Consider the following 144,179-nt stretch of genomic DNA (forward strand, 5'->3'; position numbering starts at 1 on the left):
ATAAAAAGAACACTCCGAAAAAAAAAAGAAAAAAAAGAAAAGAATAAAATCTTTTGCATTATGCTCAGCCTCCCATCATTATTAAAATTTAAACAGTATAGATCATTCCATTTATATTTTTTCTTCGTCCCTTGCTTCTTTGATATTTACCCCCATCTTTCTGTAGACTCTCCAATAGCCTTTCTTAACCTTATATTCAGATAATAGTTTATACAAAAATCAATTTACCTTCTAATACAGAGCAGTCTAATCATACTTTCGCTACTCTTCTTCCTACCCCTCGCTTCTCATCTCCATTCCTCCCAAGCCAAAATTCCATAAAATTAGGCTCTCTCTCTTCACTTTAAAATCCTGAGCTTTTTATGTTAGACTTCAAGCATGTAAATCCATAAATGTGTGTCCAAAATCCATACCACTTCATTCAGTCCCAAGATCACTTCATCAATATCCCGCTCACCTTCCCTTCTGCCCCACTCCCTCCCGACTCCATTCATCCCAAACCACAATTCAAATAAATCTTGGTCTCCACTTTCCTCACACCAGAAAACAATTCATGCGCAGTTTGGATTAAAATTCAAATAAGTCTTATATAAATCCCATACAATATCTGTCCAAAATAAGCGATGCTTCTTTCCGTTCCTCATCGATATACAGCTTACCATTTCATACCAAACAGGAATCCTAAAATTTTAATCAATCTAAGAGTTTAAAAAGTATTTTAAAGACATCGCTGGATCTTTATTCTTTACTCTTCTGCCCTTCCGGAAAGAGAAGGCAGCCCTCTGCCTTATAGCCACGTCAGGGGTGGGTTTCTTGCCCCGTTCCAACCGGTTCGGTTGGAACGAGGCTGGCGGCGTCCTCACGCATACGCGCGGCGCGCACATGCACGCGCGCGTTCCATGCATGCGTACTAGCTTCTGTGCGATGCTCCAGCTGCTCCTGGAGGATCGCGCAGGCGCTGTATGCGTCCTGCGCATGCGTGGAAGCGCAGAATTCGGCAAAACCGGGTAAGGAGCGGGTGCGGGCGTGCGCGGGCGCGGGGGGGGGGGCTTCGCCGTTCCCGGAAGTTACTTACTTCTGGGTTCGGCGACCAACCGGATCGCAGGGACCGCCGCGAACCGGTTGAAACCACCCCTGAGCCATGTGTTCCGCTGCTTTGAAGATATGGCTAAATCCTCAGTTTCCGCTCTTCTGCCTCTCGGTAGGGGGAGAACAACTCCCTCCGTCTGTAACCAAGTGAATTGCTGCTTGTCTTTCCTTCACCTTGTCTTTCCGCGTTTTCCGAGTGAGTCAGGAAGTCCCGCCTTCAGAGTTTTATAATAAAAGTCCCGAGCTTCCGAAACAGAGTTGAGACGAAATCTTTGATTCTCGAATGTAACTGTGATTCCAACTGGAGCTTCCCATTTATACTGTATTTGGTGGTTTCTAAGCTCTTTGGTTAAAAAAGTATAATCTCTCCTTGCTTGGCAGCATCTGGAGTGGTATTTCTTTAAAGACAAACAAATCCTGCCCATCGATTCGCAGCCTGTTTGTTGTAAAACTTTTGGATGATCGCATTTCTGGATTCTCTTGTGAAAAAAATATATAATTATGTCTCTTGGGAGCTGTCGCTGTTCTGCTACACACGAATTCTGGCGATAGATTTTTCGAATATTCCAATCAAAATTGAATCCCGGACTTCCCACCGCTTGACTGAAAGCCTCTACAAACGTCTGTTTCAAGTTCTCTCCTTTCTTTCGGGCAGTCCTCTGACTCTTATTGCAAACGCCTTCCTGTTGTAATTTATCATTATAAGTTGTGTTTGAGTATCTCTAATCTCTTGTTGTAATGTTTGGATGTTGGAAGTCAAATTAAAATTAGCCTCCTCCAAAGTTTCCAGTTAGTCTCCATTTCTTCGGTATAATCTGTCAAAGCAGACATAGCTTCAAACCTATCCATCTTTATTTGGGCAATCTTGGTCTCAATTTTGTCACATAAGTCCAGCACAAATTCCTTGATTTCTTTTTTGAAGTCATTGAGTATTTGAAAAGAAGTTCCTGTGTTAAGGAATCTCCAGTAGGGGGTGTGGGAGGCAAGGGCAGCGATTTTATAGCAAGTTCTTTAAGCACATGCGAAGGGGAGCGCTTTGCCTACTTAGACCTGGGAGCCATTATAGGTAAAAGCTGAGAGTAAACAAATAACAGTGTCTTCACCTGCTCAGTTCTCAATAAGTTATTTGTAGATTTTGCTTGTTAATGAGGAGCAGTCTCCAGGAAGATAGAGCCGGTTAATTACGTCATCTATTAATCACCAACACAGTAAAATTGCCATTTTGTAGCACGATTGAACAAAGAAGCCTCAAAGGAAAACGAGGCTGGTGTTTAAGATAGTTATAAAAAAGGAACATCTCAGGAGTGGAACCCGCTCGTGTTAGTCTTAAGTAGCTTTAAGCAGCTTATCATTGTCCTGAGGGGGGGGGTCACCTGTCTAGGGCTGCAAAAAAGGCAGCTAAGAAGAACTGGCTGGAGATAAGAGCTCAGTTACGCTGGATCTTTTCTCCGTTCACAGCCAAAAAAAAAGAAAGGGGCTGTGAACTACGAATAAATCCTAGCACCTGAGCTTCTGCCTGCCCCTTTCTGCCAAAAAGGGGTGATATCTATTGATCTTAATTAGATATACAGACCAGAACTCTGAGAGGAGCTCCGTTGAGCTCCTTCGGCGACAGCACCGCCCCCGGAAGTCAAGATCAAGTTTTATTAAGGAATGAAATAATTTAACTATTCATGGCTGAAGTTGAGCTATATGAATGTAGTCCTGAAATTGATTAAATGATTCAACTGTAGAGTCAAACATGAATGAATATAGTTAAAGAAACTAGTTTATTATTGGTTTCTCTGACAAATATTCTTCTGAATTGAGAATTGCTTCTAAAAATACTTTACTAAACAGCAACTTCTACATTATTTTGGATTCTTTCTTAAGTTATGGTGTGTAGTGGATATTTATCTACTTCATTTTTAAATAGGGTATTAAGAGAATTACAATTATGTTTATACATTTTTTCAAATCATTTCTTTAAGTTTGTAGAGCTACAGTCAACTACATTTTAGGTATAGTTAGAAGGCTAAATACAGAAAACTAACTCTTTTACTTTCTAATAAGAAAATATGTAGGGAGCCAAGATTTGCCATGATTTTGATTAATATATAAACTTCCAATCAGTTTCCTGCTCAATTTGCAGAGACCAATCCACTCAACTGTCCTCAACAATAGCTATTTTTATTTAAATGACCATTACTTGATTAGGGTGCTTATATGGACTGAACCTTAATAAATCAACATATATGTTATTTATTTATTCAGCTTCAATTTTATTAATACACAACGCTAAATATCTTTAGGAGGTAGAGCCTATTTAATTCAAACCACCTTAAAATTCATGAAAACATTACATTTTTAAAAACATGACCTGTTACATGTACATTTATCACTATACTTAACAAATATCATTAGCATATATTAATTCCAGTTGAGATTAGGAATTGTTGCTTTCTCGTTTTGATTATGTCCATTCAATTTTTTAAATGAAATCCTTATAATACTTATTATTTGCTGTTTTGTTGCCTATTAGGCTAGTTTAGAGAGAAGGATTTACAGGGCACTGAGTTAAAAATATTTTAGTGTGTCCTATTTGCAAGCTAATGCATATTATCTATATGAATAGGTTTATTGCGTATCCTTGTGAAGAATCTCACTTCCCTCCATTGTGAAAGCTTCCCATGTATTCCTGCTCTGTATTCCTGTTCTTTCACCAGTTGCTAATCTATAACCTTCTGGTACTCCAGATAAAGTTCTGAAACTTTTGCTGGATTGAATTTGTCAACAACCTTAACATAGCTTTTAACAGAAGAACAAATAAGAAAATTAGCAAATGTTTAAATCTGAGAACAGAGATACTGAAGATAAGTAATTAAATCTTCTGAATCTTTTTAAAATACCTATATATTAAATTGAACTATGTATAGTAATTATTAACATATTAAAAATAGTACTTAAGAATAATTGGATGAATATAAAATTAAACAGGATATAATTCATTGACAGAATAAACATTTAATTAAGCTATGTCCCTATTGACTACTTCAGCTTTTCCCAACCTGGAGTTCATTGTAATAAAGTAAATTTTCCACGCATAAGGAGGTCTGGGAAAGAGTGGAATAAACACTATATGATGTCACTTTCAAATTGCACAAAGACAAAAAAAAATGTTAATAATGTTAATACTTTTTTTTTGTATATGCATACTGATTTTAAAATTACAAAATTGGCAGAGAAGCCCCCTAATTTAATTGAAAAAGAGAAGTTGAATACAAATCTGTAAACCCCCACAGCTTGTGACAGCTGATCTAGTTGTCAGAATAGTTTCAGTGTTGTACTCTCTAGGAACATGCCAATAAAATAAAAGTTTTCATGAAAAAAAATAATTTCTTGTTTGCATTCATCTTTAAGTTTCCCCATATGTGAATAAGCATTTGGGGTTTCTGAATTTTCTTCATTATTTTGTCATGGAATGTTTTCACAGCTTCTTTTGATTCCTTGTGAAGTTTAATCTATGTAAAAATAATATCAGAGCTTAGTGCTTTTCTTTATGAAGTATTATGGAATATTCAATATTGTTTGTCAGCATAAAAAGCACATGCTCAGTAATTGGTTGTATCAACTTAGTCACAATAGCTTTGAATGCTTTCTTGACATGGCATGTAGGATTTTAGCCAATTCTTCCATTGTGAATTGATTCAGCTCAGTAATACTGCAGTGGCATAACCTCAAACCAGTAGTTAATGTAAGAAACATTTTGCCACTCACAACTAAGTACTAAGGAAATTAATTGAATAGTTTCATAAGCCCTTAGGTTAGTGTATGGACCAGGTTGTATCCCTTCTAATAGTTGGACAACTGTTTCAGCTGTAAATTTGATGCTATTGGAATGTAGTTTGCCTCCTGTTGCCTATAAAATTTAGTTATTAGTGTGCTGTTTTCGGCAGTAGACATGGAATAATGTACTTGGCTGTTAATCTCCTAGAAATACTACATCCAAGTATTTAAACCATTTTACTTGCTCTAATTCATGGGAATCAACTGTCCAAAAAAGTAAAACTAATGGAAAAAAAGGAAACTGCCTCGGTTCTTAGTACTCATTTCATTCTTCTGAAATGACACAATTGTATCATCAGAATAGAGTAGATTTGGGACACGTCAATTAGCTATTTTAGGCACATGAATATCAACACTCTGAAATATTTTAATCAGAGAGTTCATAATATATGTTAAAAAGCAATGGTGATAAATTACACCCTTGTTTTACCACTGCCTCCACCACTACCTTGATAACCTGGCTACCTGCCTATATCACACTCTACTGCCAATTTTATTGCATAGCTCAGTCGCCTTGGGTGCAAAATCATGCATGCGCGATATTGTGTGTGCTTGTGTGTCCACACACATAATTTAATGCCTCCTCACTGTGCCCCTTGTACATGCGCATATGCCCCCCCCCGGCTGCCTGTGCACGTGTGCATGGCTTTCTTGGAGCCTGCAGAGGGCAAAAATGGCCTCCCCTGCCACTGGAGGCCGGAAACTGCCCATATACTGACTTCTGATGGTAGATCTGCTTTTTGCCCTCCCCAGGGTCTAGAAGCTTTAGGGAAGGCGAAAAATGGGCCCAATGGCTCAACCACAAGTTTGGGAGTTAATATGGCTCTGCATGCCACCTGTGGCACGTGTGTCATAGGTTCGTCATCAAGGGTATATATAGCTCATAAATTACGACCAAAAGTCCTAAAAGAAAGGTTCAAATTGGATAAAAAGTGGTATGGATTTCACTTTGTTAAAAATGAATGGGAACTTTCATTATGTGGCAACGATTAACATTATTGCTAAGATCTGTAAAATGTTATTGAAATTAAATTTGGAAAATGAACATTTAAAACGTTGATTCAGTGGGCAAGGAATTTTGGATATAATGTGAGCTTGAACAATAGGAAAATATGTGGATGAAGGGTTTTAAAATTTACATTAAATTATAATTTAAAAGAGAATTTCTTTAAGATGATATATAATTCTTATTTAATGCCAAATAGGTTATCCAAGATGTATAAGGCATGTCAAATGAATGTTGGAAGTGTAAAAATAAAGAAGGGACTTTTTATCATTTATGGTGGACATATGATAAAGCAAAACATTTTTGGAGTATGATTCATCTTTAATACAGAAAATTCTGAGATAAAAATGAAACCAGAACTTTTTCTTTTGGGTCTCATGGAAAAAGAACTGGAGAAAAATTTGGAACTTTGTTACTATATATGTTGACTGCAACAAGACTATTGTATGTGCAAAAATGGAAAGACATTTCGATTCCTATCATGGACGAAAGATTGGAGAAGTTCATGGAGTTGGTGAAAATGGCAAAACTGACTACTTTGATAAAAGAAAAGAACATAAATACTTTGTTTCCATATGGAAACAACATCAAGCACGAAGTTCAGACTTCGTGCTTGATGTGGAAAAAAATGTAACTTTGACTTTGGGTTTAATAGATTAGATTGGTAGATCTTTATAGAAATCACTTGTTCCTTCTATTATGGAAAAGCAAAGCTGTGATTTGATGTTAATATCTTATTTTACTGTAACAGAGAGAGTTGGAAATCAATGCTTCTTTTTCTTTATTTTCCCCTTATCTTTCCTCATTTCACTTCCCCCTTCCTCCTCACTGTTCTTCTATTTACTTTTGTGTTTTATAATACTCTATACTTTAATGAAAATAATAATAATAATAAATAAATAAATAAATAAATAAATAAATAAATAAATAAATAAATAAATAATAAATAAACAAACAAACAAACAAACAAATAAATAAATAAATAAATAAATAAATAAATTAGGACCAAAAGTCTTATGGCTACAGAGGACCTGTTTAAGAGTGTCCCAGAAATTATACTAAGAGTAACTGTTGATAGCATATATTTAAGTAACCATATAAGATTACTAGATTCTAGTAACTAAATGCTCCATAAAGGCCTGCTGGAACAGAAGACTAGTATAGCTAAGCTGGCATCTGACTGGAGCCCCTTAGATGCCCCTTCAACAACAGCTTCTGAATATGGGGATCCAAAATATCAACCTAATCCATTAACCTTCATATAATTGAATGTGCCTGGGTTAATAATAGATAAAATAGTCTCCTCAGGCAGGGGGGGGGAAGCTTTTTGGTGGTCTTGAGATACATTTAATGGTATCATTTCTATTGAACTCATCAGAGGAATAATACTGTACATCATGAAAACATCAAAAAGAGTCTGTTAAACTAATCAGCTAACTCAAGCAGAAAATAATGTAAACCCTATCTTCATGGTTTACATTAATGTAATCCAGTTAGTTCTGTTGTGGAAACACCAAAGTCAATCAATGAGTTTATCCTTTACTAAATTTCTATAACTGCTCAACTCACCCAAATGACTGACAATTTGTTCATCTAGTCCTATTGCCTATTGCTGCTTTAGCTCATGGCCACAGCACCTTAGTAAGTGTGATCTTGGCAGAAGGGACCATGGAGCACTAGGTACTTCCTGAAAATAGGTCAGGAATTCATGGTCAAAAATCCATGTTGCGGAAGGTAGTTCTGTATTGCTAAAACCAGTGAGAACATTTGAGTAGGTTATTGGCTGACCGGTCTCATTTCTACAACACAACCCAAAGTGAGGACGATGAGCATTATAGTGGGGAGGTGATAATGTAAAATAGACTGAGCAACAGCCAAACCTCTAAAATCTAATAGATCCTTGATTTAGACAGCAGCAGGGCAGTGAGACTGAGAAATTGAGTGTTTTGGCTAATCAAATAGACAAAGTAATGACAATGGTACCAGGATAGTTAAAGAAAGCAAGGAAGCAGGAGGACTAAAGCCACCAGAAGGCATTAGGTGAAAAGGACTATTCCCAATAAAGGTACAAAATATAATTTCAGGAGAGATCAAAACTGGAATTATCCAATTGTGTATTTTATGAGATGAAATAGGCAAAATATAAAATAATGTGAAACCGGAATGGTCAAAATATTAGGTAATATCAACAACAATATATAATTTAAATCATAAATAAAGGTTGCTTCTTGAAGTGTTGTTTTTCTATTTGGAAATGACAATGGAGTTGTTTGATTATCTAGCCTTTGGGATATTTAAGTTTTGGATCAAAAAATAGGTCAGTTTTTCACTTCAGCTTTTGTAGTTTTCTGAACAGAAGTTCTGCTTACTTCCGTCTTGCATGACTCAATGTTCTGCTTTTAAGGGCTTCATGGGATGCTTCTTTTCCTAGCAATGCTGTATATAGTTCACAGTCCATGCTATTGCTCAGTAAAAGATAATTTAAATTCAAATGAACGTTTGTGTAAAATTATATTGATACACTGACAAATCCTATGCTAAGTAATTAATTTTGCTTACTATCTTGGAATTATTATCCATTGAAATATTTTGATAGGAAGCATGGCCATATCAAGTTATTCACCCATCTATCTTGCTATTACTTAAAATTGAAATAATTAAGTCATTAAATCCCTGGGGAAAGGAGGGAATTTCACAAGAAATTCTGATATTTTTCTTCAATCGCAGGGCTGAGGATCTTTTGATAAAATCAAGTTTGCTTCACTTTCAGGAATATGGAAAAAAGCATCTCAAGAGGAAATATGTACCATTACTTGATCTGGTTAAATTGGACAACCAATCCATATGTGACCTCCAAAATCATTTTACATATTTAATGGAGCTTCCTTGAATCATAGATGCCCATAGTCGGTAGGATGTTTTTGACCTTTTCATGTAAGAATCATTGTAATATAAATCCTAGAACAGATTTTATGAACAGCTAGTCCACAACTCACAACCATAATTAAACCTGTAATTACAGTTGTAAATCATTAAGCAGATCATCAAATAACTAGTGTGATTATACAACTTTCTTGTGGTAATGTAGATGCCAGTTTCTGGCAGAAAAGTTGTAAATTGCAGTTATAGGACTGCAGGATGCTGCAAAAAGCCTTTTGGGTGTCTGTTATAACTTTGAAGAGTTGCTAAGAAACCAATCATTAAATAAGGATTACTTGTACAGATTCTTGATATGCAATTGGGACTGAATTTTTTTTAGCCACTGCCACTTCAGCTTACTGTCAATAGCTGCCAATATGGTATTAAAGATTTTAATGGCAATAATAACAACCAGTACAGGGAGTCCCTGACTTATGACTAGTCACTTAGGGATTGCTCAAAGATATGATGGATCCACAAAATGATACTTATGACCTGGTTGAAAGTTCTGACAACTGCTTTCCTCCATGCAGTCATGTGTCTCTATTTTAGGCATTTGGTAATCATTTGTAACATCCCATGGTCATGTGACTATAATTTACAATTTTGGAAAAAGTTAGTGTTCACTTCCATTTTTTTTGGAGAGGGAAACCTGCATTGTAAAAAATGGGTTTGCTTAACAACCATAGAGTTTGCTTAATGACCATGGCATTCTCTTAACACCTGCCACAAAATATAATTGGTTTGGTCCCATGGCAGTGGTGGGTTCCAGCACCCGTTCCAACTGGTACGGTTGGAATGGGCCTGGTGGCATCCACATGGATGCGCGCAGCGCGCACATGCATCTTAGCACCTCCATGACGCTCCAGCTGCTGAGTGGAGCATTGCACAGATGCTGTATGTGCCATGCGTGGAAGCGTCGAAGACTTAGAAGACCAGTAAGGAGTTTGGGCGGGCGGGTGGGCCCTCCAGAGCACCGTACTGGAATGGTATCTGGTGTTCTGGGCAGGCTCCGGTATGCTCGAATCGGGGCGTACTGCCTGCAACCCACCACTGTCACATTGGTGCCTTGACATAGGACCATGATAATATACAACATAAATTCTAGGGTCCATTTTAGTTGTAAATTTGAGGACTACTTGAAAAAATTAAACTCAGTGATGGAAAGGGAAAAAACCCAGAAAATTACAAAAGATGGGGGGGAAAGAAAAAAGAAGTAACACAAAGAAAAGAAATATATAAAGAAGTCACTTCCAATTTATATTCCTGTAAAAGACCAGATTCTTTCCTTTTTAAAGACCCCCAAAGCTCAGCTTGCTCATGTGTTAAAGATAGGTCAGTTACTCAGAAGAACTATAAGAACATTCTGTGGAAACACCATGGCATTCACATGGTGCTTTTTACCTAGAAGGAAACTATCTTGCCTGTTTCGCAATATGTAACAGATGCTTGGCTCACGCCTGAAGTAAAAGCAATCTCACTGCACAATTAATTTCAACAAGGAAACAGATTTCACTACCCAGGTTCCTAAAGGTTACTGTTTTCTGAGCAATGTTTAATGAAACTAACATTCTCACTATTTTTCAGAAGAGGATATAATGCTTGCCAAGATAAATCCTTTTAAAAAGAATTAGATTAATAAACTAGAACATTTATTACGGCAATGAATATAACTCCTGTACTTCCTAGCTAGATGTGATTATTATTTGTTATGGGCAAAATTACCATTAAAGCAACAGGATGCCTTTTTTTTTTGGATGGCATGAATTTTTAATATATTAAAATCACAAACAAGAAGCTAAAAAGAAAAAGTTTTGCTGGATTTTTGATGGTGAAATTCCATGCATTTCCTTGTAAGGAATTTTGGTAGTGGTTGGGGATGCAATGCAAAAATGGTTTGACATTTTCTTCTCCCAGCATGTTTTTTTCAATGTCACAATCTACTTTACAGCCTTAACTTTTTTTAGTGGCTTCTCATCCAAGTGTGGATCAGGACTTGAACCAGCTTTGTATTTCAGGATCAGCCAAGATTCCCTGATTACTACATTGTAATTTAATTTCAGTTGAAATCCTTAGATTGGGATTTATGGTTAAAATTCTGATAGGCTCTTTCCCCCCCCCCCCTTCTTGTTTTCTCAAAAGAACACTTACCATGCCAGGTTTGGAAGTCTCTAATCCTATACCAACAGTCCACATTTAAATAAGAGCAGGGGTGGGATTCAGCCAGTTCGGACCAGTTCGCTGAACTGATTATTGCAAGGACTGGCGGGTCCCACCCACCCTGCCCCTCCATTCCCAGGAGACTCCATGTGGCTCATTCATCATGCCAGGTAAGCACAGGGCTCTGAGAGGATGAAAAAGGCCTACCAGAAATTCTGTGTCAGGGTTCCAAATAGCATCCAAATTAAATCAGAGTCTGAGGCAAAGGATTCCTCAAAGTTCCAATTTATTAAAAGAGCCATGTTGGCATATCTGGGAAAACCGAGGTGGTGCAGTGGTTAGGGTGCAGTACTGCAGGCCACTTTAGTTGACTGTGATCTGCAGTTCAGTGGTTCAAATCTCACCGGCTCAAGGTCGACTCAGCCTTCCATCCTTCCGAGGTGGGTGAAATGAGGACCCGGACTGTGAGGCAAGTTGCTGACTCAATTTGCTAAAAAAATTTGTAAACCGCTTAGAGAGGGCTGAAAGCCCTATGAAGCGGTATATAAGTCTAATAAACAAATAAATAAATAAATAAACCCAGATGTTATGGCTACATATCACCAACTCTGTATAATCCCCCTCCCATTTTCCCACAATAGAAAATGCATAGTAGAATACTAGAAAGTGGGGCAGGCCTGAAGTCCAAAAAAGAAAAGATGGCTTGCAGGTTTGACACTCTGGAAGTCTGGAAATGGGCCTGTTTCTGGCTTCCAGAGGACTTCTGTAGCTTGGGGGAAGCCGTTTTCGCCTTCCCAGCGGCTCAAGAAAAGCCTCCAGAGCCTGGGGAGGATGAAAACACCCACACCCACACACAGTGAGGAGGCCGAGGAGGCCATGCCCCCCATGGCAGCGTCCACCCAGCAACCGGGCAGAGAAACATTTTTCAATCCCACCCCTTTTTAAATTGACTCCTATGTAAAAGAGGGGGAGCTTAAGTTCCAGACTTTATATGCAACTCCAAACTTGGACATCATCAAATATTGCCACCAAATTTTAATCTTCAATATATGCAAAAAGAAATGTATTATATTAATAAAGAAACCATATTATTAAGTTTTAATTAAATTATATGTAATTTAATGCTGGAACTGGCTACTTATTTATTGTAGCCCCATTTTTTTTTTAAAAAAGGGTGACCTCCTGTGCACCACTCAAAGGCCAAGTATGCCCCTTTGGTACGTATGTATTTGTGTGTGTGTGTGTGTGTGTGTGTGTGTGTGTGTGTATGCATGTTTCATAGTCTAATATTCCTTATAGTTTTGTATGTTAGAGTTAGTATTATATCCTTTTAGTTGATTAATGGATTGAAATAATAAGTTACATAATCAATTAAATACCATTGCAAGATGCTGAGCATTTTTTTCATAAATTCTTAACTCAAAGTTTACCATTGAGCAGGTATCATCAATATTATTAAAGAGTATCAAGCATTTTCAATGCATGGGGATAATAATAAAATCATTATATGAGATTCAGAATTATTAAAGTTCTGTACGGTTGTAGATGGAAAACTGCAATGGTTGTGATTTATAGCTAACGGAAATGAAGAGCAGGAACTTCTAATAAAGAGTATTTTTTGTCCTTTGTTTTTGACAAAGGAAACATGAGGTTTACAATAGTTCCTATCACACAGTATATATATATATATATATATTGGTTCACAGGCAGCAGCAAAAGAAAAGGCTTCTCACTGAGAACTTGAAAATTTAAAATTACTTATTTTTCAGCAGTTCTATCCTGGTCACTAGAGGTTCCACAAAATCCAGGTTGCCTAATGCAGAATTACAAACATTTGCAGAAAAGTATTGCTCTCTGTAGTGGAAGAAGATTAATACCAACCCTACCCATCATCTGACAGATTCCAGCAATAGAAAAATGTAAAAAACTCATCAAACTAGAGATTTTGTTGTTGTTATGTCTTTTTTATGAAGTTTTTGAACAGAAAAAGTGATACAGATGAATTGGATTGCGCTAGACTAGGGGGGGGGGGGGTGTCAAATTTGATTTCGTTGAGGGCCGCAACAGGGTTGTGTTTGACCTCAGGGTCCAGGGTGGGCCTGCCAGAGTGGGTGTAACCAGCTTGATGTCACTCTTGCAGGGGGCGCCTGTGGTGACCTGTGTGCACTGCCAGAGAAAACAGCTCCCAAGCTCCATTTTCAGCTGCAGTGGCCTCTTGCAACCCTCTGCCAGGGAAAACAGAGCTCAGGAGGTCTGCCTGTGGCTGGAATGGAATACTATTATCTTCCCACCAAAGGTTGTTCCTATTTTTTCTATTTGCATTTTTACATGCTTTCAAACTGCTAGGTTTGAAGAGCCGAGGTGGCGCAGTGGTTAAATGCAGCACTGCAGGCTACTGCTAGATCAGCAGTTCAGCGGTTCAAATCTCACCGGCTCAGGGTTGACTCAGCCTTCCATCCTTCCGAGGTGGGTAAAATGAGGACCCAGATTGTTGGGGGCAATATGCTGACTCTCTGTAAACCACTTAGAGAGGGCTGAAAGCCCTATGAAGCGGTATATAAGTCTACTGCTATTGCTATTGCTATTGCTAGGTTGGCAGAACCTGAGACAAGTAACAGGAGCTCACTTGGTTACGCGGCATTAGGGATTTGAACTGCTGAGCTGCCGACCTTTCTGATTAACAAGCTCAGCGTCTTAGCCACTGAGCCACCGTGTCCCTTTCTTTGGATAAATTGCCTCAAATTGAACAATGATATATAAAGGTAAAGATAAAGATAGAATCCTGTTTGATGGAGAAGCTCCCACCTTAGGCCTGAAAGCAGTGGGATAATCTTTGTCTCACATCATAAGCAGTCAAATTGCAGATGACACTAAGCTGGTAGGAATAACCAAAACTCCAGAAGACAGGCTTAAGATACAGAAGGATCTTGACAAACTTGAACATTGGGCGTTATCTAACAAAATGAAATTCAATGGTGAAAAAAGTAAGGTTCTACATTTAGGCAAGAAAAACAAAATGCACAGGTACAGTATAGGCGGTACCTTGCTCAATAGTAGTAAACTGTGAGAGGGATCTTGGAGTCCTAGTGGACAACAATTTAAATATGAGCCAGCAGTGTGCAACAGCAGCCAAAAAGCCAACACAGTTCTAGGCTGCATAAACACAGGGATAGAATCAAGATCACGTGAAGTGTTAATATCCCTTTATAATGACTTATTAAGGCCACACTTGGAATATTGCATCCAGTTTTGGTCACGATGATGTAAAAAAGATGTGGAAACTCTAGAGTGCAGAAAAGAGCAACAAAGATGATTAGGGGACTGGAAGTTAAAACATATGAAGAACAGTTGCAGGAACTGGGTATAGCTAGTTTAATGAAAAGAAGGGCTAGGGGAGACATGATAGCAGTGTTCCAGTATCTCAGGGGTTGTCACAAAGAAGAGGGAGTCAAACTCTTCTCCAAAGCATCTGAGGATAGAACAAGAAGCAATGGGTGGAAACTAATCAAGGAGAGAAGCAGCTTGGAACTGATGAGAAATTTCCTGACCTTAGAACAATTAATCAACGGAACAACTTGCACCCAGAAATTGTGAATGCTCCAACGCTGGAAGTTTTTAACAAGATGTTGGATAACCATTTTTTCTGAAATGGTGTAGGCTTTCCTGCCTAGGCAGGAGGTTGGACTAGAAGACCTCCAAGGTCCCTTCCAACTTTGTTATTGTATTCTATTCTATTCTATTCTATTCTATTCTATTCTATTCTAAACATTTTATGTTACAAGGACATTGTTTTCTTAGTATAAGGAGACCAGATTTTCAGACTGGTAAAGAGGGACACCATTGACCGGGAGGGCGGATGCTTGATTAAAAATTTTATATTTTGTCAAACATGACCCCAGGACACTGAAACCATCATAAATACGAATCTGTTGCCAAACCTCAAAATTTTGATTATGTGACCATGAGGATGCTGCAATGGTCGCTAAGTGTGAAAATGGTCGCTAAGTGTGAAAATGGTCATCAATCACTTTTTTCAATGCTATTGTAACTTTGATCACTAAATGAACTGTTTGAAAGCTTGCATTATAATGCCTTATGCTAGTTTACATTTTCAAGAGAGAGAAGCTAAACTCCTTCTTAGAATTGAAATAGAAATGAATAGAATAGAGTAGAGTAAAGTAGAATAGAATAGTTTATTATCCAAGTGTGATTGGACACACAAGGAATTTGTCTTTGGTGAATATGCTCTCAGTGTACACAAAGAAAAATAAAATAGTAGGCTAGTGGGATCCTTGCAGCAATCCCACAATCTCCCCCACACCTCCTCTTTCCGAAAGAGGAGGTGGGGTGGGGGATCCTTGCTTACCAAGCTCAGAAGACAGCGATCCCACTATCTCCCACACCTCCTCTTTCTCCCTCTCGTTCTCTTTTGGGGGGGAAGGAGGAGAAAGGAAAAAAAGGAGAAAGAGGGAGAAATGGCTGCAGGGAGAGCAGCGCCCGAGAGAAGCGGGCAAAAAAAAATATCTTCCGACAGCTGAGCCGCTTGGCCCGGGACCGAACCTCCTCCTTGCCGCGCTGCCTGCAGAAAAATGGTGTGCGTCAGCGCGCGCACGTGCAGGAGGGGAGGGAGCCTTGCCCCTCGTCAGTCGCTGTGAGCGAGCCGAGCGGAGAGAGGGAAACCACTGCCCTCTAAAGGCCACATCGGGAACGACACTTCAGAGAAATAAAAACTGTTTTTTTAACGGCATCCTTTTTAAAATTGTTTTCTTTCTTTTGGAAAATTGCGACTTTTTGAACACGCTGTGGGACACGGGACGAATTATTAAAAATTGTGACTGTCCCGCCAAAAGCAGGACGTCTGGTCACCTTATCTTAGTAACACAAGGATGATGTCTGATTTCACAGTCTAACCTACAGCCTTGGGATTCCCTGGTAGTAGTTTATTCAAACACTGGATAGATTTAAATACTTCATTAAAATTTACACCGGATGGATTCATAAAAACTTGCAGGCTTCATCTAGAAAAGTAGACCTACATTAATTTCTACAACAGGATCAATCATACTTAACAATGGTGAAAAAATATTGGTAAAAGGTAAAAAGGTGGTTAGAAGAAATGAAAACCCAACAAATAGATTTAAAATAAGAATATTACTGGGAAAATATAATAAAAGAATTATATATTTAATATTACATGTGATAACGGCAGGTAGAATTACGTATGCACAAAATTGGAAAACCAAACGTATACCTGTGGATGAAAATGTAATAAAGAAAATACTAGACTTTGCCAAAATGGATATGTTAACAATGAAAATTAAGAATAAATAGGAAACAGAGTATTATTTGACCTGGGACCTATTTTATAAATGGTTAAAAAAATAGAAGCAGAAGTTAGTAATTTATAATTAAGGATGATCGATAAATAAAAGTAAATATATAGGTATAAGCAATAATGCCATAAGCAATATTGATACTGGATTATATTTGATTATAGATGAAATTGTATAGGGTGATTGGAAGGGAAGATTATATTGTATGTATTATGAGAATAATGGTTATAATTATGATGTGTACAGAGGTTAGTTCTGGCTTCTTCTACTGCCAGTTCGCTCAGGGATGCATTTTGGTAAAAACATTTGCTTCTGCGCATGCGCAGAAGCAAAAAACAAGATTGCAGAACCTATGGCACTGCCGATAGCACCATTTTGGAGTCGTGGCCAGCCGAATTACTGCCTAATCATCCAAACTGATCTGAACCGGTAGGAATCTACCTCTGGGTGTGTATAATATTATACACATTCAAAAGAGATTTGATACAGGCAGTACATTGCCGTTGCAGCAATGGAAACATTATGTATAAGAAAGGAAAACATATAATTAAAAAATATTTTTTTTAAAAATGTGGCTTTTCCCCTCTTACTAAGGAATGAAAGCAGCTTTTTTCCTTTTAAAAATCAGCTTTCTGAAATACATTTCTTGGCAGCAACAGTGCATTCTAACTGGTTTCTTTTCCTGCAAATGGTGACTGCCCTGTTCCTAGCCTCCATCTTGATTTTAGAATCCCAGAAGTGAAAAAAATGCTGAACAATCACTGCTTTATCACCTGTGACTCTATGGAAGCAGACCGTCCTCTCCCCCACTCACTTCAGCAGTGAAATTAGCTTACGGAAGCAAAGTTTGAATGACAAATTCCTGTTATTCCAAAATGGTCCATGCGGAAGCACATTTCCTTATCATTTGAGCTCCAGAATGTACCCACGGAACTATCAGTTCTCAGAAATGAGCCCATCTCTCCTCTTGGCTGGATTTAATAAGATGTGCTACAAAAGGAGCCCATGATATGACATATCTTGGCAGAAAGAAAAAGAGTGGAAACTGGCTAACAATGTTCATCTCTTGTCTTCTCTTTTTTCTTTCTGCTCTTCACGGCGCTGTTTCACTTGTGGGTAAGTGGCTCTCAGGCCTTTGCCATGAATGGGGGTGTGCATATGAAATAGCATAGCATTCCTCCGATGTGAGAATATATATATTTCATATTGATATTTAGCGCAATGATTTAACCCTAATAGTAATAACAGGGAAGATGAGTCTGATTAAATAGTACAGGTGAGGTTTCTATTGCACAGGGCTGTCATCTGCCAAATTTTTCTTTGTCTGTCTGAATATTAAATTAAAAATTAAAAATCCCAAACACCCTTCATCATCTAATACAATCATTGAAGATTACTGAAGTGGGGTGGGTATTGTAATACGCAGCATAAACTCATATTGCATGAAATATGAATTTGTACCAACAAAAAAAAAGTGTATTTATTCCTAGTTAGCCATTCTGTTAAGATGCAGTTTTACATGGGTTGAGTAAGTTTTTAAAGCAGCAGTATGATAACTTCAGTGTTTCTAACTCTAAACGCAAAAAATATTTATCTCTTATGAAATTAGCTCCTGATTACTACATTAAAACTATAATCTTGCGCCTAATTCTTTTCGGGCAATCTCATTTTAACTCATTGGGAAATACTGATTTAAAATCATTATTTAAATGATTACTTTGCACATGATTGCAAAGTAAAGATTTCAGGATTTTCAGAAATTGCAAAGACACTTTATATTTTGTTTAATGCATTAGCTAAATATCTGAAAAGCATTTTGCTCTTTCACCTCCATAAAATCATAATTAAAGAGTTGAGCATGTACTACATGTAGTCCTTGACTTACAACAGTTCATTTAGTGACTGTTCAAAGTTACAATGGCACTGAAAAAAGGACTTATGAACATTTTTCACATTTATGACCATTGCAGCATCCCCATGGGAATATGATCAAAAGTGAGATGCCGGGCAACTGACTCGTATTTATGATGGATGCAATGTGCTAGGGTTATGTGATCACTTCTTACAAGCAAAGTGAATGGGGAAACTAGATTCACTTAACAACCGTGTTAGTAATTTAATAACAGCAATGATTCACTTAACAACAGTGGCAAGAAAAGTCACAAAATGTGGCAAAATGGGGAAACCAGCTTCACTTAACAACCATGTTAATAATTTAATAACAGCAATGATTCACTTAACAACAGTGGCAAGAAAAGTCACAAAATTGGGCAAAATGGGGGAACCAGCTTCACTTAACAACCATGTTAGTAATTTAATAACAGCAATGATTCACTTAACAACAGTGGCAAGAAAAGTCACAAAATTGGGCAAAATGGGGAAACCAGATTCACTTAACAACTATGTTAGTAATTTAATAACAGCAATGATTCACTTAACAACAGTGGCAAGAAAAGTCACAAAATGGGGCAAAATTAACTTAACAAATGTTTCACCTAGCAACAGATATTTTGGGCTCAATTGTGGTCCTAAGTCAGGGACCATGTGTAGCATGCGCGCACGTGCACGCACACACACCCACACACACACACATATATATATATTGTAGAATATATATATGTAAAATATATGTGTATCTTCTTCTAAGGTTTTATTGAGAAGAAAACCCACTTTTATTAAATACAGACGTATGAGCCTATGTATTCTAAATGTAGTCTTGGTTAATCCTGGTATAGATAACTGCTTCAATCAATAGAAGGAGGAATCAAAATAATTATATTGCTTACCTTGATCTCATGTTCTCTGTCAAATCTTCTGCACAGGATCTCAACTGATATCTTCTATGCAGAACTCATGCATTTCCTAAAGTTGAGATGGTTATGTTCTATTTTGTCGTGTGGACAACTGTGGATCTCATGGTTTGAACACCAAACACACTCTCTTTTTTGGCATGGCATAGCCTTGAAGACAATCTTTAGTTTTCCTACTGCTGGGGAAGGGAAGGAAGGACTTATTTTCACAGCTGTTCTATAACTTTTTCTTGGAGATAGATTTTATACTGTCTGCTGGTATGCAGAGTGACCTGTATATAATGTTTGGATTATGGTTATTCTTATTCTTATATATGTTTTATTAGTTGGAAGAGATATATCAGATCGCCGCTGGGGCTTAAACACAAGACTTCTTTAAAGTAGCTCTGTCTTCTTTCAGACATATGCCCAAGCCTGAAAAAAAGATATGCTGCTTACAAGACATCTTGAGAAGATATCCTTATGCATTTTTAAGCATCCCTTTCACACATGCATTACCATAATAATTATCATTCCACTGTCTGGGTCATTACCACAATTATCCCCATTGCATCCTGCCTTTCTTCTGGAAGTCCATGAAATCCCCCCTCCCCTTTATTTTCAAAACAATATTTACTATAGTCATAGACCAATATAGAAGAATGATCTATAACATTGGAAACCTTTTTTTAAAAAAAAACCCTTAAGACTAGATATTGCCATAAAACAGCACATTCTGTAAACACTGCATATACAGTATTAGCTTGTTTAATTATTTTGAGTATTGCTAGAACAATGCAATAGTAAGCTTTATCACTATTGGTGATAATTTTCTGTTTCCTGGTATTGTCAAAGAGAAAGACCAACTATCAAACAGAAGAGTTTGTTCTCATCAGCTATATTCTGTTTTCTAATGACTTAAGCCAAACACAACAAGAGGCAGTAATTGGTTTATGGATGAGATAAGTCTAGTCCAAACTTTTACTGAAACAGAAGATTTTTTAGGTCCTAATTCTGCAGAAAACCTGTCTATTGCCTCTCAAGAAGAAAGTATAAAGTAAAATGTAATGCAATGATTTAGAAATTACTTACATGATAAATATAAACAATAAAACTAGCTTTACTTTATCTGGCAATAAAATTCCAAAAGACCATCAGAGCAAACCAAATCTCTCTCTCATTACCCATATTTTTGAAGTTCATGTAGTATAGTTAAATACAATAGTATTTCAAATTTCCAGGTAGGAATAGCACATTTGTATACTACAGTCTGTAGGAAAACAGTTAAGTAGTATAATATTACCAAAAGAAATTAATTATAGTTTATTACAATTTCCAAAACTGTGCCCTCAAATTTAGCTGTTAATATTGAGTCTAATGTTTCATTTTATTTAAATCTATCAATCCTATTAAAGTTTAGCATGCTCAAATTCAATATGTGTTAACATTTAACTCACTTTTAAAAGTTGTCTATTTAGCTGTATATTCAGTCTTCTAATCTGGAAGACATATGTTTAATTCAGTGATATGCAAGACTAGTTTTTTTTTTAACCAGTTCTATGGTCAATGCTTGCTTTACTTACTTTTAACTTATTTTTATATCTATAGATACAAGCATATTTCTAATATATAATGAAGACCATAAGGTCTGTGTATATGTTCAGAGTGCCACCTATGTTACAACGGCTGCTTGCAATTATGAAACTGAGGCACAAAAATTCAGGTGGATTTCCAGATACCAGTTGATGAGTGTTTCCAAGAAATTATGTTTGGGAGTATCTTCAAAAATCGACTGGACACCAGTTGAGCTGTACCCATGCGACACAACAAGTAGCCTTCAGAAATGGGAGTGCAAAAATGACACACTTTTTGCTATCCATAATGCAAGCCTGCATTTCAACTATGGCAACAAAAATGAAAAAAGAATTATGTTGTACAAAGGATCAGGCGCATGGAGTAGATGGAAAGTCCACGGAACTAAAGATGATTTATGCTCCCGGGGCTATGAAGGTAAACTGGTCATGCTTGCTTGCTCTCTACCTCTTGCATCTAGTGATGTTCACAGAACGTAGTAAAAAAAAAAAGTTAACGTTGGTACATCAAACAAAAATATTTTATATTTATTTATTTGTTTGTTTATGTTTTTTGAAAGAGGAAAAATGAAAACACATTAAAATATTCGGTACAAAACATTAAAACTCTGTTAAAAATTGCAACACATTAAAAAGAAATTCACAGTAATTCATAAAAGTCACATTAGATTAGAACAGATTACATTCAACGCCTTTTGAACTCTTAAAGATCTAACATTAGAAGTTGACAAAAAATAGCCAAGATAATAAGAATTACCTGGCAAAATAATTAGAATGAATGTATTATATTTAATTAATATGAAGTAAGCCATCCACATTTCTGTTGCTGAGCCTTCTCTGTTGCTGCTCCGGCCCTCTGGAATGAGCTCCCTGTGGAGATCCGGACCCTTACTACCCTCCCGGCCTTCCATAAAGCTACTAAGTCCTGGCTGTTCCAGCAGGCTGGTGGCTGTTAAAGCACCCAGCCCTGTCTTAACTGTGACTGTTGTGGATTTTAAAATTGTTTGTATTGTCTTATTTATTCCCTCCCCTGTTTATTGTGAGCCGCCCGGAGTCCTTCGGGAGTGGGCAGCATACAAAACCAATAAACAAACAAACAAAACAAACACAATATATTGCCCAATTGGACAAAACTTCATGTTGAAAGAAACACAAATATGGGATGTGGGAAGGCAGAATTTTACTTAAAAGCTTCGAAATTAAATTAAAGTTAGTTCAAAATTATATGTAAGTTTGCTGAATATCTCACTTACTTTGACAGACCTCCATTGAAAAGATGGGATGTAACTTTCATGGAAAAGTATAGTGTATCTCAGTGATACTCTTATATAAAGTCAGCTCAGTATACTTAATATGAGATTTATCCCCCTCCGCCCACAAAAACAATTGATAGAAAAAGTCAGTATTTAAAAATTGCTTCATCCTAAAATGAATCTTGTTGCAGAACTGCCTGGCATTCTGGCATTGCCACCATAAATGAAAAATAATGATTCAAAGCTAATTGTTATATTTACAACAGCTTAGTATTTCAAATATGCGCAATTTTCCAAAGAGAAAAAAAATACATCAATTTATTTGAGAGTAATAGGTGAGTGACACAAATACATTTCCCCCACATTGATATTCCCATTCTTGCTTATAAATTGTCCTATTTAATTAAGCATCTGATTAATTGTGCAGTCTTTGTCTTTGAATTGTTGAGTTTCTGAATCATATTTCTGTAAAATGTTTTGTGCGCGTGCACGCACAAACACACACAGAGACACTCAACAAATATTCTGAATTTTGTGATATAAGCTTTTCAAAGTTGGTCAAATCTCAAATATTCCACTCTGTTTTTATAGTTCCTTTCAAATTATATTATTTACTGGAAGATGTTAAAAATATTTCAAATGAAATAGTCTCAAGGTTTTTGTTTTATTAAAAGTTAAACCTTGCAATCAAAGTGAATTGTTATATTTTCGTTGATCATGTTAGCATATTTGCCTCTTTTATAGCAAATGTTTAATACTGAAGCAACAGAAGCCTTGAACTTTTTGATTCATAAATAAGATATTTATAATCAAATGGTCTCTTATGCACATATATTTGCACCTGACCAAACATATTTGTTCAGGTTTTCTGATTCCTCATTTCTTTATGTCATACACAAAATTAAAATTGAATAATAACTTCAATGTTCCACCAAAATAGCTTTAATGTTCAATCTTTTCTTTTTTCAATTTCATGAAAAGAAATTGGTAAAGTAGAAGGCATAAAAGAGTGGAGTAATGCTGAGAATTATCCTGAAATATGGCAATTCCATGCATGCCGAATTCTTTTGTGTATATGTGTGCCTGCCTGCCTGTGTATGTGGTATGTGGCTTTGTGTCAGTGTTGATTCCTGGCAACTGCCTTTACATCAGTGGTGGGATTCAGCCAGTTTGCCCCTACTCAGGAAAACCGGTTGTTAACTTTCTAAACAGTTCTGAGAACCAGTTGTTGGAAGAAATCTCATTTGGTTTTTTCCCCACTTTACAGGGCTAATCCTGTAAGGAAGGCAGGAAGGAAACATTCGATGTTGTTTCTAGCCTAATATTTATTGCCCTGCTTACAGAAACTGCCTCTCCGGTTAACCCTTATTACATTGTAACAGCTAAGGCTGTTACACTATGCCTATTGACTTGAGTGAAGTTGAGTTGGCCATACCCAGTCAAATCACATGACCACTGAGCCACGCCTACCCAGCTGGTCATTAGGGCAGAGAACCGTTTGTTAAATTATTTGAATCCCACCACTGCTTTACATGTCCCTGCAATTTTTGGGCAATATTTTATTGTCTGCTTTCCAGGGCTGAGAGAAAGTGACTGGCCCCAGGTATCCAGCTGACTTTGTGCTTAGGACTGAACTAGAATTTACACTGTCCTGGTTTCTAGCCTGCTGCCTTAACCACTACACAAAACCCTATGCCAAATAGTAGAGCCCTTCATGCTGTCATGCAGATCCAAAACAAACCCTCTGTATCACACTGCTGTTGCCAACTTCCATTTGTTTACAAAATCATGTATGGAGAAAGTAGGGATATACTGAAGATCTCACAGTGCTCACTTTGGACACTGCGCCATTAACTTTGGCAGGAGGATTTTCCTTTTTCTTCTCTCTAGGAATGAGTATTTCTTGAAAATATGTAAATTATTTAATTATTTCTTCTCCCCTTCATTCCAGACTTATTTACCTTAAAGGGCAACAGCAATGGGGCTCCTTGTGTATTTCCTTTCCAGTATGCTACCAAGTGGTATGCAGAATGTACAATTGAAGGAAGGAATGATGGTTTGCTGTGGTGTTCAACTACAAGAGATTATAACAAAGAGAAGAAATATGGATTCTGTCCTACGAATTGTAAGGATTTTTCAAGAGAAAAGTGTTAATCATAGAACCATGTAACACTGTTGTATAGAGGAAATACCTGCTTTTTAAAGATTAATATTTGTTTGTTTAGTGAGAGAATACAAACAGATTATCTCTGGGTGGTTTATAAAAATAATAAAACACCAAACATATAGAAAACAACACATGCCATTAAATAGCAACTAAAGTAGTAAAGAGTGATCAGAGTTTATAGCAGGACATGCAGTCAGGGGAGGCAGAGGAGGCGGGGCCTCACCAGTGTCATGAGGAAAAGAAAAGAATTTTTAAAATAATTAAAAAGGCTAAGGTAGTTGCTGCCAGACTCCAGAGTCACAGTGACTCTGAGTCTGCTTAGTGCTAACTGTAGGGGGAGGCGAGAGAATTATGGGCCTCCTTTGCATAAGGACTTTTTCACCTTTTAACCCTTGCTCAGAGTTAAGCAAGGGTTAAAAGGCGAAAAAGTCCTTATGCAAAGGAGGCACGTGATTCTCCCACCTCCTGATCTGGGAGCAGCAAATCATGCCTTGCCTAAGTAAGTTGCTTTTTTATTTAATTTTTTACATTTTCATCATGGCGGGCGGATAAGAGGAGAGTTGAAATCCACAGCTGGAAAAGGTATGTGGATCGGACGGAGGGAGAGGGGGGATTCAAAATGATAATTTAATTTGTAATTTTTTGTGAGGAATTTGTGTTTGTGTGTGTGTGTGTGTGTGTGTGTGTGTGGCGGAGCGCAGCAGTGACAGGGACGTTCTTGCCACTGTGTCCAACAGGCCAGGCATCTCGATTTTATGTCCACCATAAACGTGAGACACCTAGTCTGTTGGACACAGTGGTGGCGGGGGGAGGAATGGACTGGGTGGGCTTGCTGGCTTAGGCCCCGGCGACAGGGCTTTAAAGTGGCAGCAGGCACTGGCAGCAGAACTTTAAAATCCCAGTGTCGTCCGCCATAGAGCGGGACCTGGTCCCGCTCTATGGCGGAAGGCACTTGGACTTTAAAGTCCTGCCGCTGGGGCCCTACCGTGGTGGCAGGCCTTTAAAGTGGCAGCAGGCACCGGCAGCAGGACTTTAAAGTCCCGGCGTTGTCCGCCATAGAGTGGAACCTGGTCCCGCTCTATGGCGGAAGGCACTTGGACTTTAAAGTCCTGCCGCTGGGGCCCTGCCGTGGCGGCAGGCCTTTAAAGTGGTGGCAGGCACCGGCAGCAGGACTTTAAAGTCCCGGTGCCGCATCTGCCATAGAGCGGGTCCCGATCCAGTTCTATGGCGGATGCAGCACCAGAGCTTCGGCGGGGCTTTTGCGCTTGCCTCACCGTCCATGAAGCTCACCACACATCACTGATTTATAGCTATATAGATGAGCCCATCTACTCATCCAGAGCCTGAACCCCGGGGAAAACAATAGGCCTTGACAGTCTTTCTGAAAGGGTTGGGGACAATAGTGAAGATGGATGAATATTGTTCCAGGTAGGAAGTGGTACCAAGAAGGTACATTTCTAAGATCCATAAGGTGACATTACTTCAGTAAGGGAACCAGGTGTGTGTTCATTTTGTTGCACATGTGGAACTGTCAAATACATTTGGGAGCAGAAAGTTTCACAAGTAACCCTATCCTATGCAATGTATGGTGGCAGGGACTAGTTTAGTGTAGTAGCTAAGGCATGACACTAGAAAGCAGGAAGCCAGTTCATGTTAAACAGAAAGCCAGTTGGATATTGAGGGCAATTGCAAACCATTTGTAAAACCTTACCAGAGGTGGGTTTCAAAAATTGTTCGAACCTACTCTGTGGGTCTGGCCTCCTTTGTGGGAGTGGCTTGCCGCCCATGTGACCGGATGGGAGTGGCTTGTCGCCCATGTGACCGGATATGAAGATGCCGACGACACTTGTCAGAACCACCTTAAATTACCTCACACACAGCACTGGCATGCATAAGAATATGATGTAAACTTGTTTTTTAAAAGGCATCTTTGGTTTGCGTTAAAACAACTTCAACACACGCAATGTTCTGATTGCACCACAAACGCAGTAGTCATCCTTACCTTTCACAGAGGCACTGAGTTTTATAAATATGAGCATGATAGTATAGAATAATCATATCCAAGGACCAGTGGTGGGTTTCAAAAAATTTTGGAACCTCTTCTGTAGGTGTGGCCTGCTTTCCGGGTCCACTGGTGGAACCTCTTCTAACCGGTTTGGTAGATTTGACGAACTGGTTCTACCGAATAGGTGCGAACTGGTAGGAACCCACCTCTGAACCTTACCAAAAAAAGATTTGCAGAGGACTTGTACAGAGAGAGACAGAGGGAGAAGGAGGGAGGGAGGGTGGGAGGGAGAGGGGGAGGGGGAGAGGGAGAGAGAGGGGGGGAGGGAGGGAGGGAGAGAGAACAATATAGGACTTTATAGCTGATAACCAGCTCCAACATCTTGACTTAACTAGAGTTATGCAGACAAAATTTCTCACTTTATTGCATTGTGGACCAGTTGATGCTCCTGGATATATTGAAGATCAGGGCCATATCAAGTATGTTGCAATAATTCAAAAAGTATTATGGAGTCAGTGTAGTTAATGTATGCAATGAATATGCAATATGATTAGGCACTACATTGTAAACCATCAATTAAGAACAGACCATGTTTTATAAGCATATTCTGTATTTTTTGGACGCACCTTTTTTCCTCAAAAAAGAGGCTGAAATATGGGTGCGTATTATACATCGAATACAGCATTTTTGCCTCCCGAAACTCCACCCCCTTCACCAAAATGGCCATGCATACCTTATGGAGGCGTTCAGAGAGCTCCTGGGGGCTGGGGAGGGCAGAAATGAGCAAAAAAATGGGCAGTTTTTTGCCTCTTCAGCCCCCAGCAACACTCTATAAACCTCCATAGGACTATGCATGCAATTTTTTTTGACGAAAACAGACCCGTTTTTTGCTCATTTTTGCCCCCCCCCGAGCATTCTGCAAGACCCTCCCCAAGGTTATTCATGCCTTTTTTTGTTGAAAAAAAAACCATTTTCACAAAAAATGGGCTGTTTTGGGGAGGTTTGCAGTGCAAAAACTTTTTTTTTCCTTTTGGAAAGTTCTTTAACTGATTGATGAGAATTACATTGATCAAGCGCAGTGCCAGCAGGAACAAAGTCTTAGGTGCTGCAGTTTGTCAGCGATTTCCTTCTCCAGCACATGGATAAATACACCTGGAAACATCTACCTACCTACCTACTCTCTCTCTCTTTCTCTTCCTACCTATCTACTGTATCTCTCTCTCTCTCTCTCTCTCTCTCTCTCTTTCTCTCTATCCCTCTACCTAACAACCGACCTACTCTCTCTCTCCCCCCTATCTATCTACTGTATCACTCTCTCTCTCCCCCCTATCTATCTACTGTATCTCTCTCTCTCTCCCCTCTACCTATCAACCTACCTACTCTCTTTCTCTCTAGCTACTATATTTCTCTCTCTCTCTTTCTATTTCTTTCTCTCTCTCTATCCCTCTATCTACCTACTTACCTACACTGTCTCTCTCCCTACCCACCTACTGTATTTCTCTCTTTCTCTCTCTCTTTCTCTCTCTCTTTCTCTCCCTCTCCCCCGCTTCTCTCTCTCTCCCTTTATCTACCTACCTAACTACCTAAGTACTCTCTCTCTCTTGCTACCTACCTACTGCATTTCTCTTTCTCTCCCTCTCTAACCCTCTATCTACTTACCTATTTTTTTAAAAAAATTGCCTCTTGATGCATCTTATACTCCGATGCGACTTATATTCCAAAAAATACGGTAGATAGCATACTATATAACTCATTTCTAGTATGTATTTGGGTTGTATGATAAGCAGCAACTATAGTATTGTTTAGATGGTGAAAGCTAATTCAGGAAAAAGTGGAACTGCATCCTGGCCTTTTGACACATTTGTTTTGTACATTGTCTTCTGTATGTTCTTGCAAAATTGTTTAGCTTACAGGAAGCATGACAGATAACTGATCTCCTTCCTGAATTTTATAACTGAAGAATTTTCATTTGAAAGCATTTCATTTCTGCCTCTTCTTTTAGGGTTAATATTGATATAATGGAGATACTGTTCTGCAGACCACTTCTATATTAATTCTATATTAGTGAATTAGTAACCAATTTTCTTCTCCCAAAGGTTCTTTTTCAAAAGTAAACTGGACTTTGTTTTTTCCTTAAGACATTTCACTTCTCACCCAAGAAACTTATTCAGTTCTTTTTCTGTTCTTCAGAACTTAGGAAGCTTCTTGGATGAGAAGCTCAAGTGACAACCATGACCTGGATGACTGAGAATCTCTGTAATCATTCCGCTTTCCCCCCCCTAATCACTTGATCCTAGTCCCTATGACATGTGCCCCATATAGAAAAACTCAGAAGCCATGGTTCTATGATTCATGTTAATGCTCAGTTAAAGTAAAAATAAATGATTTACGACTTAATCACAACTTGTTACACCATTTAATTAATGTTGTTTAATGTGATATGTTTTAAAGTCTAATGAAATTATACTTTAGACCTAGATGGAGAAAAGGCTATTAAATACATACATACATACATACATACATACATACATACATACACACACACACACACACACACACACACACACACAGTCACCAGAAGTTGACTGTAATTCAGTGGTACCTACCTATGGTTCCTGCAGCCTTTCAGAATTCTGATGACCTTCAGCTGTGTTAACATTCCCATTACATAAACCTGAGACAAGGTTGACTAACAGGCACAAATTAGTAAATAAATCATGAAATCCATAATCTAATATATCAATAGAAAGATGGTGGGGAAGCCTGGAGTGATAGCTCACACATCTGGAATGTACCAGTTTTACCAGTGCACATCTGGAATGTACCAGTGCAAAATTACCTCTTTTCTCTGTATAAACCATTACTTACATACATTACTTAGACATCTAACCTTTGCCTATTAAAGTCTTATGCTTTCTTTCAGCTGCTTGACTAAATAATTTTATTTTTAAATATAAGAAGAATCCTCACAGTTCTGAGTTAAAATTGAATTATGAAAACAAGATGTAGTATGATATTGTTTTATTGTTTTAAAATCATGGAAAATATGGATACACCTTTCTTTTAACAGCTGATGCAAGTATTTTTTGGACTACAGACCCTGTGGCAAACGCCCAGTATCAAATAAACGCAGAAGGTGCTCTAACCTGGTTCCAAGCTAGTAAAAGTTGCCAACAACAAGATGCCAATTTGTTGAGTATCACAGAGATACACGAACAAATGTACCTTACAGGTAAATAATCTAAAGTCCACTAATATTTTGTAGCATTTCATACAGTACAATCAGAGTTAAAATAAAGAGACAGACATAACATTTTATTTCAAATCCTCCCTATAGCAAGTATTGGTATCGCCGGGGTATTATCTACCTACTGTTATCTTCCCTGTTATTTGGAAAAGCAGGACTAACAGTTGCTCAGAAGTGCTTCTACCATGAACTACCAATTACCTCCACTAGACCAATAAGATCCCATAGACTAGGCCTCCTCTGAATTCCATCAGCCGGCCAATGTCGACTGGCAACTACCCGGAGGAGGGCCTTCTCGGTGGCTGCTCCAACCCTCTGGAACGAACTCCCCGTGTGGATTCGTACCCTCACCACCCTCCAGGCCTTCCGCATAGCCCTTAAAAGCTGGCTGTTCCGACAGGCCTGGGGCTAAAGACTTGCAACCCCACTCGAATGGTATGACTGTTGTGCTTTTTAACGGTGTATGGTTTTTCATGTTTGTAACTTGTCTGTTCTTCCCCTCCCTTGAATTGTGAGCCGCCCTGAGTCCCCTTAGGGAAAAGGGCGGCATACAAATAAAGTAAAAACAACAACAACAACAAAAACTGTGAATGTGAATTGACTTGGCAGGGAAGGTGGCACTGTTAGTATTTTTTAATCATAAACAATTTAGGATATAACAAGTTTTATAGCATTGTGGTTACAGAAATACGAGGAGCAACTAACTGTATGCTTCATGTCTCCCAATAATTGTTGTAGTTGTTGCTGCATGCTACTCAGTGTATATTCCTGAAACAGATGCATTGCTAAATGTTGATTCTTTTTCAGGGTTAACTTCTACTTTGAGTACTGCACTCTGGTTTGGTCTTAATAGTTTGGATTTCAACAGTGGCTGGCAATGGAGTGGTGGCTATCCTTTCAGATATCTAAATTGGGCACCCGGTAATTTCCTCTTTTGTTTTTGCATTGAAACCTTATGTCACCTAATTTTGCTATTTTATTTGGATAAAAGAAATTAAATTGCTTCCTCAGTAGTTTGTATAATTCTCCCTCCCACCTACTCTTTCTGGATGCTTTGATTCAGTGGCCCCCAAGCTTTTGGGCACCAAGGACTGGATCCATGGAAAGATGTTTTTTCTGCGGACTGGAGGGGTTTTCAGAGGTGCCTGTATCCCTTGGATGGGGCTTCCCTTGTTTGTGTGATCTGGTTTCTGGCATGCCACAGATCAGTGACAGTACATGGACCAGGGATTGGGGACCCCTGGTTTAATTCCTGTCTTCAGTCCAAACAGGCATAGAAAAGCTAACATAGGTTGTTTTTTGGACAGTGAGGAATGCCATTGCCTGTACTTTGTGTTTCCAACACACGCAACCTAGGGAGGAAAGGTGCAGGATTGGGGACAGGGAGAGAAAAAAAGGATTGAAAGATAGTAGGGGTGACCCTACAGTACCTGCACAGACCCTAAGGTGCTGTGCAGGTCTGAGCCCAGCCTTGATATTCTTTCATATTCTAAAGATCTTTTGAACACATTGCATGGTCTTGTTCATATCCACATCTCTTTTAGGTTCAATAAAGTTGTACAAAATTATGTAAGAAGTTAATAATATTCTTTTTGCCTTCCACTTGTTTCCTGAAGGAAGCCCTTCCCCAGAGCCTGGGAAGATCTGTGGAGTACTAAATCCTGGTAAAGCAGCCAAGTGGGAAAACCTGGAATGCGATAAAAAAATTGGTTACATTTGTAAAAAAGGAAATTCCACTCTGAACAACTTCATTATTCCTTCAGGTAGGTTAGTAAATGCAATATGGAGATAAACTGACAAAATTGGTGTTGCCCTGATGCAATAGCATTTAGACTTACTGTATATACTGCTTCACAGTGCTTTACAGCCCTCTCTAAGCAGTTTACAGAGTCAGCATAAAGGTAAAGCTTTCCCTCGCACATATGTGATAGTTGTTCCCAACTCTAGGGTGGGGTGCTAATCTCCATTTCAAAGCCAAAGAGCCAGCGCTGTCCGAAGATGTCTCTGTGGTCATGATTAAATGCCAAAGGTGCACGGAATGCTGTTACTTTCCCACCAAATGTGGTTCCTATTTTTCTACTTGCATTTTTACATGCCTTTGAACTGCTAGGTTGGCAGAAGCTGGAACAAGTTACAGGAGCTCACTCTGTTACGTGATGCTAGGGATCCGAATCACCCAACCGCCGACCTTTCTGATCAACAAGCTCAGCATCTTAACCACAGAGCCACTGTGTCCCTGATGAGTCAGAGTTAGTATATGGCCCCAATAACCTGGGTCCTCATTTTACCTTCCTTGGAAGGATGGAAGGATGAGTCAACCTTGAGCTGCTGAGAATTGAACTGCCAAAATGCAGCCAGCAGTCAGCAGAAGTAGCTTGCTGTATTCTAACCATTGCGTCACCACAGCTCATAGTGTTCTTAGGAAAGATAATGTTCTAAGTTTTCTTAAAATGCATTTGTGAGTTCTGTCATAAAGTCCACACCAAGGGAAGCCTTTACATTTTCTAGTCCTGTGAAAGTCTATCTTTAGGAACTAATACTAACTGACTTACAAATATATAATCAACTATATCATGTTTCAGAAGCATCTAACTTCCAGTAATAACAATTGATGAGGACTGAGGAAGTTCTTGGTGCTCTCTGAGCTCGGTTCTTTTTTTGCAGACATTTGATTACCCAAACTAGAAAACACCATCATTGTTAGTCAACAATAGGAATGTTTCAATAAATTCCTATATAAAACTTTGGTAGGCATAATTTAGGGATATGGTATTGATTTTTTCCATTATTTCCTCATCAGATTTATATCCCAAGATATCTTCAGAAGTTCAGGATGGTGTAGAAATAATTATTTTCTCCTATTCCTCACCGTTCCATGGCATGGAAGCTCCTTCAGTGACTAAAGGCCCAGCCAGTGTCTCTCAGCTCAACCTCTTACACAAGGTTGGAAGGTGAGGAATAGGAGAAAAGTGGATGCCTCTGATGCCATCCTTTCCCCATAACCATCATATCACCCAGGTTCTTTTTGCTTCATTATTTTTTTCCTGGAACTGTAAAATCTACCAAGGCATGTGTGAAGTTAAAGACATCCCTTTAGATTTAAAAAAACCTGAGCCCACAAATGTCTAATCTTAGGATTACACTGAACATGAAAATGAAGTGAAAATGTCATTGTTCCTTCAAACTTTCTTTGTTTCTTCATCATAATAATTCAGGGAAGTATTTTGCAATTGCACAATTACACAACAGGAAGTCAAGCTCTTTGCTATCTGCAGAAAAAAACATCCAGACAGTTCCTTAGTGCCTGTCCATCCTGATCCCATAGACAATCTTTTGGTTTCTTTTCTTTTCCCCATCCTTCTGCTCCTCATTATTAACTATATGTCCCCCTTTCTTGACTATGTTAACTTTCTGTATCCTATTTCTTGACTCTGGAAGCCCAGGTTTCCTGCATACGTCGTTTGCCCCTAGAGCATTTTCAAACGAAGACATTGCACCAATTCAGAAAACAGCTGCCTTTAAGAGTAGAGATTATTTAATTTTGACTTTTTTTTGCAACTTATTTTAAATCACAGTTTAAAATGAAAACAATAGCAACAAATCTGCAGTGAACTTGTGGCTATTCTATTTTTTCATTGGCAGGATTTTTTTTAAAAAATCCCAGCATATTTCCTGGCTCCACATCACAGTGGATGCATCCAGGAAATGGGGAATTGAGATATTTGCCACTTCTGCTCATAGAGACTTTTGTTGATTTCCCTCCCCCATATTACCCAACAAATAATACAAAAGAAATGTTGCTAGTCTTCTTACCATAGTACGGGACCAAATTTAGTCTATACGCAAACTTGGTCAGATTTTCTTTTTGTCTTCCTCCATCAATACTTTATGCATTGTTTCTTCCCCTTCCCCTTCCCCTTCATTTCCACACCCTCAGTAAACCGAAGAGAAAACTAGAACTGGCCATCAGAGAAAGGACATTTGGGAATAATTGTATGAAAAGTCTGGATTGCCTCACATTGTCATGGATAACCAAGTTCTTGATAGATTTGTCTGCCAGATTGTTGGAAAAACCTCTTTTGGCTTCTGAATAGTTTAATTGAGAACCATCCCAATCCATCAGATGTCAATGGTAGTTGAGGTGAACTTTACTTATAGGGGTTGCTGGTAGCTGACAAACTTAGCAATAGCAATAGCAGTTAGACTTATATACCGCTTCATAGGGCTTTCTGCCCTCTCTAAGCGGTTTACAGAGTCAGCATATTGCCCCCAACAACAATCCAGCTCCACATTTTACACACCTCGGAAGGATGGAAGGCTGAGTCAACCCTGAGCTGGTGAGATTTGAACAGCCGAACTGCAGAACTGCAGTCAGCTGAAGTAGCCTGCAGTGCTGCATTTAACCACTGCGCCATCTCGGCTCAAACTTCTCTAGACCAGAACAGATATGACCAGTACAGATCTGGCAAAAGAGAAGTGGCCTCTCTAATCATATCACAAGGCAACTATTCTGATGCAAAAATGAAATTTGCTGTATGTCCAATTATGTGGTTGTAACTGAGATTACCTAAAGAAGCTCATGGAGGCTAGGAACGCCTAGGTCTTTCTTTTCCCATCCCTTGAGGCATGGAAGTTCCCTATCACTATCAGGTATATGGGGAGGAAAGGGTTTTCAGCTTGAGAAGGAAGACCAGATGTAGTGATCAGGAAAAATACAGATTGCTCCTAAAAACATATTTGTTAATTATCCCAATGTGTAATGCCAATTCATTGCTATACTTTTCTCTAATTTCTCCTGTTTCCTGAAAACAGACCCAGGTGTTTCCTAGACATATTTATAGCTTGCTTTCTCTCTGGGCTTATCTGCATTGTCTGAACAGGCCACAACCATTTTTGGAAGGTAAAAAAAAAAAAACATTGCTCTGTATTGACCTGCTTTCATTACAAATGCAAAATTTGTGTCTATATTTCTGCTTCCATTTTAAAGAAACTTTCCTCCCTATTGTCATCTCAAGTGCTCTGTCTTCTTTGGTTGACTGCTTTATTATTGGTCAGCCCCAGCAATTCACAAACTACTTTGTAAAGGCACAAACAGCCTATAAGCTGAGCTAATTATAATCCCCTTCTATAAAGTTTTCAGTGATTATCAATAATGCCATAATAACACTCTAATTCTAACACTTGCCTTATAAAAGGAAAGCTATTGTTTCAAAATACTGCATAATTTCTAAAAATAGTATATTTTCTCCCTAAGCTTCCCATTTTTCCATGGATTTTCTTTCAAAAGTCAAATAATAATACAATAGCAGAATTGGAAGGGACCTTGGAGGTCTTCTAGTCCAACTCCCTGCCTAGGCAGGAAACCCTACACCATTTCAGACAAATGTCTATCCAACATCTTCTTAAAGACTTCCAGTGTTGGGGCATTCACAACTTCTGGAGGCAAGCTGTTCCACTGATTAATTGTTTTAACTGCCAGGAAATGTTATACAAGTTTATGGTTTTTCTAATGACTCAAAAATCCATGAAACAATGCAATGCTGGAGATATATTCTCCTGCTCAGATAAATAAATAATACGTTATTATCACAGAATAGCTCAGATAAATAAAAATAACTAAATATCATGCATCATTATATAAATATCTTTATATAAATAATTTAAGATTTGCATACATTTCTCTTGGTTTTGTAATTAGAAACCTACTTCAAAGGCTGACATTACAGCTTCTGTGTCACTTTAGCATTAATGGTAAAAACAGCTTTGGACGGCATTAGAATCCAACAGGGCAGTAATAATGTTTATGAATAATACTCTCTCAGCAATGGTATTCAGCCACCATTCCAAGTTACTGTCAAATACTGGAAAATAAGGAAGTCTAGGCATTCAAAAGAATATACAGGTTTATTGCTCCTTACAAGAATCTGAACTACTAATAATCAAAACAAATAGATAGTAATAAGAGTCAATGGAATCCAAGCTGGGCTGGACTTAGATTTCTTGTGGGCATGAAAGGATTCAAGACTGATGATATGTTTGACCCCCCCTCCCTTGAGCTTAGCCTACAGTTACAGTGACATTAAAAAAGGCAATGTATGACAGGCTCTTAAAATTGCAGTTGTCGCAGTGGCTCTATAGTCACATGATTATAATTTGGGCACTTGGCTCTAAAAGTCCAAATTATGATTGCATATTTATGATGATCACAGCATTCTTTTCTAAAGAGCGCGGTGGTGCAGTGATTAGAATGAAGTACTGCAGGCTACTTCTGCTGACTGCTGGCTGCCAGCAGTTTGGTAGTTCAATTCTCACCAGCTCAAGGTTGACTCAGTCTTCCATCCTTCCGAGGTCAGTAAAATGAGGACCCAGACTATTGGGAACAATATGTTGACTCTGAAAACTGATTAGAGAGGTCTGTAAAGCACTGTTAAGAGGTGTATAAGTCTAAGTGTACTATTCTGCAGTCACGTGATTCTTTATTTTTTGCAGATTTTTTTTATTTTTTTCCCTTTTACAACACCTTACAGTCATTACATCAACATTGTTTTGTCATACCTGTACATGTACATAATATTTCGCTTCTATATTTACAAACTTTATACACAGTTCTATATATATTTATATATATTGTTTTTTGGCTTAATTAATTATATTCCTGTTTTGCAGCCATTTGTACCAATTGTTCCAAATTTCATAATATTCCGATTCTTCTTTATCTTTTAATTTCAGTGTTAATTTGTACAATCCAAAGTTTTTTTTATCACTAATTCGTCCGAGGGGGTATTATTTTGTTTCCAGCATTGGGCAAATGCTATTCTAGCTATAGTTAGCAGATGTGTTAATATGTACTTAATTTTCATTGTATATTTCCCTTTGATTATTCCCAGTAGAAAGATTTCGGTTTGTATTTTATCTGTTCTCCTGTAATTTCTTGCACCCATTTCCAAATTTTTGTCCAATATTTTTGTGTTTCCGGGCAGGTCCACCATATGTGATAATAGGCCCCTTGTACTTTTTTACACTTCCAGCAGGTCAGCTTCATGTTTGGGTACATTTTAGCCAATCTTGTTGGTGATAAATGCCAACGATAAAACATTTTGTATATATTTTCTTTAAGTGCTGCTGATCGTATTAGTTTATAATTTGTGTTCCAAATTCTTTCCCAATCCACTAGATCTATGTTATAGCCAAAGTTTTTGGCCCACGCTATCATGCAACTTTTAACTTTTTCTTCTTCTAATGTTACTTCTAATAAATATTTGTAAATTTTCGTTATGAATTTATTTTCCAGGCCAATTAAAATTTTATCTATTTGTTGTAATTCTATATATATATTCCATATTCTTTTACGTCTTTTTTGTATCTCGATTGTAGTTGAAGATATGGCCACCAATGTATATTTATATTTTGCTCCTTTAATTCTGGATTTGTTTTCAAATTCCCTTGGCTGTTTAAAATTTCACCATATCTAACCATTTTCGATGGATCTAGTGTATTGGGATGTGTCATGGCTTCCATAGTGGAAAGCCGTGCTGGTATTTTCATGTAATGTTTTTCTCTAATTTTATTCCAGACCTGTATCAGTGCATCTCTAACATAGTGTCTGTGAAAATATTTTTGTTTCTTTTTGTCCTCTTCCCATAGGAAAAAATGCCATCCCATTTGCAAATCGTGGCCCTCTAATTTTAGTATTCTTTTATTTTAAAAATTTATCCAATCCCTGATCCATGTTAGTGCTGCTATTTTGTAATAAAGCTCCCAGTCCAGGAGTCCCATACCACCTCTGCTTCTGTCATCCTGTAGCGATGTGATTCTAATTTGAAGACTTATCTTCTGCAAGTTGTCAATAAGAAAAGTCAATGGAGAAGTTGGCAGAAGTCAAAGTCAGTGATGATACACATAATAATATGCACTGACTCCCTTAACATCTGCAGTTGGAATTGACATCATAACTTGGCATGATCACATGATGTTTCATTTAATGATTGCACCACTTAGTGATGGAGTTGTCAGTCCTAATTATTGTTAGTATGTGAAGACTAGCTATATTTTAAAGTTTGTTGTTAGCCTGTATGTGAATGCATGTTGACTTTTTGAAACTGAAACACATCCCACTATGGCTAAAATTGTTTCAAGAACCAGGCCTTTATTAGAGTTCCTTGTAATTTCCAGTTTAAATGGGAGCAAATCAGAAGCAGGAAGTGTGAAAAGAATGCAACTACCTCTTCCTGGTTTGGGATGTGGTGGCTCAGTGGCTAAGATGCTTGTCGATTAGAAAGGTTGGCAGTTTGGTGGTTCAAATGCCTGCCGCTGCATAACAGAGTGAACTCCCATTACTTGCCCTAGCTTCTGCTTCAGTTTGAAAGGACGTAAAAAATGCAAGTAGAACATAGGAACCACCTTTGGTGGGAAAGTAACAGCGTTCTATGTGCCTTTGGCATTTTGTCATGCCGGCCACATGACCATGGAGACGTCTTCAGATAGTGCTGGCTCTTTGGCTTTGAAATGGAGATGAGCACTACCCCCTAGAGTCAGGAACGACTAGCACATATGTGTGAGGGGAACCTTTACTTTTACTTTACCTCTTTCTGATCTAGGGAAACATGTTAGAATAGAATAGGGTAGAGTGGAATAGAGTAGAGTAGAGTAGAGTAGAGTAGAGTAGAGTAGAGTAGAGTAGAGTAGAGTAGAGTAGAGTAGAGTAGAGTAGAATAGAATAGAATAGAATAGAATAGAATTCTTTATTGGCCAAGTGGATGCACAAGGAATTTGTCTTGGTACATGTGCTCTCAGTGTATATAAAAAGAAAAAAAACATATTCATCAAGAATCATAAGATACAACACTTAATGATAGTCATGGGTTATACATAAGCTATCAAACCATACTAGGAAACAATATAAATCATAAAGATATAAGCAACAGTTATAGCCATATGTGGGAGATTTAGAGATTTTTAGAGATTTTATTAATATTTGTAGGCCGCCCTTTTCCCTGAGGGGACTCAGGGCGGCTCACATAAAATCAGGGAGGGGGAATACAAACATTGACATAGAGACATATAATAAAATAGCAAGCAACATACATTCATCATTCGGGAGGGGCGCCTATCCTTGTCCCCAGGCCTGACGGGCTAGCCAGTCGGGAGGAGTTAGATAATAGGAAGGATGAGAGTAATAATAGTAATCAGTGATGTGCGTTGAGGTTAATGCCTGGTGAGGCAAGCGGACAAAAGCTGCCCTGCCGCCCCGGAGCTATGTCCAACATAGAGGCGGCTTTTGCCTCTAGCGCCAGGGTGGCAAGGCAGCTTTTGCCCACTTTCAAGAAAGCTTTCCCTGGAAGTTTTGTAGGGAAACCTGCAGGCCCCAGGAAAGAACGGAGAAGGGTCGGGGGAAGCCCGGGGAGCTCCTGGGCGGGTCACGAGAGGCGCGGAGGGGATGAGGGAATGCAGAGGGGACCGCAGAGCTGGAGAAAGAGGAGGAGGAGGAGGGGGGAAGAAGAAGAGGAAGACTCCAGAATTGGCTCGTCCGTCCGTCTATCGGGTGGCTCAAGCACTGCGCTCCGTCTGCCCGTCCGCTGCTGCTTGCCTGTCTGGCTGTGATTGCAGAGCCCTGTTGGGCAGGGATGGCGCTGACCCAGAGCTGGATTGCGGAGGGCGGCGCAAAGCAGGGGAATTGACAGGCGGCAGGAGCAGGAGGTAGCCAGCCACCCAGCCAAGCAGGGGCAATGGTCCAGAGCGTCCCCTCTGCGCCACCTGCCTGCTTCGACTGCCGGGGAGTGCCTTTGCCTTCTTGCCTTACCGCTCCCCTCTGCGTCAAGGCGAACCACAGGCAAAGGGTCTCCCCGGGGGAATCCTGCTCAGCTCCCCAGAGCCCGGCCGGGTGTTCATGATGTCTACAGGGCTTGGATGGGAAAGATGCGCACTCCCCCCGCCCCAAGTTCTTGCCAGTCTGCCAGCACGCTTAGGACAAGCAGGGTGCCATGATCCCCCCTCCCACCCTTGGTGATCAGTCTTCCAAGCGGTGCAGCGGGCTTCAGTGGGGCTTTCGGAAAGCTGCGCCGGGGCTTCCGGGGGAGTTTTCCAAAAGCCCCCCCCGAAGCCCCGCCGTGGTTTTCCGAAAGCCCCGCTGAAGCCCCCAAGCCCACCCACCCACCCCCTGCCTGACCTACTCCCACCTGGCTGGCTGGCTGGCCAGCTGGCACAAGGCCTCACCACTCTTCTCCTCCTCGTCCTCCCCACTCAAGCGGCGGTGGGCTCCGTGGGACAACCGGGTCTCATTCCTTCCCCGGTGCGGCGAGCTCCAGTGGGCTGGACGGTTCCACCACAAATGCGCGCCTGACTAAACCGTGGTGTCTAAAGCATGGTGACAAAACCACGCGACGAATTAGCGACTAATTAGCCCTAAAGCGCATCGACAAAAGCACGCCGACAGAAGCGCACTGTAACGTAACCCTCAACCTAACCCTCAACCTAACCCTCAACCTAACCTCAACCTAACCCTCAACCTAACCCTCAACCTAACCCTAAACCTAACTGTAAATCTTACCTTAAATGAAATAGCGCTTCTGTCGGCACGCTGTTGTCGGCGCGCTGTTGTCGGCGTGCTTTTGAAATTGCGGTTTTAGCGCCGTGGTGTTGTTGCCGCGCTTATGACGTTCGCGCTTTTGACGGGTCATGTGCTGGACACGGGTGTGAGGGGCCTGGCAAAAGAAAGAAAGTGCCCCTCTGCTGGCGGGCTGCCCCTCTCTTCTCAAACAAGCTGCCCTCCCTGTCTCTGCCCCTTCCCTCTCTTCTCAAACAAACTCTCTCTCAAATTGAAAGAACGCACCCACCCACTCACACACACAAATTACAATAAAAAATTACTTACAAATTAAATTACAATAATTTTGAATTCCTCCCTCCTGCCCCCTCCCTCGGACCCACATACCTGGCTTTTCCAGATGTGTCAGAGGATTTCAACTCTCCTCTTGTCCGCCATAATGAAAATGTAAAAAGAAAAAGGCAACTTAGGCAAGATTTGCTGCTGCCAGAACAGGAGGCAGAGAACCACGTGCCTCCTTTGCATAAGGAATTTTTTACCTTTTAACCCTTGTTTAACTCTGAGCAAGGGTTAAAAGGCAAAAAATTCCTTATGCAAAGGAGGCCCGTAGTTCTCTCACCTCCCCCTGCAGTTAGCACTAAGCAGAGTCATCCACTGTGACTCTGCCAGCAACTACCTTAGCCTTTTTCCTTTTAATTTTTCTTTTCCTCATGACACTGGTGAGGCCTCGCCTCCCCTGCCTCCCCTGACTGCACATCCCTGATAGTAATACAGTAAATAATTTGACAGTGTTGTAGGAATTAGTTGTTTAGCAGAATGATGGTGTTTGGGAAAACACTGTCCTTGTGTATATTTGTTCTGGTGTGCATAGCACCATTTTGAGGGTAGAAGTTGAAACAATTTATGTCCAGGATGTGAGGGGCCTGTAGATTTTTTCACAGCCCTCTTTTTGACTCATGCAGTATACATGTTTATGTGAATGCTTCCAAAGATGCTCCAGCTTTATGATTGCCGTGCAGTCAACGAAGACAGGTAGAATCCCGTTCCAGCAAAATATGACAGCAAAACATTATATTTTCTGTATCTTTTTACTGGCATATTGATATTCCAGGTCTTATTAAGCATCCTTGTATTCTCTCAGGCATCTCTAAGTTCTTCAATGGTTATCAAACTCCAAATACTACATGAATTGCTTTAAAGTACCGAGCCATTTTTCTTTAGCTGATTTTCAGATATTACTAACATGCATTTTTTTTAAAGTTAGATCTTTCTAATTCCAAGTTCAGCATTTTTGTATTTTACTTGGAGAAATTCCCAGTTATCTCATTCCCCAGTTATGTCAATCTGGTCACTGGAGTTAAACAGTAGTATAATATTGCTACTGGAACTAGTAAGTTCTACTCCAGTTTTGGGAAGTTGGATGTGACAGTTCCAGTTCTCTTTGCCAAGAAAAATAAGAAAGGTGATAGTGAATCAGTAATTATTCAGTCTAACTTCTTTGCTTTCAGATTTTTTCCAAAAATAACAAGGAAAATAAATTCTGGCTCTATCCATGTCCACCTCTGCCTCTTCTGTCCTAACCTAAGCAATCCCACAGTAGCAAGTTGATATTGATTAAACGTTGGGTTTGTAATTAAGAAAATACTGTATGTATAAAGCATGGCTGAGAGGTTATACACAAACGCTAATATATGTTAGTCTACTTGCCATTTTATGCATACTAATGATGTTACCTAGTTGGTTAATGGAACATTTGCAAGAAAACCACCAAGCTCAGAGAGCACCAAAGGCCCCTCCACAACCAGCCCACCTGGTTGAGGTGGGCAGCCATATAAAGGTAATCAAACAAGTACTCAACAGATATCTGAACTAAGCAGAGCTTTGATTATTGTTGATGTTGTAATGTTTTTCAGATTCTGATATACCGGCTGATTGCCCTGAAGGATGGATATTTTATGTGGGTCAATGTTATAAGATTCGCAGACAAACTACCTCCTGGCAAGATGCTTCTAATCTGTGTAGAAAGGAAGGTGGTGACCTGGCGAGCATCCATAACGTGGAGGAGTACAGTTTTATTATTTCTCTGCTTGGGTACAGTGAGTATCGGTATGGGATTCTGTGAATGTTCAGCCCTTTCTAAAAAGTTGGCTTACTTGAAAGTAACAGCAGTGGTTTATTTTGACAATAATAGTTTCATACATCTTGCTAAATGATTAAGACCTATTGCCATTAAGAATTTTAATTGTGAATTTAGCCCTTTTGCAGAATTTTCTGAAAATTTCTGTATGTGCATTTCCTCCTATATTTGAGAACAGTTGCATTGATTCTACAGATGTTCATGAATGTGGGAATGACAGTACTCCTGCGGAGATATTATACATTGTGAAATTGGGTGTAAATCTAATTTGCAATTTCTTTCCCTGCAAAAGAAGTCTTTTTGCTTATGTCTTATCATCAGGTTGCTTCTTGGAATAGTTTAACTTTATTATTAGAGCTGGTGAAGAATTCTATTATAATTCTGTTATGTTTTCGGTTATATAACTTTCCAACATTTTGCAAAATTTGGGCCTGACTGGATTTTCCAGTTCCATGAAAAATTTTCAGTTGGGACTTAATTCACCTGTGTGGAATCAGGAAGATTGTCTATGCATTCATATGGAGAGCAGAGAGATGGGGGGGTGGAGGGAGGGAAAGGGGGAGGGAAAGGGGGAGGGAGGGAGGGAGAGGGAGAGAGAGGGGGGGAGAGAGACAAAGAGAGACAGAGAAACACAGACAGAAACACACACACACACACACACACACACACCCAGAAACTTAGTTAGCTACTTCAGTTCGCAGAGTAGAGTTACTGTATGCAGATATAATGTCTTACTTTATTGCATTGTGGACCAGTTGATGCTCCTGGACATATTGAAGATCAGGGCCACATCAAGTATGTTGTAATAATTCAAGAGCATTATTTCCACCCTTGATAATTTCACTTCAGTTTTCTTTTCTTTTAAAAGAAATGTTTAAAGCATCTTGTTCTTATCCAACTGAAGAATAACTTGGAGAATAAAAAATACAGATTTATTTTCCCTATGAGATACTAGTCTGAGAACTCTAGGAACAGGAAGTAGCATTCAAAGTTTGAATTTCCAACTGACAGTTGGATACATCTTGCTTTTTGTTGCATTTTCACATCAATCTGTTGCATATTTAGATCAGTCTATTGGTTTTATTAAACACACATATATTATCCAATTCATCTATCATGATTAGAAAGTTTTGCTTGAAGGTGTGGCAAGCAATGCCTACTGATCTTTGGGAAATTAGAAAGGAGGAATTGTTACTCATTAGCATAATTCATCCTGTGGATATAGAAGATCACAAATTCAACTCCTGCATGTGAGTTCAAAGGATCTGATATTAAATGACTGGGGGGGAAATTAGCCTAGTTTTTTTGAGGAACCACTGCTAAATGGGTCTAAATATTTCATGGAAACTGGACTATTCGGTTTTGCTCAAAGCTGCTTGCTTTTTTCTTTTTTTAAATATATGTTAAATGGGGGTTTAATGTTCAACCAGTGAAGCTTTTTCAGTAGTTGGAGCAAAATAAGTAATATAGAAGAAGCAGCGGACAAATATTGAAGTTCCATAGTTAATGCAAGCTACAAGATTAAGCTTTTTTTAATGCAGAACTTTTAATTTGGAAGACATACAGTATGTTCCTTGGGATGAATAGGTACTGGACATATTTGTCCTCCATCAGGGAGATGAAACCTGTGAGTCTTCTCCATGTATGAGCAGCATAACTGTGGTGGATCATAATGGGTTGCAAAAAATATTTTTGTGCAATGTTCGTTATGTGTTTCAAATCTACTGAAACTCTTCAGTTAAAGTGAAATGTTGAGAATTTTGCATAGACCACAACATTCCATATCTGAGAGAAGTATTCTGCTTCTTGCATCAAAATATCTCCATTGTCAGTAATAGGATGAGTAGGGACAGGGACATGAAAGCAAATAGGCAAACCATGTGAACATTTCAGGAATTCAGAAAGAAGAACCTCTGTCATGAGACAACAATCAAAATGACAGTAAGAGCAGGAAGCCAAATAGTATATTGTGCTCTGTTCTTTTGGATTTTGTAGAACTCTGAAGAAATCATAATGTACATGATGTTTTATTCATAGTATTTTAGTCTCATGAAAAGGAAACACCTGTTATATTCTGGCATAGAGTCAGATTATATTGGCCATCTTCTATGTAGGACTTTTTAAAGTTATCTCCTCTTGTTTAATAGAATAGACTAACAGAGTTGGGAGGGACCTTGGAGGTCTTCTAGTCCAACCCCCTGCTTAGGCAGGAAACCCTAAACCACTTCAGACAAATGGTTATCCAACATCTTCTTAAAAATTTCCAGTGTTGGAGCATTCCCAACTTCTGGAGGCAAATTGTTCCACTGATTAATTGTTCTAACGGTCAGGAAATTTCTCCTTAGTTCTAGGTTGCTTCTCCCCTTGATTAGCTTCTACCCATTGTTTCTTATCCTGCCCTCAGGTGTTTGGGAGAATAGTTTGACTGCCTCTTCTTTGTGGCAACCTCTGAGATATTGGAACACTGCTGTCTCCCCTAGTCCTTCTTTTCATTAAACTAGACATACCCAGTTCCTGCAACTGTTCTTCATATGTTTTAGCCCTCAATCCTAATCATCTTTGTTGTTCTTCTCTGCACTCTTTCTAGAGTCTCAACAACTTTTTTACATTGTGACAAAAACTGAATGCAGTATTCCAAGTGTGGCCTTACCAAGGCGTTATAAAGTGGCATTAACACTTCATGTGATCTTGATTTTATTCCTCTGTTTAAGCAGCCTAGAACCATGTTGGCTTTTTTTGGCAGCTGCTGCACACTGCTGGCTCATATTTAAATGGTTGTCCACAGGACATTAATGATTGATTAGTATAAAAAATGTCTGCAGAAGGCATCAAATTAGAAAATTATTACTGAAAAGCAATCCCTTCATATTTCAGCGCTGTTCAGTGGAGGAAGGGTTTCATAGAAACCATTCCTTATATACCACTTGTGAGGCAAAGATTCCTGGATCCACAGGAGTGAGGACTGATTGGCAGGATGGGAGAGGCAGAGATATGTTCACACAGCTTTACAACTTTCCCCTAATCCGACTATTTGTCCCATTGTTCATAATGGTTAATGCTTGCTAAGAAGATGATCTTGATGGAGCCATGCAGGAAAAAGGATCTGATTTTTTTTTAAAAAAAAATACAAAACAAGAAGATAACATTCACAAATGACTCAGCCAGAGACATTCCTGATTTACTGAACCTATAAGAAGGAAAAGAGGTGCAGCATAATCAGACTTCCAAGGTTCTATTATACACTATTTCAATAAGAGTAGTTTTTATCTTTCTGTGGAGTTGATTTCCTCGTCTGGTCTACCTAGCGAAATTGACAATGCTTGATCTCTTGTGGAGATCTTGTGGATGTCCTTGCATATTACTCAAAGGTGGAGGGAAAAAGTTGGTGGGAAACCTGTATACTTGAGACCATTTGTGGGTGACTTGACCGGGAGTTCTGGGAATTGTAATATGCCAGGTTGAAGAAAGTAACTTAAATGACCTTCAATACAGGAGACAGCATCCAAGATTGATATGGATTGTGGAAAAAGTACATTGTTTCAATTTTATTTCTTTTTTTAACCTTAAAAATGTGCATGATATCCTTTAAACCCATTCTCCCAAAGTAGTTTGCAACATTCTAAAATCACATTAAACAAGCACACTAAAACATTCACTAAATGCAAAGTAAACTATAAACACTAAAAATATAAGTAGAAGATTGGTTATTTAGAAAAAAAATATTGCAGCATATATGTTGAAAATATTAATATACTTTTTGTTTACCTGTAATGAATTAGAACCAAGTGATGAATTATGGATTGGTCTGAATGATCGCAAGATTCAAATGTTCTTTGAATGGTCAGATGGGAGTCCTGTGACATATACCAAATGGCTCCGTGGCCAGCCAACACATGCTTATAGCAGGCAAGAAGACTGTGTGGTCATGAAAGGAAAGGTAAATGAAGTTTTGACATCTTCACTATATTCTAATTAATTATTGTTAGAATCCTCATAATACTTGACTTCTCTATGTAGTCAACCGATTAAATGGAGAGAATCTTTCCATTCGTATTATGAGCCACAGTGGTGCAGTGGTTAGAATGCAGTACTGCAGGTTACTTCTGCTGACTGCCAGTTGGCAGTTCGACTCTTACCAGGCTCAAGATTGACTCCCCCTCCCATCCTTCCGAGGTCAGTAAAATAAGGACCCAGATTGTTGGGGCAATATATTGATTCTGTAAACCTCTTAGAGAGGTCTGTAAAGCATTGTAAAGTGGAATTTAAGTTTAAGTACTATTGCTATTATTGAATCTGTTGTGCACAGCGAATCCTCAATGTTAGTACCTCATGTTGACCAGGTGGGTAAGGATATTGAAATGGCTGAATAAAGATAATAGAAACAGAACAACAGCATTAAAAATAAAGGGTTTTGGGATCTGCACTACTACATACTAGTTTCCACACTAACTTTAAATAAATAAATAATGAAATAATAACTAATTTAGACAATTACTTTCCACCTTTCTTTAGATTAACTGAGATTACAGCTCATGTTTTACATATAAAAGGTCCCAAATTTGCTCTCTAACATCTCTAAAATAAGACTGGAAAATCTATCTTGTCATTAAGAGAATACTGAGATAATTGGATAATAGTTTTGCTTTACTTTAAGGCAGTATCCTGCAGAAGAACCAACAAGCTTTGATAGACCAGCACTAGGCAAAAGTGCATGAGGTTCAATTTTGAAATCTATAATCTGCACCAGTTCTGATATCACTCCACGAGTGTAGTATTAAGAGCTGTGTTTTATTTTATTTTTTAATTTGTTACTATAATTTCAATTCCCTCAGAAATAAAATGTTACTTCTATAAAAGAAAGCAAAATAAATTCTATTGCAACTGATGCATCCATTTTTATAATTATATCAACATCTTTGCTGATAAATAAATGAAGGGAGACTAGTATAGATCTATTTCAAGCTATTTAGCTGACATCAGCTAAGATGTTACTGGATTTGAACTTGGGCTATTTTACATGTTAGGCAGTTATAATAACCTCCTTAGGCAGTTATAATAACCTCTGAGCCACAAAGTCTCCTCCCTTATCAGATGAGCCACCGGAATGATTAGATGTTTTGTCAAGGCACCTGGTATGCCCCAAATATGGGAGGAACCATACTACTTCCCTTTTGCCTTTCAGTCCATCCTAGGAGCTTTCCAGGCAGAAAACCATTTTTGTATTGAATTTTTTGCTGATAAATAAATGAAGGGAGACTAGTATAGAATTATTTCAAGCTACTCCCCTGGCTAAGAGATGAGAACATGTGGCTCAGAGGTTATTATAACTATCTATCAGGTAAAATAGCCTAAGTTCAAATCCTAGTAAGGGTGTAGCTAGCTGATGAGAACTAAATAGCTTGAAATAGATCTATACTAATCTCCCTTCATTTATTTATCAGTAAAAAATTCAATACAAAAGTGGTTTCATCCTGGAAGGCTCCCAGAGTGGAATTAAAAGACAAAAGAAAAGCAATATTCTCCCTCACATATTTGGGGCATACCAGGTGCCTTGAGAAAACATCTTATAAATGTATATGTATGTATGTATGGTTTTGGGATTTTAAAAAGTTTATTAAACTGTTAAGAGAGTTCAGGGGCTGTCAACTCTACTGGGTGAGCCATAAAGAGAAAAGTCAAACCATCAGTCCTGAAGAGACAGTCTGTATATCTTATTGACAGATGATAGAGGAATTCTGACATTTTCTTCTGCCCAACACAGGATGGGTATTGGGCAGATGAACCTTGTGAAATGGAATATGGATACATTTGCAAAAGGAAACCTTTAAAACAAGCACCAGAAAAGGATATAATTGATGAAGGATGCTCGAAAGTAAGTAGAAAATTGATGAGATCAAAGTGCTAATTAGTTACTCTTCCTGGTTCTATGTAATTTGTTCAGTAAGTATGAGAATGGAACAAAACTAAAAAAATCATCTGATTATTGATTCATCTTTATGTACTCAGGTGCTGATATTCACAGATTGCTTGAAGGAATTTTAAAGTTCTGTCTTCTATGTTTTGAATTCAATATAATAAAATATTAAAATGTGTCCTATATTATTTTATAAAACAAATAACCTTAAAAGAAAAGTGCAAAGATGTATACTTGTAAAAGCAATTAATTCAAAATGGGGGTGCAACCAATAATTTATATAATATTAAAACTATTTCAAAATGTGAATGTCCTCAAAAATATTTTCAGAAGAGATTTATACTTAAATATTTTTAAAAAGAGCAGAAGCAGAGTAAATATTATCTCTTACATGGTAATATATTCTATGAGTTTAATATCCCTTTTAATATCATATTCATAACAGCATGGATATCCCAACAGAGGAGTAGAAAGTGGCTTTTCATTGATTAATCTCTTATCATATTTCATTTAAAGAAATATTTAGCAGAATTATTTTTGTATCTGTCTGAATTTTCTCCCTCTAAACTGACTATTGCTTTTGCTTCAAAAGCATAAGTTCTCAACATATTTTCCTTGTGATCTTCCATACTTAAAAAAAAAAGAAATAAAGAACATAGAATGCGTACATACCATGAAACTAGAAGGAGGAAGGTCAGAGCAAAGAGCATGAGATCAAATGAGTCAGTTATGATGACAATGCTGAAATATTAATCACCCTTCCTCATGAGATATGATTTACGGTAGTCTATTATTCTTTTAGAGTATGCAGATAGAGAAAAGGGATGTCGGATTTGAACTTTGAAGATCAGAGAAAGAGAGAGGGAGGATTAGATAAATGTAGAGTTCCTGCTTTTCTGACGCATTTAAGTTTTTTGTATTATCTGTAATAAAACTGTATTATTAAAATCAGTGCCCTTGAAATCTTTGCCTGCTTTCCTTCAAGTTTAAGTAGTGGTTAAAGTGAATCGTTACACAATGCTGTATAGGACAGCTTAGCTATAGCAAAAAGGCTACTTATATATGGTTAGGTTTCATTTTCTTCTCTTTCCAGGGCTGGAAAAGATACTATTTATACTGCTACATGATTGGAAATACATTTGCATCATTTGCTCAAGCGGGTCAAAAGTGTACAGATAATGGGGCTACTTTAGCTTATGTTGAAAATAGGTAATAAACATTGATTTAAAATGGTTTTATTTAAAGAGTGCTAATTATATATATATATATATTTCCCGTGTCTTCTGAAAAAATACATTCTTGCTGCAGACAAGTCTGGCACTATGAAGTTGTAGTCTGCTTCAACTTTCAATATGTCCAGTCTTCATGATCAAATACAAGTTTAGATAGTTGGAAATAATGAGTAAAGTAACAGATATTCAAGTTGAAAAATATTTAACTCCCTTGAGATTAGCTTTGGTGCAACATTTAACTAAATTTAAAAGACAGACAATATCTAAAACTGTTCCAACTAACAGGAACAATTTTTCAAGGATAAAGAGGTTTCAAAGGGAAGGAGGAAAAAAATAGACAATTCCTGTTTTAGGAGTGTGATCTATTCCATTTAGTATGGACCATTAAGTTCAGATTGATAAAATACTCTCCAAATGTTGGAGCCATGCTAATAGTCTTTTGGCTGATTGGTCTGGATTATTGCTTGTATGGATGGCAGGAAATTGTTTATTCCAAGAACTTCGTGGTTCCTATATTCATTTCAAACACAACTATTACCATATTCTACTCATCAATGTACTCAAACAATTCTCTGCTGACAACCAGAGAATAGGTCTATAGAAGTAAACATGCTCTCTTTCTAATAAATCATCTAAAACATTCCTGAAATTTAAACAAATATGCAAGTTTGATGTTCGGTCATTAAGTCATGCCCAACTCTTCACAATCCCAATGGACCACAGAACACCAGGCCACTCTGCCTTCGGCTGTCTGTCTCCAGGAGTTTTCCCACATACATGCTCATTGTGTTGACTATTTAACCATTTCATCCTCTGCTGCCTCCTTCTTTTGCCAACATCCGGGCCTTTTTCAATGAGTCATCCCCTTCTATTTTGTGAAAGCTAAAAATATTGGGCTTTATTTCAATGTCCTTCCAAAGAATAATCTGGGTTGATTTTCTTAAATATGTAATTGCTTTAAAGAATTTAGAAATAATTTTGGACGCTGACATTGGCACACATAGCACATTGTGACAAATATGGGCAAAATTGATAAAATTGGCAAAAAAAATTGCCAATTATCTCTTTTCTACAGGTATGAACAAGCTTTTCTGACCAGTTTGGTTGGCTTCAAGACTGAACCTTATATCTGGATTGGTCTGTCCGACATACAAGAAAAAGGAACATTCAGGTGGACCAATGGACAGCCACTCCAATTCACTCACTGGAATTCAGAAATGCCAGGTACATATAATTAATATTTGGAAATGGCTCTACTCTGACCTATTGAATTTAATAAAGTTCTCACTTCATATCTTGATCTCACTGAAGTCTAGGGATACATTTATTTATTTTTCTCAGTCACACAAACAATTTTTCTGAAAATGCGCTTCCTTGGAATTGACGGAATGGAAATAGATTATCCCTGGTCAGTTTATTTAATTAGTCATCTTATTATTAATTACTTCCTTTATTAGAATTAGCTCTTGTTCTGATTAAATCAAAAAATGAATTAATGCATTTCTACTTTTCTGTTTTGTTGAAGACAAGGATAACAAATCTGGCACAATGCCAATTTGGTATGAAATTGTTTTCTTTAACAATAATTTTCCTTCTTTATTAGTCTTTACAAACAATGTACTCTCAAATAAAAAAAAACCAATAGCATCCTTTGGGGAAATGGTTTGGGAAGTTATAGTAAAATAAATTAAAAAGTACCTAAGTATTTATCTTGAATCAGATGTCTCACTTTAAATAATACAGAGATGTTTATTGTTTGATCTATCTTGAAGGTCGGAAGCCAGGCTGTGTTGCAATGACAACTGGAATTACAGCTGGATTATGGGATCTTTTGAAATGTGAGACCAGGGCAAAGTTTCTTTGTAAGCGCTTTGCTGATGGCGTGACCCCTCCACCGATACCAACTACAACACCTGCCCCTCAGTGTCCTGAAGGCTGGGTAACAAGTGAAGAAAGGAATATGTGCTTCAAAGTATGCCCCTTCTCTGTAGAATATATAACATAAGGAAAGCTAAACTTAGTTCTTGGTACTTCATGGATGTTGCATGTAATCTTTTTAGCAACAATATGGCTGTAATTTGCCTCCCCTTCTAGAAGGATTTTTTTTAAAAAAATTCCCACAATAACAATCATGATATACTTTACTTGTCTTTCTTCCTTCTGGTCTCCTACCACAGACTCCTACCAAAATCGAAACACAGAGTTTCAACAATATGACTTCTGAAACCAGCAATGGAGTGGTGTGTGTGTATGAGAGAGGGGGGTGGGGGAGGGAGAGAGAGAAGATTGGCCCCAACAATGAAAGCTACATCGTTTTTCCCATGTGTTGAAACCATAAAAAGGGCAGGGTTTTGATTGCATAGTTGTGACTGTCATCTTGACAAGTTTGATCTCCCTCCACTGGGGACCAGAGCTAAGTGCTGCCACTTGCTGAGACACCAAATGTATGTGAATCTTATAAATGCATCTTTCCTTTCATTGTTGTATCTATAGGGCCATGATGGTGAACCTATGGCACATGTGCCAGAAGTGGCACGCAGAGCCCTCTCTGTGGGCATGCACACCATGGCCAGCTACTTTTCTGGTTTCCGGCATATGCATGCATGCCGGCCAGCTGTCTTTGTGTGCGCTGGAAACCCAAAGACCAGCTGGCCTGCATGCATTACACGCTCATATGCACAAGCCACCTAGTCTTTGGGTTATTGGCATTCCAGCACACATGAAGACCAGCTGGTGCATGCCAGAAACCAGAAGACCAGGTGACTGGTGTGCATGCGTGTGCGTTCAGGTTTGGGCACTTTGTGCCAAAAAGGTTCTCCATCACTGCTATAGGGTATATCTATATAGCAGTGTTTTGCTCATTCCCACATCTTTTGAGAGACGTCTTACCAATCCAATACAATTCCAGGTTTTTCTTTTGAAATTGTCTCACTAGATATGAAAACCTTGGTTTATTCAGCTAAAACTAAGCAGGGTTGGAATTATTTTGTACATGGATAGGAGAGAAATTTTGGAAGAAGGAATTGGTAAACTTCGTTTGTATTGTTAACAAAAAGGTCTACATGTCCACCGAGTCACCAGATGTTTATGCTCTATGTGAATACATTACTTTACTAAAAACTGAGTTTTCTATTATATTGTATAGCTATTGCCACCTGTGAGTAAGATGGGTGGAATTTAATAAAATAAATATCGTCTTTCATTTCCATCTATGAGAAACTCAGTGGAGTCATTATTAGCTGTAAGCTGATGTCAGCTAAATTTAATTCAGCCCTAGCTAGTGGTGGGGAAGTTTTCCATTCTTTCTGAAGTAGAAAAAATGGAGATGAAATTATGACATGTTGTGTGGACTGTTACTTCCCATATTTCTTTTACTGTTGTGACTGCAGTGATTTTGTCAGTATCATTACTATGCTTTGCTAATGATATACTTCTCAATTTATCATGTGCACATTGTTTTCCTGCTTAATTGCAAAATAATGTATTGTCATTAGGCTTTCTTAAACCAAGGCAAGAGGTCATGGGCAGATGCTCGGAGTTTCTGTTTAGCAATTGGAGGAGACCTAGCTTCCATTTTTAATTCGAAAGAATCCAGTACGCTGCAGAATTATTTGCGGTGAGTCCATGGATGTATGTATCTCTGCAGTGTAAACTCTTTCATTCTAGGAACATAATCAAAATGCCTTTGAACCCATAGCCCATACATTTTGTTGACAATAAAGAAGATATAAGCTGGAATTCACACACCTTAACCCACATATCACTGCTCAGTACTAGGCTGTAGATTCTAAGAATTGAAATAAAGTAACAGAACAATCTAATTAAAGTTTTTAAAACATGGCAATATTAAATCATGTGGTTTAGCTGACTAGAGAATACTGGGAGTTAAAGTCCAAACACCTTAAAATTCCAAAATGAGAAACACTGAATTAAATATTAGGGCCAGACTCGGACTTTATAGTGTGTAACACAGGGGTATCAGGGGTATCAAAGTCAAGACCCAGGGGCTAGATCCGGCCCATGGGATGCTTAGATCTGGCCCGTGGGCCCACCCCAGAAATAGCAAAGGACTGGCCCGCAGTGCCTCTGCCAGCAAAAATAGAGCTAGGAGGGATGCACGCGGAGTTCAGGAGCTTGTTTTTCCTGGCAGAATGCTCAAGCCTCCACAGATGCCTCGACATGAGTGACATTGACTGGCCACACCCTCTCTGGCCCCTCGAAGTCAAACACAACCCTTTTCTTGTAAATGTGTTTTTATTTTCCATTTTCATTTCGTACAGTCACACATATACTGTGCATAACCGGGGCCATATAACATTAAACAATAAACACAGCCATTCCTCTTGTCAACAATACCCCCAAAATAGAAACCCAATGTACCTCTTCGACCCTCCATACACCCTTTCTTTCGCTCCCCTCCAACTTTCCATCTTCCCTCCAACATTCCCCTCTACCCTACTTCCCCTCCCCCTCTACCACTCCTCTCTCCCAGTACACTCCCTCCCTTCCTTCTCACCCTCCCTCCCATCCTCTCTCCCACCCTCTCTACCCCTCTTTCTTCTATCCCTCTACTCCTCCCTTCGGTGTATTTCTACTATCTATTAATATATTCAGCTTGTCCTATTTTTACAGTGAAATTAAAGAGCAACAGTATACAAGTGCAGTCACGTTACTTTAAAATCTAACACATACTATATATCCCCCCTCCCCCTAACACCCCACCTCCCTTCCCCCCCCCCCGACTTCCCAGAACCCGTACACGGTATAGATTTTTAACAAATACAGTCTAAAATATATTAAGACAAAGGAAATAAAAAAAGAAGTTAATAACATCTCTGCATTAAACTCAGCTTCTTCCTGTTGCACTAGCTTTAAGCAGTTTAGATTATTCCTAATCTTAAGCATAGGCTATCTGTAATTTCTTAGTCCCATATTTGTTTTGTATATAGTCAATCCATTTTTTCCCAGTCTCGTTTATATTTCTCATTTGAATGGTCAAACACAACCCTGATGTGGCCCTCAACAAAATCGAGTTTGACACCCCTGGCATAACACATTCTCTTTGAGATGACTTATCACCATTCTTCATTCTGATACTCCTACTATTCTCCCTTTTTGCCAGTAGATGGTAGGCCATGATCCAAATCCCATTCCTTCTTTATATGGTGGTAATATACATATTAACCTTATTTTAAAATAGTTTTAAAAGAACATTTGAAAATTGGTTTGCACTTCCATTACAGAGTGAGTCTACCTATCAAAAGCATTTATTGGTTTATTCTTTCAGAAATGTTCAGACTTTTCAGATTTTAAGGGAAATCAACCATCGCTATCTCACTTTTTAAAACCTTGCTTTTATTTATGTTTGTGTTATGTTGCAGGAACTCTGGAATCACCAGTTTCAATTACTGGCTTGGTTTAAATTATTTAAACCCACAGGATGGGTTTAAATGGAGTGATGATTCTCCAGTGAGTGATTTCAACTTTTTTCTCATGCAGTATTCTTCTTGTTTGTTGTTTTTAAAAAATATGCTTTGGCAAAGTAGACTGGGGAATTGAGTTGAAAAATAAGGAATCTGGAATGTTGCACTGAAATATTGCAGCCAACAATATTGACTAATGCATTGTTCTCTGGTGAGAGCAGGATGGGGGGAGCACATCCACCATTACTCTACCTGACCTTTCAGGGGTCTTCCATACCATTGACCGTAATATCCTTTTGGGCCAGCTGCAGGGTGTAAGGCTTGGCATGCATTTTTGTGCTGGTTTGGCTTCTTTCTCCAAGATCAGTCCCAATCAGGGTTGATAGGAAGTAAGAGGTCCAGTCCATGGTTGCTCCCTCAAGGCTCATTACATTCTCACTCCTATTTAACATCTACTGAGTGAGATCATCTATCATCAGGGGGATTAAAAAAAAGGGGGGGGGACAACTTGAAGTCTTGGCTGCTAATTGAGATAACATATTCATCACTAAACTCCATGCCTTGGATCAGAATTGAATGGTTTGCTGATCTCCAGAATATAGCTAGAAATTTCCAGAAATCTAATTGCCAAATTTTATTGGCAAAGGAGCACATTCAGTTATTTTTCAATTAAATAAATAAGTATTAAACCTCCACAAGGTTAGTTTGCTGATGTATTTATTTCAGATATTCTATAAAGGAATATCTTTTACCCCAACATACCTTACACAATGTAAAAAACAAAGCCAAAAATATCTGTTACGCCCCCTTCCAGCAATGTGACTGCATCAGCCCTTCAGTGGCCAAAGCTAGACGATCATAATAAAATCCAGCTGAGTGGCTTTGGGCCAGTCACTCTCTCTAAGCTCAGCCCACCTCATAGGGTTATGTTATTGCTGGAAAAGTAGGAAGATGAAGGTGTGTTGGATGTGCTATTTCTAAAATAATGAAGCTGGATTACAACAAGCCATCAAATAATATTGATAATTGGTGATAATGTAACCTGGCCTTCAGCTGAAATGACAGTTTCGCTTAGAAACCAGGAGACTGTAAGTTCTAGTTCCACCTTATGTAGAAAAGCCAGCTGGGTGACCTTGGGCCAGTCAATTTCTCTCAGCCCAACTCACCTTACAGTGTTGTTGCTGGGAGAAAAGAAGAGGAGGAAGAAACATTATATAAGTTTGCCAATTTGATAATAAAGATGGGATAAAAATCAATCAAGCCTAACAGACAAGCAAGCAAGAAAACCTGCTAACAATTTAACAAGCTAACATTGCCCAGACCTACAATCTGTGGATGGATAAATGATATCATTAACTTCTTAAAATTCAAGCAAAATGAATTCTCCAAAAGTATCCCTGAGAAATCACCGTATTTTTTGGAGTATAAGACACACCTTTTTCCCTCAAAAAAGAGGCTGAAAATCTGGGTGCATCTTATACACTGAATGCAGCATTTTTGGCCTTCACCAAAATGGCTGTGTGTAGCTTGTAGGAGGCTTTCAGAGAGCTCCTGAGGGCTGGGGGGTAAAACTGAGCAAAAAATAGCCCATTTTTGCTCATTTCTGCCCTTCCCATCCCCCTGGAGCACTCTATAAGCTTCCTAAAAGCTATCCATGCCCGTTTTGTATGGAAAAATGGGGCCCGTTTCATGAAAAATGGGCCATTTTTTGCTCGTTTTTGCCCCCCATTCCCCAGGAACACCTTCCAAGCTCCCTAAAGGCTATTCATGCTTTTTTGGGGGGGAAATGGGCCCATTTTCATGAAAAATGGGCCCATTTTCATGAAAAATGGGCTGTTTTTGGAAGGATTGCAGAGTGCAAAAAAATTTTAAAAAAATTTTTCCTCTTCAAAACCTTGGTGCGTCTTATACTCCGAAAAATATGGTAGATTTCCTTGATTGTTGCAATTGATTGTCTCAATGGCAGAACACCTACTTAGCTTATAAAAAACCAGTATTGAACCTGAAACCACTAATATAGATTTTAAAAATCCAGTTTAAAGCTCTGGCAGGAGTGTCAAACTGAGGCCTGCGGGCTGACTGCATCAGGCCATGCCTACCTTAGATCCACGAAGGGAAAAAAAGCATTGTGATACATCATGTGACGACAACATGACGCTGCTAGTTTGACCCCTGGCAGTGACAGTTAGTTTGAATTTGCATCATAAAATGTATTTTTTCAACAAATTAATATTCCCTATTTCTATATTAGCTAGGTATGTCAATTGGGGATATGGAGAACCCAATAATTATAATGGAATTGAACACTGTGGAGAGTTAAATGCAGAAAATATGTATTGGAATGATGTACATTGTGAGGAAATATTTTCTGGATCTGCAGATTACAAAAGGTACAACTTTCTTTGTCATGTGAAATCATAACATCTTCAGATTGATATCAGGTTAATAACATCAGTAAATAATAACAATATCTTATTTTTTTTTAAAAAAAATCTGTAAGTTGGCTGGGTCTGAGGAATAATAAACATCCTTGTTTAAAATTTCTATCCATAAAGTTAGCTAGTGGTATTTCATACCTTGGGGATAAGCTATTGTCCAAGGAGTGTAAATTAACAGGGCAATCAGAGATACTAGTGGATTACCATATTCAAAATGCCTTTAGTCTCTTACACTTCTCTTCAAGAAACTTAAGATTATGACAGAGTTAGAGTTGCATAATCCTTTCATTGATATTAAGGAATAAAATGTTATACGGTGTAAAAATAATAAAAACCATATATGTTTATGCGCCTAAAACACGTTTAAAACAAATATAGCAAAATAAATTTTGTTAGAATCTAGAAACGAGTGTGGAAACTCTGTAAATATTTAGTGTTTTCTAGAAAGTCAGTGGCTACATGTGAGATAAGCATAATTCTCATTAAATGTTTCCAGAGAGCAGCAACAAAAGTAAATAACTATTTCTGGACTTTTGATTGTCACCTAGTTGACCAGTGCAGGAGGAAAGGATGCTGTTTTAGCTAAATTCTTTGCTTGACTCATTAGGCTGTTATATTTTTATATAACTGTATAACTAACTATGTACTATATAAATAGATATCTTATATATCTTTTAAATTACAAATTTTAAATCACTGAGGGAACATTTTTGAAATATCTATTTAATTTATGATAATAAACTAATTAAGAGACACTGTTTGGTGTAATAGTTATGGCACCAAGTTAGAAACTGGGATTCTGTTAGGCACAAAGCCAACTGGATAATTTTGGACCAAGCATTCTCCCTCAGCCTTAGGAAAGAAGCAATGGCAACTCATTTCCAAAAAAATCCTTGCCAAGGAAAGTGCAGGGACAGTTCAAGTAGTTTGTCAGGAGTCAAAAATGACTTGAAAGCACCCGATCTCAATCATTTATGAGAATAAAAGTATGATACTATTCCATGGTGTCCTTTTAATTGAGGAACCATATATGCTGATGAGATTTTACTCTAACTTTTCTTTTTCAGGTGTGCAACTAAAGCCAGAACCAACAAATTCACCCATTCAAAGTACGTTTCTATGGCTTTGTACAATGAAATGTTTCTTTGCTGATGGTAAAGCTAAAACTGTCTTCTTGAGGACAAATTGGCATGTGCCATTATCATGCAAACATCATTACTTATATACCTGTGTTAAATGTAGGACACAAGTATGTAAAGGCAGCATAATGATAGTTTGTTCATTGACACATTGGTTTGTTGCAGTTTGCTGAGGGCACTGCTGGCTGAAAATAGTGAAAAATAGTTTTAAATTTGAACTTTTAAAATTTTTTAAATTTTTGAAACATCTTTATATATTTTTATCAATCAACTATTGATAAAATACAGCCATGGACAAAGAGACTGATGCTGTTGTGATTTGCATAATATGTTCCATGTACATATTCATGCCCATAGAAGACCCAAATTACACATGGATCAAATGTAAACTAAATAAACTATTTGAAAGAAAAGTAAAGGGTCAAGAGGCAAGCCTAGATATTATGAAACTCAACCTACAAAATGAGAAACTCCAAACAAAGTAAGAAAAAGTTTATCCAAACTGAACATAATAAAGAACAAATATTTCCCAAAAAATGACCCTGTACAAAACCTTTAGAGAGACAATAGGCTTAAGATCCAGAAGGAACTTGACAATTTGAACAATGGGCCCTATCTAACAAAATAAGATTCAAAGGTGAGAAAAATAAGGTTCTATACTTAGGAAAGAAAAACAAATGTACATGTATTGAATGCATGGTATCAGGTCCAATAGTAGTACCTGCGAGAGGGATCTAGAAATCCCACTTGACAGCCACTTAGTATAAGCCAGCGGTGTGTTGTAGCTGTTCAAAAATTCAACAGTCCTAAACTGCATTAATAGAGATAGAAACAGATCACATGAAGTGTTAGTACTACTTTATAATGCCTTGCTAAGATCACACTTGGAATATTGCATCCAGTTTTGGTTGCCATTATATAAAAAAAGATGTTGAGATTCTAGAAAGAGTGCAGAAAAGAACAACAAAGATGAAGAATGGTTACAGGAACTGGTTATGTCTAGTCTATTGAAAAGAAGGATTAGGGGTAACACGATAGCAGTGTTTGAGGGGCTGTCATAAAAAAGAGGGGGTCAACCTATTTTCCAAAGCACCTAAAAGCAGGTGGATGGATGAAAGCTAATCAAGGAGAGAACCAACCTAGAAATAAGGAGAAATTTCCTGACAAAATAATTAATGAGTGGAAAGGCTTGCCTTCAGAAATTATGGTTCTCCATAACTAGAGGAGAGATTGGACAGCCCTTTGTCTGAAAGGGTAGTGGTATCAAACTTGTGACATCATGTCGTCACATGATGTATCATCTTTATTAAATTAGGGATGGGCTTGGCCAGTATATGACACATCCAGCCCACAGGCTGTGAGTTTGATATCCCTAGTACAGGGTCTCCTGCCTGAACAGAGGATGGACTAGAAGGACCTTCAAAGTCCCTTCCAACTCTATTATTCTATTGTTCTGTTAACATTTCCTAACAAGTTGGAGAATCTCAATTTATTATTATCTGCAATGCAAGAAGAAAAGACTGAATTCCACCTGTTTATATTATATTATGATTTGTGCTCCAGTGTACATGGGGGGGTGGGTGTTGTCTCCTAATTTGATCACCACAATAATCCTATAAATTAAATTGACTGAAAGAGAATATCCCTAATCACCCAATGAGAGTCTTGCAATGATAACATTTGTAACATTGTCAGATCTTTTCATAAAGTGAAGGATGTTTGCTGATTGGCTGGCTGGTTGGGACATTAGAATATGACAATTAGTTTGGTGTACTACTGGCCTAGAAACTAGGAGACTATGAGTTCTAATCCCAAGTCAGGAATGAAAGCTGACAGGGTAACTGTGGACCAGTTTTTCTCTCTTAACTCACTGTCTAGAATTGTTGTTGTGAGAAAATAGGAAGAGGAAAGAGTATTGTGTATCTTGGCTGCCTTAAGGTACTAAATAATAAATGTGGAAAAATATATAGTGAATAAACAAACAAACAATATTTCTCATAGGTTATCCATTTACTAGTGATGGCTGGCTCGTAAATGGAGACAAGCAGTATTATTTCAACACCAACAAATTTCCAATGGAACAAGCCCGTGCATTTTGCAAAGCAAACTTTGGAGATTTGCTTGTCATTGAAGATAACACTGAAAGAAAGTTTATCTGGAAATATGTAAGACACTCATTTATTATTTATGATATGAGAACAATGAATGTGTATTATTTGCTTCTTTTTAGTTTATTTAAGGGGTTTCTGAGACTGTCAACAGTGATTCTTGATGGCATAAAATAACCACAACCTTCTTCATAAATAGCAATAGCAATAGCAATAGCAATAGCAATAGCAATAGCAATAGCAATAGCAGTGGACTTATATACCGCTTCATAGGCCTTTCAGGCCTCTCTAAGCGGTTTACAGAGAGTCAGCATATTGCCCCCAACAATCTGGGTCCTCATTTTACCCACCTCGGAAGGATGGAAGGCTGAGTCAACCCTGAGCCGGTGAGATTTGAACCGCTGACCTGCTGATCTAGCAGTAGCCTGCAGTGCTGCATTTAACCACTGCGCCACCTTGGCTCTTTATAGCACAAATTTATAGCACAAAAATTTGTATTATGGAGTAACATGAGTATATTTGAGATTTCCCCATTAATGAATTAAAATGTAAGTAGCATACAAATTGCATCTATTCTACAATTGTTCATATCAAAATACTTTAGAAGTGCTGGAAAAAGTAGGGAAGCACAACTTTTAATTTTCACAACTTGATCTAAAATTCGGACATGCTGGTCTATATTCAATTTTTTAGAGCCATGCCAGTCCCAGTAAGAGGAGTCTCTCCATCCCTTGAGCCACGATAAAGCTTAGGGTTTCCTGGGTGGTTCCCCATCCACATTTTCAACCAGTTCCATTATAAAATGAGCTGGGCTCCTCCAGCCACAGTCCTGCCTAGTTGGCAAAATGCTATAGGCAACCCTTGTGCTCCAACATCAGTTTTATTGAATAACAGAAAACAAGGAGTTGGAAAAAGACGTTGGAGGCCTTCTAGTCCAACCTCCAGCTCAAGCAGGAAATCCTATACCATTTTAGACTAATAGTTTATATTTGTATTTTTAATCAAGGATCAAAATGTTAGGTTACAAATACCCGGATCCCAACAAGCTCTGCTTTATGATTGCAATTAAAAGCTGGCAATATATACTTATTAAGAATTGCATTAGTGCCCAACATCATCCATCTGTTGTTAGTTTAGACTGACTTAAAAGAATAACAGAGTTGGAAGGGGCCTTGGAGGTCTTCTAGTCCAACCCTCTGCTGAAACAGGAAGATCCTACTCCATTCTTTATACTGTATATACTCGAGTATAAGCCTAGTTTTTCAGCCCACTTTTTGGGCTGAAAAAAGCCGCCTCGGCTTATACTCGAGTCAGTGAAAAATTTGCCCGAAATGGAGGAGAAAAAGGGGCGGGGCCATGCCGCTGGGTGACACTCGTGAATGGCCCAGTGCCCCTGTGAGTTTCCCCTCCCTCTGTGTCAGTTTGCCGCGCAGTGCGCACCGCACCATCCCCCCGCCTCACGTTCTAAGTAATGCAGGGCTGTCTTACGATTCCCCTTCCTCCCCCTCCTGCCGCTCTGCAACGATGTCCCACCTCCTCCTTGTTATGGCAAGCAGCCACATAGCGATGTCCCCACCTCCTCTGGTACAGTGATCCAATGATAGGAATCACTGTGCCGTGTGTCATAGGAGGCGGACATCGCTCCCCGCGGCTGCACGGACATCATCATCACAGCGGGACATCAGCATCATGAGGTGAGTGAAGTATTTCATTGAATACACCGCTAGTTTACTGTTTTCTTTGAAATAAATATTCAAAAACATTATTGGTATCTATTTTTATTTTTGAAATTACCGGTAGCTGCTGCATTCCCACCCTAGGCTATACTCGAGTCAATAACTTTTCCAGTTTTTTGTGGTAAAATTAGGTGCCTCGGCTTATATTCGGGTCGGCCTATACTCGAGTATATACGGTAATTCTCTTTTGAAAATCTTCTTAAGGCATCACTATGCCAACTGTGGAACTCATACTGCTAAAATAATCTGATTCTTGATTTTATTGGTTTGATAAACAGGAACTGCCAGAGTTGTACCTTGGGAGGAACTAAAATTTTATCAAGTATGTCTGTGATAAAGCTATGGCTATTGCTAAAAGTTACAAAAACCCATATTATGGAATACAAGAAGAAAAGGCTGGAGTTGAGGTGTTTAACCAATTTCCCTGCTTGATATTTTTCTATTTTTACTTAGGAGCCAATAACCAGTGAACACGCCATTCAGTTGTCCTGACTTCACCGTGAATCAAGGGATTATAGGGTCATAATTTTTTTAAGAGCCAATAACTGGATTATTAGCAACTCTTATTGATTTTTTCTTAAAGGAATGATGTTTGTTTTCTAATATAGCTTCTTAAAGCGAAATATATTTTTGCTTGAGACAATTCACATGTTACAATATATGTGATGGCCTTTTGTTTTGATTCTTTAGATCCTACAAAATGAACAGGTGAATAGCTATTTCATTGGACTGCAACTGAGCCTTGATAAAGTAACCAGGTGAGCAAACAAAAAAACCACTGCAATTTATTGCAGCACATGAGTTTCTTTTTGCTTGTTTTGTTATCCTCATACAGATAATTAAGATATCCATCTAGGAAAGCCCAATACGTTGGACTAGTTCACATGATATATTGCCATTATTATTCCATGTGGGGAGTCACAGAATAACAGAATTGAAAGGGGCCTTAGAGGTCTTTTAGGTCCAGACCCCTGCTCAGGCAGGAAACTCTATATCATTTCAGACAAATAGCTGTTGGAGCATTCACAACTTCTGGAGGCAAGTTGTTCTACTGATTAATTGTTTTAAGTGTCAGGAAATTTCTCCTTAATTCTAGGTTGCTTCTCTCCTTGATTAGTTTCTATTCATAGTTTCTAGTAGGGGAAAGGGTTTCCTGTGCATAATGTCATTATAATGTAATGTTTCTCAACTTGGCAACTTCAAGATGTATCCATTTCAATTCTCAGAATTCTGATTGGAGAATGCTGGTTGGGGAATTCTGGAAATTGAAATCCATATATTTTAATGTGCTAAGTTGAGAAACATTGTTCTAATGGGAGCCTTTGCTTTTACACTGATTGACAACAATATGTTAACTTGTCTTAAAGGCTGGATGGATGGAACTCCTGTCCAATAGTTGCCTGGGCACCAACATGAACCTAACTTTGCAAACAATGATGAAAACTGTGTGGTCATTTACAGGAATACAGGTATATATGGCTTGCTATTGATGATACTAGTTTCAAATGTATTTCTGTATGCATGCTAATATTCATAGGTTTTAGTACGTCACAATGCAGAAAATATATATAAAATGTATACAGATAGTCTTTGACTCATGAACACAATTGGGATCAGAATTTCTGCTGTTAAAAAGGCAGTAGTTAAGTGAATACAGTCAATTTTATTACTCTTTCCCCATTGTTATTAAATGACTCATAGACTGATTAAGTGAATCTCACTTTCCTGTCATTCTTACTTGTCAGAAACTGGTTGGGAAGATCACAAATTGTGATCACATGATCCCAGGAGAGTGTAAACCATTGTAAATACATGCTGGCTGCAAGAGCCCAAAATTTGATCATGTAGGGATGCTGCAATGGTCGTAAGCATGAAGACACACTATGTCACTTTTTTCAGTATAATTATGTTTGAATAGTCACTAAATGAATGATTGTAAGTCGAGTATCTTGCAATCAATAACTGTCATGATATTTATATATAGTGAAAGATTCTGACTGCGGGAAAATGTATTTTTTGCACTAGTATCCTATAGGATTAAGATTTTGTTTAAGGACTCAGCCTTCTCCACTTTTTTCAAGGCAGTCTCACATTTTCTTGAATGTCTGACTTTTACTAGTTGTAGTCCTTCCCTAGCCTTGAAAATAATTGGAATATTTCTTTTTGGTTTAGCTGCTGCTTTGAAACAAATCTTTGGGCAAATTCATTTTCCTAATTGCTGAGTAGCATTGTTTTGACTGGGTTTATTTATTTGCTGCAATTGGAGATTAGGCACATCTGGAGTAGCTGTGAAATTTGGTTTTCAATATATTCTGTGATTCCCAAGTTGATCTGCAGTTGACATGCAGTCTGGTTAATCACAGTGCATCTATATTACCAATGTTGTCTTCTGCCAGAATAAGGGCTTGAAAAAACAGTGGCAATATGCATATGATATTTGAACATGAATCAAGCTAGCATGCTCAGATTCCTGTTCAAAAGTTTGAAACATGCTGTTTTTAGAACATTCACTTCTATAGGTTGGATAGCCAGCTGTGGCTCTTTCCCCAAATCTGAAAGGAATTTGGAGTAGGCTGATTGACTGAAGGAAGACGTTGATTGATTCTCAGTACTGTGATTGTTATGAATGCTAGATTTGTTTCATATGCTGGCCACATAGTCTTTCTAATTACTTTGCCAACAGTCAGTTGTGTTTAAAATGCCTTTTTACTATTCTGAGTTCAGAATATAGGGGTATAGAATCTGGGAATTCCATTAGTCACTTAGCTTAACCTGTATTTTTCCAGTAGTTTCCTAAGAACTAAAATAATGTTATGTTTAATAGTAAATAAAATAGAAAGGAATCAATTCCTTACTATAAATGGGAAAATTTATGCAGACTAGATGGTCTGAGTAATATAAAGGCTAAGAGGCATCTGGAGACAGTGCTCTCTTGTGAGACACTCACCAATATATATTCATTTCTAGCATGGATGAATCCAGGTTTGTGGATTTTCTAGATAAATGCTCCTCTAATGATCTCTTTGTCTGCCAACAGATGCAATAGCAGCTCATGAAGTTGTAGATGACGTTTAATTTTAGCTATTGTCACGACACATTAGAAATGTGTGGGGGCCTTGGTTGCAAGGTTGAGTGTAGCTTCTTGGCTGTTTAACCACTCTGAAGTCTCCTTCAGGGGTGAAAATTCACCAGGTTCTGACAGGTTCTGGAGAACTGATAGTGGAAATTTTGAGTAGTTCAGAGAACTGGCAAATACCACCTCTGGCTGGCTCCAGAATGGGAAGGGAATGGAGATTTCACAGTATTCTCCCCCTGCCACATCCATTAAGCCATGCCCACAGAACCAGTAATAAAATTTTGAAAATCACCACTGGTTCCCTTCCTCTGCTCACATTCAACCATTTCTTTCTCTTGCTTAGGACTTGGAACGATATAAACTGTGGCTACCCATGTTCTTTCATATGTGAAAGACATAACAACTCAGTCAATGCAACTGTTGCTCCCACACCACCTTCCATTAAAGGAGGATGCCCTGAATCTTGGCTTTTGTTTGAAAACAAGGTGTAGTAATTATTATTATTATTTTTAAAAGAATCACTCCAAGAAACAAAAAGATAACAGAAGAGAGGGACTTTCTGTGGAGTATCTTTTAGACAATTAAAATAAATGCCTTGATACGATGGCATCAGAGAGGAATTTTGTGCATATGTACATAAAATAAAGGTAAACTCTCATCAGGCTTACAATGAGAACACATGACCAGAGGAACTATTCTATTTTATATTGAAACTACATTAGCAGATCTTGCAAATCGTGAAAGTACAATTCTTTTATTATCACCTTTCTGAATAAGAACCTTACATGCCTCTTGCTCTGCCCACTATTCAGCTATAGCCATGTTGTCGGACAGTTGCCTAGGTAGCATCTCTACACACACACACACAAAGAGAGAGAGAGAGAGAGAGAGGAGAGAGATGAGGAGAGAGAGAGAGAGAGAGAAATACTGTAGATAGGTAGGAAGAGAACAAGAGAGAATAGGTAGGTAGATGTTTCCAGGTGTATTTATCCATTTGCTGGAGAAGGAAATCGCTGACAAACTGCAGCACCTAAGACTTTGTTCCTGCTGGCACAGCACTTGATCAATGTTTCCCAAGGGCTTTCGCACATATCATTCATTACAAGGCCCCTTCACATTAAACTTGAGTCCCAATGTCATTCACAAAGTAACAGTCACATAGTTGGAAGATATTTGCTATTTCTTGAAATGGCAGAAGCAGTGAACATTATCATCCTGCAAGCTCAGTCCATTTTATTCATGTGTGCACCATTGCAACGCATAAATAAAAATGGATAGGGCTTGCCTATAGAGACTACTTCTATTGGTTTGGTTCTCTTTGCTCCTCTGTCCATCGGTACCCATATCAGTTCCTGCAGTTTCTTTGGCAACAATAAGGAAACATATTGCCCAAGTGGTTTTCTGGAATATTTTTTGATTTCCCAATAGAGCATGGGTGTCATGCTGCCGTCATGTGATCTTTCTGAATATTTTTTTCCTTTCGTGGAGCTGGGGTGGGCCTGGTCTGTGTGTGACACATCCAGCCATGGGCCACCAGTTTGACACCTCTTCAATAGAGGGTACCTGTCATTTACCCAAAAGATCCAATTTTTCAAAAATCAGTCAATTAGTTAATTTTAAAATATGTAATCAATTTAGTATAATGATTAAGATCTGGTTTAGGAATCAGAAGACTGAGTTATAATTTTTCCCTTAGGCATGAAAGCTGGTTATATGACTTTGGGCCAGTTCCTCTTTCCCAGCCCAATCCACCTCATAGGATTGTTGTGGGTAAATAAGAGGAGAAGGAGTAATATGAATATTCTCCACTTGAGTTAGTTATAAACTAAGGTGGGATAAAATCTAATCATTAATCAAGAATTAGATGCTGCCCAAAATTGAGGTGAATGTACTTAGAAAAGCACTTGTAAGATTGCTGTCTTTTGCAACCACTGCTCTCTAAAAGACCCACCCAGCTGAGATCTGTGTGGTCTCCATCTTGATAACTTGGCTTCCCCCACAGGCTTTGGATAAAAAGAATGGCAAAATGGGTAATGTGTTGACTTCTAACTGCTTTTGCTTTTTTCCTGGATGTTTGAATTTTAAATTGTATTTTATTGTTTTTTATTTTCTGTGACCATATACATTTCTAAAAAAATTAATAATGAAGTAAACGTTTAACTTTATTTGTCTCTATCCTTGCATTTGGATTTTTTTTTTTTTTAAAAAAGTGCTATAAATTTTTTGGACTTAATCAAGACGACCAAAAAAATTGGAAAAATGCACGGAAAGATTGTCAGAAGGAAGAATTTGGAGGAAACCTGGTTTCAATACTCAATAAAAGGATTCAAGGTATATAAGCACCGTATCAATAAAAGTTTACTTATTTATGAAATTTTACATAATCTTTGGGGTGATTATGTTTTATGGGATAAATATGCCATTGATGAAACCACCTGACTCCTTCTATGGAGGTTACAAAACTAGTTTGAACCCAGAAGTTTAAATGAGAAGTTATAATACCTTAATTCATATTTTCTCCTTTATTGCTATTGCTAGAACAACTGTTTTCTTCCTCCTTGATTTTCTTACTATTACATAGACATAATGGTAAACCTATTTGCCCCAAAGCAAATATAGTTATAAAAGTCATTTTTCATCTTTAAGATAAAATGGAAAATTGTGATTTGATAGAAATTACAGAAGAAAGTTTCAGATGTTCCCTTTCATACTAAAAACAAAGGAGGAGGGAGGGGACGTACCTGCTACATATATTTATAAGAGATGTGAAAAGCCTTTGCTTTGCTTTGGATCTTCTCTGTTGGCTATTCATGCTAAGACATCTAAGAACAGTCCTGAAAAAAACATGACTGCTTTAACAATTTGAAAAAACAGATGCTTTAAATGTGCTATTGAACAGTCAAACGCATCAGTTTCCAAGTATTTACACAGCCATAATATTTACAGATTTTTGCAGCCATAAAATGTGTAAATCATTTAGAGCAGCTTCTGTAATTAAAGTACTATACATATTGATAACACACCCACACATTTGTTTTATGATTCAGTTGTATTGCTCTAGGATGGCTAATCTTTTTGTCATTGCATGCCAAAGCGCACCTGCACCCTTGTACCCATAATGCAATGCACACACAACCCTGTGCGCCCTACACACATGCACATGAGACTCCCTGTGCCCCATTTTGGGCCTAGTATGCCTACCTGCAGACTCCTGGGACCAAAAATGGGCTGCAAGGGAGGGTGCCACTCTTCCCCCCATGCATGTGCATGTGACCCCCACCCCGTGCATGCAAGCACATCTCCTGCATGCACCCCACCCCTGCACATGTGCAACAGAGATCCAAAATCAGCAGGCCACTGGGAAGTACATGTACATGTGTGATGAAGGCTGAGCTGGGGCAATGACTTGCATGCCCGCAGGGAGGGTTCTGCATGCCACCTGTGGTTACCATAGATTCGCCATCACAGCTCTAGGATCAAAGGGAGATTAAAATATTTTAATCAATACATAAAAAAATGTGCTGTTCTACAAATTATAAAGCTTGAACTCACTTGTGTTAATAATGGAAAATTACTGTATTTTAAAGAAGCATCTCAGTGGAATTATAACATTCAAGGTGTTATTTCTCACAATTTCTAGGTACATTTCCAAACCAAATTTCAAACTTCAGTAACTTTTATTTCACATATTCATTATGCATTTATTAAGTCTACTTTTCAACATGTTTTAGTTCATTTCATAATTTTCTATTTAATGAAGTATTTGCTTTTGGCTTCATGCTGTCCCAAATGTTAGGTATGTTTACTTTTTCTGCTCACAATCTTCTTTCATTACTTTTTCTTTTAGCCTTTCTCACCTACCATTTTATAACTTCCAAAGTGATGTATGGATAGGACTAAATGACATCAATGAGGATCAAATGTACCTCTGGACAAATGGAAGAGCAGTTAGTTACACAAACTGGGAAAAAGGATTCCCACTGAGCTATGGACCAAACAGTGTAGGTATTTGACTAAATTTGGAAATTTCTCCTTGTTTTGTCTTTTCCCCTCTCAACTTTTGTTATATGAGTCTGAAATTAGAATCACATGAATAGAAGAAAAAAGCAACACGAGTAGGCAAAATAATTTAATGGAGAACTGTGAGTGGTAATTGGTTTGTTTTTATTTGGTTTAGGTTTGAAGGCAGATGTTCTCTTATATACGCAGAGGAGCACACATAAGATACTCCTTTACAGTTTCCAAAACTAGATGCCATGATATAAAAAAGATGTTAAGACTCTAGGAAGAGTGCAGAGAACAGTAACAAAGATGATTATGGGACTGGAGTGGAGGCAAAAATAAAATAAAGAACAGGTGCTGGAACTGGGTATGTCTAGTCCAGGGGTCAGCAACCTTAACACTCAAAGAGCCACAAAGGTCCTAAATGAAAGCCCCCACCTTTCAATTCTGGAGCCAACTGAAAGTGCAGTTCCCTCATCATAGAATCTCCTCCTAGTGCAGCATCCTTTTTCCTCTACCTGTCCTAACCAAAGCCCTATCAGTTGTGGAGCTGACTAGTGACAGGGAGCCACAGCAGGGGATGAAAGAGCCACATGCAGCTCCAGAGCCACAGGTTGCTGACCCCTGGTCTAATCTGATGAAAGAAAGACTAGGGGTGACATGATAGCAGTGTTCTGATATCTCAGGGCTGCAACAAAGAAGAGGAAGTCCAACTATTCTCCAAAGCACCTGAGGGCAGAACAAGAAGCAATGGGTGGAAACTAATCAAGGAGAGAAGCAACTTAGAACTAAGGAGAAATTTCCTGACAGTTAGAACAATTAATTAGTGGAAAAGCTTGCCTCCAGAAGTTGTAAATGCTCCAACACTGGAAGTTTTTAACAAGAGATTGGATAACCATTTGTCTGAAATGGTATAGAGTTTCCTGCCTAAGCAGGGAATGGACTAGAAGACCTCCAAGATCCCTTCCAATTCTGTTATTCTATTATATTCTATTCTATTCTGTGTGTCACTTCTCAGGATTGTGCTGCAAGGGCAACTATGCAATCACAGAAAAAAATATGACTGCTTTAAAGAGCTGCAGACAGGGCCTATGTTAGCATCCCATGCCGTCTGAAGCACCTTTTAGCTTGATTGCACATCTCTATCAGTAGAATAAATCAGCAGAGGCAATATTGAAAATCAAATTTCAAGGTACTTCCTTTGAGAAGCCAGTGCTCCTCAACCTTGTCAACTGTAAGAAGTGTCAGTTTCAACTCCCAGAATCCGCTAGCCATTTGCTGATCTAAACAATCAGCTAGCAGGAACAAGTGAGTGAGTATCCTGCCAACTGGACAAAACAATTAAGGATAGCAACTGGGCAAGTGACCGTTCTGATTGTTACTCACGCAAATGTTGATCTTGACTAATGCCCTCTGTCAAGAAAACAAATAGACTACCGGTGAATTGCATTGATACATAGCAGGTTTCGTAATAAGATAGCATACAGAATAAGAGCAGCGATTAGAGCTGATATTTCCTTATTCTATCTCAGATCTTGACAAATACATCCAATTACTGTATGTTTCCAGGAGCATTCTGTGGAACTACCCCTGGCTTTTGATTGGGGAGTGGGTGGGTGGGATTTACTATTTACAGCACCCAGTTGATTAGTGACTTCATGGGCATGTGACATTCTTGCTTTCCATATTGCCAGAAATTGTGGTGACTCATTCTGTGCAGGAGTTTCATGATTTATGGCCACAATTGGAACCAGAATTCCATTGCTAAGTAAGGTGATTGTTAAATGAATCATGTCCAATTTTAAAAACTTTTTAAATCAAGGCTGTTAAATAAATCACTGCAGTCATCACTAAGTGAATCTGCCTTACCTTACCCCATATTTTGGTTGACAGAAGCCTGCTGGAAAGGTTGAAAATGGTGATCACATGACTTCAGGATACTATAACAGTATAAATATATATTGATTACCATGTGTCCCAATCTGGATCATGTGACTGTTGGGATTGCTGCAATGGTTTTAAGGATTGTCCATAAGTTGGTTTTTTCACTGTTTTGTAATGAATGGTCACTGAACTAGTGGTTGTAAATTGAGGACTATAACCTTCTCTACCAACTACCATGGTATGGTATGATTGAAGGATTAAGGAGTTTATTCATACCGCTTTTAACATTTATTGTTTTCTTATAGGAAGATTGTATTGCAATGAAAGCATTGCCTTACAAAAGTGGGCTTATGGAAAAATAGTTATTGCTACTATAAGAAAGGGTACATATGCGAAACCAACGTCCGTGAGTATTTTGCAGAGTAATAATTAGGTGTTTTATTTTTTCACTAAGACATGCCTCTCCATTTGAAAAATAACTGAGAATCATAACGTTTGATTAATGCAATAATAAGGTCAAAATGTGTTATAAGTTCATGTAAAATTTCATCAGTCGCTAACTGCAAGCACTTCACTTATTTTGTGAATAGCAAGGATGGGCAGCCTTCAACCTGAGAGTGGATACTGTTCCAGAGAAGAGATGTGACCAGGGAGAATTTTCTTTTATATCAGAGGTGTCAAACACATGGCCCGTTGGCCAGATGCGTCACACGCTGGTCACCCCCCATGCCTGGTTTAGTGAAATGGGGAAAAGTTGCGATACATCACATGATGACACTGTGATGATGTGAGTTTGACACCCCTGTCCTATGATCCTTGGTGATGAGATGTTGCATAGGACAGGCAGTCTAGTCTACCAGATCTTGCCAGTTAGGCAAACTTTTACTCAGAAGATGATCGTAAAGATACTTAAGTCCTGATTCACGCAGTGCTTTAAGAGTGACAATTACCATTTTGAATTGCACTTAGTAACTAGTGCATGTCTTAAAGCAAAGAGGTAACTGAGTTAAACCCATTACTTAAGCTGCTGTAGTTGGGACTAACTGTAACTTCTGAGTGATCTTCAAGGTCAGTCCCATGCAGAATGAATTGCATTAGTCCAGCTAAGAAGTATGGAGGTATCACATTTATTACCCAGTCATGAAATTAAAAAACAGCAACAACAACAGGGAGCAGTGGGTTCTTCAAGGGGGGCTGTCTGTTTTGACCCTGAAATAAAAAACACATTTCCCATTTTATGCCCAACTTTCCCAAAACAAGTATCATTTTACCCCAAATATCATTTCCACTGTATGTCTAAAAACAGGTTTTCTCATTTTGCATTTTATGTCTTCATAGTTTTGAAAAGAGACTTACAATGTTCTTTTTCTTTTGTAGACCCCAAATTCTTTTGTTCCATCCACCACCCCAGAGCAACGTCTCCGTTATAGAAATAGCAGCTACTTCGTCATTGAAGCCAAAATGACATGGGAAGAAGCAAAAAAAAGTTGTGAAAGGAGAGACTCAAGTCTTGCTAGCATTTTAGATCCCTTTGGCCTCTCATATATCTGGCTAAGATTACTAAACAAAAAAGGATTGTATGGCTTGGCCTCAACAGTAATCTGGTAAATGCAAATTCTATTGGTCCTAAAGTTCCATCTATTCATATTCTTTTTGTTTGTTATTGTGGAGCATTCAAGAATATGCGGTTAATTTTGGGCGGTACTTGTTCCATTCAGTGGAAATGAAAATTAGAAAACTATCATAAATTAATGAAATGACTACGGTATTTGCTACAGATCAATATAATATGACTTGCTCTCCCAGACTAAAGTCTGAATTCACACATACCGATATTTACTTATTTATTTGTTGATTTGATTCGATTTCTATTGCGACCCATTTCAGCAAATGACTCTGGATGGCTCACAGTTCAGAAATGTATATTACAGTTAAAATTAGAAAAAAATGTTTTAAAAGAACAAAAACAGTAAAAACCATTAAAACACTAAAAACATAAAGATTTCTAATTCAAGTTCATTCAAAGCAAAACTATGGCCTGTTAACAATATAGCCAGGAGGCAGGGCTCACGAACAGACTCAAGTCTTTCAAACTTTGCAGAAGGCTAACAGAGTTGGCGACATTCTGATATCCAGACGGAAGAGCAACAGGGGCTGCTGCAGAAAAAAACTGATCCTCTAGTCCCCATCAGCTGATATTTTTTGGATGATGGATCTGCAGCATGCCTATTCTTTGATCTAATTGGACAGATAGAAACTCTTGGAAAAAGATGTTCTTCAGGTTCCATGGTCCTAAACTATGTAGGGCTTAATTGGTAATTACCAGCACTTTGAATTCCACCCTGAAAATATTGGTAATATGCCAGTATTTTTAATCATGTATTTGTTAAACACACTCTTAGTGGCCAGGTGCAACCATGTATATATAGCATGTGGATTCTCAGAACAAACCAAATAATGAAGTAAGCAAACCTTACCCTGAAGCAGTTCTTGTTCTTTCCATTGCTCAAAACTTTTAACCAAGTCAGAGTTTATTAATAAGCTAAACTTATTATGTGACTTCATGAGCATTTGGAAAAAATATTGGGAATTGGAATTTGAAATCAAAGACTTCTCTTGGTTCATGACAGCAAGCAGGAAGGATTGGGGCTCTTGTGAAATCATTTGTAAAAACCAACATTGCATTTACTTTACTATTTGTATTTCAAATTGGATTGCTGTTGTTACTGCAAGTAAAGACTAAATTCTGACAGGATCTATTTCCAGTGAAACAATAATGTAATATTCCTATAATCATGCCAGACTAATCTTATTGCATTCTTCGACAAAGTGACAAAGTTAGTGGACTAGAGGAATGCCGTCGATATAATTTGCTTGGACTTCAGCAAGACATTTGATAAAGTGGACCATAACCTACTACTAGATAAAGTGAAAAAATGTGGATTAGACAGCATCACCACCAGATGGATTTGTAACTGGCTGGCCAACCACACTCAACGTGTAGTCCTCAATGGAATTGTATCTACATGGAGGGAGGTATGCAGTGGAGTACCCCAAGACTCTGTTTTAGGCCCAGTACTCTTCACATCTCCATCAATGATCTGGATGAGGAGATAAATGGGAACTCATCAAATCTGCAGATGACACCAAGATGGCAGGAATAGCCAACACGCCAGAAGATAGGCTTAAGATACAGAAGGATCTTGACAAACTTGAACATTGAGTACTATCTAACAAAATGAAATTCAATGGTGAAAAGAGTAAGGTTCTACATTTAGGCAATAAAAATGAAATGCACAGGTACAGTATAGGTGGTACCTTGCTCAATAGTAGTAACTGTGAGAGGGATCTTGGAATCCTAGTGTACAACCATTTAAATATGAGCCAGCAGTGTGGTGCAGCTGCCAAAGAAGCCAACACAGTTCTAGGCTGCATAAACAGAGGGATAGAATCAAGATCATGTGAAGTATTAATACCACTTTATAATGCCTTGTAAGGCCACACTTGGAATACTGCATTCAGTTTTGGTCGCCATGATGTAAAAAGATGTGGAGACTCTAGAAAGAGTGCAGAGCAGAGCAACAAAGATGATTAGGCGTCTGGAGACTAAAATATATGAGGAACAGTTGCAGGAACTGGGTATGTCTAGTTTGAGGAAAAGAAGGACTAGGGGGTGACATGATAGTGGTGTTCCAATATCTCAGGGGTTGCCACAAAGAAGAGGGAGTTAAACTATTCTCCAAGGCACCTGAGGGTAGAACAAGAAGCAATGGGTGGAAACTAATCAAGGAGAGAAGCAACTTAGAACTGAGGAGAAATTTCCTGACAGTTAGAACAATTAATCAATGGAACAGCTTGCCTCCAGAAGTTGTGTATACCCTAATACTGGAAGTCTTTAAGAAGATGTTGGATATCATTTGTCAGAGGAAGAAAGGAGGGGGGAAGCTATAAAGAAGACTCATTTAAAGAGACAGAGTGCAGAAGGAATGGAAAATCCACCCTTGAGAATTAAAGTTAATTTGGAAAATTTTACAAGCCCAGGACAACATTATTATTTCATCAATGGCATTCAGAGTCCAAAGGTGCCAAAATATCTTTGTCTGGATTTGATTATGAAAACATTTGGTAAATTTATCCAACGCGTGGCAATTGGCTGGAGAAGATCTTGCTATTGGAGAGACACTGGCTGATAGATGGAAGAATGTAATTTAAAAAATGACTGATATGGATAGTAATATATATAATTTGGAACTGGCTGATAGATTGAAGAATACAATTGAAAACTAGTTAAATCTAATTGCTTTTTCTTGTAACAGATATAGTTGAATAATAATTGATATTGATAGTAATGTATAATGTGGAGTTGATATGATAACTAACAATTGGAAGATTATACATAAAGAGTATTAACTACAATAATTATCACTATTAAAAAACTAAATAAAATACATACAATCAAATGTTAATCAATACTGGAAATGTTATGATATATGATATATTAAATATTATGGATGTCCAGCTAAAATAGGATATGAGGATTTGATGATAATAGAGGATTTTACAAATAAGTAAATGAAATGTCATGTGTTATGGATTAATTATGTAATGCATAGCTAAGGATGAGGGATGTTTAAATAACCATAGGTAATTAAAACTGGAGGTATAATGATGTTGATATGGTAAATATTCGAGTTGAGATATTTGAATTAATATGAGTTAATGGAAGAGAAGCACCAAAGCATGTTGTAACCAGTTGATATACTTCTTTTTTTTTCTTATGATAGACACCTGTGTTCTGTTTTGTTTTCCTGCCTTGTCTCTTGTCGTTTTTGTCTTTCTTTGTATTTTTATTTTTTATTTTTATTTTTATTTTTATCTGTCCTTTTTCTTTTTCTTTTTTGATTTTTACCTCTCCCACTGGTGTGGGCAGGGATTGTTCAAGATTATTACTTTCATCAATATTCCTAAATAATAATTACAGTTAAATGAAAATGGATATATAATAATGCTTTAGTTATGAGTTATGTTGATTGACTGTGGAGGAGATGTACCAAACTTATCTGTAATTGATTGATACATTTTCTACAGATGTAAAGAAAGATGTGTACCTGTTTTAAACTAAAATTAAAAAAACATTTATTAAAAAAAAGAAGATGTTGGATAATCATTTGTCTGAAATGATATAGGGTTTCCTGCCTAGGCAGGGGTTTGGACTAGAAAGAAAACCCTCAAGGTCCCTTCCAACTCTGCTATTGTATTGTATTGTAATCCTAGAACAGCCCAACATGCTCAGATTAGTGTATCTCATAAGAAACATGTCATTCAATGTGTGTTTTTGTTGGTTTGTTTTTAGACTAGTGGGCAATACATATGGATTGATAAATTCAGGATGAAGTATACTAATTGGGCCGCAAATGAACCAAAACAAAAATTAGGCTGCGTTTTCATGGACTTGGATGGGACCTGGAAGACCGACTCATGCAACATAAAGTATTTTCCTCTTTGCAAATATCCCAAAGGTAAGTTAAAGGATAGCTCAATGTTTTTCTTAATGGTTTCATATTCAGACTAAAGCACTTTTCCCTAACCTTAGCATCTTGTAGGTATGTTGGAGTACCACAAATTGGAATAGCAATAGTGCTTAGACTTATATATTAGTTCACAGTGCTTTACAGTCCTCTCTAAGTGGTTTACAAGGTCAGCATATTGCCCCCAATAATCTGTGTCTTCATTTTATCAACCACTGAAGGATGGAAAGCTGAGTCAATCTTGACTCAGAATAATTTAGAAACAGTGGCATAGACATCTAGATTACGTTTTACAGGGGATATACCTCCATTTAAGCTGTGGCGTTTTGCACAGAGGTCATTTTTAAAGACTATTATAGACTGGACATAGTAAAATATTCCTGAACTACATGCCGAGCAGTCTTTGTCAGCATGAATAATATTGATGCTTGCTAAGAATTGTAATTCTGCAATGTGGGAAAGGGGGTGGAATTCCAAATTTTACTTCTCTGATGTAGGGGTATTCATGCTTGCAAAAACTTAAAAGAGATCACAGACTGAAGAGACTATTTGATGTGATAGTTGAAATGCAGCGTCTAGAAACCAGGAGACTGGGAGTTCTAGGCTCAAAAGCCAGATGTGTGACTTTGCACCAGTCACTCTCTCTCAGCCCGTTTCACCTTACAGTGTTGTTGTTGTGGGGAAAATACGAGGCATAAGTAGTATTAGATATGTTTGTCACTTAGAGCTGCCTAAAAAGTAATAAAGGAAGGATAAAATTCTAATATGTAAAATAGATCAATAAATGCAACCTGTGTAGCTCAGATGATATTTAGGAGATGACCTGTCCCTTAAACCTTAACTGGATGAGAAGGCTTCTGCCTTTTATGCTAGTTAAGCCAGTTTCTGAATTATAACAGTTTAAGGAGGAAAGAGACTGGCAAATTTAGTCTGCCCTTTAAGTAGGTTGACTTTAAAAGACTACAATGGAACACAATTATTTTTCACATGCTGCATTCTTTCAGTTTTGTGATCTATATTTGGAGTCAATGATTGTGTGCCATAAAAGAGCATATTAGGAATAGTTGTACACCCTGCAGGGCATAGATCAGTGAGTGTATTTGTAGACGTGTGAAGATAGTGACCACAATGACCTAATTAAAGCTCTATCTCTATTTTCTTGTGTTGGTGCAAAATTAAAAAATAATTAACAGTAGCATTAAAAATGTAAAAAAGAACAAGGATGCTTACTAAAAACACTGTAGTTTTGACATAGTTTCTCATAATAATCTCTCAATAAATTAATAAAAATTAAAAATTGTATTGCTTTTTAAAAACAGTGTTTCCACCTACTTTACCACCTCAAGAACCAGGAATCTGCCCAATTGCAGTGGAGAAATCTTGGATTCCATTCCGTGGTCATTGCTATCATTTTGAAGCCTCATCAAAGATGAATTGGCCAAAGGCATCATTAGCTTGTTTGCAACTAGGTAAGTGTTCCCATTCACTAAATAATACCTGACTTTATTTTAAAGCAGAAGAAACAATTATTGAAGAAATACTAAGATTTGCAAATATTTAATAGAAAGGATGTGGATACCTTAGAACATAGAATAATAGGATGGAAAGGGATCTTAGAGGCCTTCTAGTCCCTACTTGAGAAGGAGACCTTATAAGTTCTGGACAAATGTCCAGGCTCTTCTTAAAACCCTCCAGTGATGGAGCATCCACAACTTTCAGAGAGAAGTCATTCAATTGATTAATTATTTTACTGTTGAGAAATTTCTAGTTAGTTCTAGGTTGGATCTCTAATCTTCCACCAATTACTTCTTGTCCTACTTTCAGGTATTTTAGAGAATAGGTCATTCCTGATTTCTCTGTGATAGATCCTCAAGTACTGGAAGAACTACGAAACTGCATAGTTGCAGTGAAACTAAGTTTACTTAAAGGGCAGACTAAACTACAGCTCATATCATCCCTAATCCTTCTTTTCAATAGATGAAGATACCTAGTTCTCTAAATTTTTCATTTTATGGTTTAGTCTCTAGACCCCTTATCATCTTTGTTGTTCTTTTCTACATCTTTTTAGGATCTCAACATTGTTTTTAAATTGCGGTAACCACAACTGGATGCAATATTCCAAATGTGGTCCCACCAGTGCAGTATAAAGTACTATTATCTTTTCATATGATCTTGAAACTGTCCCTCTATTGATGCAATCTAGGACTACTTTGCCTTTTTTATACCTGCAGCACACTGTTTGGTGGTGGGTTCCTACTGGTTCAGATCGGTTTGGCCAAACCGGTAGTGGTTTGGCAGCCTGGGTTGCTGGAACCGGCAGTGACCCAGGCCTGCCACACCCCTGAACCAGTTCCCTGGTTGCTGCCACCATCTTATTTTTCAGTTCTGTGCATGCTCAAAACAATTTCTATTGTAGAAACATAAAGATAAATTGCATGCAGTTAGAGTGGGTACTGAAGGAGTGGGGATTGAATACAAAATTAAGTGACCAATACAATAGAAATATGAAAGAAGAACAATGAGCAGGGTTGAGAGGAATGAATAAGATTGTAATCTCAAAACTTATAGTTTTTAATATGAGGTAAATGAATAAATGGGGAAGAAGAGGAAGCCCAAGAAATTTGTCAATGGAAAAAATTGATAAGATGCTTAGAAAGAGAACAATTTTAAAAAAGCAATTTATAAATTGCTGTGCAGAATCAGAGAAAGTAAGGATAGTTTGTAGAAATATAATATATAAGAATATACAATATAGCACTGAGAATTTACAGAAAACTAGAGTTAATTTCCCTCTTAATTCCTGCTTTAATTTCTTTTGTTTACCACTGCTTACTCTTTTTCTGCATTTTGCGCAATGTCTGAGAGAAAATAACATAGTGGTTATAGATGTATTATCATTTTTATCTTTTCATAACCAGTAAAAGTACTCTTAATTCTGCAAAATGGAATTAAGTGGTTTCTTTCTTGGTTGCTGAGAGACGCCGGCTTGACATTGTGTTCTTTATTTGAAAATTTAAGTGATTGGCTTGATCAGGACATCCATACATAAAAAAGTGGGGAATAAAAGAAAAACCATGTTTTGATGTTAAACAAATATTTTAATTAGCTACTCAACTTGTTATGGGTCAAAAAATTATTCAAGTAGTATTTTCTCTGAGCGTGTTTGATGGTTTTTTTTTTTTTTACAGATGCCTCTCTGGTTTCAGTAATGGATTCAGCTGAAGCAAACTTTCTAACAGAATTTACAGAAAATCTTGAAAGCAAATCCCAAGCATTTTGGATAGGAATGTTCAAAAACTTAAATGGTATATTTAATTTAAGTTTTAAGCTCAGTGCGGTTTGCATTGTGAATGTTTTATTATAATCACAGTTGAATTTTCTGGCAAATATCAAAGAAGTTTGATTGCTCCTTACAATTTTTCCTTGTAATATTAAGAAGAAAACAGAGAAAAATGGACATTGTAATGACTTCTAATTATAACTCAAAATATAACTCAAAAAGTTAAGAAAAAATAAGAAAGCATACTTGAGATATTTCACACAGTCATAGTCTAATGCTTCTCAAAATAAAATACATTATTAATTTATTTAGCTAACTGGCAGATGAGTCAGTGCCAGAGTATCAATGCAGAGGTGGGTTTTTTATAGTATCAGTCAGTAGGAATTTGTAGGTGGGGTATGCACGTATGCTTAAGTGTTTCATTGATTTGCTGGGAATTTGAGTCTACAGCTCACTTTCAATACATCACAGGGCATTTTGTTACATGTCCTGCTCTGAAAAAAAAAAATGCATCAAATACTAAATGCAAAATGAGTACATTTACCCATTAGGTTAAAGTAAAAGGACTTGGTTTTGGCTTGAAGGAACACATTCTATCTGCTCCCTAAAAGCTTTTAGAGTACCCTGAGAGTTTCCCCCAAAAGTAATTACGGTAATATAACTTTAATTATACATAAATTAACAATTAAACATTTAAAGTGGCAAGAGGGGGGGTTTATCATTTTTGTTGTTCTATATTGGGTTTTTATTTTTGTAGCTGCCTAGAGTCATTGAGTGCGTGGGCACCCATATAAATTTCTAAATAAATAAAACATAACATGACATCAAATTTATTTGTGTTATAGCCACTTGTTTTGTGATAAGCTCATACAAATGAGAAAATAGATACTATGTCATCATAACTGAAGGTCCACCATTGTATGTGATATGCTAAGTATGAAAGAGGCAGAGTTTGCGAAGTGATATTTCACTGTGTGCTGTCCATTGATACCTCTATGGATACCCATAGTTCATCCTCCCTTTTTTTGGACCTGGCCTACTAATGTTTTTGCATGTACCCTTGGCATATTATACAATACACAAAATAAGGACTTTGTCTGAAAAAAATATTTTGCCTTAGAGTAATGTATCAATCTAACTTTATGCTTTGTAATTTATGAATGGCTCTGTACATTATAAATTCAACAGTTTGACAAATTTAAATACATGGTTTAAAAAATTGGCACATGACTTTGTTCTGCCTAATTATTTAAGCCCGAAATGAACAAAAAAACCCAATCCTCATTTTATTAAATTGGCAAAAGAAAATAATATTTCAAAATGCTATATTCTATGTGGTCAGGAAAGAGTCTTCCTGCTTTATTTTTACAAGCAAATTAAAACAAATTTAAATTTCTAATAACTGCAGCATATAGCTATAGATAATGTACATGAGTGAATTTCTTTACTTTTGTTTAAATCTAGAGGTATTTTAATTGAATCAGGCACTTAATCATAAAATAGGCTAAGTATAAGTAAGTAAGTAAGTAAGTAAGTAAAGAAAGAAAAAAAGAAGGAAAGAGGGAATACATTGCTAGAGCTGATTATCTCAGTGTATTTTCTAACTCAACATTAGGTGATTGGTTATGGATTGACAATGCTGCTGTGAACTTTGTCAACTGGAACACCGAAGAACGTTCAAGTCAGAATGATGAACACTGTGTACAAATGTTTGCTTCAAATGGGGTTTGGAATAATGTTTATTGCAATTCATATCAGGGATATATTTGTAAAAAACCAAAAAGTAAGTAATGTGTTGTTATTTTTATTATTCTATTTAATCATTTTATTTGCTAGCTTTTCTCCATTTGGCCTTTTTGTTCACAACATAATTGAAAATGAGAAGGAGAAGGGAGCAAATCAGTGGTGTGATTCATTATTTATTTTTAGTACCGGTTCTGTGGTGGGGTGGCTTAGTGGGCATGGCTTGGTGGGCGTTGGCAGGGGAAGGTAACTGCAAAATCTCAATTTTCTCCAATCAGCTGGGATCAGGAGGCAGCGAATAGATGGGGAGCAGGGCCAGTCAGAGATGGTATTTACTGATTTTACAAACTAATCAAAATTTCCACTACTGGTTCTCTAGAAATGGTCAGAACCTGCTGAATACCACCCATGGAGCAATAGGATATAAGTATACATCAGCAACTATATGATGATATTTATCTTGAACTTGAATGAAATCAGTCTAGACAAAAAAATCCAGTTAATTCACCTAACCCAACCTCCAAACTGATTTTATGTGACCCTGTACTGGCAATAATAGATATCCATGGGAAGAGAAGAGAGAAAGAAAAGTCAGCACCTCTGAAATTTTGTAAAGGGATGAATCATAAGTCTCCTCAGAGGTTTCAAGCAAGAAGATTTATGGGGAGTCAATGATTTTTCACCTTACACTTAATGTTTTGATTGTGGTATGAATCCAGATATAGCATCCAAACTGGTGGCTGTTCAGCCTTTGCTTGAATATAAGAAGTGAAGGGGGAACTCCCCTTGGTAATTGGACCTATCTGAACTGTCTTGCTATTAGAATCAGAGGTGTTATTCATCAGGTTCTGATCAGTTCTGGAGAACTGGCTAGCGGAAATTTTGAGTAGTTCAGAGAACCAGTAAATACAACCCTCTAACTAGCCCCCTGCCCACATCTATTCTTTGCCTCCCGAGTCCCAGCTGATCAGGAGGGAACATAGATTTTCAGTATCTTCCTCTGCCAAGCCCACCAAGCCATGCCCCCACAGAACCGTTTTAGTAAAATTTTTGAGGTGACCACTGATTCGGACGTCTTTCTAATATTCCACCAGAATCTGCTTTCTGCTCTTTAATGCCATGGTTTTTTTTTTTTTTTTTTTTTGCCTAGCACCCTGGATGTGATTAAGGTCAGATTTCTTATTTCTTTTCCTCAAAGCTACACATTAGCAGCATCTCCCAGTATTAACAGACAAGCCAGATGGTGCAGAATGTAGTGGGAATTTTGCTTCCTATGAACTATATTTCTATGGTAAACCTGAACTGCATCTATCCTTTTGACTATTGTATTACCTTGTATTTATACAAAATTCAGTTTGTGATAATTGATAATTCCAATGATAGTTATGAAGAAACTGAATTTGTTCTGCCTATAAGCACTGAAATATAACGGACTCTAAACATAATATAATTCATAATATTTCTCTTCTTTTAAGTTGTTGCAACAGTACCTACTAAGAAGATATTAGAAAACAAAGGTAAGAATTTATATACAGTAAATAATTTTAAAACTCAATGTGAAACATATCTTTCTGTCACCTACTACCTGCCTTCCTTCCTTCCTTCCTGCCTGCCTGTCTGTCTTTCTCTCTCTTTCCCGTCTCTCATATATCTTAAATAATAATTTTATATTATTATATTTTCAAATCAATTTCTCAATTAGCTGATTCAATTTGAATATTAAGAAGTGGGACTGTTTTCGTTGCCTTTCTGAAAATACAGTGCCAGAGAAATGAATCTTTCAGTTCCTTCACCTGATGTATTTAGAAGTATTAAAACAAATATGTATCATTCCCAATTCACATGAGTTTTGATCTAATACTATCAGAGTGCACCAGTTAGAATATTGTTCATACTGTTGTCTTCTGGAGTCAGAACATCATCCAGCAATCTTAATTCTAATTTTCTGATGGGCAGGGAAATAACAAATCAGAGAACAACTTGCAATACCATCCATAATGAATTTTCCTAATCCTATTTATAATGCAAGTTCTCTCGAGGATAAACCCATGACATTCAGTGCAGAAGTTGCAGATAATTGGAGGGAAAGAAACAGAAATAAATAATTTCAGTGTCCAGGAACAAAACATTTATCCTTTTGGGAGAGGAGGAAAGAATAATTAAATGCCACTTAAGCACAGAAGCTGGGAAACAGGATCTAACTGAAGTTCTCACCAATGAATCCTTCAGGATTGGGCGGCACAGAAATTCAATAAATGAAATGAAATTAGATTCAGCTTCACTTTAAAGGCAGGGGGGAGCTTTTTCCTGTTTTAGGTAAAGCTGAGTCAAGGAAGAAACTTGGACCAAAGTGGGGGTCAGATAGATCTGGGGTCAGCTTCATATTGGTCTAATATGGTGATGTTTTAGTATTGATGTTACAGTATTGGACACAACAACCAAAGAAATGCATTCAAATGCACATGACTTCCAAGCTCACTGGATTCTTGTTTAGCTATCCCACAATGTTATTGAAAAAATAAATGGGGAGGAATGGTACTCACGCGGTCTTTGAAGGACTAGATCCAACTATGTTAAGAGGAATTTTCCTAAATGTTGTATTGTGATTATCCTGCATTTATTTACAGAATCAAGAAAGACAGATGTCATTCCTTCACCAACCCACAACAAAACTATCATTGTGGTGGTGCTAGTGATCCTCATTGTTTCCGGAGTGCTCTCACAAGTTTCTATTTTTATAAGAAAAGGAATCAGCATGGCTGATAGAGAACAATTTTGAGAATTCTTTTATTTTACTGGTGGAGCTTCTCCAACAACTAGCGATGGAATAGATCTGGTCATGAACATGGAGAAGAATGAACAGGCAACCAATTAGTCTGGCAACAATCTAAACTGTCTCTTGTTTAATAAACACTGAGTTCTGAAAGCACACTATCACATTCTAATTGTGAAATTGACAAAATAATTACAATGATCATATCTGTTTCAGCATTTTTGCTACATATTATACAGACACTAAGTAATGCAGCTGCTTTGCATTCAAAGTAACAATACTACCAATAGCTAAATGTTGGATAACAAAAGGCAACATGCAACATTTAAGTGAAGATCTATTCTCAAATTCATACTGCAGTTGGAGGAAAACATTGCAACCGCTAAATTTGATGGTATTTCTGGTACCGGGGGGAGAGTGGAGGGGGAGAGGAAAGAACAACAGAACTACATTACTGAGTCAGTAAGCTATATTCTAATGCTGAATTCGTGAAACAAAAATAATGGAATAATTTACGTGAACTTGAAGGGCTAATAACTAAGAGATATGAAAAAGTGTCTTGTCTGGAGAAGTATTGTAGTTGGTTCCTTCTATTCGCATCACTAAATTTGCCTTTGTCTAAATTATTCACAGGATTACATCATTTGATTATTGGATAGCAAGATTTAAATTCAATAATGAGTACATAGCAAATTTTGATATATTCCCTATTGGGAAAGCAGATCTAAGATTCTACTGAAATATTTAATTGCTTATTGTATGTGCTGTGCTCTTAAATCAGTAGCAAATTTGCAAATGCCAAATGTATCTAATATATATTCTGTAACATCATCATATGCTCAAATTGTTATTCAACAAGAAGCCTGCAATTGCATACCAAAGTATTGGCCTTATATTAGTATTACAGGAAGAATTTCAGATTAGATTCATATAGTTCAACTGGTAGAATTGGAAGGATCCCAAGGAACAACTAAGTTCCAGAGGATCATCTAATCTACCCTTTGTCCTACACAGGAAAATCAATTAGACCAATCTGAAGAGGTTAAATATCTTCTTAAAACCTCCAGAGATGGAAAATCAACAAAAACCTTTAATTTCCATTGGACCATCACAAAGTTTTAATTTCCATGAACATTATTTCTGGTTCTAGTTTTGGGGCAGTGCAAAATAGTTTGTGACTATCTTCTCTGTATGCTATGGTCAGTTACTACAATAAAATTAATTATGTAAATTTTCTCTTTGATATACTTTCATGTACAGTATTCAAACACAATTTTCCTTCTCCACCATCTTTTTTCCAGACTAGAAATTTCAATTCTTACACATATCTTGGTATGACTTGTCACCTTATTTGAGCTTGTTTTTAACTGCTAAACTTTGGGGGAAGCAGTCATTTCAGTGTCACTACATGACTGCATATTTCATGGATTGTAATTTTAATCATTTTAAAATGGCCTCAAATCTTTCAGATATCCTTGTATCAAATAGCTGAGAGATTTAGGCCATTAAAAAGTATTTTTCATTTTGGGGTTTATGCAGATGCATCTTAGATATGTTGCATTGTTGACTGCTTCTTTACATTTATTCCATGGTATTTCCACCTAAACCTTGCCAGAGGAAAAATGGAGAAGCATATGAGTTATATCCCTGATCTTGAACAAATCTTTGGAAACAAGGGTAGATATGATAGTAGATAGATAAGCAACAAATGTCCATAGCCTTGATCTTAAGGGTCTCATCTTACTTTCCAATCATCTGTCAGAATTTTGGGATATATGATCTGCTACTTCCATGTCTGCTACATTAGGACTATGCAGAGAAAAAGAAACTCTCCAAAAAGAAAGGAGAAGTGAAACCTAACTCTATCATATGGCATGTGATTTTAATACTGTAATTATTTCCACACATTATACATTCATTTTATATAATTTTAAAATTCATATGATGAAATAATTGACTGTTTCAATAACTCTGAAATTTTCCTTCTCCATTTGTATCAAAGTGTATTTGAAACTATTCACTGAAGCTTAGAATAACTCAGAGATATTTTAGTGCTTTGTATATCTAAAGAGGGACCATATGAAATGTACTGTTTTTCAAGCTGTAAATGTGCTCAATGTAAATGTTAAAGAGAGTTTAATGGATTCACCTCTCAAATATAAATGAACAAAAATATACTTAGATCATCTCTGCATTTTCTTACAATAAACAGCAACAGATCTGTATACTCCAAGTTGAATGCTGATTTTGTGAATTGAAACATATTTACAATAAAATTCACCTCCAAATGTGAAAACTTCCAAATTCTTAATCTCAGCATGCATATTATAATGTGAATATTGTTACTAAATATGACCTCTTTTACATTTTTAATCTATTTACAAACTTCCATTAATCAGAAGAGTCATTTGATGAAGGGAATCTAAATAAGTTTTTATTTTTGACACCCTGCCTTGATAACTATCAATCTTTTGGTCCCAAGCAACATTAATGGGTTAACTTAACTTACTGTGTAATTTTTTCTTTAAGTGGAACATGGGACATTTTTTTAAAACACCAGCCTAGAGTATTATTAACTTTACAAAGCAGTCTCTGGGCTTATCAGCATTCTCAGAATCCAGGTTTGAGCATTAATGATGTGTTCAAGGTATTCAAGTACAGATGGGAAGAGAATATTCTAGTACTTGCTTTTGAACCTCCTTCCACCTCTTCTCCCTGCACATATGAGAATTTCAGAAGTTGAACTTATTCAGCTGGACTTCTCAATAAAATTTGTACTATTGCACAGAAGACCTATATAGGCAGTTCACATAACTACAGTTGAGTCCAAATTTACAGTTGCTAAGCAAGACAGTTATGTATGGTTTGCCCCATTTGACACAGTTAAGTGTATCATTGCAGTTGTTAAATGAATAATTTGACTATTAAGCAAATCTGATTTCCCCATTGACTTTGCTTATCAGAAGCTGGTTGGGAAAGTTAAAATTGTGATCAAATGACCCCTGGCAATTCAACCATTATAAATACATGCCAGTTGCCAAATGTCAACCACATTACCATGGGATGCTGCAATGGTTGTAAGTGTAAGTCACTTTTTCATTTTTTGTTGTAAACTTCAAACTGTCACTAAATGATTGATAGTAGGATGGGGATGACTACCTGTATCTATGTTATCAATAACATGGACACCTTAGATTATACAGATGAATTTGAAAGGAGGAAGTGCAGATTCTGTCTCACAATGATCTCCACTTGCATGATCAGTCTTATTGTCAGAATCCCAATGAGTGTGAAGTGTTATTATGCAATGTCAAAAATATGAATGAAAACTTATGGAAGAATGTTCTGTTCTTCCTCCTCCCGCATCAGCAATTTATTTTTGTCAAAAAAATAGTTCCCTATCTACAGTAAAATCCATGATGATCACTTTCTACAGTCCACATCCTTTACAATCACTTCCTGTCCTACTCATTTCTGAATTCTGAGAATGATTGCTGAAGGGGTTTGTCTTCACCAAGCTAGACCTAGTGGGAAAGTACTTACAAGTTGATTCTCTTGAAAGAGGGATACTTATATTTAACTGTTTCTGATTCTTGCCATACAAAATGTTATCATAAAGCAATACTGTTCTGCTGGCAATATGTTTATATCTAAAATATTTATGAATCACAGTTTTGTAACTTCTGGAGTAGCGCACTTCTTGATAACTTATTTAAAAGCAATTCTAATTTATTTTGATTCTTCATATAATCAAACCTGGGAATTCTTCAATGCCATCTGGGGAATTCTGGGACTGACAATTCACATATCTTAAAGTTGCTGAGGTTGAGAAATTTGCTTTTGGTTTCTGCATTAGAGCCAGTGGTGGGATTCAGCCAATTCGCACATATTCAGGAGATGGGAGGACAGGGAGAATTACATTGTAACAGCTAAGGCAAAGCACCATCGACTTGAGTGACATTGAGTTGGCCATGCCCACCCACATTACATGACCACCGAGCCCTGCCTACCCAGTTGGTCATTAGAGCAGAGAACCAGTTATTAAATATTTGAATCCACCCCTGATTAGAGCACTTGACTGTCAAGTACCTTCTGAAAAATTCAAATGGATTCAAATAAATACAATCCATTTTGTCTCGAGAGTACTTCACAGCATTCCGAAAGATAAATGGTTTCTCTTAGACTGGGTCAATCTTTATCTTGTCTAATTCCTAACTTGGCAGCATTGATTGTACCACTGATTTATGTCACTAATTTTTAAGTTGGACTCATTCACTTTTTCAATAGGTCTTGCATTATCTTGATTCCACCTATCCCTTTGTGGGGCTTATTTTGACTAAGGTGCTTTATTTTGATTTTTTCCCCCAATCCCTTTCCATAGTTTCAGTCAACCTCCTGTCCTCCAAATTCGCTTTTGGCAACTGCTATGAGACAGTAATGGTAACGCGGTGGCTCAGTGGCTAAGACGCTGAGCTTGTTGATCAGAAAGTCGGCAGTTCAGCAGTTTGAATTCCTAGTGCCATGTAATGGAATGACCTCCCATTACTTGTCCCAGCTTCTGCCAACCTAGCAATTTGAAAGCATGTACAAAATGCAAATAGAAAATAGGCATTTCATTCTTACTCCCTCCAGGCCTTGGTGACGTTTTCACTCATCTTCAGTATTGCCTCCTGTAGAGAGTCCATTGTTACCTCCTGGCCTTGTGAAGTTGAGGCTGTCTATCTCCATCTGCCTGCCCTCAGGCGACTTTTCCCTCACCGGGATGGATAAAGGAGTTGCTGTTTGCTCCCTTTGGTTAAAGTTACTGTTCTTGTTGCCATTTAAGTTAATTCGGCTCTCCCCCTTTGAACTGTAAATCTAGTACCTTCTGGTTGCTGTTTAAGTAATTATACAGTACCGAAGGACAAGCAAGGTAGTTAAACTAGAGCAGAGCTATACAGTATAGAATCAAATAGTTCTGTAATATTTGGGAAGGGTTCCACTAGCTAGGGGAGAAAACGTTTCAGCGTGAAGGTCAGAGACGGGAGAGGCCAGAGCTTCTGAAAGTGTTTTAGAGCTCACCCATCAATCACTTCCTATTGTCAGCATAATATCATCCTTCTATTGTCTCTATCTGTAACTTGGCACTGCCTCATCAGCGTTTTAAAGTTGATTCAAACCCTCGCAACTCACAAGCCTTTTTCCCTTTTTTCCCATGAAGAGGGCAGATCCAGCCGACTGTCTTTCTCTTCTCCGTCTTGCCCACCGTTAATCCTCCAGATTTAGATATTCCAAAGGCTCAGTCCTTCTCTATCCGCTCCGCCACTCGGCTCCCTTAGATCTTTCCTGTCCATCTTTACTGGCCGCTTCAAATAAATGCACCACACACATATCCGTGTTCATAATAGTTAGGTTATTAATCTCTTCAAATTTAGGCTTTTAAGTCAAGGTCTTACGTTTGCCATCTTTCAATCCACAACGTTCCCTGCAGCTGTCTTTCCCTTCCTTGTTGAGGGCTGGCAGTCACGTCTTCTGGTCGGCCATTAATCAGACAACCTCTTTTGCATGCGATCTGAGGGAGCCTCTCGCTTCGTGGGGGGAGATAGCCTTTTCTCCCTCCGCTGCTCCGATGCTTCCCCTCTCCACAGGTCCTCGCACCTCGAAGGGACCTTGCCTACTACGGCCACGCTCGTGCAAAGACCGGGCGAACCGAGCAGAGGATATGTCGGCAGCTCGCTCCGGCGCGACGCCAACCGGAAGGTCTCGTGAATGCTTGAAGTTAAAAATAATATGGGAAAGATGAGGAGCGTATAGGGGCTATACAAATAGCGTTGTCAAGAAATGAACAGGAAATCCAAAATGTTAAGGAGAGAACGGAAATAGTGGAAAAAAGAATAGACAAAACAGAGGATAAACTGGAATCTATAAACACAAACCTGGCGGAGGCCATCCTTCACCTAGAATTAGAGCGATCAGCATCTTATCTGAGACTACAAACGTGGAGGAAGCCAGAGATGAAAATCTCCGGGAGTTGATGGAGAAATTTTGGGACTAGTTCTTGACAGGCCGAAAAACGAGGTCATTAACGAACTGGATGAAGTCTATAGAATCAATACAAGCTTTGCGCGATGCCATCGACTTCTGAGGGAGATTCATGTAAGGGTGCTGAGAAGACAACTGAGAGAGGACATTCTAAGCACAATAAGAGGGGACTCATTAACGTATAAAGGTAAGAAATTCTCATCTTAAAGCAGATTCCCCGGAGAGTTAGAGAGAAGAGAAGAAATATAACTTCCTCTCCTCACAATTAAACAGATATAGAATCCAGTTCCGATGGCTCCTTCCAGAAGGAATGTTAATAACATGGAGGGAAAAGAAGTACCGGATAGATTACCTTGGAGGAAAGCACAAGAATTCCAGGAACTTTACTAGCAGATGAAGAGAGGTTTAATAAAGAAGGAACCTTAAGAAGGAGGATATTACAACTGAAACTCAACTGGAGGGACGAGAGAGGGAGAGGTCAGAGAGCGAGAGAGATATGGCAGAGAAGATTCAAGAGCAAAGTCACCAATTGAGACAAGATCTAAAGGTGCCCTCAAAGCGAACAACTTGTAAAGGAATTGAGGAATGGGAAACGAATGTACTATCAGCAAATATAAATGGTCTTAACATAACTTTCAAAGAAAACGGTACTGTTGGATCTAGTGAAACAAAAGTTAGATGTAATCTGTCTTCAGGAAACCCACATTAAAGAGAAATATAATAATCTGTTGGAATGTCCAAAATTAGGTAAAACATTTTGCTCGTCAGCACAAACTAGAAAAGGGGAATTGTGATGTATATAAAGACATGGTTGAACCCCAAATTAATATATGCGATAAAGAGGGTAGAGTATTAATGGTGGAGATAATGAATGGTGGGAAAAAAATTTACTAGTTGGAATTTATGCTCCCAACCAAAAACAAGAAAGATTCTATGTAATCTATACAGAGGATAATGAAATAAAGTGGCAAACTATATGTATCTAGGGGACTTCAACGCAATAGTAGACGGTAAAATGGATTATAAGGGTATACACAAGAAAAGTACTAGAAGGAAACTACCAACTGCCTATGCAAATATGGTGAAGAATTAGACCTCTATGATGTCTGGCGAACAATGAATGAAAGATACAACAGTACACATTTTATTCTCAACCACATAATTCTTGGTCCCGTATCGATTATGGTCTGGTCAAACCCGGAACTACTCATGGATACTGTAAACATTGAAATAACAATGAACAAGTGGGCCGACCATCACCCAGTCTTATGGCAATGGAAAGGGAAGTCAAGGAATAAAAGCTAGGTGGACATTAAACCAGAACATATTACAATGAGAAACAATTTGTACAACTAATAGAAAAGGAACTGGGCTATTTTTTCAAAGAAAACGGTAAAGAGCAGACATCAAACACAAAACGTTTGGGATACGATGAAGGCAGTCGTGAGGGGAACATCAATAGCCTATATAACAAGAAGAAACAAAATGTATAGGGGGAAACTTAATACATTGAACAAAGAAATTAAGAGAGACCGAACTGCTGATTCAGAAAGAGGCAGACAATATTAGATACAGGGAAAAAGGAGAGTTAATCAAACACCAAATAAATTTGATCTCTCAAGAGGAAGTAGCACAAAACATTAAGAGAATGAAGCAGAACTATTTTGAACATGCAAATAAGACTGGGAGATGGCTGGCCCACAAATAAGAAAAGATGAGGTTAAAAGAACTATTAAACAATTGAGCGACGAGGAGGGGAACTGAAACAGGGAAACAGGGGAAAAGAAAAGATTGTACAGAACTACTATAAGAAACTATACGAACCGGACAAAATCAGTGACAAGACATCAGAAATTACCTAATAAAGCAGAAACTTCCAGTCTTGCTGGAGGAGATGAGGAGAGATGCTGGATAAGGAAATTACACAAGAGGAACTGAAAAAGGCCATTCAAAAACAAAACAAACAATAAAACACCTGGTCCAGATGGGCTTCTGTCGGAAATATACAAAAACTTTCAAAACGTCGTAGAAGACAAATTATTAGAATATTCAATGAGGCACTACAAAATGGTAAGGTCCCAAAATCATGGGGGGAAGCTTACATTACCTTAATACCAAAGGAAGAGGCGGATAGTAGTAAAGTTCAAAATTATAGACCTATATCTCTGTTAAACGCAGATTACAAAATCTTATATCAATATTGGCGGAAAGATTAAAATAATATTAAATCAAAGTATCCATCCGGATCAAAATGGCTTTCTCCCCAAAAGACACATTCGGAACAATTAAAAGAATAATAATCAACACTTTGGAATTCTACGAAACAAGATCCGAGAAACAACTAGCATTAATTTTCGTCGACGCGCAGAAAGCTTTTGATAACTTAGATTGGAACTTTTTAATCACACAACTAAAAATGATGAAATTCGGCGACAAATTTATTAAGATTATAGAATCTATATACTCAGAGCAATCAGCAAACATATAATTAATGGAGAACTAACAGAGAGGGTACGAATCGGAAAAGGTGTTAGACAAGGGTGTCCGCTCTCCCCATTACTATTTATTATGTCGCTAGAGGTTCTCCTAAATCAGGTAAGATTAAACCAGGAAATTAGGGGTTTGACTATAAAAAAGAACAATATAAAACACAGGCCTTTTGCGGATGACATGGTCTTTATTGTGGAAGACCCTCTAATTTCAGGACCGAAACTGATGAAGGACATTGAGGATTTTGGGCGTGTGGCGGATTAAAAATAAATAAGGAAAAAAACAAAAATGATTATAAAGAACTTTCCCAAAAAACAGATTGAAGAACTAGAGAAAGCAATGGAACTAAAGGTAACTAAAAAGATTAAATACTTAGGGATTTGGCTGTCTGCGAAATGCTCTTCTATAAAAGAAGATAACTATGATAAACTACTACGAAACATCCCAAAGATTTAAAAAATTGGTCGAAACTACAAATATCATTGATGGGAAGAGTCGCAGCAATTAAGATGAACATCTTGCCCAAAATCCTCTACTTATTTCAAACAGCACCGGTCAAACTAGGAGAAAAATTCTATAATGATTTGGACAAATGGTACGAAATTTCGTGTGGAATGGCAAAAAGCCTAGAATAAATATAAGCATCTACAGGATAAAAGAGCGCAAGGCGGAATGGGCCTACCGGAATGGAAAGCATATCATCAAGCAGCAACAACAACGTGGGTAAAGAGTGGGTAATGTTAGTCAACAAAAGAATCTTAACGATAGAGGGCCACGACTTGCAATGCGGGTGGCACAATTACTTATGGTGTGAGGGAAATAAAGTCCACAATTATTTTAGAAGACATCATTTAAGAGGGTATTAATTAAGGATTGGCTGGAAATCAGAAGGAAATTTTACATCCAACTACCCAAATGGATATCCCCGACGGAAAGCCCTGATATACCCAAATTTGATAAATTTTGATAAAATTGTTATTTACCAACAGCTGCTAGATGATCAAAATAAACTAAACTCCAGGGAAAATTTGGCTGAAATGGGAAATAAACATTGATTGGTGGCCATATCTTCAAATTCAAAATAAATACAAATCAGACCTAGCACAATTTGGCTTTCAGAACAAGGACCAGGAACTGGATAAAATCTTAACAGGTCCAGACGAGAAATTAATCTCGAAAATATACAACTGCCTGCTGACTCGAAAAATGGAAGCAGAAAGAGTAAAAGAAGTCATGGTAACCTGGGCCCCAAATATCGGCCACACAATAGACCTAGATGACTGGGAAAGGGTTTGGGAGTGGAACCTGAAATTGACAAAATTGACGGCCTATAAAGAAAATATATACAAAATGTTCTACCGCTGGCATCTCTCTCCGACAAGACTGGCAAAAATTTCCTCAAAAATATCGGCCAAATGCTGGAAATGTAAAACAATGCTGGGCACGTACTACCACATGTGGTGGACGTGTCCGGTTTGCCAAAGCGTATTGGAAGCAAACGCTAAGATGGCTGAATGAAATCTTGTCAATTAAATTATGTCTTAAGCCGGAAATCTTTCTACTAGGATAACAGATCAAAAATATGTAAACCAATCAATACCTTCTCGTCCATATTTTGACGGCGGCAAGGATCGTTTACGCACAGTGCTGGAAAAGTGAAAATGCCCCCACTAGCACTATGGTGATGAACAAAATCTTAGAATTAGCAGAAATGAACAAATTGACGATGCGGATTAACGATTAAAGAAGATACAGACTTTTATAAAGTCTGGGAGAAATTGTACAAATGGCTGGATGAGACAGTGAAGATTTAGATATAAAAGGAGATAGCTGACTAACTTAATACGATTTAAGCAACAACCTCAAACAAACATTATATAAAAACTGAGGGACAAATGAGAGTAGAAATGTATTAAAGGTGAGAATTCACCGTTGAGCAACTCCACTAGACCACAACGTTGGAAAAAACTTGAAAAGCTGATAGGTAATCGTTATAACTACCTGCATGGAATTAGCAACCTAGTTTCATTCTAGGTAAGGCGAGATGAGCAATGGGAGATGAAAATATCTTTTCATCCCGCATTTTGTAAATCTTGCCTTTTTTAAACAAGGAAAGAAAAGAGAACCAGGTCGTCCTCAGTAGAGGAGAATATGCAAATGCAACAACGGTTAGAGTGGCTGGAGGGAGGGGTTAGAAGGAAGACAGGAAGGAAGGAGAAAGGAGAGGAATAGGAGAAGGGAAAGGCAGAGGAAGAATGGAGGGAATGTAAGAGTAGGAAAGAGGGGAGGAATCGGAAGACGGGGGGAAGGTTAGAGGGAGGAAGAGTAAGGAGAGAAGGGAAAGGAGAGGTGGAAAGAAGGAAGGAGAGAAGAAAGAGAAGGAAAGTGGGGTAGGAAGGAGGGAGGGAAGCAGGAGGGAAGCAAGGAGGAAGGAGGGAGGGAAGGAAGGAGAGAAGGAGAGAAGAAAGGAAGGAAGGAAGGAGGGAAGAAAGGAGGGAATCTAAGAGAAAAGAAAAGAAAGGAAGGAGGGTAGGAGGAAGGAAGGAGGGAATGTATGAGAGAAAGAAGGGGGGAAGGAGAGAGGAAAGGGAGGGGGAAGGGAAGGAGAAAAGGAGAAAGAAAGGAGAGAAGGAAGGAGGGAGGGAGAGAAGGAGGGAGGGAAGGAAGGGGAGTGGCAGAGAAGAAACGAGGGAAGGAAAAGAGGGAGGGAGGGAAGAAGATGCCTAACTTTTGATGTCTATAACGATTTTGTTATTATGGAAATGTCTCGAAACGTAGTCAAATGTAAAGCAAACAGTGGCGGATGTTGTATTGTCTTTTGCAATCTATTGGCTGTTGTATTTTTCTTTTATTAATAAAAAAGAAAAAAAAAGAAAAAAAAAAAAGAAAAATAGGAACCACATTTGGTGGGAAGGTAGCAGCGCTCCATGTACCTTCAGCATTTAGTCATGCCAGCCACATGACCACAGAGACATCTTCGGACAGCGCTGACTCTTCGGCTTTGAAACAGAGATGAGCATCGCCCCCTAGAGCCGCAAACGACTAGCATGCATGTGTGGGGAAACCTTACCTTTTATGAGTCAGTAAAACTATTATATTTTTAATAATGAGGTTTGACCATTAAATAATTTTTTCAGATTTACCACCTACTGTACATAATATTGTATGTACCATACTGCCAAAGTGTGTACACAGAGCTCAGAAACTACAGATTTCTTAGAAGCCTACCATTAATCATTTTGACTCTTTAATCTATTACAGGTTCTGCTTGACTTACAACACTCATTGTTCAAGTTAGAATGGCACTGAAAAAAAATAACTTACAACTGATTTCCATATGATTCTAGCATTCCCACTATCACAAAACTAGGTACTTAGCAATTAGGATGTATTTATGACATTTGCAGTATCCTAGGATCATGTGATTGCCATTTGCGACTTTTCTATTTAGTTTCCAACAGGCAAAATCAATGGAGTAAGCCAGATTCACTCAACAACAGTGTGAGTTTTTAGCAAAAAGTTTGTGAAATAGGGAGAAACTCACTTATACTGATAGAAGTTTTAAGTCCCAATTTGGCCATGTATTGAGGACTACATGTTCATTTCAAACATATCAAACAAACTAACGTTTTATCACAAATACAAATATTTCTAGTTTATTTCTAGTTTACAACTCCCTCTCTGTCTTTCTACTGAATCAATAGAAGGAATAGAAATCAATGGGATTAGATATTCTGGATGACTCCTCATACAATATTTTTAAGAAAGAAAGAAAGAAAAAGAAAAGAAAGAAAGAAAGAAAGAAAAAGAAAAGAAAGAAAGAAAGAAAGAAAGAAAGAAAGAGAGGGAAAGAGCAGGCCAGATTTTCAGCCTTAACTTCACTATCCTACACGACTCATTTACAATAGTAAATGTAATAGTAATAGTAACAGCAATGGTGGTTTTGGGCACAATTTGGCAAGTATATTCAAATTTTTCTATGCAACCTAAGCTCTTTAATCCAGAAAACACATTTCAAGCCAAAATACTGTTGCTTATATCCGACCAAGCAGAAAATATATCACCTTTCAGGAAATGAAGAGTTCGCAAGTGGTGGCTTATTAGGCTGATTGTATATAAATTCTCATTAATTGTTCCATTTTGAATGTTTTATTAATATTTATGTATTTATGATATTAATTGATAAGCTGCTTGAAAAAAACAGTATATAAATGGAGGTGAATGATATTTGGAAAGGAGTAAGGAGTAGGGAGAAAGGAGTAAGAAAACCGAAGTTTTCCTCTGCAAATCACAAAGAATGGGATGGAGGTCAGAAATAAATTTGAATTATAGAAAGTTGATGGTTGAATGATTAAAAGCAGCATGCAATGGAAGTGAGGGATAATAAAGAAAAGGATCATCACTGAAAAGTAAAATAAGGATTTATGATAGCTTCCTGATTATTTCATATTATTCATGGAACATAGTATGAAAAAATCAATCAAAAATCAGATTTATCACATTAGTTATTTGTTTTAGGTAATTTGTATTTTTACCAATAGATTGTAACATTTTTAAGTTTATATTACAGGTGTAATTGATATCATCATAAAAGTATTTTATATTTTTATAATAGAAAATCTTTGTTATGTTAGTATTTTATATCATCCATTTGATTGTACTTTTATTTCATATATTTCACATTTTGTCAGTCATTGACTGAATAATAGTATATGGTTTCATGCCTTCCCCCTACATTCGACTCCTTACAGTTTGCCTACTGGAAGACCTGCTCTATGCATGATGCACTTTCCTGTGTACTTCACAGGAATAGTATTCTGGCAGAGCAGAATACTATTGTGCAACTGCTGATTTTAGTTCAGCGTTCAGCACAATCATTCCTCAGCATTTGGTGAACAAACTGTGTCTATTAGGTTTTATGTAATTGGATGCTGGATTTCCTTATTGATAGGCCCCAGTTTGTGCGAGTTGGGAAGAAAGGTTTCCGTCTCCTTGAGTACAGGTTGCCCACAGGCCTGTGTCTTGAGCCTACTACTGTTCCCCTGATGACCATGACTGCTGTGTCAAATCTGCTATGAATCGTGAAATATGCGGATAACATGGCAATGGTGGGTCTTATCTGGAATGACAATGATGATGCTATAGGGAAGAGGTGAAGGCTCTGATGGACTGGTGCGATAAAAGTAACCTGGTTCTAAATGTTAATAAAACAAAGGAGATCATTGTAGATTTTAGAAAGAGCTGGCATGGTCATACTCCACAGTTTCATGGATGTGGCTGTAGAAGTGGTTAACAGTATTAAGTATCTGGGAGTGTAGATAACTAACAATCTGAGCTGGCCTCTTCACACATCATCCTTAGTGAAGTGTGCAAACCAGTATCTGCGTTTCCTGCATCGGATGAAGATGCACATCTTTCTTCTTCTGTCCTGGCCACATTTTTTTTTTTACAGAGGCACAATTAAGAGCATTTTAATAAATTGTATCACTGTTTAGTTTTATGGCAGCAGTGCCTCAGATAAAAAGCCCATACAGAGAGTGGTAAGGACAGCTGAGAAGTTTATAGGAAGCTAGCTTATTCAGGATACTGCTTATAAACGCTATGTGCTTATAGCTCAAAGTATTGTCAAAGACCCCAGACACCACTCACAGTCTGTTTCTGTGGCTCCCCTCTGGGAGGACGTTTCGAAGTATTTCTAGCAGGACTTTCAGATTCTGTAACAGCTTTGTTCCCTATACCATCCTGTAAACTCACAAGATTCATTTTTCTTGCCATTTAGATGTACACATACTAGACTGTGTTGTTTTTGTCATATAATATATGTGGATATATGCATAATTTTGAATTTATTTATTTATTTAGTGTATATTGGAGGTGATGACCCATTGAGAGCTATATGCAATGAAATTTCATTTGAATGCATGCTAATTAGTGTACATTCAAAGTGACAGTAAAGTTTATTCTATCTATCTATCTATCTATCTATCTATCTATCTATCTATCTATCTATCTATCTATCTATCATTTAGTATTTCTCTATTTCAATTCATATATAAAGTTTCTTATTCTCAAAGAGAGTAGTGTAATAGGAATGTACTGTATGCATGCGTAGATATAAATTCCTGAAGAAATTTCTGTAGAAATACGTCTTTTACATAGAAATCAAATATATTTATAGTACTCCTTATTACATACACATTTCGTAAGATTGGAGGCAGACGTAAATATTTCTTTCTTCTTTGCTCTTATATATAAAGGAGTTCCTCAAAAGAAGCTATCTCAGTTGGTCATAATTTAAGAGTAGTTTTCTGGAATGTTTTATTGCTTGCAAGCCTACTTTTTTGTTCCTAAATTTTTTATTTCTCATTCATCCAGCTTTTCAAACATCAGGTAATATTTATTCAATTATTTAAATTATTTTTAATATATATATTTATATTTCCAATTATTTAAATACTCAGTTGTTGAATTTACTTTTTATTCTGTAAAAATAATGTCACACAGTTATGTTTGAGTTATTGTCTTAATAGTAATGTATCTTTGTAATTATTGATTTCATGTAAAATAATAGTTTAGAAGTTAACATTATAAAGTTTTTTCTCTTTTTATATACCTTAAAAAAACTAAATGACACCCAAGAGAATTGTTTCAATGTTTAAGTTGTATAGGAGATGGGAAACACAATAAGAAGCTAATCATACTAAACCAAATTTTATTCATGGAAAATTATATCTATATAATATATATCTATATCCATATCCATATCATCTATCCATCATCTATCTATCTATCTATCTATCTATCTATCTATCTATCTATCTATCTATCTATCTATCTATCTATCTATCTATCTATCTATCATCCATCCATCCATCCATCCATCCATCCATCCATCCATCCATCCACCCACCCACCCACCCACCCACCCACCCACCCACCCATCTATCAACAATATGATTACTCTGTATTATTACTATTATTTGGTTCATTTTTAGATAGTGACACTTTTTTGATATACAATGAAAATCTTGATCGTTGCCTAAAACTTCAAGAATCTCGTTCCTTCACCTTCGACATCTGCAACAAGTTTAATGAATGGCAAAATTTTAAGTGGGTATCCGATCATCAGTTATTGAATATGGCAGTGAAGTTATGCCTGAGTGTACCTTCAAAATCAAACATGGTTCCAGTTACACTGTCACCATGCAACAAAACCACTGAATTACAGAAATGGGAATGCAGAAATGACACTCTATTTGCCCTTGTAAATCAAGAACTGTTTTTAAATCCTGCTAATGGACGTGAGAATGGGGTTATACTATCCAAAAAACCCTCCACAAAAGTGTTTGGAAGATCTATGGAACAAAGAAGAGCTTGTGTGCCCAGAAATATGAAGGTAAATATTCAATGTTAATCCTTGCTGAATTTGCTTACTTAAATTCTATACCTTCTTTTTTGAATCTCTTTTAATAATAATTTTGAATTATACTACTACCTAGTATTTCTTTAATATAGTAGAGTTCTTGTCTTTTACATAATCTGAGAAAAATGTCATGTATTTATTCTAATACTTAAATTCTAAAAATTGTTCCTGGAGGGAAGTAATCATGCTTACACGTTTTGTACATAAACGGTACACATGCCTTAGAACTAAATGCTGAGATATTTTTAAATAGCACTGCTACTCTCAATTCAGTACTTCTCAATCTAACATGGATATGTTTGATATTTTTATAGCTCTATTCACTATAGAAGGCAATTCCTTGGGAGCACCTTGTGTGTTTCCTTTTAAGTATATGAATAAATGGCATGCTAAATGCATAGTTGATGATGATGAACACAAACGGTTTTGGTGTGGAACAACTCCAGATGTGGACAAAGACTCTTTAACTGGATATTGTCCAGTAAAAGGTAAACTCTTATTTGATGATACATTTATTTATTTATTTATTTATTTATTTATTTATTTATTTATTTATTATTATTTGGTTAGTCCACTTTTATTATTTTTATAATCAATTCAGGACAGAAGACGTATCAGCATACCTTCCTGCTCTTATTTTTTTCTACAAAAGTGAGGTGGGTTGGACTGAGAGAGAGTGACTGGCACAAAGTCATCCAACTGGTTTTCATGGCAAATGTGGGATTTGAACACACCAATATCCCCTTTCTAGACTGATGCTGTAACCACTAGACACAAACTGGCTTCCATGCATGGGAACCTACATATTTATATTTATATTTAAAAACAAGTATTCTACAATAGTTTCATGTTCACTAATATATTATTTAAAGCAGTTACAGATGTGTTATGTGTTATAACCAGTTATATAAAACACACACACACACACACACACACACACACACACACACGTTGTTTTCAGTGATCAGAATCAAACTTCTCAGAGTTGTATTGTACTTTTTTTCATCGTCTACTTCATTGGAGAAACTAGCATGACACCCTTTACAAATGAATCTTCTCTTATTGCTTTAACAGCTCTCCACTAGCTGGTTTGTTTATTCTGATTTGCTGACTCAGAGAATGGGAAAGGAAGCTAGCACTTCTAAAATCAGTGCTGCATTGGTCAATCTTACAAACTTTCACTCAGCAAGTTCCTAATCAGTAGTTTCTTAAAAATTGAAACTGGTCCTTCCTTACTTCTCTTTTATTAATATTCTCATTTAATTGGAGGTATGATAATTACATTTTTTTCCTCCTGTTTTCAAACTCTGCTAAAAAGACAGAATAATTGGTTGGAGGAATATCTGAACCTGGGTCAGATGTTATACTCTTGTATGACTAAATACAACTTTATTTCATTTCACTGCAACATTTTGAGTGTTTTTCAATCCCAGTATGTGAATTGCAGTAAGTTCCACCACCCAGGCTTGTTTCGCAATAAACAAAATTGGATAGGACAGCACTAAATGTCAAACCTAGAAAGACTGAAACTTGTGACAATTGTCTGCTGCTGAAAAGCAAGGTCAGCCAAAAATTAGCTAAATGGAAAAAACCCAATTGCTTTCCATTTCAACAGGGAGCTCATGGAAGGACTACTAGATTACTATCTACAATTAAAGGTAAAGGTAAAGGTTCCCCTTGCACATATGCGCTAGTCATTCCCAACTCTAGGGGACAGTGCTCATCTCCGTTTGTAAGCCGAAGAGCTGAAGATGTCTACATGTGGCTGGCCTGGCTAAATGCCAAAGGCACATGGAGCACTGTTACCTTCCCAACAAAGGTTTTCCCTATTTTTCTACTTGCATTTTTACATGCTTTCAAACTGCTAAGTTGGCAGAAGCTGGGCAGAAGTAATGGGAGCTCACTCCGTTATTCAGCGCTAGGAATTCAAACCACTGAACTGCTGACCTTTCTTATTGACAAGCTCAGCACCTTAGCATCTGAGTCACCCTCAATTTCCTACAATCACATCTATTTTCAATTAAAGTCCAATACAAGCATGTTGCAGTAGTAGAAAAATGAGATAGTTGGTTCAATGTTGTGCAAGGATGTCCTGAAGAAGAAAATTTAAAGGATGCTTGGATTTCTTTGTGATACACAGGAACAGATACATTATCTCTGTTATCCAGAGAAGGTATATGGCAATAAGCGGGGAGATGATTTACTTCACTGTGTGGCTTGGTGAAGCACAAAGCACTATTCAAAATCTGCCAGAACCTATGTTCAGTATTTGGCAGTTCTTAAACTATGCATTGAAAATATAAATAAAAAAACACATTTAAATTCTCCCAGGGCTCTGCAACTAATGAGCTGATTCTATTTGCATAATGCTTACAGATGAAAAGATGACTTTTTCTGGATCAAAAATCACTGGACAGGAGATCTCTACCAGATCAATTCCCAGTCAGCTCTAACATGGGATCAAGCAAGAAAAGCTGTCAGCAACAACATTCAGAATTATTGAACATCAATGAACTATATGAACAAGCATATTTGACAGGTATAACAAAACATTTCTTAAAAGGCTTCTAAAAGATTCTTGATAATAAATATTTTCTCATCTGTAGTAAGCAATTTCAAATGCTGCATATAAAAAGCATCATTTTACTTCTGGAGCAATTTACCTTATGAAAAATATTAGACACTTTCAAGCAATCCTTTTTTTTTGACATTTCCCTTCTACCTTTATCAAACTGAAATTCATCAGCTAAATTTCGACTCCAAAATGAAAGTTAATATGATTGATTTGTCATTAATATATAAGTAACAATAGCTCATGTTGAACTATGGAATCCTTGATGCTCTTTGAGATTGGTTGTTTGCCTACCTGACTATCTAATAGCCTCAGTGGTGCTCCCTGTTTACAACAGTATCTTCCTCTGCCAATGTTGATGGGACTCTGGTTTTTCCTTAATTGTTCCTAGATTACGGTATTGTTTTCTGCTTGATTGTTTGGTGTTAATTTCTCCTTTTCTGGATATTAAGGATGAAGAAGATGTGTTTTGGTCTTTTTGTTTCCTTCTTAACTTTTAAATGTCTCTTTTGAATCATATGTAAATGTAATTTATTTCTATGTGCCTATTGATGGCTGATGTGTCTGAGTGCCAAAATTTCAAGAGTTCCTTAGCAAGTTTTTTTTTTAATTAGTTTGATCACAGTTCCCAGAAATATTCATTGTACAAATAGAAGAGAATATAGTAGCTCATGGTTCAACTGAGGACTCCTTAGTGCACTTTGAGCTTAGTTGTTTTCATGCAGATTAAATAACATTTAATAAGAAATTAAATAACCAAGAGAAAGATGATAATTGTACTTCAGATTGAATTGTACTGTGTCTGTATGTCTATCTGATTCTCTGTCTTCACTCACATCTACATAATTGATCAATATGTGAATGTTCTTCCTCAAATAGGATTAACAAATAATTTTGAAGCCAACTACTGGATTGGTTTGAATAATCCAGATTTTGACAGTGGATGGCAGTGGACTAGTAATCAACCTTTAAGATATTTAAACTGGGCTCCAGGTGGGTACATATGTACAGTTATAAGTCTTTGTTATGTCCTAAAGAGAACTGTAAACATTTAAAGATATTAAGATTAAAATATTTGGAAATTCTTAACTGTCCTTGGCAAAATAGTTTTTCTTAAATAAGTTAGTTAGCATTTAAAACAATACTTTGCAGTCTTCTTATAATGATTAATACACATATAAAATATTTACATGTTTATTATGTATTTGAGTTAGAAAGTTGACACTTTCTCTAGACGTGTGCTGGCATATTTATAATTATGTATATGTATATAAACATAGATTCTTACAGTATTGTTACCATTTTTTGAGCCCCTGGAAGATGCCCTAACCCTGACAGAAAACTCTGAAAAGAGACTCAGCAGCTGTGTTTAGCTGAATGTGGTAATAATCCTCTTCTGTACAGTGTGTAGGCTTGTGCAAGGTGGCGCCATTCCTCACTGATGTGTCACCTAACTCCTGTCACTCTGACAGTTGAGATGGAAGCTTTGCCTTGACTGAAAAATTGTTCTGCCTCATATATAGACTTGTTCTGGCTGGCTCATTTGATCTGATCTATATACTGTATGTGGATACCATGTTATTGAAAAGCTATTGCAGATAAGGAAAAAAACAGTTTTGATTTGTTTACAGATAAAAATGTTATCATCTTGAACATCAAACAGTGATAGATAATCACTCTCTGTTACAGGTAGCCCCTCTTCTGAAACAGGGAAAAACTGTGGATTGATGCAGGGTAGACATGGTAAATGGGCAAATAATCGGTTGTGAACTGAAGCATGGCTACATCTGTAAAAGAACGAACTCTTCAATACAGGCATCTTCACCTTCTTCAGGTTGATTTAAACTTGAATTAAGGTAAACTGAATAAATATACTTTCACTGATATGCATGGCACACATACCCCAGATATCATTTTTGCATTCTTTTCCTAGTGATGGTTTTGTGAGAATAGATCTACCTGAGGTGGAGAATATGCAGAAATTCAGATTCTGAATGCACATTATGCAGAATTTATTTTGCTTGGGTCCAAGGTGGTCCACTCGGTGGCAGGAGGCAAGGCAGCCTAAAAATCCTATATACACATCTAATATTATAGCTGTGGGAGGGGGAGATGCTGAAATTTCATCAGTAGTTTGATTATCTAATATCCTGAGGAAATTTTTAAAATATATTTTGCCTCAGTTTTATTTAAGAACATTTTTAATATGAAATATATCATTCCTCTTAGATAAATTAAAGCCTGAAGGTTTTCAGAGCTAAAGATATGCATGCATAGGAAAGGCCCAAATCTGCAGGTAGTCATGATTTACAACCACTTGCTTAACAATCATTCAAAATTAAGACAGGGCCAGAATGAGTCCTGTAAAGAACTTCTGGCCACCATAAAATGTTATGTCACCATCCACCGTCATGTGATTGAACTTTGGGTGTTTGCCAATCAGTTTCCTTTATGATCAGTTGCAGCAGTCCACTGTTACATAATCATTTTTCATTTTCACTTTATTTGTATGCCGCCCTTTTCCCTGGGGGGACTCAGGACGGCTCACAGTTCAAAAGGGGGGGGGGAGGACAAACAATTTACAACATGGAGACACTACATCATTTAAGAACACAACAGTCATACAATTCGAGTGGGGTTAGAATCGTTAACCCAGGCCAGCCGGGACAGCCAGATTTTAAGGGCGGCGCGGAAGGACTGGAGGATGGTGAGGGTCCAAATCTCCACGGGGAGTTCGTTCCAGAGGGTCGGAGCAGCCACCGAGAAGGCTCTCCTCCGGGTAGTTGCCAGTCTACACTGGCTGGCTGATGGAATTCGGAGGAGGCCTAATCTATGCGATCTTATCGGTCTAGTGGAGGTGATTGGCAGTAGGCGGTCTCTCAAGTACCCAGATCCAATACCATGGAGGGCTTTGTAGGTGACCAAGTAGCACCTTGAATCGCACCCGGAGATCAACAGGTAGCCAGTGCAGCTCATGGAGGGTAGGTGTTACGTGGGTGAAACGAGGCGCACCCATCATGATTTATGCCATTTTTTTGCTGGAAGAACTGGTTGACACTTATATGACTACAGTTGCTTAATGACTCCAGTTATTTGCTTAATGCTTAATGACTGTGCAAAAAACTATTGCAAAATGAGGTTCCATCAGACAGATGCGTCAACTTATGACTATAAAGACTTAATGACCAGAAATTTGGCCCGAACTGCCTGTACTAATTTTATATATATTTCTCCACAAAGTGTGGTAGTTTTTACTTTATATTCGTTTCCAAAATTATTTTCAAGAAAGTGTCTAGTTGTTTCTATAAAATAAAATGAAAGCTTGAAGGAAGCAATGATCTGGTAAAACAATTCTTATTCCAATTAACATGCATTGTAAAAAACATTGGTAATTTTGGAATATTTAAAAAATGATGCAGGATATTAGAAAATGCTACTTTAGTACCTGCCTGTTCCACGAAAATTAGACTAAAAATTAGATTTGATTATAGTAATCCTAATGACACTTCTAGAAAATGTCCTCATGACAATGGACAAATTACCTTTATCTTTAAGATGGTTTATCAGATATGCATTAACTAAATTTTATTTATTGAATTAATTACATTGTAACACAAGATTAAGATTCTCCCCCTATTGCTACTCCAAATTCTTGATAGTTTACATATAATTACTGTCTTTTTTAGAGGATCTTAAGCCAATTAAATGCCCCAAATAACTGGGTTGGATATGCAAAGCATTGTTACCGTCTGAACAGAGATCGCAAAACGTGGAAGGATGCTTCAGTCTCCTGCCAAAAGGATGGTGGACATTTAATAAGTATAATGACATTGAGGAATACAGCTTTGTTTTTTCTCAGCTTGGCTATGGTGAGTATATTTAGAAGGCTTATTTCCTGTTTCGTATACTCTTTGGTACATGGATGCCAGGAAAAAAAAAGAAATAGCTGCTGACGCTGCCATCACAAGAAAAAAAAAGAGAGTATTTATTTAGGCCTTAAATATTTGTAAAAAAATCTACTCAGCTTGTGTGGTTTAAATGATGCAACAACTGCTGCATACATTCATAGCAAATTAGGACAGACATTTGGCAATTATGTCACATATAAATTCTCTTATATCCTAACCGACATAGCAGAGAGTTCTATAGGCTGGAGGATTATATACAACCTATGGACTTCATTCATTAAATTTGAGAAGAAATGAATAAAATGGATTTATCTTTTAGAATCAACAGATAATTTGTGGATAGGACTAAATGACCAGAAGACTTCTTCATATTTTGAATGGAGTGATGGTACTACAGTGAGATTCATCAAATGGCAGAAAGGAGAACCCACACTTATAAGCAATGTGCAAGAAGACTGTGTCATCATGACTGGGAAGGTAACAATAAGAACCCTCAATTGTCTGGTGGATATATTTTTTCTCTTCAGTTCTCTCCTGGATAAAAGTTGTGTCTAGAAATTTATCTTATACAATCTATTATTCCATAACATAATTCATTTTACACATGTTTCTTAAACTTTTTCCTTTGTACAATTTTTTCCACATTTAAAAATCGTGGAGAACTCCTAAAGAACTTTTGTTTGTATGAGTTACTGATATTTATCCTACTAAATTAAAATTGATAGATATGCTGCAGCTACACCTCTCACAATTGTTGGATAATATTTTAGTATTGTATTATTTTTCAATATGGGTTGGCAAATAATGCTACTTTCATGGATCCAAGGCAGTGGTGGGTTTCAAATTTTTTTAGAACCTCTTCTGTAGGTGTGGCCTGCTTTGTGGGAGTGGCTTGCCAGCCATGTCATCGGGTGGGAGTGTGACCGAGTGAGAGTGGCTTGGCAGTCATGAGACTGGGTGGGCCATGGCCAACTTGTAAAATGTGATGAAAATCACTTAATAACACTCTTGCTTAGCAACCAATATGTTGGCTCAGAAACTCTGGCATTTGAAGCACGTAAGTCTTAAAGCTGTCAAGTTACAAGATCCTTGCTCCCCTAACCCTTTAGAAAAAAAACCCCAGGGGTGTTCAAACTTGACAGCTTTAACACTTGTGGACTTCAACTCCCAGAATTCATCCTTTATCGTGATGATGTCACTTCAGCTGCTGGGCGTGGATTGACAGAGGTAGCCATATCTTCAGCAAGGAGTAGAGGCATAAGGTATATATTTTTATTTTTTCTCAGCTGCTACTAAACAAAAATGATCTTTTTCTTACACACAAACATGTTCAGGTACAGCCAGGAGCTTAACAACAGCAACACAATTCTGTTGGTTCATATAATAACTTTACTCCTAAAGTTTTTACAGGTTGGAGAGAGGAAGAGTATGATTTTAATTCAGATTGTCAGAATACAGAAAGATTTGTCCAGTTTTCATAAGAGAATGCCCTAAATCACTCCCACCTGTGATGTATCAAGGAAAAATATAACTCTAAGCATTAAATATGCAGCCATAACATGTTATTTGGTCACAGAGAAAAGAGACTTTGCATGATTTACAACACATAGAATGAGTCAAGATGCCGATAATAATAACAACAAAAGTGGCTGTGATGACAATATAATTCACTGACTCTGAAACCAAGATGAAATGCTGAATTGAAATCTGAAGTAAGGAAACCATTTTTAGTTTAATATGGTAGATTCCATTAATCTATGGTGTTTGGTTTTTCCTTTTCTTCCTTTTGGGACTTAATGAAAAATCATTACTATAGGGAAGTTCTAATTTTTCAGGCTGTTTCTGTTGTGATAGATCTTCCAATAAATATCAATAATATTCTATACATTTAAGTTATGGAAAGCATCTTTTGATTGCAGAATAAATGTATCGAATACAAGTATATCAAGTATAGGTTAAACATGATTTGAAAAACATCTAATTCAAATGTATAAGCTGTTTATTTATTATATAATCACAGGCAAACATTGCACTTATGTCTAAGTCCTCTACCCACCCACATTATAAGACAGATAAAACTATCTTAGCTGACTGTTGTAAATATTACTCTGCTAATTCAACAAGAAATGCTACTGCATGAACCCTTAATATAGAACACAGCTAAAAGTGATTTTAGCAATTTTCTTCCCAAGTTAATTCAAAATGTATATCCAAATGTTCCTCTTATTTTTTTCCCCAAGCACTAGGCAGGATGATATTCAAAACTAGACACTTTTACTGTGTGTGTGTTTGCTTCTGGTCTCCATTTCACCTGTTTTTCAAATTTTGGTTCATCAGACTGTTTAAGTACTAAAGTCAACTGAGTATTTATCTGTGCAAACACATCTCTTTTCTATGTGATCGGAGGACAAGTAATTTTTCTCTTGCCAAAAGCTACATAGCGGGTTCCAAATTTTAATAGCTAGGAAATGAGGAATCAACAACGTGAGAGGAAGCACCATTGGCACCATTATGTGAAGAAACCATGATCCTTTGTGGCAGGAAAAATATTTAAAAACAGTGTGGGAAAGAATGGCCACAGGTGGCCAGTTGCAACCTCTTTTCTTTTTCATCTCTTTCCTCCATAGCTCGCTCACTCGCCTGCCCGGGCTGCCCCGGCACCGCTCTGGCTACCTCCATCGGTCCGCGCCCGGCAGCTGTGGCGACATCATCAAGATGAAGAGCAAGAGGGAAAGAGGCCGGCCGGGAGAGAGGGCCCCGCCGCCGCTCCGTCTGAGTCGCGAAGTGAGGCGAAGGGACCTCGGTGCCTTGCCTGATTCAGGCCCCTTTGCTCCACTTCGCCTTGATGATGTCGCCGCAGCTGCAGGCGCGGATGGACGGAGGTAGCCAGGGCGGCGCCGAGGGAGCCCGAGCGGATGAAAGAGCGAGCGAGCGGTGGAGGATCAGGCAGTCTGATCCTCCCTCGCTCGCCGGGCTGCCTTGCCACCCTTCTGGCTACAGAGTATTATTTAAATATATTGGTCTGTTGATATTTTTTTTAGTGTTAATATTTGCTTGTCTTTTCTGTTAGTATTGAACTAATTTCATTGATGGTAATTTTTGCATTTTTGTTATTAATGTTCTTTTTTAAAGGCATTATTTATCAGAGTTAAGAATGAATACTTAAGGGTATTTAAGTCTAAAAAGAAAGGATGGGCTTTTGTAGTTAAGGATATTACATAATGGCTTTGGAGGATAGTAATAAATATAACGGTTGGTGGGATACTAATAAATAGATTAATTAAAATAGACAGGGATAGTCATACTAATGAATCTTGTTTGGAATAAAAATCTTGGTTTAAAAATGAACATAACAGCCTACTTTTGGGCTTATTCTACAGTTTTGTAATTAGAGAAGGCTCTGGGAGCTGCTAAAGCAATAAACAACATTCAGAGGCCTCAAGGAGTCTGAGATTCTTTAACTGTCCATTCATATTGCATAGGATTGCTACTACATAATTAATACTTTGCCTTAAAGTATATTATATTATAATAAGTAGATAAACAAACAAATTCTAAATTCAGTTGACTATATTTTTCAGAAGACTGGGAATAAACTTTTAACTTGCATTGACTAAAAAAATGAAAGTTTAGGCATGCTAAATTTGGATTAACTTTGCTACTGGCTGTTTATTTCTGAAAAAATACAATTATATTTTACATTTTAGAAACTTGGCATAATATCTATTAAATATATTTTGAAATAATTTAATTTTTGTGGGTGAAAAGCTATGTTTGCCATTCCCAACTTCATTTGAACACTTACTACTTACATCTCTTTGCAAGATCTTAGTATGGCTGCAGATTTTAGACAAATGCAGCTATAATAAGTAATATGCAGTAGTTCAGTTCATGGGAACAAAAGCAATATAGAATAGAATAGAATTCTTTATTGGCCAAGTGTGACTGCACTCACAAGGAATTTGTCTTTGGCGCATACGCTCTCTGTACATAAAAGATATAAGTGATAAATCATGATCATAGTCATCATAAATACATCCATCATGAATCATAAGATACGATGCTTAGCGATAGTCATAGTCATAAATAAACAATTAACATAAATCATACTAGGAAACTAAGCAAAATAATATAAATCATAAAGATACAAGCAACAAAACTATAGTCATAAATAGAAAAGGTAATAGATAACGTGAATGATGAGAAGAATAATAGTAATATAATCTTAGTAAGTAGTTTGACAGTGTTGTGGGAATTAGTTGTTTAACAGAGTGATAGTATGAGGGGAAAAACTGTCCTTGTGTCTAGTTGTTCTGGTGTGCAGTGACCTATAGTGTCGTTTTGAGGGAAGAAGTTGAAACAATAAAATTATATAAACAACAAAATAGAACAGGGTAAAAATAATAGATTCTTTTTGCGGTTTGTTCACCTTTTCATCCTCAGAATGGATATTGGGCAGATCATTTCTGTGAAGAGGAATTAGGATACATCTGTAAAAAGAGCCTTCAGAATTTCTTCCTGGAACAGATGAAGTTGCTGATCCAAAATGCCAGAAAGTAAGCCTAAGGAACTCTGTAGCTCTTGATCTTTTATAATAGTTATTCATCTTATGAAGTTTTGGAGATACCATCCAGAAAACTAATTTTGCCTTGAGATGAACATTCTCCTCCACTTCTAACATTGATGTCGACTCTTAGGAACCCATAGATAGAAATATTTTCTTTGCAATTTTATAATAACACAAGTTATCCGTCTTTACCATATGGCAAAAAAAGCTAATAGATAAACAGATAAACAGATAAACCTGAGCTAATAGATAAACATAAGGAACACATTTTTTTTTTCCAGAATAGAAATGTTGGATTGGGATAAATCTGAAACTGATTTGTACTAGCCACAGGAATTGGACATCCAAATTGCAGCAATGTTCTTATAAAATAATTAAATTAAATTAATTAAATTAAATAAATCTGAAGCTATTGACATAGAAGTTGAATGCTGTGAATTATGTCTATCAACATTTATTTCACAGTTCCTTTTAGATTTAAGGTTCAAAACATACTATAGAATAGTGAGACTATCACTCACTTCCACATAAAATATGAACCTAAAATAATTAAAAATTGCTCTTTCATCTGAATAACTCGGTGAATCTGAGATTCTATGGATTGAGACAGGATAAAAATGTGAGATATAAACCAATAAATTCAGGCTAATATGTTCTGTATGTGTATGTATGCTATGTCAACAGGGCTGGAAAAGGTATGGTTTCTATTGTTACTTAATTGGAGGGACACCTGGAACATTTTCAGAAGCAAAGACATCTTGTGAAACAAACCAAGGATTTCTGACCTCTGTGGAGAATAGGTAAAATATGGTGAACGGAACAGAACAAAATATTATATTATCCATCTATATTAGCAAAGTAAACACTAGACAGATTTCCTAGGTCTACCTACTTTTTAAATTCATTTCCCTTAAGATAAAATCTGCTGTGAGACCTAGTGATGCACATGGAAATAATATTTTATCTGTGCATAAATAAAATATTTTTAGATATGTTATTCCTGTATTCTAATTTATTTATTTAGAAAAAAGTATAGAGCCACCTACTCACAAAAATATTTTATTTTGATGTTTGTTAATTATTCATTTTTCTTAATTATGCCTAATTTTGGAGTCTAACTTTACATGAATTCATTTGACATAGTATCTAAAAATTGGTTTACTTGAATTTTATATGAGTTTACTAATTTACTAATTGCTTTTGTGATTAATGAATATCTCTAAATAATATTTACATGTTTATTTTTTCTACTAATAGGGAAGTGTGATAAAAAATATATGGAGACCACTGTTGTAGAATAGTATTTCCCAAACTCAGCAACCTTAAGATATGTGCACTTCATCTCCCAGAATTCCCCAGACAGCCGGGGAATTCTGGGAGTTGAAGTCCACCATCTTTAAACTGTCAAAATTAGGAAATACTGTTGTAGAGAATGTTATGATGCAACTGCAGTCAGACAGCTAGGTCAAGAGAGCATGTGACTTTTTTATTTGTAGCAGCGATTGGGTAGGCCATATCACTGACCATGGTTGTGGATGGTTGACTCAGGCAGCATTTACTCAGTAAGAAGGAGCCTGTACTTATCCTAAATCTTCAGGAGAGTACTGCCCTGTAGTCTTTGCTGTAAGAAAGATACAACTCCAGTCCTACTAGTCTTAACATGTGTTATGGGAGCAGATTCCTTAGCTCTGATTAGGAATCTGTAAATCTGTACTTTCAGATTTGAAATGATGATGATAATAGTACTAATTTTATCACACCTTTTTAATATACAGTAGACCTCTGGTTATGAACACTTCTTACCATGACCAAATTGGGTTCTGACCAAAAATTCACGATTTTTATTTTCATGGCTGATTTTCCCCTTCACACCATTTTTTTTGTAAGTGCCCAATTTCCAAAATTAGGATTGGGTTGTGACCAAAGTTATGAAACAAATTATTGTTGTGACCAAAGGTTCTACTGTATAGAAATGTACTGAATCCTCCTGCCTCCTATTTTCCCCATAACACTAAAACTAGTAAAAGTGTAAATTGGACATAAGATTAACCTTCTGCAGAATCTGGAAATGAAGAAAATCAGAGGACCATCCTGATATGAATTATTTTTACCACAGATTTGAGCATGCCTTCCTGACGAGCCAAATTGGACACCGTCCTGAAACATATTTCTGGATCGGCCTTTCAGATGTAGCAAATCCAGGGACTTTCAACTGGACCAATGGAGATCCCATTCAGTTCACTCACTGGAATGCAAAAATGCCTGGTATGGAGTCTGTCAGAGCAAATACATCCTAGCAGGAAAGCTTTCATCCTTTTTAGCTTGTCTATGGTGATGCATTAAATTTAACTGACTCTAGTCTTCCATTCTGCTAGGCCCAAATCCCGGCTGTGTTGTCATGAGAACGGGAGATGCTGCTGGACTGTGGGATGTTGTCAATTGCGAGGAGAGGGCTGCCTTTCTTTGCAAACAATTGGCTGAAGGAATGACCCTTCCTCCAATCCCGAAAACAACGCCCCCTCCCCCATGTCCTGAAGGATGGACCGCAAGTCCAACAAGGAATGTCTGCTTCAAGGTGGGCAGCCCATTTTGGAATCTGCTCAACCAGATTCAGTCCTTTGAGACAGGCCAGGTCAAGAGGCGTAAACTGCAACAGGAGCTGGCATCCCAGCAATGTTCCCTCTAATTTTTTCAGTGTGAGCAGAAAAGTATGGTGTGTGAGCGGCATATTTTCATGCCTGAGCACCTGAATTTTTTTCACGATGTCACCTAAGACAACAACGAAATCAGTATTATTTGAAACTCAAAGTCATGTTTATTCAAGGTACCTGCTGAATTAAAAGTGTTATATAATATCAGTATCACTTAACAATGCTCCTGCTTACAACACAAATGTTGGCTCAGAAAGTCTGGGCATTTGAAACACGCAAGTCTTAAAGCTGTTTGTTACAAGATCCTGCACCCCTAACTCTTTAGAAAAAAATACCAGGGGTCTTCAAACCTGACAGCTTTAAGACTTGTGGACTTCAACTCCCAGAATTCCCCCTCCAGTCACGTTGCGGCGACGTCATATGCGTGGATCTGCTCCATCTTCGGTTTTTTTTCACAGGGGGCAGGGCTGCCACTGAAGATGCCAACAAGCTCCCGCCGCCACTAGAATAACTGCTGCCGCTGCCTCGTCCTCCTCCAACAGCACCACCATATTTGCTGCCAGTGCTGCAGCTGAGGTGAAGCCGCCAAAGCTCCCGCTGGTGCCCCACCCATGGCAGTGGCAGCGGTGCCCTCCCCCTCCGCTCGGAGCACCTCAGCTGCGCTTCGCTTTACCCTGCCGCCGCCTCACCTTCACCATGCTTTTGAGAAGCCATGAGACCTTTTTTTCCTGCTCCTGCCCCCTCCACCTCCTTCCTACTAGCTCCAGTGGCCTCATGGCTCCTCAAAAGCATGGCAGAGGAGGAAGGGGGAGGAATAAAGCAGGGGCCAGCTCAGTGCTCTGCGTGGAGGGAGAGGCACCACAGCCACGGGCGGGGGTGCTGATGGGAGCTTTGGCGGCTTCACCCTCAGCTGCAGCGTCATGCTGGCAAATCTGTACTGTTGGAGGAGGAGGAGGAGGCAGCAGCAGATATTCTGGTGGCAGCAGGGGCTTTGGGGGTTTGCTCAGCCGCAGCGCCAGCGCAAGCGGCTAGGATTGGCCACCCACAAGGACTCCCGGGCTTGCTTTGCTGAACCATGGCCGCGGCCGACACAAAACTCTGTCATGTCGCTATGTGCTCATCAAAACAAGTCTGGGGAGGTCCTTTGCGGGCGGCCAGTTCTAGCTGCCTGCAAAGGACTTCCCCAACGTTTGCTTTGACAGAAATCACTGTGCGGCAGTTAGAAACTGCTGCGTGGGGTTTTCTTGCTACGTGTGCGGCCACGCGGCCGCACACCTTAGAAGGAACAGTGATCCCAGCCTCTCCTCCTGTCCCTTCCAGGGGCAATTTGGGGCTCTTCAGCCATGATTAACTCTCCTTTGAAAAGGAACTAGAGGTGATTGAAAGAACAAGGAAGGAATCATAGAGAACATAGAAAGTGGTCATGTTCCTTTGCAGCTAGCCCTCTCTTTGAAATCCCCATTAATTGTCTTGAGACAATTTGAGTTACTATGTACCAAGAAATTGTGGTCTAATCAATGCAATCAAAGTAACAACTATTATTAGCCTAAGGCAGTGACGTTTAGAAGTTGGCATTTTGATTGCTATCAATAGTTCATATATTTTAACTCTTCACAGCTTCATTTGTGTGGATTTGTCATAACAGTTTATTTCTCCCTTTCAGTGAAGAATGGATAAATCCCTTCAGTTATTTCAGCAAAAATTTTTTTGAAGCTTTATGATAAAAGTTTTTTTGCTTTTTTTGTTTGTTTGCTGTTGCCTCCTTCCTAGGACTGAGGCAGTGATAATCTCAAAGTCCCTCAGCTGGCTTTATGTTTTAAGGCGAGTTTAGAACTCACTGTTTCCCTTCATCTAGCACAGTGGTTCTCAACCTTCCCAATGCCGCGACCCTTTAATACAGTTCTCTGGTTGTGGTGACCCCCAACCATAAAATTGGTATCTCGGTCCCTAAGACCATCGAAAATATGTGTTTTCCGATGGTCTTACGCGACCCCTGTGAAAGGGTCTCATCGACCCCCAAAGGGGTCCCAACCCTAGGTTGAGAAACCATTGTTCTAGCATGATGCCTTAATCACTACACCAAACTAGCTGCCTAACTGTCTTTTAGACTAGTTTATAGGTGAGCTATAGGAATTGATATTATTACCTTGAATTTTAATTGAATATAATAAAGGAAGAGCTTAGATCCTTCGACACAATACTGTAAAGAGTGATCATAAGGTAATGGGTAGTCAGTTGGCCTGATGCTCTGTCTTCAGATATAGCTTTATAATGCTAAATGATTTAGGGCAGGGTTCCCTAAAGTGGTCAATATATACCCTGAGTTGATGCATACCCAAGGGATTGCTAAATGTCTGGTGTGTGTGTGTGTGTGTGTGTGTGTGTTATGTATCAGAAGGTGATTGATAAATGATGAAAATCAGTTCGGATCAATTAATTTTGTGAGGTTTCTGTAGCGTTCCATGCTAATCCTAGTCTTAATGATGAGGTGGCTATGGCAACAGAATTTCTCAGGGTTTCCTGAGAAGCATTTTATTTTATGTAGATATGTTTGAAGTGGATATTATCAATTGGTGCAGTGGTTAAGCTGTTGGCCTAGAAACCAGGAGCCTGTGAGCTTTGAACGCTCTCTTAGGCATGAAGCTGGCTAGCTAACTTTGGGCCACTCAAAGTTGAGGTGAGGGTTCTGATAGAAATCCCATTTTGTGCTCCAGTGTGTGGTGGGAATCAAAATGTAAATATTGATCTCTGTGTGTGGGTTTTCAGTAAACTTCAGTGTTAAGGCTTCTGTCTTCCTTAATATGTAAAAGTGAAAATATTGAATATAAAGTTAGAGGATTATTTGAAAAGATAAATAATAAGACCCATAAGGAAACAAACAACTACAAGTAGTTCTGACTTATACAATTTACTTGACCATTCCATGTTACAACAGCACTGAAAAAATAATTTATGATCTATTTTATCTCCTCCAACTTTGCAGCATTCCCATGATGACATGATCAAATTCAGATGTTTGGCAATTGACATAATTTATGATGGTTGCAGTATCTTGGAGTCATGTGATCACCTTTTGCAAACCTTCTAATAAACAAAGTCAATAGGGAAGCTAGATTCACTTAACAATCATGTTTATAACTTAACAACTGCAGTGATTCACTTAACAACTGTGGGAAGAAAGGTTGTAAAATGAGGCAAAACTCACTTAACCAAATATCTGATTTAGCAACAGAAATTTCTAGGTTCAATTGTGGTTGTAAATCAAAGACTATTTATATAGTGTTAATGCTCATTTGTAATGAGATATATTTCTATGCATTTAGGCCTATAAGAGGAAGAGAATTGACAGGAAAACTTGGTTTGAGGCATTTGACTTTGTAAATTAATTGGAGGAGACCTGGCTTCTTTGCATGATAAACTAGAGGAACAATTATTTAAACGAACTGTGAGTATAATTAACTGATTATTTCTTATATCTTAAGGCAGACATACTCCCGGCAAAGAGTTTATTGGAGCACTAAATTCATCATCTGGGAATATATAGCTAGTGAAAATTTCATAAACCTACAATATTCATTCTGAAGTATTTGCATGTAGTTAAAATTTCTCCCAGAGTACTCTAGTTAGAGCTTCAATTCAGTGAGGAAGAAAAAGATCATGATTTGACTGATCATCATCATTAATAAAATAGAAAAGAAATTCCAGTGGGTATAATAGAAATAAGAAAAATGGTCAGAAATGTAGATTCATTCATAATCATTATCATCTCAATAAAGTAACAATGCTTCTGGTATTATTCTGTACATGACTACTTAAATAAATTCCATTGTAGTCTAAAGAACGTATTCCTACTTAAGTAGGTACCTATCATATTACAGCTATAAGAGCGTATGTCATATTTAATAGCTTAGTTATTTCTGGGGGTTATTCACTTGTTGACATGCTTATGTCCTATGTGAAAAAGAAAACACAGACAGAAAATTGCAGTGTTGTATTTCAACAAAACACATGCGTAAATATATTTTAACATATTTGCTGATTGTTACATTTTAGATCACAATCTGAATATACCTGGATTGGTTTGCAAATTTCAGACTCTAGCACAGGATACACTTGGACTGATGGGTCTCCTGTAAGTAAATGATTAACATGCATGCTTTATAATGCAATGCTATCTGTAATTTCTGGTATTTTTAATATTTATGGAGTACAGCAGGAATGCTCAGTCCCCCCTCCCCCAGTCCATGGTCTGCTACTGGCTATGGCCTACATGGAACCAGATAACACAAGTGGCAGGTGAGCGGACAAGTCCATTTGTGCTGAACCTAACACTACCCCCCTGCCACCCACCACGACTGTCACCGCTACTACTGTTCCACAGAGCCAGAAAGGTTGGGGATTGGTGGAGCATAGGTATTAATAATATTTCTTGTAGTGATTTAACAGTAACAGTATTCTAAGTGTTAAACTAAGTGTAAAAAAACATTAAAAATGTTAATATAATATGCTGTTGATATTTGACCCAATTCAGATTATTCTGACAGTTTCTTTGAGTTATCTCAGATTGCTATTGAAAAAGTTTTGATTGCATTGTTCATACAGAAAACTACCTGAAATCTTTCATTCCACATACTACTAATTTTTCCTTATCCATTTTTGGTGGAATGACGGGACCTCCAGCTAATTAAGAACAATTGAATGGCCTTTTCTTTAAGCACCATGTTTAGTTATGGGCTAACACCTACAACTTTGAGCTGAAGGTCAAATATGGGATGTATTCATAATGTATTAAAGGGGCAAGTGGGAGATGATAAAATAGAATACATAGTTTCATAGACATTTGTGTGTTATGTTGCTGTATGGTAACTAGTGCTGTTACTGTTATCATCCACCCATTTGAGCCACTTGATATGGTGGTGCCAGATGAAGTGGCGCAAATGAAGCAGATGGTCTTGCATTATATCTGAAGAGCAGCAAAAGCAGAGGGCATGGTGGCTGACTTAAGTATCATGATATCTGAGTTCCTGGAGAAAAACTGAAAACCTCCAAAGTAATTAAGAAGCAAAACCCATTCAGAGAAAACAAAGATCTGATTGTTGTTGTGGCCCAGAAAGAGGAACAATACAAGGATAATGGATCCACATTAGGGAAGAAGGAGTAAACTGAGCAAGCAATATTTCTAAGTACTGATTTATCCTCATTCCTCCTTCTCTCTCCTTGGAGAAAAACCTGTATCAGTGTGCAGGATAAAAGAGAAGTGATTGGGTTGGTAAAGATTCTGTGTGTGTGTGTGTGTGTGTGTGTGTGTGTGTGTGTGTGTGCACGCTCTGTGCGCATGTGTACGCCTGTCTGTGTGTCTGTATGTAGGGGAGGTGATGAATGCATTCTTGGGTGATGGACCAGTATCACATGCTTGAGGAGAAAAATAGTTTGATCTAAAATATTAGGCAATTTTCCAACTCTTCCTTAATTAGTTGTTTGTTATAATGTAAGGAACTTTGGAAGAAATTAATTACATTGAACAGTTCAGTGCAGCTTGGGTCTTGAAGTGGAACTGAGAATATTAGATATACTTATGCATGATTTTGGCAAGGCCATGATGGGGTGTTGCAATCTTGTTGTTATTGACTTCTCAGTGGCCTTTGATTACCATCACTGAGATATCCTTCTGCATCACCTCGGAGGACTTGGAATGAAGAATACTCTATTGCCATGATCATCTTCTCTTAAGGAGTTATTCCAGTTGGTGTCTGTGTGTGTGGTTGTGTGTGTGTGTGTGTGTGTGTGTGTGTGTGTGTGTGTGTGACAGAGAGAGTATGGGGAGAGGAATAGTTAGTTCAAACTCTAAGTCCTGGATTATGTCTTATACCTTACCCACTTTTATTTAGCATCTACGTGCAATTAGTGGAGGATGTGATTATATATATATTATGAATATAATTATTATATGGGTTATTATTATATATTATGAATAATTTGCACACAACTTTACATCCCAGCCTTTGATTGAATAGCACATTTTCCAGAAATCTGGAGGTTATTATGTTCCGCAGGGGATGATCATTCTAATTTATTTATTTATTAAATTTATATGCCACCCATCTTAATGATAAAGCTACTCTGAGTGATTTACAAAATGTTAAAAAGATGAATATAAAAAATAATTGAGAAGACTTAAATAAGATTTTAGGGATCTTAATCCCAGCAAGTTGAAACAGTTTGGAGTTAAGAAGCCAACTGAGTGCAGGGCTATACTATCTAGTTATCAATGGAATCAGACTTTCTTGTTTCATACTGTTATCCTTCTTGGCTCATGGATATTGCTTGAGATACATGAGGCAATAATAACAAGGAGGGATTTTTGCAGAACTTCGTCTAGTGTGTCTTTGCAGCTTTCTTAGAATGGGAGACACTATTCAATATTCACGTCACACACATCCTGATCTCTCATTTGGATTACTGACGTGTGCTGTACATGGGGCTGCTTTTAAAGATTACACAGAAGCTAGACTTGATCCAGAATGCAGCATTTTGGGGAATAATGAGTGTGTCATTTGTTAACATTACAAATGTTAAAAATTGATAGCTTTTAGACAGTAAGTATATTTTAATTTTACTATAGGTAAACTATGAACCAGCTTTTACTTTTTCTTCCGATGAAAATCAAAAATGCAGACTACTATGGGGATATACTGGAGCCTGGAAAGCAGCACTATGTTATCGGGTTTTTGATTGGTTTTGTCAAATTACAAGAGGTAATATGCCTTTTATTCTCAAGAAGTTTATTTAGAATAACAGAATTACAGAGATGGAAGAGATCTTGGAGGTCTCCTGTTCAAACTTCCTTCTCAAATAGGAGAACCTGCATTATTTCAGACAAATGGCTGTCCAATCTCTTCTTTCAAACCTCCAGTGATGGAGCTCCTGCAACTTCTGGAGGCAAGTTGTTGCACTGATTAATTGCTCTCACTGTCAGGAACTTTTTTCTTAGTACTAGGTTGGTTCTCTCCTTGGTTAGTTTCCATTCATTTCTTCTTGTCCTGCCTTCAGGTGCCCCTCTTCTTTGTGGCAGGCCCTCAATATTTGAACATTGCTTATCATGTCATCCCTTAAAATCTCCAGTGATGGGACACCTATAACAGCTGGAAACAAGGCATTCAACTGATAATTTGTTTTCACTGACAGGAAATTATTGCCAATTCATACTTAAGTGATTCTCCATTAGGATTTCTACATCCTTCTCATCTATTCTATATTGTGCATTTGATCTTTTACTAAGTGGAAAACAGGTTTCTCAAGAGACAGATAAGGTGGTCTGCTTTCATCTCTTTAAGAACTTGCCCACAGTTTGTTGTTGATATACACAATTAAGACTTTAGCATAATCAATGCGGTAAAATCAATGTTTTTTCTGGAACTTCTTTGCTTTCTCTATAATCCCACAAGTGTTTGCAATTTGATCTCTAGTTCCCTCTGCCTCTTCAAAATCCAGATTGTACTGATATTCTCAGTTCACAAATTGTTGAAACCTAGCTTGTCGGATTTTGATCATATGAAATAAGTGCAATTTAATAGCATTTATACAGATCTTCATGGTTCTTTCAAAAGTGGGGGGGTCACCTCAATCTTAGGGAAACTGAGATCCATATATCTATGGCTATTTGTATGTAATGTAAAAATACATTAACATGGTACACTTCACTTTTTGAAATTACCTTCTTCAATAAGGAATAATGTAATATGATATGATTCTGCTTGATTATTTTTGTAATGAAAATACTTCTTTTTGTAGGTGCACCTTTATATCCAGAACCAAGCAATACATTTGGTACGTTGGGCAATTTAATGTCAAAAATATTGTAATATACGTGTTAATGCCGCCTACATTTTATTTAGTTTGATTTGAATCAGGGCTGCTTGAGCAAAATCTGGTTATATGACATAAAGAAGCATTCCTAAAATGTGATGTGTGATGGTTGAATTTGTAAGCAAACCAATTTCTAAGACCACTGAAGGAAGCCAGATGTGGCTCTGTAATGGCTTTAAAACTACAGACATTGTGATTCCTTCCAAAAGGTAGATGTCATTGACTGATCTCTTCACGGTCAATAATTGAATAGGGGTTTTCCAAGCATATGTAGAAATATGACTATAAACCAAGAGGAGTTACTAAAAAATAATTGGAAATTTTTATAAAACTTTCCAAAATATACTAAGCTTTGATTGCATTTGATAGTGATTTGATTGAATCAAGTGATGCATAATACAACAACTCACTTTCTCCAGCTAGTTCTGAAGCAAATTAAATGGCCTCCTGGTTGTTTTACATTGCTTTGTCTTGCAGTCTAAACTTCACAATTGGGTTGACTTTCTGTGTATTCTGGAACATTTGCAGAAGGCCACTTCAGCTATTGGAAGCATTCAGTTGAAGTCTGTTTGCTAGCTATAATATGGATGTATCTTTTGGGTATGCAGGTTCATATTCAGAAGATCTTTGAAGGAAGAGCTTTGTACAGCGCATGGAAACTTCAAAATGACTGCTTGTGGTTTTGTGGAATAGATGTAAAAGGACTGCTCAGATATATAAGTCATTTCTTCTATTTCTTCTTTATGCAGATATAGTTATAAAACAATTGAAGATTGGCTGGAATTGAATTTGAAAACAATGAGTATTATTTCAGTAATACATCATGCCTGCAGAAAAGCCCGGAAAGTTCTGCAAAACAACATCATGGTGATCTTACTACCAATTTGAGAGTCATGAGGAAAAATGTTTTGTGGAATATGTAAGAAATATATGCAATAATTACCTATGAAAATAAGTGGCTTCAAAAAAAATTATGTGTGTGAGTGTATATCTGTATGTATGTATAATGCATGTGTGTGTGAGAGTGTGTGTGTGTGTGTCAGGTTTCCCACTAAGATACCCATAGCAAACAGAACTCCGAGGTGGGTACATTTCTCAAATAATAGTTGTATTGGATATATCATATTGGCATAAGCTGGTGAAAACCGGCTCTTACTATTCCTATAGTTTTCACCGAATTAAAAATAAAAGTTTTTCCTCTGTCCCCAAACAATCAGTCACATGGGTCAATCAGGGTGCAATTCGGTTACTAGGTAACATTACTCCTCCTTTCTTCAGCCATCTGTGGGAACATCCTTGGCTCACAGGAGAAACTATTTTGTTTTAACTACAAAATCCCAGCTATTCCCTCTCCCCATTCCTCATCTCCATTGTGGCAACACTTGAACCTCATAATGGCCTTAGTCAGGCCAGCTTCAGAGTTGACAGTATGTGTATATGATAGCCAGAACTTTTCAGAAACTGAAGAATTTCTTTTAAACTTTTGTATAAAATATGTTATTATGGTGGGCATTAATTAACAAAACTGGATGTTTAACACAGTCAACTTAATTGGAAACCAATTATTTCAGGAATATAATAGATTAGATGTTACCTTTTTACTCAAATGAATTTTCTAGTACTACATTGTTAAAAAGCAGAAATATTTCAAAATTATTAATTATTTTGTGTTAAGTTGCTTCTATTCAACATGATTTGCAATAATATTTTTAATTATACATAGTGTTTGACAAACCTACCGGTTCTAGGAAAGATTCTATCCTTTATTGGATTATTGGTTCTGATGCTCTAAACCAGGGTGACAAACTCAATTTCATTGAGGGTCGCATCAGGGTTATGTTTGACCTTGGGGCCCAGGTGGGCATGGCCAGGGTGGATGTGACCAGCTTGATATCATTAGTGTTGGGGGCATCTGTGGCAACCCAAGTGGTATACCAGCAAAAAACGGCTCCAAGCTCCATTTCAGCTGCAAACAGCCTCCTGCTGCCCTCTACCCAGTGAAAACAGCTCAGGCGGAGCCATGTGTGGCCCTCCCAAGCTGTTTTATGCGGCCAGAGGCACTGTGGGCCGGTCCTTTGCTATTTTTAAGGTGGCTCCATGGGCCAAATCTAAGCATCTAGTGGGCTGGATCTGGCCTCTGGCCCTTGAGTTTGACACCCCTCCTCTAAATGATAGCTGGATTAGATTTGTTGATATGCTATGTGATTACTTTATATTAAAGCAGAAAGTAACTATTTTTATTACCTTTTTTCTTTACATTTAGGCTACCAACTATGGCATTTATAAGGATTCCTATATTGGTTTAATTTTGAGTCTTGACAAAAGTTTGGGTAGGTGAACAAAATATTTAAATGATAATGATGAGATCCATTCAGTCATGTTCGACTTTGGCAATTCTATGGGCTGGGTCTCTCCATGTCTTTCAATCTTGCACTACTTTCAGTTGCTCTATACTTTGGCTGGTGTCAGTTTTGATGATGTCTAGCTGCTATGTTCCTTTGGCAGCCTGGTTTCCTTTAACCATTAATTCTCCAACACTCTTGGTTCCTCTAGTGCAGTGATGGCTAATCTTTTTGTCCTCGCATGCAAAAGCGTGTGCGCATGTGGGACAGCATGCACATGCATTCCCACACCATAATGCAGTGCATGCGTGACATGCCCATGTGACCTGGCCCCCCTGTGTTTGCGCACATGACCCCCCCATGCCCCCTGCTCCCAGACATGTGCACAGGAACCCCCCCCCTCCGGTGCCTCCTGGATCAAGAGAGAGCTCCATGTGCTACCTGTGGCACATATGCCATAGGTTCGCCATCATGGATTTAATAAATACACTGATCTACAAACTTTGGGAAATTATCAACCGCCAAGATAAAATGTGTTAATTTACATATTTTGATTAGATGAAATTAGAAAACAGGTAATAAAGTGCTGGTTCGCTAAAGTTTTCAAGATAAGATTTATACATAGGCGAGTATATTTGGCTACAGGGAGGGACATTGTCCTAATAATCATAATGCCTTGTAACTTCTGACAAAGTACGGTAGAACAATGAAAATGGTACACATGGAGAGTGTATAAATGTATCTTCACTTTGAGACATCAAGGCAGTTGGACTAGGAAAAACATGTGGAAACATTTGCTTAGGTCCCATATTTGCTTGGTGCAAATATGTCACTGAAAATTCACTTCTTATACTCTCATTTAGATTTATTTCCTTGGAACTGGTGGGCAGTGAGTGATGAGCATGGGGAGAGATTCACCAGATACCAAGGAAAATGGAGAAAAGATACCAAGGGAAAATGAGTCTGTTCCTGCTTGCTAATTACTGCTGGAATTTCTCCAGGGAAAGTTATGTCAATGAAAGATAAATTTATAATGATGGTCTGACACCCTTCTCATTACCATATCATATATTTTTAGAAATTTATGGAGCATAACCCACATCCCCCTCATAATTTTGATTTATTTTGTTGCAATTATTACTTGAAACTGTATCTTGGAAACCTGGACCCAATTAATACTCAGGATTTGATTTTCCTTTATTAGAGACCCCATTTGGTAAGGTTAAGCTTTCTGAGGTTTTTTCCTTATAGACTCCTGGCCAGTCATGTCTTTGATTATACACAATGTGCCTTCCTTCCCTTTTTGTTCACTTCCCTCACCTGTGCCCCTCCTTTCCAGGACCTTCCTATGCTCACATAAACTATTCACCTGCATTTTTCTTGAACCTTCCTAGCAAGACCATATGCGTGCACTGACTAGTGGTTTCTTTCTGGACTTTCTTGTGATAGCAGACAGACACAACAACCAGAGTCTTATTTTCCAATCTCACTCACTCAGATACATACACTTCAACATCCTTTTTCCCTGCCTCTCTGCGACACATACTTGCATGCACCTTGAGCCCTGCTTTTGTGGCCTCCCTGTGCCCATACATATAGATGCCTGTCCTCTTTCCCCAGCCTTCCTGTACTTCACACACCCTTGCATCCACTTTCCTCTGGACTCTGTGAGCTCATGCTCCACTCAAGTGTGGCTGCAGCCGGCCTCCTAGGGCCTTCTCAGCCCCCTGTGTATCCTACTGCCGCCTCTGCTTCCCACTTAATAATTTTGCCTGAATTGCCGGGAGGGGGGGGGGTTCCTGCCAGTTCTAACCTCTTCCATAGAAAAGGTTCCACAAATCTACCGTGCTGTTTAGAACTGGTTCCAGCTCCCTCCCACCCACCCGTGTGCACATCATCAAGATGAAGAGCAAGAGGAGGAATTCTGGAGTTGAAGTCCACAAGTCTTAAGGCTGTCAAAAAAAAAACCCTGTTTTTTTTTTTCCTAAAGGGTTAGGCATGCAAGGGCCTTGTAACTTGACAGCTTTAAGACTTGCACACTTCAATGCCAGAGTTCCTGAGCCAACGTGACTGGGAGGAGGAATTCTGGGAACTGAAGTCCACAAGTCTTAAACTGTCAAGTTTGAACACCCCTGGGTTTCTTTTTTTCCCCTTTTTGAAAAGTTTTTTTTTATTTTAATTGAACAAAAACACAAAAAAAGAATCATCCTTCATTACATCTTGTAGAAAGCGTGTCAATTGGTTACAGATAACTTCGTGCATTTCTTCCACAATCATTATTTATTGTTCATATTAGATATACACTTTAAATCAAAAATCTTTGTATATCTTACTATCCATGTACCACAATTCCCATTTGACTACAGTTATTTGAATGTGCTTTTGCCTCAAATCCTTCATAAAGACACAACCACATAATGGCATTCATTAGCTATTTCAAAAAATCCTCCAATAACATTACTCCTTTATGACATCGTTTAAGTAAAAGTCAATTCATAAAAGTTTCTAAACCTTCCCCCCCCCCCTTAGAATTTATATCCAAGTTACTTTGGCCAATACCATAGCATGTATATATTATTAAACAATGTCAATTGACATTTCCTTGTTGTTATATAATTGGCTAAAAAATCATTTACTAGTTATGTGCCATCTTCTCTCATCAGACCCCCCCCTAAAAAAAAACCTTACACTTTTATGACCAGATCTAAATAAAAATTTGTTAATAAAATTTATAGGTCTTTTTCCCAAGTTGCAATTTGCATTTATATCCAAATTTCATTTACTAGTTTGCCAGTACATGTATATATATCATTAAGCTGTATCCATTATCATTTCATTATTGTTATTATAATTAATTATTGTTAACAATAAACATTTAATAACAATCTAAAACAATCTAAGAGATACTAAATTCTACTTATTGATCACCAAAATCAACTAATTTTTTATTAGCAACTTTCATTGTCAAACTGTATCTTTCTAATAACAAAACAATCTTATCTCTCTTGCCAATTGTGGTGTCAGTCTTATTTTTATCTCCTTTATAAGGTTTTATGGACTTCTCTCCGCACTTCGTTGCTTGAAGGATCTCTCAGGTAATCTCGTTGCCCTCCAGCTGCTACTAAAATTAGCTTGTCTTTGGTTATCAATCTTGCTTCTGAAAAAATTCTCTTCTTAAGTCCATCATCATTACCATTTTTTTCTTCTGTATCTTGGAATCTGGGGTAGAGCTCCAATTCATCGATTCCCTTTTCCATATTCCCTTCTTTTCCACTTCATTCACACTTGCTCCATTAAGAAATTCATCTATTATCTTGTCTTTATCTTCTATATATTCATTCTTCCCTTTAATTTTTGGGGCTCCAACCCTTCATCTTTTGCTGTGAGGAAGACTAGTCTTTCCAACTTCTCAATTCTCCCATATCCTTCCAATAGATTTTGAATTCCAGCCAAGATATTTTGAAATTTTAAGGTTTCCTCATCTGAATATTGATCCATGTTTCCAAAAAAGAAGAAAGTAAAGAAAAAAAAACTAATAGCCACCGTCATTTTAGCCTTTCAGGCCTCTCTTATTTTTTATCTTAGGTTGACTTGAACACAAGTTCTTTTATGCTCTTCAAAGGAGAAGGGTTCTGTTTTTTCAACCCTTTCTTTCCCTGCCAAATAGTTCTCAAAGGCACCTATGAAAACAATTCATGCCCTTGGCTCTTTATCAGTTTCTGTAAACAAGTTGCAAACCCTTCAGCTACAAAGTCAGTGTAATCAAAGAAGGAAAGAGAAGAGATTCGTTGTTGTCAAAAACTCCAGCCTCTGACCTCCGAGTGGCAGTGTTGCTACTTTGACTTTCTAATATTTATCTCTGTCTTATAGGAAACAAAGTTCTTTAGATTTCTTTTAATGAAATCTAATAACAAGTATAGGAAGAATTGTTAAAATAAAAGGGAAGGTTTTAATCCAGAAGTCAAAAAATAAAGCAACAAAAAGCAGAAGAAAAAAATAATCAGTTCACTTTAAGAGGAGAAATGAGAAATGTTGTGAGCACTTCAATCCACAACGTATAGTTACAAAGAAAAAAAAAAGCTTTCCATAGCAATCCAATATGAGTTAGTTTCGCTGCTCAATTCTTAAGGATCTAATTTGGCTTTAAGAAAATTTCTTTGGGCAATCTTTCGCAAAATAGAAAAAATACCTCACCAGATGGACTCACTTTCTCTTTTCACTTCCTTTCTTCTGGAGCCGTCCCAATTTCATCAGCTTGGGGGCTGCCTGTTTACTGCTGTCTTGAAGCGCTTCCTTTGGGTCGATCAGGACTTTGCGATGTCCCTGAGACCAGCAAGGCTTCATCTTCCTGATCACCATCTCTACGGGCCGGTTTAGGTCTCATGGACCGTCCAGCGGCAAAAGTATCAATGGCAGTCTCGGAGTATCGAGACTGCACGTTGTGAAATTGCGACATTGGATCCTCTTCCATTTTTTTTTCTAAAGGGTTAAGAGTGCAAGGGTCTTTTAACTTGACAGTTTTAAGACTTGCATACTTCAATGCCAGAAGTTTCTGACCCAACATTTTGATTGCTAAGCAAGAATGGTTGTTAGTGAGTTTCACTACATTTTACAAGTTGGCCATGTCCACCCAGTCACATGGCTGGCAAGCCACTCCCACCCGGTCACATGACTGGCAAGTCACTCCCACAAAGCAGGCCACATCCACAGAAGAAGTTCTAAAAAATGCGAAATCCACCACTGCTGAATTTGGATGACAATCACATTGGAACTGCCTGAATTGCCATTGCTAAGCAATGAAATCACATGGCATCACACTTTGCAGCCCACAGTTTTTAGAGACAGCAATCCCAGTTTAAATTTCACCATAATTTAAGGACTATCTGTAATTTCTCGATATTTGTTAGCATGCCATACCATTTTGATTACAGTCTTTCAGTTACTATTGTTTTACATTGTCATATTGGTGGGAACAGGTCCTAGCCTTGAAACAGCCCTTCTTGAGCTTCCAACAGTTGTTTTGAGCTCAGAGTATCATAGGTGACTGTGAAATATTTTTCTTCAGATGGATGGATGGAACTCCAGTGACATATGAAGCCTGGGCCCCCGGTGAACCCAACTTTGCCAATGAAGATGAACATTGTGTAGTTATGTATTAGATTCAGGCAAGTAAAATAAACTTCAGGTTTTCAGTAGTTCTTGTATGTGTATGATTAGGATATGAACAAATGGTAAGTAAGTGAGGATTACGTTCTATTCCAGGGGTGTCAAACTCATGTCACGGCATTGTCGCGTGATGTATTGGGACTCCCCCCCCTTCGCTAAACCAGAGGTGAGCGGAGCCAGTGCGTGACGCACCTGGCCCACAGGCCATGAGTTTGACAGCCCTGGTCTGTTCTTTCACATGTACTGTAGGATTCCAGTATGTACTATTGCACTTTGCACTATTATTATTTTGGTTGCAGCACATAGCTAACCTGTTCCTATTTATTTTAAGAATAATTTAAAATTCCACGTTGACAATATAATTTCTTTGATCAGGTGTATGGAATGATATAAACTGTGGTGATGAGAAAAGCTTCATCTGCGAGAGACACAATAGCTCTGTCCGTACAACTGCAGCGTCCACATTACCTGCAATTCCAAAAGGGTGCAGTGAGGGTTGGCTTTGGTTTAATGACAAGGTAACTGATACAGTTAAGGTAAATATTTTGAGGTAGAATTACTGTTCAAACATCCTAAAGGCAGATATAAATACATTGAGATTGCTTTAGGTAGCCATGATATTTTTAGAGCTATCAATGAATGCAGGTAGTTCAGCAAGAGATATCTTCATGGGCTTTTTTTTTTTTGCCAGAAATGGCCAAAAAAAAATCAGTTTTCAACAACCCAAAATGGAATAAATCATGGTCACATGACTGCAGAACACAGCAAATGTCTATAAGTGTGGGCTCATTGCCAAGTGCCCAAAATGTGATCACATGACTGTGGGAGCAAGGATCATCAAAACTTTAAACCTCCCTTTTGGGGAGTGTCTCATAACTGTGAATGCTTGCTTATAGTCATATCTATAAGCAACACCATCTCTCTTCCTTGAATGTAAATCCAAGCCCAGCAAGATTTTGAAAGATTCGGGCATTTTCTTTTTTTCATTAGTCCCTCTCTCCTGGATGCTTTCCAGAAGTAGGATGGCAGTGACAAACTGACTAGATAACAAACATCAATACAAAATTACTAAGAAGTCAATTATATCACAAAAAGCAGACAGTAAATTTGTATATAGTTAAATCATGAAAAGATTAGCTTTATTACAGCTTATATTTTTCCCAAAAGAAAGTGGGATTTTGATTTTATTATTACTGTTTTACTACTGCTGAATTACATTCTAAATTCTGTTAATATTCTGATTTCATTTAATGATTGATGATTCTATAATTGATTGTTTCTATTACTTTTTATTTATTTAAATTCTTTCTTGATTGATGGATTTTTGGAGGCATTCTTATCCTTCTAGTGCTTCCAAGTATTTGGCTTCGTAGAAGAGGAGAAGAAAAACTGGAGCGCTGCACGTGATCACTGCAGAAATCTAGGAGGAAACCTGGCTAGTATACCAAACAAAGCTGTTCAAGGTACAATCACTTCTCTAAATCATATGAATTACATAAGCTTAACATTTCTTTTAAAATCCAGACATCTCTTCTTAAATTACTTTTAGAAGAATTACTATGCCCAATTTTCTTTCCTCAGCTCCAGTTTATATAAGCTTTTGCTGTTAGAAGATATGAAAATGTTGCCACAATTCTTAGGATCTGCTCCTTCTCTATGGTCCCATGCCCTTCTTGGTCCATTCCCAATTCAAAGGTTGCCATGCTGAAATGATAAAGGCAATAAGAATCCAAAATAATTTTATAATAATATAAAAATGTGCATCGGCAGTAATATCTTTAACTTAACTTAACTTTTAATAAATTTATATGCCGCCCAATCCGTAGGACTCCAGGCGGCTTACAGAAATTAAAATAAGGAGTTAAAAATAGAAAAGAGAAACAATTTAAAAACAACGCACCATACACTCAATCTGGGTGGGGCTGGACCTCATTCATGAAGTCAACAGCCCCAGGCCTGCCGGAATAGCCAGGTTTAGTGGCTTTTCGGAAGGCCGAGAGAGTCCAGATCTCTACAGATTGGTCATTCCGCAGGGTCGGAGCAGCTACAGAGAAGGCCCTCTCCCGAGGGCCGCCAGCCGGCATTGTCCGGTCGACGACACCTGGAGAAGGCCCAGCCTGTGACTTCTTATCGGCCATTTGGGAGGTATGTGGCAGGAGGCGGTCTCTCAGATATCCAGGTCCTAGGCCATATAGGCTTTAAGGTGATGACCAGCACCTTGAAGCATGTGCGGAGACCAATCGGAAGCCAGTGCAGCACACGGAGGATAGGTGTAACATGGGTGTATCTAGGTACACCCGATATTGCTCGCAGCGGCTGCGTTCTGGACCAACTGTAGTCTCTGAACACTTTTCAGGGGCAGCCCCATGTAAAGCGCATTACAGTAATCGAGCCTAGAGGTGACGAGGGCATGAGTGACCATTCGAAGTGCCTCCCAGTCCAAGTAGGGCCGCAACTGGTGAACCAGGCGAACCTGGGCAAAAGCCCCCCTGGTCACACCCGACAGATGGTGTTCTAATGTCAGCTGTGAATCCAGGAGGACACCCAAGTTGCGGACCCTCTCTGAGGGGTGTAGGATTTCACCCCCAGGCCAAGGGATGGGATAGCTGGACTATCCTTGGGAGGTAACATCAATAGCCACTCGGTCTTGTCTGGATTGAGTGCAAGCTTGTTCACTCCCATCCAGACCCTGACAGCCTCCAGGCACTGGCACATCACTTCCACCACTTCGCTGAGTTGGCACGGGGCGGACAGATACAATTGAGTATCGCCCGCATACTGATGTTATTTGATCCCGTGCCGGCATATGATCTCACCCAGGGGTTTCATATAGATGTTAAATAGGAGGGGGGACAGGACCGAGCCCTGCGGCACCCCATATTTAAGGGGCCTAGGGGTCGACCTCTGTCCTCCAACCAACACTGACTGCAACCTGTCCGAGAGGTAGGAGAACCACCGTAAAACGGTGCCTCCCACCTCCCGCAACCGCTGCAGAAGGATACCATGGTCGATGTTATTGAAGGCCGCTGAGAGGTCAAGAAGCACCAGGATAGAGGAATGTCCTCTATCCCTGGCCCGCAGAGATCATCAATCAGCGCAACCAAAGCAGTTTTGGTGCAGTAACCAGGCCTGAAACCCAACTGTAAAGGGTCTAGTCTGCTTCATCCAAGGACCGTCGGAGTTGAGACCATGTGAGTTAAGTATCACTTAAAGCAGTTAGAAATGTGTAACTGGATTGTTTCAAAGCAGAGTTTGATAAAATATTCATTTTAGAGCAGCACATATATTTATTATTTATTGCGCTTAACGGTCAAATTGGTGAAAAACCAACCTTTTCCCATAGTTAGCTGGAGAGTATAAACAGAAATTTAGATAAAATATAGAGATTATATGATGAAGTGAGCTCAGGGTTCTGTATCAGTACATTTTTATAGCTAGCTTTATATTTCAATCTTGCACTAGGTAGGAAAAGCTGTTGATGTGCCGACCAGTATCTGGAAGCCTGTTGAGCCTGGGTGGGGCAAAACAGATTTCTGTTCAGTCCTAATATCACTAAGTAGTTAGGACTGTTGAGCTATTTGTCCCCACTTGATCAAACACATTTTTAAATAGGTTTCCAGTCAGCTCCCAAGTATGGTTGAAATGCTTGGTGATGTATAAAGCCTATCATGGCATGTGGCTTGGCTATCTGTGGAATTGTCTGGATCCAATAGTTTCTGCTTGCCAAGTATTGTATTTTCTGGCATATAAGGCACCCCCTACTTTCAGGCACCCGCAAGCTGACTGAAGGCCTCCATGCTGCTGTGCTTCTGTAATTTGAGCTCACCGCCTTCCTTATATAGACCGCCAGCCAGACCTTACTAAGCCATCCCAGTGCTCATCCATCCATGTGCCAGGCGAGGAGCGCCGTGGTTATTGATTGAAAGGCTGGCGTCTGCTCTGGTGGCAGCGTGACTTTTTGCTTGGCAGCGTTGCTTTCTCTTTTCTTTTGGTTTTTTGGTATGGCCTTTCTATACTCAGCATATAAGACGATCCCCAATTTTTGAAATAACTTTTTGGGGTTAAAAGCCATCTTATATGCTGGAAAATATGGTACGTTCAGTCTGGGTCCCTTCTATTAAATGTTGTCTCCTCTGGGAGGAATGTTTGCCCTCTGTATTGCAGCCCCCCTCCCCCTACCCAATCTGGGGCAGGAGCTTGCCAGACTGGAGCCCTTCAGACCTAGTTCTGATCCGAAACTTGGGGTTAATGAATTTGTGGGGCAGGTGTTGTGGTTTCATGTTATTGCTATTGTTTGGGTGGATATGTCTGTGCTATTTCATGCACTGTGGATTGGTGCATTTGGCAAGCTACCTAGAGCCTGCTAGAGTGGGCAACCATAACATGACCAACATAGCTAAAATGCCATGTTTATTAAAAATTGGGCATCAGCAATTGCAATAAAGTTAGTAACTCTTGTAAAGATATCCAGTGGCCTGCCAACTAATCAGAATAAAAAAATCATTTATCCCATAGTTTAGCTAATCATCATATGAACAACTTTTACTCCAAATACTGGCAACCAAGAGGGACAGGCATGGTTTTTGGCTACTAAAATATCAGGAACATGAGATGGAAGCTACAATCTGGATAATCAAATTATGGCAGCAGAATAAAATGTGCATCTTTTCTTCTGCTATCCTCCTTTATTATGTTCTGTTCTGTGGTCTTGGTACCTTCTAGTATAATAAAAAGCAACGAATCCTCCTGCCAGAATATACCTGGCAGGCAGAAACAATTGGATATAGGAGATTCCTCAGATAGCCAAGCCCTATGCCATGAAAGGCTTTATAGATGATCACCTGGAATGTTCTTAAGATGGGAACATAGAAATGGCTGTCATAAAGATTGTATGTGAGCAGAGTTTGGTCTGGTATAGTGAGGTAGTTTTTACAATCTAATATAATCAAAGTAAACTTTTGAAAAGTTGGAACAACATGTAATTGGTCACGAGCCTGACAATAATTTATTGTAAAATATATCTATATTCCTCCCCCCTCCAGCTTTTCTCACAGTGCAATTAAAAAGTGCTACTGATAATATTTGGATTGGATTGACTGACAAGAATTGGAGGGGACTTTTCCTGTGGACTGATGGGAGTGGAGTCTATTTTACAAATTGGGCTAAAGGGTCACCTCGTTATTCAATGTAAGTCTAATTTGTTGGGTTTTATTCTATTTCCCCACAAATCTGTAGTTAATCTCTTGATGATAAATTCCTGCAATGATACAAAATTTATATGGAAAGGAGTCCCTTTTTTGTGATATGGCTGCCCATATCAATTTATTGAATGAATGCATAAATGAATAAAATGGGTGATAGTTCAGATTTTTCGGTCTATTAAATAAGAAAAGTCTGCTGTACTTTCTCCTCATCAACAGTGGGTGATATAATACTGAAAAAAAATCAGTGTTTTATGAATGAAAAATATCCCATGAACATTATGTTTTGGAGAATTTTACTATTGCCAATACTCAATTAAAGGAAAAAAACAGTACAGTAAAATGAAATTTAAAATAAAAAAATCTATAGAAGTAAAAAATATATAAATATGTAAAATTAAAATAAGTATGGAGAAGAAAGGACCCTGCCAGATTTAGAATGCCTGATACATAAAGCTGGTTACATCCTTCAAATTCACAGAAGTGATTTGATTCTCATGGCTGCTTAGCTTTGATGTATACAATGAGCTGTGCACAGTATCCCAAAGGGCAAAGCTTGGTGACACAAGCAAAGAACTCCATTTCCATCTTGGTGCCTAGAAGGTCCAGTGTGTGGCCTCTTTGAAGGCTTCTCCAGTTTGTCTCCATGATTGTGGTTGTGCAGATATCCCTCTTGAAGGGTTTGCCAAAGAAACATAGTGGCTCTGAATGGGACTTTTGGGAAGAGATGGGTGTCTAAATGGTTCCTTTGCCTGAGATGGCACTTATTCTGAACAACCTTAGCATGTTATCCACTAACATTCCTGAAGTACCCTGGCTATAAAGAGTCATTGAAGCTATTGTTAGAGACCACTGACCACTGTTCCCTCCAAGGTGCGCGGGTGAGCGGCCGCGCACATGGGAACAAAACACCGCGCAGCAGTTTCCAACTGCCACCCAGTGGTTTTTGTGAGACGCTTTCCATGAGAGGAGAGCCAGCCTGGAGACAGCAATCATGGCAGGAAGTAGCTGAGAGAAGGGGTGCGAGGGTTGGAGAAGGCATGGGTCCGGGCCAGCTCCCAGCAGTGGCTGCTCAGATTTGCCATTTGAAAGAGAAAGAGAGAGGAAGGGAGGGAGGAGGAGGAGGAGGGGAGGGAGGGAGGGAGAGTGTGAGCTTCCTCTTTGATCTGCCGCCAAAGACTGAACTGAGAAGCAAAGAGGCAGGAGAGACAAAGCAGGAGAGATGAAGGTGAGAGCCAATCTGGGTCATTCCTTCCAAGAGGCAACTTTCCCATTGAATGACTCGCTGCCCTAGACTCGAGGAGACCCTCTGCAGTCCCTCTCATCCGTCCGGGATGCCAGCAAGAGTGTTGGGCTGAAGGAAGGAGGGATTCTCTCTCTTTCTCTCTCTCTCTCCCTCTCTTTAAGAGAGAGAGAGAGAGAGAGAGAGAGAGTGAGTTAGTTAGTTGGTGGGCAGGCTTAGCACTTCGTTAAGTTTGTTTCTCTGCGTCTCAATGGGTGCAATTATGCAAGCATTTTTTTCCTCTTTAAAAGAATTTTTGGATTTCTCCTCACCAAACCTTTAAGACTGAAAGAGTTAGAGTTGAAATATAAAGAGATTGTCAATTGCCATACTGTTAGATTGATAGGCAATTATGGACTATCTTGATTATATCCTCCTTAGAAAGAATATGCTACTGTATGGTTGAGAAAAAGATCAAACTTCATTCCATGGAAACCCAACAAAGTTCATAGGGAGGGTTTCTTTCTATGATGGGCTTCTTGGGTCAACGTGAATATCAGTTATCAAAAATGTAGGTAGAAAATTAAGCAGGCAATAGGCAATTACAAAAAGGGAAGCCAACTTTCTGAATCTGTTTCATTGTACTTAGTGACTTATAAAAAGACTAATGTTCTGAAAACCTGACCTAAATTACTATATATTTTAAATAGCTGTAAAGCTATGCTGAAAAAGTTGTTCTCATGGTATTGTGATAAATTCAATAAAAAGAAGGGAATTCTTGATGAATTTAAGGAGAAATGAGAGTTTTGGATAGTAAATGGACAAATAAAATTACCAATCAAAGAGAATATTTGCACCTCAGGGTTGAAATGAGATGTTCTCTCTTACTATCTCCTCTTCCTCTCTTCTCTCTCTGTCTCTCTCATCCTCTTTCTCTTTGTCACTCTTCTCTTTCTCTCTCCCTCTTTTCCATTCTTCTGTCACTTTCTTCTTCTCCCTTCTCTCTCCTCTTTGTCTCTTTCTGTCTCTTTCACCCTCTTTCTCTTTGTCTCTCTTTCTCTCTCCTTCTTTCCCACTCTTCTGTCACTTTCTCTGTCCTTCTCTGTCTCTTTCTGTCTCTCTTCCCTCTTTTTTTCTTCCTCTCTCCCACTCTTTTATCACTTTCTCTCTACTGCCCAACCTGTCCCCATACTTATCTTCGATTGATCATGTTTGCAATAATTTACTTTCTTTCCTAAATAGGCGCAGTTCCCTTACTGGATCCCTCACTCACTCAAACACACACACACACACACACACACACACTCACTCACTCACCACAAAACCATTTTTCTCCATTCCAATTCGGATCCTATAAATCAATTGCTCTGAAACATCTGTGAAAAAAATTCAGGTGCTCAGGCGTGAAAATGTGCTGCTCAAATACTATACTTTTCCGCACACACTGAAAAAAAATTAGAGGGAACATTGCCACTGACTTCCTTCTATCCCCTCCACTCTATACCATAGTGGCAGCATCTTCCTTTGAAGAAAAGATTTCATTCAATGATGGAGTCTCTATATGCTTCTGTGGTATGTGCTTCAGGATGCTTCTGTGCAATCATCTTCTATAGTTACCAGAAACAGAAAAACACAATTATTTTCTTTTGATGTTATTAAGGAAGACTGTTCCAATCATGACACCAGTGACTGTATTTGGCTTTCTTGCTATGCAAATACATTATAGGGTAACTGCGTTTTTATGATGACAAAACCTGAAAGGCTTGCAGGATATTGGAGAGTTGGATACTGTTCTTCTAAGCTGACCTACATCTGCCAAAAAAATACTGGTAAGTTTATAGAAATCTTGGGAAATAATTCAGTTTCAGAGAATAAGGACATGTAATTTATATCAGGGGTTTCCAACTTGTGGCCACAGCCCACTAGTTGGCCGTGAGGAGTTTGCAACTGGGCCATGGAAATGGTGGTGAATGTGTGCTTGTGCGTTCATAATTTCACTTGTGTGGGCAGCAGGTGAATGTGGGCGTGCATGCTCCATTTGCATGAGTAGCAGCCGCCAGTCCGCAAAGCAGGAAATGTTGGGGAACTCTGATTTAGATTATCTTCTACAAATCAATACAGAATTTGAAAAAAGGGGATTTGTAAGCTATACTTTTGATCATTATATAGATTCTAGGAAGAAGATCAATATGATGCAACTTAAGATAGTTGGGGAGGTTAAGCATATAACTACATCGATATATCTAGTTATAACTGGCTATGAAGAACATTGGAATCTTTCTTTCTTTCTTTCCTATTTTTCTTCAACTTTTTTTTCTTTTCTTGAATTTTTACTTTTGCTTGATTACTTTTATTTTTTCTTCTCTACTTTATGTTAGTTTGCGTTAGATTTTATCATCTATTTAAAAAGTTTTAATTAAAATTGTACATATAAAAGAAAAACCTGGGTGAATAAAAGTGTTTGAGCCAAATAAGATTGCAACAAATATGGTAATCAAGAAAATACATTGTGAAGGAATGTATAGAAATAATAAATTTAAATCACAGTACCATCAACTTCAGGAAGTATTTCAATAAAGTGAACTAACAAACATAATTGTGATACCAACTATCTGAAGCCCAATGTAAAGGCTTTTAGTAGCATTGAATCAGTTAATTGTCAAAAGGTATTCAGCAGATGTCTTGTGTTCATAAGTTCACATACAGTATTTGGGATAACTAAAGATATACATTTATATTATACCTCAAGGCCTCTTTAAAGTGACTCACTGTACCAATTTGTTTAATGTGCTTTTGGTTTTTTAGTATTAAGCATTATCTTGGTATGGAACTGAGAGGATATTTTAAGAAAAGTTAGAACTTAAATATTAAGGGTTTTCAAAATTAAAAAAAAATAGTGGGACAGTGTGAGATCTTGACTGATTTTTTTTTAAAATAGGTCCTGAACCTTACTCTGAACCAACAGTTCCAGCATCTCACTATATCAGTTATGGAAATAGCAGCTATTCTATGGTTAGTCCCAAGATGACCTGGGAAGAAGCAAGGAAGAAATGTGAATCTGAAAATGCAAAACTTGCCACCATTGTAGACCCCTATGCAGAATCATTCATATGGCTGCAAGTGCTCCAACATAAGGAGCCTGTATGGATTGGACTAAGCAGCAAAGAGGTAAGAATAGAATCTACACATTCACAACAGAATGGGTTGCTACCAGTTCGCCCTGGATCAGGCGAACTGGTAGTGGCAGTGGTGGGAAGCTCCACCCACCCACCCGGACACTTTTGCACATGCACACAAGCATTGCACAAGCATGCAAGGACTAGTTCATGAGTGAACTGGTAGTAAAATAAATTGCAACCCAGCAATGGTTCACAATGAAGCCCTATATTTAAAATTGTACACTTGGAAAAATTAACACAAAGATAAAACATTCAAGAAGTGGATTTCTATGAGTAGAAAGTATTGTGGGTAGAGGTGGTCCTTGTTTAGCAATCATATTTGGGACTGACAACTCTATTGTTAAACAAAGAGGCCACTAAATGAAATTGCAACTCTGCTTATGATCTTACTTCAGCTTTCCCTTATTTTTACTGATCTGCAAAGATGACTGATGAAGTTCCTTTTTCATCTGTGCTGTAAGTGTCCATGGTCACTAAATGAGACCCCAACATATATGTGACAGTTTTCTAAATGGACCTTGAAGACTAAATGCTTTCACATAATTGATTTATTTCTGTAAAAGATTTATATGATTCCTAGTTTAAGCAGCTCTGGGTGGCTTTTTCTCACAGTTAAGAAAGAGGACATGGAGTCCAGTTGGCAATGAAAAAGGGGTACAGGTAGTTTTCACTTAACAACCATCACTCAGTAACCATTTGAAGTTACAATAGTGCTCAATGGTAGTTATGCCTGGTTCTCAAATTGCAATGCTCCTGGGATCACATGATCAAAATTCATGTTCTTTGCAGCATTCCATCTTTTCAGATGACTAAAAGTACTTCAACTTACCCTACCTTTTGGCCCTGGATTCCATCCCTGCCCACATCTACCCTGACATTCCTTCCTGCCCCGCCCTGTTTTTTTTTTCATTTCCTGCTGACAAGACACACCTGGTTGAAGCAACTGTTTGTCTTCTGCAAGGCTGTTGTGGAGGGTTGGCAGAGCAGGTGATGGGGCAGTGGTGGAGTGGAAGATAGCCAAAATTGCAGAGGGTGGAGAGAGAATGTATGGGGAGTTGAAGCAGAGGTCCGTGTGGCAGGGTAGAAATAATGCAAGGTTGTTGCCTAATGATGGTGTACAGTGCAGTCGTATCCTAATCACCACAACCAGGAGTGCTGGAACGGCTGTTGCTAAGTGATGTCATGGCACCATGTTTCACTAAATGAGTGCTTTGCTTAGCAATGTAAATTCCTGTCCCACTTAGAGTTGTTAAGTGAGGACTGGCTATAGGGAAATTAAATCAATAATACCTTTCCTTGTACTTCTTGTAATTATTCCCTTATGCATTTTGGTTTCAGAGTGATGCTAGGTACAAGTGGATTAGTAACTGGAAGGTAGTGTACACTAACTGGGCTGACGAAGAACCATTGCATAAGGTAGCCTGTGTCTACCTAGACACTGAGGGTTATTGGAAAACAGGAAATTGCAGTGAAAAATACTTGTCTGTTTGCGAGAGATATTATGGTAAGAAAAATAATGTGTCTATTTTAATAGAATTTGCATTTTAATTTTAATTTCAGTTAGTGCCTAATTACTAAAAGTGGCATATAGAGGTAATTCTCCACTTACAACGGCTCATTTAGTAAGCACTCAAAGTTACGACGAGATTGAAAAAAAATGAAGTGTTTTTCACACTTACGATTGTTACAGCATCCTCACAATCATATGATCAAAATTGGGATGCAGTGTGACTCACTTATATTTATGACAGTTGTAGTGTCCAAGCCATGTGATTGGGGACTAAACAACAATTGTAGTGATTCACTTAACAACTGTGGCAAGAAAGATCGTAAAATGGGCCACATTAACTTAACAACTGTCTCACTTAGCAACATTAATTTGGGGCTCAATTATGGTCATAAATTGAGGACTACCTATATCAACAAAGTCATAAGCTAAGCTTTTAAAAACAGGAGGGGTCTAATGAGTTTCACATAGAAAATAATGAATTTACGTTATATCTTACTGTATTATTTTATTATAGTTATTATTAATCCTGATTATTATTAATACTTTCCTTAGTGGCTAGTTTCTTGCATATGCATTTTCTTTAATAAAGAAAACATATTTGTTTCATAACAGGTGTAGTGCCAACTGAGATTCCACAATTGCCAGGAAAATGCGAAACCTCCAAAAACAGCCAAATATCTTGGATTCCTTTTAGAGGTCATTGCTATAAAATTTACCTTTCACTAGAATCTTGGGCAACAGCATCCCTGTTGTGTTCTCATATAGGTTAGTATCCTTTTGAGGTGCTTAATGATAATAGTATGCTTAGGGAAATCTTGCCAGGTTCTACATATATATATATACAGTGATTTTGAATAAACACATCTGTGTCAAATTCAGCAAGCAACCCCAACTTTTATTGTATTATATTCTACTCTATAAAACTATTGAAAGAACAGCTGTTGAGAATGTAGGAAGATGTTATATAGAATGTGCATACTGCGTTTCCCTGAAAAATAAGACCTACCCAAAAATAAGCCCTAGCCTGATTTTGAATATGAGCCTAATATAAGTCCTACCCCCAAAATAAGCCCTGGTGAAAAATAAGACTAGGTGAACACAGGAGGTGGTGAGCACGTGTGATCTGATAGTGTCTGAAAGCAGCCGTAACCTGCATAGTGCAGGCGAGTTGAGTACCTGTCCAAGCAGTAAATGAAGGCAGAGGCATGAAATCCGGATGCGCAGAGTAGGCTGCAGGAAAGCTAAAAGTCGGTGGGCTGGAATGGTAGGTGGCTGTGGGAGGCTAATCTTTGTGTGGTGGCAGCAGCAGCAGATGGAGGCAGAGGTATGGTGAGAAGGCAGGTGATCCAGACATGTTGTGTGGTCCGCAGGAAAGCTGAGAGTCAGTGGGTCCGAATGGATGTTTGGCTGGGGAAGGCTAATCTTTATGTGTCTTGGCTTGCGGCCCTTGTGGTGGGTTGGGATCAACTGCCTTCCGTTCTGCCTGTTGCTGATGCCACCCCGTGAAGACAAGCCTCTTGTGACTGCTAGCCTGTTTCTGCCCAACAACTCAACAGCTTTCCCATGACACACATGGTCTGGGTCACCTGCCTTTCCCCCTGCACCTGCCTCCATCTGCTGTTTGGACAGGAAATCAACTCACCTGCACTGCATATGGTGCTGCATTACCCCAGAGTGAGCTTTCTAAGGGACTGGTGGGCTGTAGCTGCTCCCTGTGCACTTGCTGCCTCTTGTGCAAAACAAAATCATTATTTTCACAAAAATAAGTCCTAGTGCTTATTTTGGAACCTCATGAGGAAAACATGAGTAGTATAAAGATAAAGTAGTATAAAGATAAATAAATACTTTTGTATATTTCATGTCCTCTGAAAATAATTACTAAAGGAAAGGTTTCAACTGAATAAAACCATCTGTTGGGATGAAAAACAAGATAGTGCAATAATTTTCTTTCAATTTTATGATGCACAGCTAGAAAGTTACTTATTATGTGTGAACATATAGCCACATAGCAGCTATGTCAATTAAGGCTTGGTATGGTTGCTTAAGGCACTTCTGAAGTCTTTTCAAAATGTCTGGACATACCTAGAAGACATTTGCACATGACAGCTCAGAAAGAAAAGTAGCAATTGTTTTATCTTATTAGCTATCCTGGTAGAATTATCTTCTGGGCATATTCAAAAGTACTCAGCTGAACTCAAGAGAATCTTGATGGAACCTTAAACTTAACTTTAACAGTTAAATTAGCCTTGATGAACAGTTAAGGGAAGTAAGTATGTCTAGCTCAGTGGTGGATTCCGGATCCCATTGCAACCAGTACGGTGCAATGGGGTCCAGTATCTACCACATGAACGTGCGCATGCGTCCTTACCACTTGCGAGTCTCCACAAGCCTCTGCGACGCTCCTGCTGGTCAGTGGAGCATTGCGCAGGCACCATGTGCTCAGAAGCACAAATGAGCTCAAATAGAAGTAAGGAGCAGGTGGGCCCTCCAGAGCACTGTACCAGAACGGTACCTGGTGCTCCGGGCAGGCACCGGTACACCTGTACTGGAGTGTACCCACCCCCGGGCTAGCTCAACAAAGAGAAGGATTAGGGGTGATGTGGTAGCTGTCTTCTCATACTTGAGAGGCAGTCACAAAGATGAGGGAGTTGACTTACTTTCCAAAGCACATTGAGGATAGGGTAAGAACAAGTGGAATCTCATTTAAGAGACATCCTATCTAAGAACTAAGGAGAAATTTCCTGACAATGACAGTAATTAACCAATGGAACAACTTGCCTCCTAAAGTTGTGGATGGTCAATCACTGGAAGATTGCAAGAAAAGATTAGACATTCATTTGTCTAATTTGGTTGGACTAAAACACCTCTAAGGAAAGTGTGCATATATATATATAGCAATATAGCCCAGGTTCAAATCCCAGTAAGGGTATGGCTAGCTGATGAGAGCTAAACAGCTTGAAATAGATCTATACTAGTATCCCTTTATTTATATATATATATATATATATATAATATTGAAATTGGATTGGCAATTACTGTGGAGAATTTAGAACAAAAGAAATTGTCTTTCTGTATATTCTTTCTGCAAAATTCTATTTGTGCAGAATGCTTGTTTAATTACCAAATTTAATGTCTGTATAATTATACCCAGCAACTAAGCTGCAATGGTGTTTCATCATAAACATATTACATAATACAAATCAAATAGATATTCAAACCTACAATTATTGCTTGTGATGGGAATGAAATCACCACTGTTTTGTTGAGGTGGGGATAGAATGTTAATGAGTCTGACCTACCTCATGTTTTGTAGGTGGCGCCTTGACTTCAATCGAAGACTCAACTGAATTACAATTTCTACAAGAAAAAATGCAGCAATTTGAATATAGGGATTTTTGGATAGGCTTATACAAAAATCTGGATGGTAATTATTTAATTAATATTCATGTATATAAATAATAATAATCCCCCAGTTCAACTCTGCCTTGATGTTGTGCTGGGGCTTGTATTCTCTGGGAAATGTGGGCTATGCCAGAAGTTCAACTATATTAGATTAGGTTTCGTCAGACAAAGAGGGGCTCTCCTATAAACAATATGATGAAATGTAACTTACAGAAAGTAATGTCCTACTGTACTAGTGAAAAAAAAGTGAAGAAACTCTTGAAGTCCAAACTGAAATACATCAAGACTACTAATACCTGGATAATTACAATTATATAC

General features: G+C 37.9%; 2 protein-coding genes across 2 annotated transcripts in view; both read left to right on the forward strand.

Moving 5' to 3' along the window:
* The first annotated feature begins 17,230 nt into the window (after window positions 1–17,230).
* MRC1 (mannose receptor C-type 1) lies at window positions 17,231–86,566 on the forward strand. Its single transcript, XM_032235404.1, is given in 36 exon segments — window positions 17,231–17,448; window positions 20,730–21,131; window positions 23,918–24,091; window positions 29,209–29,370; window positions 30,193–30,306; window positions 31,002–31,148; window positions 41,842–42,024; window positions 45,845–46,002; window positions 47,827–47,937; window positions 49,073–49,188; window positions 50,287–50,435; window positions 50,984–51,183; window positions 52,706–52,827; window positions 54,593–54,684; window positions 56,886–56,994; window positions 56,996–57,024; window positions 58,140–58,181; window positions 60,213–60,376; window positions 62,746–62,813; window positions 63,424–63,528; window positions 65,478–65,616; window positions 67,342–67,462; window positions 68,979–68,996; window positions 68,999–69,132; window positions 71,323–71,360; window positions 71,362–71,419; window positions 72,395–72,566; window positions 72,569–72,621; window positions 76,371–76,536; window positions 77,865–78,014; window positions 79,734–79,850; window positions 81,441–81,608; window positions 83,044–83,085; window positions 84,196–84,279; window positions 84,282–84,327; window positions 84,329–86,566. Coding segments are annotated over 36 exon segments (4,374 nt in total). The 5' UTR covers window positions 17,231–17,342; the 3' UTR covers window positions 84,444–86,566.
* An 11,385-nt stretch (window positions 86,567–97,951) lies between these two features.
* LOC116520743 (macrophage mannose receptor 1-like) overlaps window positions 97,952–144,179 on the forward strand; it is a 50,783-nt gene continuing 4,555 nt past the window's right edge. The window contains 36 exon segments of the mRNA XM_032235070.1: window positions 97,952–97,960; window positions 99,152–99,242; window positions 99,848–100,192; window positions 100,195–100,248; window positions 100,590–100,763; window positions 102,660–102,746; window positions 102,749–102,814; window positions 103,727–103,840; window positions 104,537–104,610; window positions 104,612–104,681; window positions 106,534–106,556; window positions 106,558–106,666; window positions 106,669–106,716; window positions 107,075–107,232; window positions 111,199–111,280; window positions 111,283–111,311; window positions 112,007–112,122; window positions 113,439–113,587; window positions 113,698–113,897; window positions 117,297–117,345; window positions 117,348–117,418; window positions 120,596–120,728; window positions 121,765–121,800; window positions 122,589–122,620; window positions 122,622–122,758; window positions 129,247–129,333; window positions 129,597–129,607; window positions 129,723–129,865; window positions 130,696–130,810; window positions 134,390–134,534; window positions 135,058–135,085; window positions 137,497–137,599; window positions 138,709–138,938; window positions 140,288–140,453; window positions 141,072–141,224; window positions 143,773–143,883. Coding sequence (XP_032090961.1) covers window positions 97,952–97,960; window positions 99,152–99,242; window positions 99,848–100,192; window positions 100,195–100,248; window positions 100,590–100,763; window positions 102,660–102,746; window positions 102,749–102,814; window positions 103,727–103,840; window positions 104,537–104,610; window positions 104,612–104,681; window positions 106,534–106,556; window positions 106,558–106,666; window positions 106,669–106,716; window positions 107,075–107,232; window positions 111,199–111,280; window positions 111,283–111,311; window positions 112,007–112,122; window positions 113,439–113,587; window positions 113,698–113,897; window positions 117,297–117,345; window positions 117,348–117,418; window positions 120,596–120,728; window positions 121,765–121,800; window positions 122,589–122,620; window positions 122,622–122,758; window positions 129,247–129,333; window positions 129,597–129,607; window positions 129,723–129,865; window positions 130,696–130,810; window positions 134,390–134,534; window positions 135,058–135,085; window positions 137,497–137,599; window positions 138,709–138,938; window positions 140,288–140,453; window positions 141,072–141,224; window positions 143,773–143,883 — 3,748 coding nt within the window.

The sequence above is a fragment of the Thamnophis elegans genome, chromosome Z (genome assembly GCF_009769535.1).
Source record: "Thamnophis elegans isolate rThaEle1 chromosome Z, rThaEle1.pri, whole genome shotgun sequence".
Taxonomy (NCBI): domain Eukaryota; kingdom Metazoa; phylum Chordata; class Lepidosauria; order Squamata; family Colubridae; genus Thamnophis; species Thamnophis elegans.